General features: G+C 37.6%; 3 protein-coding genes across 7 annotated transcripts in view; 2 read left to right on the top strand and 1 right to left on the bottom strand.

The window, feature by feature from the left end:
* Positions 1-14,081, top strand: part of Arhgef38 (Rho guanine nucleotide exchange factor 38) — a 127,440-nt gene extending 113,359 nt beyond the window's left edge. Inside the window, exons 11-14 of the mRNA XM_055628332.1 lie at positions 567-710; positions 1,815-2,013; positions 2,125-2,375; positions 10,211-14,081. Of these exons, the coding sequence (XP_055484307.1) occupies positions 567-710; positions 1,815-2,013; positions 2,125-2,375; positions 10,211-10,396 (780 nt within the window). The 3' untranslated portion in view covers positions 10,397-14,081. The remainder of the gene's footprint in view (positions 1-566; positions 711-1,814; positions 2,014-2,124; positions 2,376-10,210) is intronic.
* A 2,954-nt stretch (positions 14,082-17,035) lies between these two features.
* Ints12 (integrator complex subunit 12) lies at positions 17,036-33,361 on the bottom strand. 3 transcript variants are annotated; one of them, XM_055628300.1, is made up of 7 exons: positions 33,248-33,361; positions 28,152-28,316; positions 26,581-26,733; positions 24,344-24,528; positions 22,352-22,511; positions 19,451-19,597; positions 17,036-17,729 (listed from the first exon to the last, which is right to left on the bottom strand). In XM_055628300.1, the coding sequence occupies exons 2-7, from the start codon at positions 28,305-28,307 to the stop codon at positions 17,145-17,147; spliced, it is 1,386 nt and encodes a 461-aa protein (XP_055484275.1). In that variant the 5' UTR covers positions 28,308-28,316; positions 33,248-33,361; the 3' UTR covers positions 17,036-17,144. The 3 variants fall into 3 exon arrangements, with proteins under 3 accessions (XP_055484275.1, XP_055484276.1, XP_055484277.1); XM_055628301.1 differs by lacking the exon at positions 33,248-33,361 and adding an exon at positions 32,921-32,975; XM_055628302.1 differs by lacking the exon at positions 33,248-33,361 and adding an exon at positions 26,815-26,845 and having other exon boundaries at positions 28,152-28,204.
* A 50-nt stretch (positions 33,362-33,411) lies between these two features.
* Gstcd (glutathione S-transferase C-terminal domain containing) lies at positions 33,412-131,974 on the top strand. 3 transcript variants are annotated; one of them, XM_055628262.1, is made up of 13 exons: positions 33,412-33,636; positions 37,404-37,597; positions 40,479-40,919; positions 43,356-43,823; positions 60,038-60,289; positions 61,776-61,869; positions 114,450-114,565; positions 114,716-114,760; positions 115,706-115,834; positions 121,232-121,365; positions 126,082-126,112; positions 128,164-128,233; positions 131,377-131,974. In XM_055628262.1, exons 3-13 carry the CDS (start codon positions 40,500-40,502, stop codon positions 131,511-131,513), a joined length of 1,896 nt encoding a protein of 631 aa, XP_055484237.1. In that variant the 5' UTR covers positions 33,412-33,636; positions 37,404-37,597; positions 40,479-40,499; the 3' UTR covers positions 131,514-131,974. The 3 variants fall into 3 exon arrangements, with proteins under 3 accessions (XP_055484237.1, XP_055484238.1, XP_055484239.1); XM_055628263.1 differs by lacking the exon at positions 37,404-37,597; XM_055628264.1 differs by lacking the exons at positions 115,706-115,834; positions 121,232-121,365; positions 126,082-126,112.
* The last annotated feature ends 5,647 nt before the right edge of the window (positions 131,975-137,621 follow it).

Genomic DNA, 137,621 nt, shown 5'->3' with positions numbered 1-137,621 from the left:
TATATATATATATATATATATATATATATATATATATATATATATATTTACTTGGATTGCAAGAATATAGGTCCTAAGTAGCTTTTTTATTATGTTTAAGCCCTTGCCTGGCCTGCTCAACCCCTCTCCCTCGATCCCGACCTTCCCCGTTTCTACCTTCATTTCACTTTTATTCTACTATTCCCCTCTTTTATGCACCCTGCTCCCAACAGCTGATTATTTCTAGTTTCCATACAGAATTCATGTTAAAAATACAGGGCAATCACTCGCTCACTCTTAGCTACACTTTTTCTTGTCGTCTTTTTTCCCCATACTGTCCCACTGTCCCACTGTTCCACGGGGGGGCACTGCCGACACCGCAGCTTCTTTACTTTACTCCTGGGTCTTTCTTGCTTCTTTCCTGTTTTGATCTCCTATGTCGTGTTGAAACTTAAAAAGAAAAGCACCCCTACCATCTCGTGGGACTTCGGTACTATCCGATTGCCCATCTTTTCCCTTGTGACCGTCGCTACAAGCCCGGTGGAGTCAATACTGCTGGTCTGTAAACGCCATTCTTTCTCCCACAGGCGCCACTGCCGGCGGTGAGCATCTCTGAGATTCAGAATCGAGTGCTGGAAGAGGTTCAAAACTTGAATTTTGTAAAGGACAACAGTGCCACCTTCATTGAGAGGAAACTGAGCTTTGAAAAGAAGAAGGCTGCGCAGGTTCAGGTGAGTGTAGCGTTGGCCGTAACAGTGAGGACACCGTCTCCGCGCCTCGTCCAAATTGTAGCTCATCGATTCCCGTACCATTCACACCATCTAAATAGCGTGCCGTTTGCTGTTTTGTTAAATTTCATTGTTTCTACCTTTTATATTACAAACTCCATAGGAGAGTGATGTTTGTCTCTGTTTTTATTCATGATAGTTTCCTAACACACCAAAACATGTGCTTGATGCGCGGTGGATCCTCAAATTTGTTGGCTAGGGTTTTAAAGAGATAAATCATACAGTGCAGCCCCTTGTTTCCAACCCGTTCCATTTCCAGCCTCCAGAGATACAGAGGTTTCCTCAGCGTCGCTTGGTGCCAGAGTTTGGAAAGTGTCTCCTTATGACTCCTGCTTCGTTTACCCAGAAAAAAAGAGGCACATAGGCAATTTGCTGAATTAAAATTATGAAGTGCTTACTGTGCAAGAAGCAAAATAGAGAATAGTAACATACCACTCAACAGTCAGGAGCTGTTAGAATCTCTGCTTTTTAAAACCTGTTTTAAATTTTACAGTGTAATTTATTTTTTGTAAGTGTGCCTTTCTGTGTGTTCATACACAGACAGCAACCAGAAGGCAAGGGGAGGTAGAGGAAGGAAGGGGAAAGGAGAGGAAGGAGAAAGAAGAGAAAGGGGAAAGGAAAGAAGGGGATAAGGGGAGGAGGAGAGGGGAAGGGAGGAGTGGAGAGACAAGCATTTGGAGGTCAGGGGATAACCAAAGAGAATTGGTTGTCTCCTTCCATTCCCTGGGTTCTGGAGACTGAACTCAGATCATCAGGCTTGGGACAGGTGCCCGTATCCTCTGCGCCATCTTGCCAGCCCAGAGCCTCTGCCTTCCCAGCCCTGGTTGAATGTTCTTTCTTTTCTGCAACACTGCCCTCATGTGCCTACTCGAGATTTCTAAACTGAAACTCTCTGACAGCCTGTCCCAAGCATCCACCTTGTAATATGTCCAGACTGGTATCCAACTTGGATAGCGGAATCATTCTCTAGAGGAAAACCGTTAGGAACTCAGCGAAGATTTCACTGCACGTGCGTCTGAGTCAGGACTTCCTACATTTATTTCCCAGCCAGAAGTGCCGCATCAAACTGACGTTCACCGCTCCAAACTTCTGTCCACATATGGCGCCGAGGAACTCTACCAGGCTAAGCGCAAGTGTAATGCCACCCAAGAACATGACATCAATCTTCTGGAAGGAGAGTTGGTAGCCGTCCTGGAACAGAAGGATCCCCTGGGGAGTACAAGCAGGTGGTTTGTTGACACAGGATGTAAGTTTCCACAGACAGACAGCTCTTAGGGTTGAGATTTTCCCAGGAGTCTGTGCGTGTTTGGGGGCAGGTCCTCGCATAACCCTCGCACTTTCTTTTTCGTTCTACCAGTTGTAAAAGGCTACGTGTATTCCTCCTTCCTGAAGCCCTACAACCCGGCGAAGGTGCATGCCGAGAACAGATTCTGTGATGACGATTTCGAGAACATCAGCCTCTTTGTGTCTTGCCGGCCAGCTGGTGACAGTGTCACCTGCACTCCTGAAGGCAGCATAAGCGACAGCAGCTCATCTCTCAGCGGCACTTGTGGGAAGCTTGAAACAAATGGCGCTGACGGTGATAATTTTCAGGAGGTAGATGAACAGGTAAGACTTGAAAGCCTGATGGACAGATACTTGGCCACTCAGGTGAAAGAATGTCAGCGCTCACGTTGAGCTGAAGCACTGACTAGGAAACCGCCGGCTTTTTGTTCTTGAAAAGACCTAGGCTAATTAGCACATACCATCTGTGGGGTGTTGAGCAAAAAAAAGAATTCCATTATCTAAACCCATTTCCTCATAAAAAAAAAAAAAATCTCTATACTGCAGAGTTGGTGTTTTGGCTAGAGATAAAGTGTGCTGGACTCTTGACACAGAATAGACATCAAAAATCATAGCGTCACTACTCCACTGTATTCATGGAGGTCTGGAAGTTCTTTTTAAACGCTTCACCATTAGAGAAAGGCAGCTGAGTTGTGGTCATCAGTTTCAGGTAGAGTCACTACCCTTTGGGGCTCGAATGACCCTTTCACAGGGATCGCCTAGGACCACCGGAAAACACAAATGTGATTCATATTTCTGATTCATTTACGCTATGATTTATAACACTAGCAACATTAGTCACGAAGTAGCAATGAAAATAATTTTATGTTGCAAAAGAGTGAATGCTAGGTAGAGATAGGAGCGACTTCCAGCCAAGAGTTTACAAGGTGGAAAGCTTCAGGCAACAAAACAAAACAGTGGGTCTAAAATTTTATTTCTCTTTTTTTTTCCAGTTCTTGATACATGTCTCTTAATATGTTCCTTTTGTCAGTAGTGCCATCTCTGTAGACATGAGTAAGGGAAAAAATAAAAAAATAAAAAATAATAATAATAATTTTATGGTTGGGGGTCACCACAACATGAAGAACTATTTTAAAGGGTCGCAGCATTAGGAAGGTTGAGAACCACTGCTTTAGAAACACTGTTTTCACTGATCCGCATAGGACTTGGACACTTTGTCTCTTATTAATGCCATCTGCTAGCCACAAAGGCTTTGCCATTCATTGAGGCAATGCAAAGATTACTGACATAATCCCTTCACAAATTGGTAAGCTAATTATAATGTAAGATTCATTTTTGCTACCTCATAAAGTTTCAGTATATTCAACTATTAATCTCCAGGTAGTGACCAGCTGATTTTCTGCCCCTTTAACTTCGGAATTTCTATTAGCCTAAATTTCTTTTCCGTTGGGGCAATACATTTTATTTTCAGAAAGTGAAAATGGAATGACACATGTAAATTAAATGTAAGCCCTTTACTCCTTTCTCCCTTAGTACTATTCTTCAAAGACATAATTTCATGTGTCTTTCAGATATATTTTATACATAAATATATATACACAAATAAAGCATATCACATGTGTTACTTTTTTAACACTTAAACACCACTCTACTTATAGAGCTAACCTGTTCCTTAAAACAATTTTCCAAAGTATCTTGAAGTCTTTATATACTGAGTGGTATAATGATGAATGTATGCTGACACACCTATTTTATAGAATCAGTCCTATACGTACTTACTAGACCCAGTTAGAGATACTGAAAATGCTTTGGTTTTATTTTTTAAAGTGCAAGATAGTAATTCCAAGCACATTCCTCATTTATTTTTGTATGCTCTTATAAATATATTTGTAAGGACATTAATAAATATATTAAGGGATCACAAGGTATAAAGAAAATCTTTACAGAGAGTGTACACTGCCCTTCATAAATAGCTAGCATTATTTAGGTCTTACTTCTATGCTAGTGAATTCACTTATTTTAAATGTAATTCAGTGACTTCTAGTACATTTACAGAATTGTGCAATTCAATTACATATTTTCTCTTTATTTCACATGGATAGAATTGTATATGTTTTTTGTAGATGGCTTTTTTCTCAGCATGAGTTTAATACTCACTTCTGCTATAAATATTTATATATTTGCATTTTTCACTGCCTAATAGTATTCCATGACACTGATAACATTTTGTTTAACATTTGCCAGTTACTACATTTGGGCAATGTCTATTTTGATGCTATTGTGAATAATGCCACTATAGACATTAATGTGGGTCTGTGTGAACTTCATTTCTCTTAAACAGACATCCAGGAGTGGATTTGCACCCTGGCATGGTAACTATATGCTTTAATTTTAGAGGAAATGCCAAATCATTTTTTTTTCAAGTGAATTAGATACTACCCGTCTTCTTTAGTAAGAGGGGGAAGACAGGAGGAATTTTTCTTTCTCAAAATAGAAAGTATATTGAAGATACCTCTCTAAAATCCTGCTTCTTGTCCATTTCCTCTGAGTTTGGAAACAAGTTAAAATAGATAAATGGCACTGGATAAATATTAGCATTATTAGTAATAAAATCGATTGAGAAGAACATCTTGCGTTAGCGTCACACGGGATTCCCTGATAACTTTCCTCAGATTAAAATGATTTCGTTTGAGTTGAAGGTCTCCACATTGCAAGTACAGAGTATGCCCCAGTTCAATTACTGCAGAGAGAAGTGACTCCTGTGAGGCTGCAGTAGGAGAGAGAAAAAAGAAGGGGCAGGGAGGAGTAATCCCTTCCATGCTTTAGCACTGATAGCAGAGGCATATGGGCTAGTGGTTTTCAGACTCCTAACGCAACCGCTCTTCACCCCTGGAAATAAGGAGAAAGGATTGTCTTTCTGTATTTGCCACAGGCTAGTATTTCCACTCCATCAGCTCTCAGGCAGCATGTGAATGCTTATATTTATGGGTGACAGTTTAAAAGAATGATATAGCATAGAGCTCCAGGTAAGTGACTGAAAATAGTTGTAAATTGTATCTTTGTTAAATCTTTTATCTGATGTACCCCAATGGCAATTTTTAAACTTAAAAAAAAATCAGCTGTAGCCTGTACTGCTTGGCTGAGCATTGCCTGGTGCCACTGCTTCTTGCTCTGCTGTTTCTTACACTTTCTGTTAACCTCCAGACTTGCAGAAACATGCTAGTGGGAGTTTTAGGCTGTCCTGTGGTCTTGCCAGGGATTCAGGTGAACGCTGACAAGGTGGATGGCAAGGCTTGGCTTCTATGTGATGTGCAGTGGCATCTCTGAGGCTTGAGAATCAGTGAGATACAGACATCTGAAGACTGGTTCATGCTATATCTGCTCTGTGACTTCTGTGTTTGATTTGAGTCTTTAAGCTGGACCTGACAGACCTCAGAGGTCTGTGAATGGCTTTGGACCTAAAGGGTCTGTGAATGGAATTGGACCTAAGGGGTCTGTGAATGGCTTTGGAAGGTGTCTTAATTACTTTTCTATTGCTGTGATAAGATACCATGACGAAGACAACTTATGGAAGAAAGATATTACTTGTAGCTTACAGTTACAGACGGTTAGAATTCATGACTGTCCTAACTGGGAATGGCCTGGGCTTTTGTGACACATCCGCTCTGACATCCGCTCTGACAAGGCCACATCTCCTAGTCCTTTCCAAACAGTTCCACTAGCTGGAGAGCTGGTATTCAAACATATGAGACTATGGGGCCATTTTCATTCACATTACCACAGAGTGTTTCCTCAATTATTTTGGAAGTGTGCTTCTTTACTTGTGCTCTTTTCTATTCAGGTACAAGGGAAAGCACATTTTTAGATTTTTTTTTTTTTCAGGTTTATGATCTGGTCTTTGTCTTTACATTTTAGAATTACTTATGATAATAATACCACCTGTCAAATATGCTGTTTGTTTGAAAGTTCATCAACAATTTGGCAGGCCAAACCTAACGTTTTTTAATTAATTCATTAGAATGAAGATTAAGAGAATATTTGATATGGGAAAGGTGTTTTATAATATTCTGAAGACAAACATAGGTTGCAAAAATATGTGATTTCATTTTTATTATCATTTCAGGAAAAAGAAAAGGAGTGAGGGAGGACAGGATGGAGAGAGAAATATAGCATCTCAGTAGCTTTTTTTCCTTACTTTTGACATTTTTTCCATTAAAACTACTTGTTTACATTGAAGATGATCTATCTTCCAGCATACTTGTGCTCTCTACCTTTGTTCTTATCATGTAAAACCACATCAGGAGCTCCTCAGGAGCCACCCCAGGGTGGCTTAACCATCCTTTTATGATATGGCTTCAAACTCACCCAAATCCTATATATGACTGTTCTAATGTCAACGTAGGGAAATCCACACCTAGGTTCTAGGGTGTGTGTTAGTCTCTGAGAAGCACTCTTTTCCTTAACCTCATGTTTAAATCTCTATTAAAATATTTTCATTAAACCTCAGCTTACTTCATACAAGCCTACTTATTAATAAAAATACTTAATCATTGAATGAAGAAAATCAAAGCTTGCTTCTGTAGGGTGAAAGAAAAGAATGAGTATTTTTCATACAATGTAATTATTTTGGCTTTGAAACTAATATCGTAAATGCAAGTTTTAAAGCTTTTTAGTTTTGGAAAGAAAAATTAAAATATATTATGCGTTTTATTGTTCATAATTGGAGAATTGGGACAAAAATCAATAAAGCGAGATTGCACAATGCAATGAAGTTAAGAAATAAAAATTAAATGCATACATATGTAGAGTAAGAGACTGCTGGGGTGGAAGTGGGGCTTCAGGGAACACCATGATGCTTATGGGTAATAATCTGGGGCGAGTCATGATGTAGGTGATTTTAAATCAAATGCTGTGGAAAGCTGGGCTGTATCCAGACTATCATATATTAAGTGAAAAGCAGCTTTACAAAGTGCAAAGGGAAAAACAGTAAAACATTTTTTAAAATAACAAGAAATAAGGAATGTATGATTATGATTCATATTAATAACAGTTTAATTAATGTTTCTGGAAAAAGCCCACATTCATATACAGTTAGAAAAATGTAGACTGAGATTTGACAAGGAGAAATCTCTCACCTTTTAAATTCATGACAAATTGAAAACTTCCAATTTTTCTTCTAACAACAAAGGAAATAAAAAGAATTAAAAGACCAGAGAAACTACTGTCTCTTTCAAAGTCGACTTAAATTTACTTTGAGTAATAAGATATGCCTCTAATTAGCATGTTATGTAAGAACTAGAAAGTGCCAATCTGAAGTAAATTTGGACCATGACAATCTAAAAGTGTTATATAATTTTGAACTTCAAATGTATGATTTCATGAGAATCTATACTTGTTTAAAATATATTTTTTAAGCCAGGCATGGTGGCATACACTTTTAATTCCAACTCTCCAGAGACAGAAGCAAGCAGATCTCTACAAATTCAAGGGGATCCTGTTGTACAAAGTGAGTTCCAGGCCAGCCAGCCAACGGCTGCACAGTGAGACTTTGTCTCAAAAAAATCCACAAAATACATATTATAATGATAAATATATCTAATCTGGTTTTATTTTCCCTTTGAGGAAATTTGTGCCAAAGTGAAAGACTACACAGGTGGTGAGGAATAGGACAGTAGCTAACCTATCCTTCTGAAAAATCCATGCCCTCACTGGGAAAGCATATTTGTTATTGATTCAAATCACAAAGATGACTACAGCTGCTGATTCCAGCTCTTATAGATTATTTCCGGACTGTAATTTAACACATCACACTCCTGGATGCTTTTGCAAACCAAATTAACCACACTAATCTTGTGGTTCTATTCAATACTGTGGCTTTCAAAACTACAGAACAGTAGTGACGTATAATGTACCCCCTTCTTAGAATAACAGTTTGATTCCTAAAACCCTGAAAGAAATGGATGGAGCATAGGACTGAGGGTTAGCAGATGTGGGTCCTAGCAGCCCTGGGTAATGCTGTTATTTACAATGTTTCTAAGTCTTAACTTGAGAGGGTTGTTGAGGATACAGCCACTTGACAAAAACTGTCAGAAGTTCTACTTATGATAGGTAAGAATAATTAATGCCTTTACTGCTGAAATTTCATTAAGAATTTATAGTTCCTCCATTTTCTTCTCTTCTTTGCTTTCAAACAATGTAGAATTATTTCTGATCATCTATCTTTATGCATGTGACACTCTCTCCTCTATGATCTCCAAACCCTTTAGGTGAAGTAAACACACTACCATGTAGCATGGCATACATTGCCAGTTGGGAGGTGGTGTGAGGCATGTCTTGATCCATTCGGGTTGCCATTAACAAAGTGCTATGTACTAGGTTGCTTAAGACAGTAATATCCTCACAGTTTTAGAAACTTGAAGACTGAGATCAAGAAACCATTTTTGGTGTCAAATGAAGTCAAATTTATGGTTCATGGATAGCATCTTTTTGCGGTAGATTTTCACTTAGAAGGGATGAGGATCTTGTACAGCTTTTTATAAAAGTCAATCCCATTCATAAAGGCACTGTCTTAAAGACCTAATCACGTCTTCCTAAAATTTTCCTCATTATTATCATCTTAGAATTAAGGGAAAAACATTCAGACCCCAGCAATATGGTTTCTTTCCTTGAAAAATGCCTCAAGATCCTTGTTGAGGTACCAATCAGTGGAATCAGAGTTATGTTGAAGTCAGTAATGGTTTAAGGTTTACGTAGCAACAGTCAAAGCCATTTCACTACATTTACACTGTCTAGTGTCTTTCCCTACTCCGTGACATCAACTCATGTCTCATAGGACCTCGATCTACTTGCCCTAAAGTTTTCATACCTCTTTCTATCTTTTTTTCATGTACCCACTTCTATGCATATCACATACTAACCTCCTTTATCAATTTGTCCTTTAGGAAGGGCCAGTGTCTTCATAAAGTACCATACCATTTATGTGTAGTTTGTTGTCGGCGGTGGTTCAGTGGTTTTGTTGGTTTTATCAGTATTTGTAATTGCTTTATATGAGTTGTAAGGTTTGTGATAAAAATGTATTTGCAAACTTTGACTAAATAAATGTACAAATGTTGTTGGTTAATTATTTAATTTTCTATCATAAGGAAACATTTTCATTAGCAGTCTTAAGATTTTACTAGAAGATAAATTAAATACCAGAGGACTTCCAACTTGTCTAAAAACTCTGAAGTATTTTTAAGATCACAGAAATTTTTAATTGAAATTTACTTTATTAGTTTCTCCAAGGTCAGCTAATTTTATAAAATTTTAAATTTTATTCAATGTACTTATAAAGGTTTAAAATATTAGAGAACTTGGAACAGTGAAAATTACTTATAATCTTAACAATAAAAGAAATTATTTAGGAATTCTAAGCATATAGTACTCATCAAATTTTATATATGTGTGTCTATGGGTTGATATGTGTACGTATAAGTGCAATTACCCATGGCACCAGAAGAGGGCAATGGATACCCTGGAACTGGAGTTCTGGCAGCTGGTTGTGAAACTCCTGAGTGGGTACCGAGATCTGAATTGTGTCCTTTGCATAAGCTCACATTCTCTTAACCACTGAGCCATCTTCCAGACTGTAATTTCACATTTAAAAAAATATTTTTCATGAACAATTTCTATATTGTTATTCTCCTAAAACCCCACTTAAATGACTACAAAGTTGCATAGTAAGAGTGTCTATAATTTATTTTCTGGAACTCTTCTACCCATTCCCATACCCTCCCATTTTTCACTATACCAACAGAAATATTGTTGTATAGAAATTATCTGTCTGTTAGTTTTTCTGTTCCTTTAGAAGAGACTCTTAAAAGATTGATTCAAAGAATTAAAAATCAAAAGCATTTTATAGAAACTGCCAAATTGCCTTCAAGCATGTACAATCTAGCCTTCTTCTGATAGAAAAAGAATGCCTATTTCCATTCTTATCTAAGTCAGATTCTACCAAACCCATCAGAAAGAGCTATGTGTGACTATGAAAACAAACAAACAAAAAAACCAAGAACACCTTAGCATTACTCCTAAAAGGTTAAAACTTACTAAGTTTCTCCATAGTTTTAGGTTTGGGTATCAATAATGTTTTTGTTTGTTTGTTTGTTTGTTTCGTCTAGATTTTCTATGCAGTCCATGCTTTCCAAGCACGGAGCGATCATGAACTCAGCCTTCAAGAGTACCAGAGAGTCCACATACTTCGATTCTGTGATCTAAGTGGGAACAAAGAGTGGTGGTTAGCTGAAGCGCAAGGTCAGAAAGGATATGTGCCAGCTAACTACCTTGGGAAGATGACATATGCTTAAGAAAATCAGTACATGACATTCATTTCCTGGCAGGTTGCTTATTGACTACCTCATAAAACTGACACTGAAACTTCAAACCAGAAAGGAAGAAATCTCCATCCTGCATGAACTGACAATGTATCACGTTTTAAGGACAGTCTTGCTTTTTAATAGGACCATTTCATTGATGGATAAAGAATAATTGTTGATAAAAAAAAAAACCACTAACAGAAAAGCAGAGTAAACAGCCTAGGCTCTTACTACATATTTAAAGGTAGAGATTTATTGAAAAGATATATTTTTGTTTATCATCACCAAAGAGTGGATCTGAGAATGTTTTTCTCTTAATTGTGATGTTTTACTGTACTTTGCCTTAAACACATTTTTTCATATTTCTTTTTTCACATATACATGTTTACATATACACATAATATATCCTGAAGTTTAAACATGATGAGTATAACACAGATTATATGTATGTATATAAAGCACAGAATAAACTAATCACATAAAATATCGGGCAATTAGAAGTCTGTAATATGGGGCTCAATTTTTAATACGTTTTAATTAAAAAAACATAATATGTTGTTAATATCCAAAACTTACTAAATGTATACTATGTGATAGACATTGCTTTAAGTGATTTATATATAATGATTTAATGCAACATAGAGTAAATATTGCCAGCGAGTAGTAGAGGTAGGTCAAACCCGGGCAGTGTGGTTCCAAGGTTCCTAATGTCTACACCCTGAATGCAAAACAATGATGTAAATAATGGACTTGGTGGAAGTCATTCTTCTCTTAGGTCCACATTTCGATATGTAATAGCTTTTCAAAATTAAGAGCTTAAGAAGACTCCTGCATGAGCCCGGGAAAGAAAAATGAACGTCTAAATTTATTGTTCGTACTTTTTATTGTTGTGATTAAGCATGTATGAAGTACTGTTTCAAAGCTTTCGTGCATGATGGCTGATGAGGCTTTAATGAGGAAGCACTTTTGGATCGCTCAGTGATTTAGGGATGCATAAGGAGTCTGCATTCTACTTCAGAGCCAAGATGTAAACACTGCGACCGGCCAGTTTGTACTTAGACAAGGTGCTGAGGATTGTGTTAGCTATAACACCATGTTAGGGCACTGTGCTTTAATTTGGGCCCTGTTCTGAGAACCATCCTCTGAAATTTCAGGCATATTCAGTCAAGACATGTTCTTGGGTTAAGGGACAGACACGGGGATGAAACAAGCCAGACAGGCACTCAGAAGTAGAGGAGGGTAACTAAAGTAGTTGCATGTAACAACTCTATAGAGAATGTTTTGTGGAGGCCAAAATGTCATGTGTTTCCTTGGTCAGCATTACCAAACACCTGCTGTTTATCGGGAACTCTGGTAAATTTGAGGGTTTTAGCACAGTGCACATCAATGCAGTGCCCGGCCTCATAAAGTTTACAGTCTAATAAGGACAACAGTGATATTACAGAGCTAAATCACTGATGAGACTAGTGATAAACAGTGTGTTTAAGACCATGTAACAGGAGACTTCTAATCTTGTTTGATTTGAGTGGTTACTCTTATAATTATGGTAGATTTTAATTGCCTAGAAAAGTCCTAATGACACAATTAAGATTTCTTACTTTGAAAGATTAGACCTTTTGATGGACATATGTTATGATAGCAATATCTATAACAAGATAAAGAGTTCTACTTCTCTTATGGTAGCCAACTGAATATCATTCCTGCCTCCCAGAGAAGAAGATACTTATATGAAAGAACCTTTTTATACTACTACTAAATTCATGAAAGCAGTTTTTCTTTGTGTTTGAATAAAATGTTTTGTTTTTTTTTAAACTGGGGTAACAAAAGACTTTCTAAAATTTATTAGAGAATTTAAAATTTGTTCAATTCCTCTTTCAATTCAATTTTTAAAACAAATTTGTTTTCATAAGGTTAAGCAAAAGGAAATCCGAAGTTGCTACTTAAGGACATTATGAAAATGTCTAAAGAGGCCTAATTTATACGTGGCTGTGTGTACCTGCACAGCTGTATGTAATGCCAAGCTTCAATGTTTTGCACAAAAATGAAGAAATATATAAATATCACAGAGGTGCTCTTCTGGCTGAAATAAGTGATCAGATGCAGGAGAGCTTTGTCTACTGGTGTGGCCTGGGAGTAATGCTTCCTGTCTGACCTTTGAAAAATCTGCACCAGGAAAATCAATGCTTCAGTTAGCTCCCACAAAAGAACTGTTAGGAAGCCAGTGACTGCAACTTTCCTATCATGACGAGCACATTCCTATAAATGAGCTCTGAAAAATTATATAATATCTTAATTTTCTATTTATTTTACTTAAAATCAAGTAAATTATCATTTTGAAATTAGACCTTAGAAAAATTAATTTCCAAGATGGTTTACAGAATGTATATATTTACGCAGTTCAAAAGGTTTAACCATTGATTGCATCAGTATAATTACAACTAGGCATGCTAATGTATTTTATTATATTCCTTTTTAAATTAATATTGTACAGAATAGGATCCTCTGAAGTGGGCATTTTTTTTTTTTTTACCAAGATGAAGAGGAAGCTTTTGTAGCTATTTTTCTTTTTAAGACAAAAATATGTGCACCTTATTTAGATTTTATTTTAAAATGTACATGTTAAAATTACTAGTATCTATAATAAGGTATACAAAGTATAAAATATTCATCTAATGATATAAAGTAATCATTGGTACGGAATCATGATAAGGCACAAAGCCATTATGCGTTGACTTGGAAGGATGGGTAGAGGAAGAGAGAGATGGAGGCACATGTCTTGCCACAACAATGAAGCAGTGGGTAATACATGATAATGGTGGGATGTTCCGAATCATCCCAAAATATAATTCAGATTTTGAGAAATTGCTTTTTGAATGCCTGATGCTACTTGGGATGAACATAGTTTGGGTGGTTTACAAAAATGAGTGTTTTAACTACTGAGACATGGAATTCTCCCTTCTTGGGTTTTTGTCTAGCACACTAACCTCACAAAGCCCTATGAATAAAAGGAGAAAATCTTAAGATATATAAAGCCCTCACCCTTTAAGCTGTTTGCAGTAACTGTAGCTTCCTAATATACCCATTGTATTGCTAATGCTAGCATCTTATAGACCAGATGAAGTTATACATTTACATTATGGTCAATGAGGTTGTGATCACAGTTTACTGACCAGACAGACTCCGGACTTGAAATTCTGTAGGAATAGATCCTGTTGAAAGACTGTAACTCTTAAAAGTATAATTTTGTAGAAGCTTCTTTCTGCATGTGCACACGGCTGTAGAGGGACTCCAGTCCAAACTATATCACTTCAGAGCTACTGGGTATCAAGCTGAGATGACTTTGTGCAGTTATTGTTTTCACAGTTGTATACTCTAGTCAGATGCAGGTGAAATTTGCATATTTTGAAAGATAACACTTTAGAATAGAACTGAGGTGGAATTCAGAATTGGAATTGAGATGTTCTTGGTTGGAAATCCTGAGAATATATTCTTACTAATTTTTGTTTTGTTTTGCTTAAAGTTCTACTGAGGCATCTGGATGTATTCATTGCTTTTCTTATTTCTTGTGATTTTTGTTTTAACAAAATTTCATTTTGTTAAAAGTGATAGATTTCCTGTGAAAGCTGTGGTTGTAATTTATAATTTGTAACTAATAAAACTACTACCACACTCTTGTAAAGAACTGGACTCATCTAACTTTTAAGTACAGATGTGCCTTGATTTCTGGTGGAGTTACATCCTGATACACTCACTATGGGTTTAAAATATCCTGGCCTACTGACCATCATAGTTCAGAAAGTCAGTGCTACAGGTGGAGTATCAGCTGCTAGCCGGCATGATCACTTTTTACTGGGAGCTGCAACCTGTTGCCCTGCCAGGAAATAGAAGTGTTATACAGTGTTATACCTAGCCCAGGAAGGTAACTTGAAATGCAAATTCTACTAAATGTACATCACTTTCACAATACTCAAAAACAGAACAAAAACAACCAAATCAGATAAAGCATTATAAACCGGGGGCCATTTGTATTAGCTGTCGTTCGTTTTATCTCATCGGAACTATGTTTTATGAAGTAGGAAACTAAAACAAAGGGTTACAGACCCAGGACATTTTACCTTAAGACTAGTATTCTTTCAGTGCCAGTTTTTTTCCTCTTTTTCTTAAGTCATTAAATCCAGTGGTTGGCCTCATAAATGACAATATGAAAGAACAGAAAAAAATATACTGACCAAAATGGAGTTTCAGTCGCCAATCATAAAAACATACAAGAACGCTGCTGCTGTGACTTGAATGTGCAATGTGCCCCACTGGCTCATGTGCTTGATCATTTTGTTGCCATCTGGTGGTGCTTTGTGGAAAGTCATGGGATCCATAGGCGGTGGAGATTTACAGGAAACATGTCACTGGGGGCAGGCTTTGAGGTTTTGTAGCCTGCCTCTAGTTGCTATTTCTTTTTTGTTTCCTGTCCACTGAGACAATCTGATCAACTGACATACTCCCATGACTTCACCATTATGATAGATTCTATTCCTTGGAAACGGTGAAGCAAAATAAATCCTTTCCCCTTAAGTTGCTTTTGACAGAGTATTTTATCATAGCAGATGTGAAAACTAAGACTGGTCCATTCATTCACTGAGCCAACAGACCTGCAGATTTCAATGCTATTCAAGAAAAAAAAAAAAAAAAACAAACCCAAGTCTCTAACCCTCACATAACTTGAGTGCAAGAAATACTTATGAAAGCCAAATAAAAACATAGTATTGCTACTTTTATAACTGCTTCTTGTTGCACACTTGATCCAAGTTCTACAAAAATGAAAATGACTGTTTTTCTCAACTCCAGCACTTTCTATGGTGGGGCAAAATTTTTTACTTCAAGTGCTCATGTATGTGCTAATGTACTAAGCATTATTTCTCTAAGGTCTTCAATTTAGTGTTACAGTAACTGTAACAACTCTTGATACAAGCTTGTGTCAGGCCATTTTGTTAAGTCAAGATTGCATTTGAACTATAAACAACAAACTCATTTGAACTCTTTATAAAGGGGATTTGGAGTTTATACCAAACCAGTGTATATCAACAGATAGGTGTTTCTCAAATCAAAAACATCTGCAGGTGAAATTTTAAGTGTGTAAATATATATTTCATCTCTAAATGATGGGTTTATGTCGGTACTCGATTCTAATTTATTGTGAATAATTTAATCAAGTATTTACAAAGCAGTTTAAAATCTTTCCATAAAAAAAGACCAAGCTTAACTTGAAATTTTTAGCTTTACAAAGATTATCAATTTATTTTAGAATGCTTAAAAAAAATAGGGATAAAGGAAGACACATTGAGGTTAGATTTTGTAGCATACGTTGAGAGTGATAAAATATTACTCAGTGAATATAGGAAATTACAAGATTGTTTTAGGAAAAACTGAGGTATTGATTGTAAAAAAAAAAAAAAGGATGCTGCATTTCACTATAATACATTTATTGGTCTGATACAGAAAACATTCTATTTGCTGTTGGAATACCTATGTAAACTGATGGCTAATTCATTAGCTTACATGGACCACCCACCTCATGTAGGATCACATGATCCTGGAGTTCAGAGGAGAGCTTTTCCCATGACAGAAACCAAAGGGTCAATTTTGAGGATAGCTTTCTTGTAACACCCACTCTTGCTAGAACTAATTGTTGGACACATGAGAGCTAATAAATCCTTCCCAAGGACATTCTGATCCCCTAACAGGCTGTACCTGTCATCCACCAACTGCACTTTCATACTGGGAACCAAGCTACTAAGACATGAAACCTTAGGGGACAAACTGCATCCTCACCATATTCAAGACATATGAATACTTTCTGACTCAACAGAAATCTCAAGAACTAATCATTAGGTAGGAGCTCCTTTTATACTGAGATAACTACATTAAAATGTTACAACATTGTTGAGGCAATAAAAACAGCCTGTCCTTTTACTGTCAAGAAGCCATGAGTAAACTAGTTATAAATTCCCATCTGGAAATACATACTCAGTAATTCTCAGAATGTGCAGCCAGGATGATCCAAAACTCATCATTTATTAAATATTCACATGTGCACTTATCCTTACACTGGCCAGGCATGGAAAGAGGGAAACATGAGAAAAGTATATTGCATTAGAAAGACAGGAACATTTATAATCTAATGGAGGAGAAAACTTCCTAAGAAAATGGTAAGGTGATGAAGAACACATCATAGAGAGGGTAAGGGAAATCAGTTATCAAAATTAATTTTCATGAAAGAGGAAGTAATTGGAGAGAAGTTGAGAAGTTCAGTTGGGAACATCAGTTGAAATGAGGCTAATGACCGACACTGAACATTCAGAAAATTATAAAATACTGGAACACTTTATAGTGAGTCATGCCTGTCACCCCATAAGGTACATTATTTCAGGACATTTAAATCTTGAGGTATTTTACCAGGTGCATAGTGCATATGCCATCTGCATATGCCATCAATCTTCTGAAGTTCTCATGAATCAGTCATTATAATCACTATTTTCACACACTATGGAAATTTAAAATGCTAAACAGACTAAAATAAATAGATCCATGTTTGGCTAAATAATATTAGTGTTTTAATGTAATAAACAACAGAGATTTGATCATAAAATTTTTATTAAGTTACAGTATGTTACATCTTTTGTTCCAATAATGATTTTTTTTTAATCTTTAGAGTAATGTGATATAAAAACCTATTTGGACATAATTACTTCTTAAGTTTCTTTTGGGCAGCTTTCTTCTTAACCATTTGTAATCGCTTCATAGCGTTGAGCTGTGATTCTTGCGATGTTGGACCTTTAAGCGATGCTGAGGGATTGCTGCTGGACTCAGACGTGGTTTTGCTGGTGGTGCTTCCACTGGGCCCTGATGCAGCACTATTTCCATTCCCACTCAACTGGCTGCTGCCTCCAGGAACTAAACTACTAGGACTGGGAAGACCTACTTTGCTGACATTATCACAGCTAACTGAGCGACTCAGTCCAGTCTTGCCTAAGGTTAGAGGTGGAAGTGGCTTTAATGGGACAGAGGGGCTAGTGCTGTTACCAGAACCTATTTTGGAACCTATTCCACTTTTGGATGATGTTGCTAGACCAGTCAAACCCACAGGTTTCTGGTTAGCTGTTGAGGCAGCAGGTTTTCCACTATTGTTCTGTGCGGTTGAACTCAATTTTGCTGTTGATGGACCAGCTGAAGAAGTTTTGGCTGCAAAAGCTGCCCATCCAGTTAGGCCACTAGTTACTGAAGAGGACACGTTGTTACTAGAAGAATTTCCTGAAATAACTGTGGATGGCTAACAAAATAAAAAAATAAATCTTTCATTAGAGAAGTATAATCAACACCTGTATAATATATTTGAATATAAAATTTTTAATATTTGATGTAGACAATCTGGACAACATAGATAAATTAAGTTCTTATGGCGCTGAACTGGAAAAGCACATGGGAGTTTCTGTAGTCAGGGAGGATGCTACATAATTTGAAGTTCCTGAATGCCACATTGTTTTAATGATGTCAAAGAAAATACATGACATTCTATTTTGGAACTGCCTTTAGATTCAGTCACAAACCACAGCAGAGAACCAGATTTAGTTCTTCAAGCCCCGAACATATCACTTAGCTCACGACCATCCAAATGGAGTCTACTTTTAATGAGTAAAACTGTTTGCATACAAGATATTCAGGAGAAAAAATCTTAGACAAAAATCAATCGATGGTTATTTAGAGTGGACTTGTTAAATCTATATACATGCTCTAAAATACTTAAAATAACCAAGTTGCCAAAAACTTTCAACCACTACTACATCACAAAGCATACTCAGATAAGTAAGCTCCGAGGATGTTAGCAAGAGCTCACAAACGTGCTTAGAAACTATAGTAGCAGACACCATTTTCGCATAGCCAACTTTAACAGCTGCCTCTCAGGCTGTACTGTGGCATTTTGGGGAGGCTCACACTTCTGGATGATCTGTAAGGCTGTAACATTTCAGCTTCTCTGAGCACCTTCCTACCTGGACTGATGAGAAGCTTGTAAGTGACACTGTTTTAAGCACATAGGATGATTTTTGTTCACTCTCACATTCTTTGTCTACCTTCATATTGAGAAGATCTCAGAAAAGCACTCAAAGGTGAAGTCAGATACAGGGCTATCCTGTATTTAAAATAATAATACATAATGTATAAAATGGTAATAAAATAGCTAGAATACCTATTTATATTTTAGAATTGAACTCTTATGAAACAGTTGGCGAAACATCTTTAGCTCTTACAAGGTTGCCTTCAATACTGTGTGTAATAAGTACTTTTAACAACCAGAAAAGCAATCAAAGTAAGAGTGCTGTGGGGCCTTTGTTTGATGACAGATGTTAAAATGTTTCTGCACATGTTCTGAAAACCACAAATTTTTATAATAGCATCATATAATTATGTCATGATAACCTGATTAGGAAACCATCTTATAAAACATGAATTCCTGGAACACACACAGTTGGTGACAGAAAAAGAAAGCAAAAGGACACAGTGTGGCAAACTTAATTTTCTGTTTGAAAATTTCTTTTTTCTTCTTCTTCTTTCCTTTCTATAAAACATGAAACCCTCTGCTAGATGGTTATATGACCCTTCATCAAACTTCACCACAGGAAACTTACCTGAACCAGCTGAAGATTAATGCACAATGAGGGATCGACAAGAAAGCAAGACCTATGTGTTGAACACTTTATTTTAATGACTGCTGTGGCCTGTGCTGTTCCACAGAGTGACAGATTGTATAGAACACAACTAGGAAACACAGATGTAAAACAGCACAAACTTGGGAAACGTACTAATGTCTCGTATTTCAATGCAGAAAGTAAATTTCTGATCTAAATGCTCCTTTCCTATCTAATTAATGATGAGCTGCCTTGAATTCCAACATCAGTCATTCAAATAATGAAGTTTCTTAGCGAACTTTACCAAGTGACTCCCTTCAGTCAGCCAGACCAAGATTTAACGCAGATGAAAACAGATACACTTTACCTTAACTTCTGTTCTCTTGAATGCTAGGAAGGTTGTCTCTTGTTTAAGTTTGGTTTCGGGTTTCTTAACTAATGGATCCTTGACAGCTGGAGCCACAGAAACAACAGTGGGTGCTGGTTTCTGCGGTGGCTTCTGAGTTTTCTGAGCCTATGAAAATCAGTAAAAAAATTATAAACAAAAAATTTTATTAATAACATAAAATTAAAAATGAATTAAATTATAAACCTTAAATGGTAGCAACAGTTCTTAAAAAGATATTGTAATGATACTGAAAGTAGAGACTACAAAAATAATTAACAAACAAATAGTGTTATAGATCTTAATAGTTTCTGAATTAATGACACTATCAATCATGCATATTAGGGTTGGTTAGATACTACCAAACAAGCTAACCCTCCTATTTTCAATAAAGAAAATTCACAAACTGGTATAGCTACCCTTTTTTATCCATACAGGACTGGTTCCAGAACCTCTGACAAACACCAAATTCTGTGGATGTTCAAGTTCCTTAGATTTAACTAGCTTAGCTTCTGGGCCTAGTGACATCTGTCTGCAATCTTAGTACTCAGGAGGATCTGATTCAAAACTAGTAGTTGAGGAGCAGTCTGGGCTATAAAACAAGTTCACAGTCAGCCTGATAAGTCACTAAGACCTTGTCTCAAAAACTTATGGGTTGACCAAGCTTGGTGGCACATGCCATTAGTCCCAGCATTTAGGAGGTGGAATCATGTGGGTCTCTGAGAGTTCAAGGCCAGCCTGGGCTGCCTAGTGAGTCCCAAAACAGCCAGTGGACATATTGAGATCTTGTCTCAAAAAGCAAGCAAACAAATGAAAGAAAAGAACCCCTAAGGGTTGGGGGCTGACTGGGTAAAGAGTTCAACCCCTGAAACCCATGTAAAGGCGGAGGGACAGAACCACCTCCATAAGCTTGTTGTTCTCTTTCTCTCTAAAACAAAATACCTTTTCAAAAAAGTTTTCAGCTCGCTCGCTCTCTCTCTTACACACACACACACACACACACACACCAAAACAAAATACTCCTAAAAGTTGGGGGATACAACCCAGTTATAAAGCACACTTTATAAGTAGCCTAGCATGTTCCATCTACAGCACTAGGGGAAAATACTGTATTCATAGATAACCTCCTGAAGACCTCTGTGGATAATAACTCATCTCTAGGTCACTAAAATGTAAATACCACATAAACAGCTCTTCATTAAATTGCTTTAGAAATAAGAGAAGGGAAACAAGCCTGTACATGCTTTGTACAGATGGCTTTCGTCAACATCTATTTTCAATCCAGAGTAGACTGAATGCGTAAATGCTGAATTCATAGAAACTGGGGACAGTCATGGATGCATATAGTTAGCATCACTCATTAAATAGTACACTTTATCTCTTTTTATGGTTAACCAAAGACTTACATATTTTTTCCTGGGGTTCAGGTATAAGTTTTTAAGTTACTAAAGGTGAGTTAAAAACAACTCATGTAATTTGCATGGTTTTAAACACTGAATGAGAAGGAAAGAATTATTCATGCATAAGTAATAAATCTTTGAGATTTTTCACACTAGTGAATTTAATCCTTAGAGAAAGTTTATAAATATAAATTTCCATGTTATCTAGGGAAAATTTTATTCATTTTTCCTAAGCATTATCAGTTTTATTTTGACCAGTAACTGACTTTATTTTATGACAAACCATGCTACTATATTCTCTTATAAATTTTAGTTATTTTTCAGATTCTTAAGTGTTTAACGTGTGAACAATCTAGCTATGTACGCAGTGTAGAGCAATGATTGAAACAGCTTTTAAGTATCAAACAAAACAAAGGCTGAATCCCTGCTCATTACTTTCCAAGCTGTGTTACTACAGGTAAACCATAAATGCCTACGAGCCTCATTTCTTTCACCTGCGAAACAGTGGCAGTACCACCTGTTTCAAAGGTGGGTTTATGAGGATGAGTTGTGATTATGTAAGAAACTAGCCTAAGATCTCATGATGTTAAGTGCTGATAATAATACTTACCTTGATTCCCAGAACCTCCAAAATAATCGTAATAATAAAAAACATAATTACTGTGCTGGTTATTGTCAATTTAACACAAACTGGAGTCACCTGAAAAGAAGGAACCTGAACTGAGAACTTGCCAGACCAGAATGGCCTGCGGTAATGTCTGTGAGAGATTGCCTTGATTAAGATTAATATGGGATGCCTAGCCCAGGGTGGGCAGCACCACTCTCAAGCAGGAGGGCCTGGGCTGAAGAAGAAAGTCAGCTGCACATGACTGAAAAGGAAGCCAGTGAGCAGCATTCCTTCCTGCATGGTGAAGCAGGACAAGCTGCTTAAAAGGCAAACATGGGTGAAGGCAGAGCATATGCATGCTTGTAGGTGCCGTGCAGCTCATTATATACATGTACTACAACTTTGCTTTGGAAGGAACTGAAGGCCACTGAGAAATATAAACGGATAGAGTGAAGTAACTGTTCTAGATGATCAGATCCAAGCACCACAGGTAGACAGAGGCCCCTGAACACCTGTGAGATCCATGGTTTCTACCCACTCAGAAACCGCTCTTTTCTGTTTTTGTTTTTTTTTAGCCGACTCAACAAAGACTGGGGCTTTGTAACTCACCCCTGTGCTTCATGGTATTATAAATTGTTTGTAATTACAGTGTCATGCTTGTAAAAATATCTTTTGTGTGTCTTGAATCGTGTCTCTTTAAATTGGGGTAGACTAAAAGGTAAATAGAGGAAGACATGCATAACATGCTCTGGGATTTGGGCATAGCAACATACATCCATACAAATAATATATATGCAAACACTTAAAACTTTTCAGTATTATTTTCAGTATGCTAAATGTCCTAATTTTCATTCTGAAATGTAGTGTTATTCTTACCATTCTCTTCATTTGTCTGGTACATCGGGCACAGTACCACACCAGGCGAGGGTCATTTACTTCTTTGTCTGTCACTTGGGGTTTATGGCAGTCTTGGTGGTAGAGGTTATGGCACTCTTGACATTCTACTAATTGGTTTCCAGATGCCACCGTCATTTGTCTAAGAAAAATAGTGCATTAAACACTATAGTTTCTTCAACATACAATTTACAGTTACTTCCACATTCTTCTGGTAAAACTTGTTATGATAAGGAGAAAGAATCCCAGAAAGAACCCCAAGAAGGAAGGAAGGAAGAAGGCAGGAAGGAAGAAGGAAGGAAGGAAGAAAAACCAAAAGTTATCTAAAGATGATTACCTCTAATCATTTACTCTAATTTATGATGTTTGATATATATATATCTGATCAATGTATATAAATCTGAACAGAATGAAATAGCAAGTGTATCAAAAAAGGCATCACCACATGCTTAGCATATTATACTATGCGTTCTGACAAAATGAAACAGTCACTAGGTCTCTCCATGTCAGTACTTCTATAATATTCATTTACGAGATGCTAATTTTCATAGCAGTTGGGGTAAAATATACAATATATGTGGAAACAAATGTTTTATGCAGAAGCACATCAACTCATTTCCTGCAAGGGTCACAAAGCCTGTATTTCCTTAGTTCCTATATAGTAGAAGTTAACATTCTTATTAGAACAGTCACAGAAATTATTTATAAAAAAAAAAACAAAAAACAAACAACAACAACAAAGTATCTTTTACTAAGCAGAATTATCTGCTTCTGTAATTATGCATTCTAACTTTAAAATGTCATTCAAGAGCACCTACTAGTCACATATATTTCCACTACTCTTAAAGAGACGTAGTAGTGTTTTGAGAAACGACATGTACCAATTTATTTTTTAAGTGCCATCAGCAATTCAGAAAAAACAAAAAAGCTATAAATACGGCTTAAAAAGAAAGATGGAATTGAGGTTTCTAATGGATTCTTCCTCACTTTAAAAAATGCATAATCATTTTCCTTTAGAACTCAAGAATGAAGACAGTATATTACTACAATACAACAGACTAAAGTGGCTGAGGTCTGAAAGATCAATTATCCAATAGTCTTCAGGGTGTTAAAATGTTTTATGTGTAGTTTATAAGTGTATTCTATTTATTTGTTCCTCATCCCAAATAATAAAAACAAAACAGAAAATTTCCAACAAACTACTTGATTTTAGGGGTTGAGATGCAGGAATAAACAAAGTTGGAAAAGGTTGTTTGATCCTTCTTAAAAAAAAAAACAAACACAAAGTGAATAAACTGTAATTAATAAAAAAAAAAAAAAAAACCAATAACAAAAAGAAACACCCAAAAAATTTGGACACGGGGTCTTTTCTGAGAATGATACTCCAAACAAGGAGCGTACATGGAGATAACTTAGAACCCCTGCACAGAAGTAGCCTATGGCAGCTCAGTGTCCAAGAGAGTTCCCCAATAATAGGAACAGGGACCATCTCTGACATGAACTCATGGGCTGGCTCTTTGATTGCCTCCACCTGAGGAGGGAGTAGGCTTACCAGTCCACAGAGGAAGACAAAGAAGCCAGTCCTGTTAAGACCTGATAGACTAGGGTCCCATGGAAGGGGAGGAGGACTTCCCCTATCATTAGACTGGGGGAGGGGCATAGGAGAAGAAGAAGGGAGGGTGGGATTGGGAGGGGATGGAGGTGGGAGCTACAGCTGGGATACAAAGTGAATAAATTATATTTAATAAAAAACCAAAACATACAAACAAACAAAAAAACATGGCTGGAGAGATGGCTCAGTGGTTAAGAGCACTAACTGTTCTTCAAAAGGAGCCAGGTTCATTTCCCAGCACCCACATGGCAGCTCACAACTGTCTGTAACACCAATTCCAAGGGCCCTGACACCTCCACACTAATGCACATAAAAAACAAAAGAAACAAAAAACAAAACAACCTGTGATAAGTATAACTTACCGACAAACAACACAGGCCAGTCCCATTTCCATGGCAAAATCGTCAGCACTAGTTTCTTCAAAGCTAGAGAGGTCAGCCATGGCTAAATCCTTGCTGGTCTGGACCGTGATAGGAGAGGACCGTGTGTCTGCTTTCTCTAATCTAGGCTTCTTTGGAATGTCAACTCCTTCAGTGACATCTTTCATCTAGAAGACCAGGTGATAAGAAATCATGAAAGTGACATAGCATAAACTCTAAATCACTGACAGAAAAGAGGACAACAGATGACTAAGTTCACTTCCTAGTCATTTCTCACACACAGGGAGAGTTAAATACTTTGAAGACCAGTAGAAGAATCTTAACTACAATTTGAGTTGGAGTCATGGGAGGAATAAAGGGGAGAAAAGAAGGGGGGAAATTATGTAAATACAATCCTCCTATATCGAATTCTCAAAAATTAAATTAAAAAAGATAATTTACAATTAGTATGTTAAACTAGCAAGATATAAAAAAAAATCAGAGTAGTATAATAAATATCTGTATTTCCCTTTGCATTATAGATACTAAAGAATTCTGGAAATTCAATGAGTATACTATTTTTTTTTTTCTCATTCAAGATGTTTGGACTAATATGGTTATTTAAAACAAAATCAAACTAAAGACTTTCGGGCTAATGAGATGGCTCACTGAATAAGGTGCCTGCCGTACAAGCATGAAGGGTCAAGAGTTTGGATCCCTAAAACCCATGTAAGAGTAGGCACAGAGGTGGCAGTTGGCCAGTTAACTGCATTAGCTGGAATTAGTGAGCTCTGGGATCAGCCAGAGACCCTGCCTCAGTAAAAAGAGAGTGAGTACGAGGATTTTCACTGTTAACTCTGACTTTGAGCATCTGCACACACATGTATATGTGCCTACACATAAACACACATATATAGGAACACACACTATACACATTTATGTGCAAAAAATGGTTTAATTGTGATTAGGACTATTCAAGCTATATGAAAAAAGTAATGAATGAGTTCTCTTCCTACCTACACTTAATGCATTGCCATATTTGCTTCAAAGCTAATTCTGGCAATTTTAAGATATGAAAGCTACTGGTAAACTCTGTTGGATTCACAAAAATTAAATTCTGAAAATATGTAGAGAATATAGAAATTTTAAAGATTTTTGGCAAAGGTATATTTTGGTTGGCAATTTGCTATTTCTAGTAATAATAAATATATATAATATCTTCACATACACTTATAGGTATATGGCTTATAAAACTTAACAAGGTCACAGAAATACGTAAATACCTCATTGAAGCTATACTGTAATAAAGAAAAAAGAGAAATCTGGATGCTTACTAGTAAAGTAACCGGGAAATTTATTTACTCATAGAATGATTGTTAATAGTAGCTAAAAAAAAAAAAAAAAAAAAAAAAAAAACCAAAACAAAAGAAAACAACTAAGGCCTACACAAACCAACATAAATTTCAAAATCACACTGTCTGGCCACAGTCACTGTTCAGTGGGTAAACGCATTTGCTACCAAACTGATGACCTGAATTTAAGCAAGACACACTTGCTAGAAAGGGAGTTTCCTTCTAGTTTTCTCTGGCTTCCAGACACACCTGTGGCACAAGTGCCTCACATTCCTATAAATATATTAATGTAATAAAAACTTAAAACACTGTTGAGTGAAGAAAAGTAACTAAATGACATATAAACAGTATAATAACAATTGTGTAAGTATAAAAACACAAAGATAATGCAATGTCCATGAATATCTATTATTCAGTGATAGTATGAAAACATGGGACAATAAGCCTCACTTGAGGCAAGGGCTACTGAACACATTTTCAGTGCATTTTTTGTTAGTTGCTACTTTGACTACCATTTACAAAAATTACCCAAAATACACAATCAGGAATTGGCTGTAGCTTTCTCACTGTGACACAGTTCGAGTTTAGTCACATCTGGAGTCTCTCAGTTTTACTTTTCAAAACAACTATTGCAGCCAGAGTTATGGATTAATAGTATTCCCTGGGGTGCAAATGCTTGATAGCAACTATCTCAAGTCAACTGTCAGATATGTTTCTAGATTCCACACACTTTTTAAAAGTTCAACATCTCCAGCTATCAAAGTATTTTTACAGAGTGATCATTACATAGCTAGACTCATTGCTACATAAAGAAGTAGATGCAAGATACTCCTTCTGCCTATGAAAGTGGTTCATCCTTTGATAAAATTAGCTAAAACTAAACCTTACCTTATCGGCAGGTCTCTTCTCAGCTTCCTTCTTTATCTTTTCAGCTGTGAGGACTTTGCCATTACTATTGGCAGAAGGGAGACTAGATGATGCTTTGGGCTCTTGCTTGATAGAAAGAGTTTTTGTGCTTGAAATTTTGGGTGGTTCCACATCCTAAAGGATAAAATAAAAAGGTAAGAGGTGTTCATTTTATTCAAAATAGAAGGGCTGCTCAGTGGTAGGGCACTTGCCTACCATGTACAAAGTCCAGGCTCAATCCCCGGTCCTGAAAAAAAGAAAAAAACGTAAAAAGGAATAACCTAAACAATTTTCAGTTAAAACCCAAGATACCACATTATAGTCAATGTAACACTCTTTCCTACCACAGCCTTACTAAGAAACAGCTATCACAAAACCAGCACCTATTTGATGTTTTGGTGAATAGTGTGTCCACGAGGCCAGCACTGCAACCACATATCCATTACCACTCAGACTCTCTTGCAAGTTTATACCCTAAAAAGCTGTGGGCACTGAACCTGGGTGTGGACGCATCTTAGGCGTCAGATTCTGATTAGACTCAAGCTGGCCAGACGTTCCGTCTCCTCTCTCAGGAGGAAGCTGTGTCCCCATACCTGGGTGGCTGGGTTTCAGAAATACAACAGTAAAAGATTCTTGCTGAGAGCCATTTTGTGGCTGGTGGACACTACTCTGGCTGGCTTATTTTGTTGTAATTTCTACAACTCCACAAAATAGTCTTAGTCTCATTTTGCCAAGGTTCAGTGAAATAAAGTTACCAGATAACTCAGTTTCCCCACTATGAAGTGAGAAGAATAGGCAATACTTATTTCAAGGCACCATTACAACAAAAAATCATTATACCCACAAACCACTTAGAAAAGGTCCTAATTAGACACCGTAAAATTTGAAAGCATGTAATTTGAAACTACAAGAGGTAAACTGGACTTTCAAAAGGTTTTCCTGACTCTAGAACACATTCTTGTCACATAATGTTGCCATTCACTATCTATAATGGGGCCACATAGGTTTGGCGACTACAATTCTTATATTATCTTGTCCATATTTAATTCACTTTGTTGAAAAATTCCTATGCTATTTATATTTTTATCCTTAAAACTTTAGAGAACAATGAGAAATAAGTTTGGATACCTTTAACAGCCTAAAAAGTAATTATATAAAGAACTGGAAATTAAATTGCAAGAAGTGTTTTTTCTTATATACCAGGTAGTAAAAACAGCATATCTTCTAGACCTTCCTAAAGCTGTGACCCTTTACAACAGTTCCTCATGTTATGGTGGCCCTCAACCATAAAATTATTTGTTGCTATTGTTACGTATCGTAATGTAAAATACCTGTGTTTTGAGATGGTCTTGGCCAACCTCTATGAAGGGGTTGCAACCCACAGGTTGAGAACCAGTGTTCTACACCTAAATACCATTTCTTGATAGCTCTTTGAAAGCTTGAAGGAAGAGAACAAAGTTAAAGAATAGAAGACAGAGGATGTTTCAAGATAATCTAAAAGCTATCACGGAAGCACTCAGAACTCTTTCCAAGCTTTGTATTCAGCCAAGTACCTTTTGAGATGGACGATAACTTGAGTCAATGCCCCGAGCCAAAGACTCATCGAGCAAAGCTTTTAGCTTTTCAGCAGAATCTTTACTCTTTGAGTGTAAGAAACCTAGTGCTTTCAGAAAGATGGGATCAAGTTCCAAGTTCACTGTAGCAGCCATGGCAAACACCTGAATTAAAAAAAAAAAAAAAAGAGTAATTTAGGCAGTGTATAATTATATATCCCAATTTTTACCTGTTTTGTTTTCAAATGAGCCAAAAACAAATTTTTACTTATTAATTTCTTGCACTTCAAGAACTCCTTGGTGACATCCTTGGCTATAGTCCTTACCCACTGCACAACTGCAACCACTTTCCATGGCTGCACCTCTCCATGGATTTTACAGAGGCCTACCCACTGCCCTGTTTTCTGTTGTCATCAACCTTAATCAGGTCGATTTGGTGCTCAGCACAGTGCGCCTCCACCAGCTTGCAGTACATGGGCTCATCACAGTTGGATGCAAGCACACGAAGACAGGCCTGGCGCTTGTCTAGGCTTTGGCAGCTTCAGATGCCACATGTGAGGCCGTGGTGGATGAGGACAGTCTGCAGCACCTCTCCTGGAGCAGGGCTGACGTTCACCACCCCTCCAGCAGCACTGCCTTTCTCAGCCATGGCGGCGGATTACAGGAGAGGCCGAATCTTGAAGGCACCCGAACCTCCGTGTAATATCTATCTAGTCCACCACATTTTGAGACAGGCTCTCCCTATACACTCAGGCAGGACAGTTTGTGATCCTCCCGCCTCCAGCTCCGCACTGTAGAGTTTGGAGGTGTGTGCCACCACACCTGATAAGGGCAGTTAATCGCAGAGTACCTTTCTAGTATCTCTAACGATATGTCTGTAACTTATGACACACAACTAGCCTGCTTTTAAGTCAAGTTTACTCAACATCAAAATGTCTCATTTCAAATCTTATATTTACCACAAAAATAGAGATTTGGTGTTCACGGGGGAGCGGGGCAAGGATAGACACAGGAAGATAATGGCTAACAGGTCCACCGTAGAAGTCACTGCTGTTTTGTTTCTGTACACTTTTTCCTCCTCCTTATTTCTCTGCAATTTTTAATGTCCCAGAAAACATATTATTGGTAATCTTATTATATCACATAGATTGAGGGATCTCTTGCATTAAGCTAGCTCTCAAAAGCAAGGTCTCTGAATGATGATCCTTACCTACTACATGGATCTCTTTGGTCTTATAATGCTTGCTGTCCTAAGGTGCTTAAACAACATGCCAGAGAGTAGAGCCACACATCAAAGGTCTGCAAAATTCTCAACAGTCAAGTTTTATTTTCAGTTAATACCAGTGTTATCAGGTGGTTCTACTTCTGGCTGTCATTTTTCCAAATCCCTTCCAGGCAAAGAATTATTAAAATAAAAATATATTTTTGGTGTTCAATCCTTTAATCAATATACTAAGGTTTTAAATCTTCTTCTATCCTTAAGTTTAATGGCATAATAATGCAACACAGTTATAGGGCTACAGTTAAAGATCTCACCAATTCCACAATAATCTCCCATTTTCAGGGGTTTATAATACCATTAAAACTTCGGCAGGCTGAAACTTGGCATATAAAAGCACAGGTTGAAAACATATTTCTTTCCTTCCTTCTCCTTTTTTTGTCTTTTTTCCCTGCCAACTCTGTCAACAGAACACAGACAGACACAGACACACACACACCCACACAGCTCTTGATAAGGTCCTAAAAAGGTATTATAATTTTTATGATCAAAATTATTGTTAATTCTATGCTGTATTAAAATATCATCTCTCTGAATTACTTAGGTAATGGAGTCTGAAGGCTATTACTACAATGAAAAAAGTAACTATATTCAAATAGTTATATTAGTAAGAAGTTAACAAAATTGAGGAGGTTCTATTGCTGCTTTAAATTATATTACATATATTATCTCTAAAGAACAATAAGTTTAGGAGGATTATTTTAAAAAGTACTTAAGAGGAAAAATAATTTAATGTAACTTCCATGATTAAAGAAGTAAACCTGTTGTTCCAGATTCTACAAGACAGTCTAATCTATGACCTAATTTATTTATTTTTGTTTTTATTGTCTTTTTATTATTAATTAGAGTTTATTCACTTTGTATCCCAGCTATAGACCCCTCCTAATTTATATAGCTACAGACATACAAGTTATTTAACCCGGAACAGTCTGTTTCACAGGATACTGGCAAAGAGCTGGTGCCTACACAAATCTTTACAATATGACAGAAGCACTACTTTAATTATTTTTCTTAAAAATGGAGGCAAAATACTGTTATGTTTTTCTGTCTTCACTAACAAAATGACTACAGATTAGGTGGCATAAGGTGTAAGACTATAGAAACTGTCAACAACAATATTCTAATGAAATGCTCGGAGTCAGTTCCTTCTATAAAAGACTTGACATGCTTTGCACCCCTGCCATAAATTACTCAGATCCTTCAAACCCTGTGGTGCCCATGGAGGAGTGTGATAGGACGTGATATGTGTGGTTATAAGAGTGCTTGGTTTTAAACTCACGGAATAAGAAGTTTGGAGACCACTGCTCTAACTATCTACCAGACTTTAAATTTCTCCTTACACATCATGAGTTTTTAAAGTACAAATAGTCATTTTGCAATCCATCCACTGTTTTCATTCAGCCAGCCCTTCTCCATCCCCATGCTAACTTTATTAACAGCCCCCTCATTAACACATCCCCCTATTTTTTTCTACTTTTTCCTCAAGCACTTTCTTGGTCTTACTAATGAAGTTACATTTTATAGCCTCCTACAAGGTAGTGTTCCTTTGACTTGTTCCATCTGAAAGGCTATAATGGTATCTAAAATCTAGTGATTTTAGAAATTCCGTGACTCCATTTACTAACCTCCCACCTGCATCTCCACTGCTATAATTACAGGCTCTTCTTTCTCTCTCCCTGTCATTACCTTTAATTTAGCATATATTATGATCTTCTGAAACTTTTTATAATTTTATTTAGTGCTTTAATGGTAAGAACTTTATCTTTAGCAAGTAAAATGTAAAGAGTGCCATACCTAATCTCTTTGACTACAATCAATAGCCTCCCTCCTTTTCAAATTACATCTTCCTTTCTTTTTTCCACTGTCTTTACTCAAGAATTTATTTGAGGTACATAGCTAAGCTTTTTTCTTGCTTAATTTTCTCCCTTTTTCCTTCCTTCCTTCCTTCTCATATCATATGTCCTCTGAATTGATGGTGGCTTCAGCTGTCCCCTGTGCTGCTTCTTTATTGACACTTTCTTACTCAAACTTCTTTCTCAAACCAAACAGAGACAGCTAGGTGGCATACAATAAAAGTTATGTGCATGTAAATAAAGAACAGGAAGATAGACCAAAGAGTATGTTATTGTGAGATTATTTTAAAAACATGTTGTTTAGAACAAGGAGACATAAGAAAATTACTATTACTTTGAAACTATCAATGACCTTGTGCAACTGCACAGGCATCTCTTGCAAACATGTTAGAAGTGCAAACTTTTGGTTTCTAACCCTTAATTTACAGAAGAAAAAAACTCTGGGGGGTGAAATCAGACAATCCAGATTTAATTTGCAGTTTAAGAACTGCTGTCCTGAAGATCTCACCTTTTGCCAGTGAACATAAACTTCTCTTTCAAACCCACTCCTTTCCACGTTTAACCTGGCTATCTTCCTAAGGAATCCTATTGAACATGACCCCAGTGGAACCACTTGTACCTCTATTTCTCCTAGCCAGTTTTAAGTCTAGCTTTCCCTTCACAAGTCACCTTCTATTTCTCTACTTTGTTGGAGTCACATTCCTTATTTTAAGACCAAGTATAAAACTTTCTTTGCATTGCTCTACTTTAACTTTTCTTTTTCTTTTTTTTCTATTTGTGACCCATTCTTGCCCTGGCTCATCTTATTTCTGCTGTTCTTACTATTGTTCCTGGGATCCCCCGCTTTAGTTTCACTACCAATATGTCCTTCGGCAATCATAAGCATCTTATTTTCAACTACCATCTCTAGGCAGATGACTCCCTATGGTTTTCTCTCACTTTCTTAAGCATTGACTCTTTGTTTCTCTTATTTCGCTTACTCGGCAAACAATGGCTAGATTATTATTCGATTAAATCATCAAAGTCTAATGTTCTTGTTTCTATGCAAATTTACTTTCTTTTCTATTCTTTCACCTGTCTTTAACTCATTCATCTCACTGGAGTAGAGCTTCTCTGAGCGCACAGGTGTACGTAGTGAGGGGTGCAGTTATCTCCCTGGCAATTAGAATTTAACAGGTGTTCTTAAATATGTATTGAATGAACTGCGTTTTTGCTAGAATGTCACTTTTCAAGGCTTCTGTTACGTCCCTGAAAAAAACAAACAAACAAAAAAAAAAAAAACACCCTGGCTAAACATATGCTTTCTTTTGATCTGTTTCATTGTGCCTGCTAGTTTCAAACAAAGTTCAAAGTCAATCATTTGGTCGTGCAGGAAATAAAGGAAACTGACTTTTTACTAAGATTACTATCCCATTCCTGTCTTTACAAGATTTTGTAATCCTTTCCAATAAACTTTTTCCCCCTTCCCACTGAGTACTTGGTTCTCGGGTATGTCTGGAACAGGAGATTTAAAAAACAAAACAAAAATCCCACAACCCAATTCAAAACAAACCAAGCGCTACAGAAGCTGAAAAGAGACAGGCAGGAGACACTTAGGAATGCGAGCCCTCTGATGGAACACCCAGGCGGCCTCGTACAGGGAAAAGTCCTTGACGCGGGAGCTAGCAAGGGAGCTGTAAAGCGGGAGCCGTGGAGACGTCTCCGGAACCCTTCGACCGAGGTCTGAGCAGTTCCACGGACCCGGACGCCGGGGCCGCGTCCTCGGTCCACAGCAGCCTCCGAGTCACAGTCCTCACAGAGAAAGAGGAGCGGTCAGGGGGAGGCACGCAACTGCCCGCAAATTATGAGGTCTACCCTCCGGTAGGGAGGAGACCCACACCCCACGGAGCTCCACTCCGCAGCCCCTCGCGGGGTCTCGAGCCTCGCCGAGGCGCCAGGAAGCGGGGACCCTCGTCACAACTCACCGCTCCGCCCCGCCACTCGGTCCGTTCCCGGCAGCTCTCTTCGAACCCGTCCCCGCCCTACCCAGCCTCGGGAGAGAGACACAAAGGTTCCCGCAACAGGTCGGGAGGGGAACGTTTCCTAGTGAGACAGCCGGAAGTGACGAAACGCCCCTTCCGGTCCGCCGGATTATGAATGACGGAGGGCGGGGGACTGCCCAGACACGCGGCCTCTGGATAGTTTTTTTTGAACTTCCACCTTCGGGGTTTCCCTGGAGGCGAGGGCTCGTCGGGCCGCGGCTTCCAGAAGTAGCCTCGGAGTCCCGGCTCGGGCCGGGCGGGAAGGCGCGGCGGCCCGCGTCGCCCGCACACGCTCTCGCGCCCTCCCTGCCTGGCCGCGCCCCTGCGACCAGGTAAGGAGGGCGCTCGGGCTGCTGGCCCCCGCCACCCGCGAGGACCGCGCGGTCCCTCGGAGGTCGGCGGGGCTGGGCGTGGGGGCGAAGGTGGGGCAGAGGAGGGCTCGCAGCCCCGGAGAGTTTCCCAGCCGCGCGTTCACCGCCGACTTTGCGCGTCGGTGCCGCTGAGCCGCGTGGGCCGCTCGGCCGCGAGCTGTTCCTGCCGTCTGCTTCGTGCGTGGGTCGAGCTTGCAGGGCAGCTTGGCGTTGTGAGGGTTTGCGTAGTCGTTAGGTGCGGCGGGGAGACCCCTGGGAGCACACTTCAACTTTTCCCCAAGACGTAGTTGGCCAGGGCAAGCCCTTCCTGATTGGACGCTGTGCGTGGACACTGTTTTACAGTGACTCCCAGTGGGCTTGCCGGATTTGGGGACGTTTGCTTACATTTGTCCTCATCAAAGCAGCGTTTCTCTTCCATTATTAATTTGGAACAGAAAATTTGAGATAGGCTTGCATGGAAATTGCTTTGGTTAAAAAAAAAAAAAAAGATACTCAAACACATACGACCCAGTTTTGGCTTGGGAATTACATGACTCCCATCCCCTGACATGTCCATCACCCAATTTCTGCCCATAAATTCCTTAAGGTCAGAAAAATATGGACTAATGTATTTCGTACCACATGATTGCTAAAGAATGTGACGTTTGTCAAGTTTCTCTTGTGCTTTTCAACAGAAATGGTGTTTAGAAGAAAGAATACAAAAAGTTAGCAGGAACTAGTGATGGTTTTGAGCATGTAAATGAATATAGTCTTGAAATGCCACGAGAATAAACCGTTACAATGCATCACCTGATTTGCTGTCATATTTAATGGATCCAACATTAAGCTGTATGAGTTTTTGAAAACTGCGTTGCAAGGAGCATACACTACTACAAAGATGATGGCCTTAGTTGAAATTGTGTTTCAGGCACATCATTTGAAGAGGCCTACCTTCAAGAATAAGATTGAGGGTTGAATGTTGTTTTATTAGTGAAAAATCACCATTAAACTAGTAAGGGGCCAAGGAGCAGTAGGCTTTCAAGGAAGGGGAAATAGGATGCAGTGGACAAAATACTAAAGCTTTGTGGTTGCGGACCAATGGAATTTTGTTTTAAACCTGCTATACTTTCAGCCTTTTATTTAAACAACACATGGTTTGAAATAAGCACAAACAATAATCCAGTAGGCCTTCCTAAAAGCAATCATTTGGCAGACATTAAAACATCTGGGCCTAACCAAGTGTCAATCCATAGTGTGGACAGTTACCTGGTATGTGTTGTGTTTATCCTTAAGTGCAAAGTAACTCACTGGATTCTTCTATGATCATTTATTGGGATGCAGGAGTTTAAACTTTGTATCCCAAAGTAAGTATTGCTTGCTGATAATAATTTTTTTCAGGCTCGCTCATATTTTCCACATATTTATACTTCATACTGAGCATCTCTGTTAACCACAAGGGGCATTATGACTCCATAGCAACAGACAATTCTTTGAATCTCCAAAGAGATTGTATACTCTTCTATAACTAAGATTTCAGTAAGCGTTTCACTTCCAAACTTACGTCATTTTATATGTTATTTTATAAAAATTACTCACCCTAATAAGAAAACAGGTAATTTTAATCATGGGCTAATTGCTGCTGAACTATAATCCTATATTACATATTATGAACTCTAAAAGCTGTATTTTTTCTTTGACTTTTATTTAGAGGTAATTGGCCATTTACGAAGGAACATTTTTTAAAAATCTGTATTATAATAAAGTAAAACTTCGGTTTGTAACTGGATAGTGCTGGTTGATGGAGAGAATTTGAGCAGGTTTAAATTTAGATTTCAGTATTTCAGAGAAATAATGTAAATGTACATACTTGTTAACTGTGTTAAACTTTTCATTTTGTATAATACATTCTGCTAATATGTATATTGACTTAGGAATTTATTTGTATTCCACCATTTTATGACTTGTTTTTTATACCTCGGTATCAATTTTTTCAGTGTTTATGAAAAATCAATCTTCAGTCCATCATAGTCTACACACTTCCTGGGAAGAAATTTTGAAATAAAAAGCATAGTTGGATTTTCCTATTAAAGTTTATGCATTTTAATAGTGTCACTAGGTAAAAAAATTTGTGAATAAAGTTGTAATGAACAGTAGGGGCTGAGGTGTAACTCAGTGACAAGAGTTCTTCCCTGGAATGAGTGCGGCCTGGGATTTGATCTGTAGCACTGACCAGAAAAAAAATAAAGTAGCCAGCGTTTACTTAGGGACTTGCTCTGTAACCACCATTGTCCATTACCATAGCACACAATATGGAAGGTGCTGCTTTTACTGTCCTCAGTTCATAACTGAGAAGACGAAGATGAAGAAAAGTTTTCTAGCTCCAAAGAGTCAGAACCGGTGTTTAAGTTCAGTTAATTTGTTCAAGAGGTCAGGTTTTTAGCCATCACTTTATAGTTCTTGAGGAAATAAATACTCTGTTTGCTAGATATGTGTGCAAACTCTTTAGTAGTTAAGGTTTCTAGTTTGTCTGAAAAATCAGTATTTGTGTCTTTGCTTCCTTGTTTACTTGTTTGGATGGACTCCAGTTACAGCCATCCTGAATCAACTCATGTAGGTGAACTTGTTTCTTCATTTTTATTTACACTTAAGCCTTAAAGTAGATTGAGTTGCAAGAGAAAATGATGTTGGTGAATGAAGTTACTGTTGAATCAGACTGGAGCTCTCAGCTGTATTCTTGTAGTGATCGTTGGCCATCGGTTGTATATGCGTTCATCTGTATTCATCCCATAAACTAAAGCTTAAGTAGCATTAATCATTAAAAGTGCCATGTGATAAGCTACCAAGGAAACGGATGCTAGTTAAGATGCTAAGGAGTGACTGACGTGTGTTTTTAATTCATGTGATCAGGAAAGGCTTCTTGAGATGATATGTGTTAGAGAAATCAGTGAAATGAGGAAGGGAAAATGAACAGCTAAACAAAAACTTACATTGGAGGTTCTGGCCTCTTTGAGGAACAGGAAGGAAGAAGTATAGGTGGAAGGAGTGAGAAAGGATATTAATGAAGTCAGCAAATAGAGAGGGAAATCACATTGAATCTTAGTGTGCTGAGGGGCTACTGGTGACCTGGCAGGAGATTGTGTTTAAAGACTGTTGTTGGAGAATAGGCTTGTGTGGAAAGTGGGGTGTATAAGATATATGACATTCCTGTAAGATTAGCTGGTGATGACTTTAAAAGGTGGTAGTAGGAGATGCTAAGGAATTAAAGTTCTATTTCAAAGGAGGAGATAGCAGGATATGAGAGAGAAAGGATTTGAGTGGGGCTTCAGTCATTGAGGTAGGTGAACGGTGTTGCTGTTTGATCAACAATGGGACCATTTAAAAAGTGAACAGTTTAGAAAGATACTCAGTGAAATGTGAAGGAGCCTGGAGCTCAGGCAAGACACGCCTGAAATAAATGTAGGAGCCAGATAATATTGAAAGCCACTGGCACTGCAGGACACGGTGATGCTGTGGAAATGTGACTCGTGCATGGTGATGGGCCACGAAGTCAGTCAACAGTCAGAATTTAAAAGAAAAGGGAAAAACAGCATAAGATAATAGGATTTTTTCAGTATAATAGAATAAATGTTCATGACATATCAGGTTTTGTGGTGCTTTTTCTGGCACTAGAAATTATATTAATATATATATTGGCCTGAGCTACATCTTAGCCTTTTCTGATTTTGAAATTTCCTTCCTAAATTTCCTAGGCTAGCTTTGAATTCACCATGTAGGACAAGTTGGCTTCGTATTTGTAATTCTCCTGTGTGACTAGAATTTGAGCCATGATTCATTGAGAGATCTGAATGGAATCAGGAAACAATGACAAAGAATTGTATCCAGAGTTAAAAATTGTCAAATAACCAGTATTTGGAATGGAGATTTTTTTATTAAGAATTATGAGGTTGGTATCCTTATTAAAAATATTTTAATAACATAATTTCTATTTTCACTTTGGTAAGATTGTTCTCGTAATTAAGATGTGCTTTAATTTATATTATACTTTTACAATATTAATATTTTCCAAAATTTTGGGATTTTGAGGCAGATTCTCATTAACACAGGCTGGTTCTAATCTGGCTGTGTGTTTTGGGATGACTTTGAACTCCTGATTCTTCTGCCTCCACTTTGAGCAATGTAAGAATATTATTTATCCTTAAAAAAAAATATGAGTTTTAAAAATAGATCCCTTTAGATTCAGTTAATACTTTGAGTTTTTGAAACTGGTTCTCTCTGTAGTTTCCCTGTCCTGGAATTCACTGTGTGGACCAGGCTGTCCTTGAACTCAAAGAAATCTGCCTGCCTCTCCCTCCTTAATGTTGGGATTAAAGGTTTGAGCCACCAAACCTGGCTAGTATTTTTTTTAATGCAACAACAATAAAAAATACTATTATTTTGCTGCATAACATAATTTTTATCTGTCATATAGAATGTAATTTATTGTGTAATATTGAGTTGCAAAGGATCCTGACTTGAACTTTGAACATAAAACATTCAAATTGCTTTTTAAAATTCTAGCTGATAAAGAAGTATGTTTATTTTAAATATTCTTTTCTTTCTCTCCCCATCTCTCTCTCCCACACACACACTCTCACATCTTGTCTTTCTCTCTCAGAGAGATCCACTTGCCAATTCGATTAAAGGAGTACACCAACAAAGCCCAGCAGGGTTTTTTGTTTGTTTTGCTTTGTTTTGTTTTTTTAATATTTTAGAGTAAGGGGGGAAAAAGCTGATTTCCCTTTTTATATGTGAAATGTTTTGTCAGACCCAAGACACATTAACTAGAATGAAAATGCAAATAGCCTAAATGTCTAAGTTTTATACTTATGATTTAATATAACCATTTAAACATATCCTTGAAGATTTCTCTAAGTAATGAACCTGAAGCTTTAATGTTTCCTTTTTACCTATTTATTTCTCCTGCAAATTTCCAGTCATGCTGACATAGAAGAGATAGATGCATGTTGTATTGGTCTTGTTTAGCTCCTGAAGCTTTATGTTTTGTCTGCTGCTTTGTCATTTTTCTCTCTGTGACTGCAGTATGACATCTGCCAGAGTTGAGAAGGAGCAAGTGAAAGGTTTCTGCTTGACAAAAATCTATTAAGAAGCAATGCAAGCTGTGTCCCAGAAACCTTGGAGACCCTGAAATTCACTCTTCAGTGTTTAAAGTTCATGATCTAACTAGGGAATTGTCAAAGTAGAAAAAAGAAGAGGGAAAAAGAATTTCTTTTTGCTAATGATATTTGTAAACTTTGAACCAAAACTGTGTTCTACTTCTGAAAACACAGGACAAGCCAAAACACCAGATTTGTACAAGTTTATTAAATGTTTAATACTCATTTCATAATATTAATGCGTAATGGGGAGAAATTGTCCAGGGAGAGTAATTTTTTAAAGCCACAGTTATTTACCAACATTTTTGATCTCCAAGGAAAAATGACTAATATCTATATTGGAAAAAATGCTAAAATCTGCTGTACTTTCTCATTTTTCTCTTAGATAGCTCATTAATTGTTCGGCTATCACCATGGGCAGGTACTTCTATTTTGTTTAGTTGGCATTTAACATTTATGAGTACCCACAGTGAGTAAAGTGTATGAATTGTATGCAAAATTTCTTTTTCATTGTTCTTTTGTACCTTTCTTCACACACACACACACACACACACACACACACACACACACACACACTCACACTCACACACTTTTCTCCACTACACCCACTTCCGGTTATATGCTGTTAAATGCTTTTAAAGAGTGCCATCTAGTGTCAGTTTTTGAATTGTGGTTTATGGATTAGAATGTGGGCAACTCTGGACCAGGGACTCAGAAGTAAGTAAAAGTCCTAATTGACAAAAGCCTTAAGGAAATAATTTGATCTCACGATATCCTGTATGCATCTTTAAAACAACCACTGTGTATGTACTCATCCTTGAATTCATCTAGTAAATACTTTTTACATACAAATATTTAGTAGCCTCTATTTTAAGCATAACAGTTAACAAAATATTCTTACAGAATATCCTAGTAGTTGCTGGAGACAAACATTAAATAAATAGTGTATTGTAATGGTGCTAAGTGCTGTGGAGGCAATTAAAGCACAGAAGGCAAAGTAAAGGGTATATGTAGATTGGGGTTTGTAATATAAAAAGTAGTCAATGAAAATCTCAGTAAGATTTTGAAGTTGGAGTGCAGGTAGAGTTCTAGAGATTCTTAATTCACTTTTGGGGAAAGCAGTAAGCAATGAGGAAAATTAAAACAAACTCAAAAGACATAAAATGATTACATCAAGGTCTGTGTAGGGCACTGATATTTCAGTAGGATGGTAAGATGCTACAGAACTTGAGCTGAGTAGCAGAATTTCGTTTTTAACAGAATCAGTTGCAGGCAGGAGGAGCAGAGTCAGGTGAAGGCAAAATTGATATAATTCAAAAGTAGTAGTGAGTCAGAAGCAGTGGAAATGATGCGAAATAGGCTCTGTATTTATACTACAGGTAGACCCAGAAAAGATTGGCTGGGGGAGGGCTTGTAAAAGAGTACTAACTTTCTATTACAACGTGCTAAGGTTGCTCATCCTAAAATCATCCCTGAAAAGGTTTAATCAGGCATGCAGAGTGGGGAAAGTTTTGAGTTTTTTTTTTTCTTTTTTTTTTGAAAGCCATTACTCAGCCTTGAAGTAAAAATTCTTAGGTATAAATTCTTACTGATGTTTTTGAAAAACACTCATCTTTTAACTTCTAAATTGTTCCAGTTGAAGGCCAATAGCCGCATTAATTTTTGTTATAGGTGACCCAATGACAGCAGAAAATGAAAGGCATTAAGAAAAGTGCCACAGAAGAATCTTTGTACCTCGAGTACTCTCACCAGACAGAAGGCTGCATCTTTCCTCTGCATACATCTGTGACTTTGTTTTTACTGGCATATTGTGACTGCAAGGTCTTTAACGTTTGCTTAGTCCTTGCCAAAGAACCTGCAGACACTTCACTCCTAAGAAAGGCCCTGTCCCAGGATGTGGAAATCCAGGTTATTTCAAGGCAGGAGCTCCCACCGATAGTCCAGAATTGCTGTTTGCCTGCTGTGGTGGAACAATCAGACATTTTTTGTAGAGCAGGACTTGCTGTTGTCCTGAGACACATAATCCAGAAATCCTATGAAGCTGAGCCCTCAAGAAAAGAAATTTTGGAACTTCTAGGTTTTAAAAAGACTTGTTTGAAAGCCTGTGCTGAGGTAAGTATAAGGTCTCTTCTGCTTTTTAAAGCTAAAAGTAATAACATTTACACCAACATAATTTTAACTTGCTTTGGTAACTATTGGACAGTTGAGCCCTTTACATGATATCATTACGGAGCAATACTAAGAAATAAGAATTTAAGATGTATTTTATGAAGTTTAGATAGATTGTTTTGAAATAATCCCTTCATCATATTGAGGATCTTTTAAAAAAATGTTCATATAGAGAGAAAAACTCAAGTTGTAGTGTCTTATAAGCCCTGAAGAGTTTTTAAAACTTTGGGGGTTGTCTTAATTACTTTTCTGGGGATCACAGTTGTAGAGGCTTAGAGTCCATGGCCATCATGGCAGAGAGCATGACAGCAAGTAGGCATGGTGCTAAAACAGTAGCTGAAAGTTCACATCTTGTCACGTAGCCATGACACAGAGAACTTAGAGGGAATAGCTTGAGTCTTTTGAAATCTCAAAACTGCTCCACAGTGCCCCACCTCTTCCAACAATGCCAAGCCTCCTAAGCCTTCCCAAACAATTCCACCAACTGGGGATCAAACACTTAAATATATGAGCTTAGGGTTCATTCTCACTTAAACCACCACATTCTACTTCTTAGCCCGCACAGGCTTGTGTTGTGGCCATATCATAAAGCAAAATGCATTTAGTCCAACTTCCGAAGTCCGATTGTCCTTCACAGTCTCAGACTGTTTCAGAGTCCAAAGTTTCTTCTGACACTCTTGTCAATTTTTTAATTGTAACCACATTTTAAAAAAAACAAAAAACAAAAAAACAAACTTAAGTACAAAAAAACCTTAAGTACTTTAACATGTGGTTGTACAGAATTTACATCACCGTTCCAAAAGGGAGTGAGGAAATACTGGACCAATGCAAGACTGAAACCCAGAAGGGCCAACTCTATATTGTAGCTCCATGTCCAATGTCAAAGCTCTACCCTTTGGACCTAGCAGATTGCAACACACTTCTCTCTTGGGCTGATTCCACCCATGTCTGCAATTCTCCTTGACAGCTGTCTCATGGCTCTGGCTTCTATGCTAGAGCAGAAAACATATTACAATGCTTCAAAAATAAAACCCCTAAATGATGTAGCTTCTGTGGTCCTGTGTCCTTTACTAAATACATCATCATACCCTTGCCCCTGTGGTGGTCTGAATGCAAATAGGCTCATATACTTGAATACTTGGGCCATAGTTGGTGGAACTATTTGGGAAGGATTAGGAAATATGGCCTCATTGGAGGTATGGCAGGCCTGATCATGCTGTTTTTTTCTATAACTGTGAAAGAGTTTGAACTAAGAGAGCTGTGAGTGCTATAAGATAGGCTTACCAGGCCACCCTAGTAGGAGCATGGAAAACAATAGTGCGAACAGCAATGTAGACTATGACTGCCCCAGCTGAAGAGGTTTCAGAGGAAAGTAATATTAGCAACTGGGCTAGACACCATTCTTGTCATATTTTAGCAAAGAAATGCAGCTGCTTTATGCCTTTGTCCTAAGAATCTGCCTGAGACTAAATTAAAATTTTTAGTTCTCTAATTTTCTTGGCTGAGGAGATTTCAAGAGAGCCTAATGGTTATTAAGAGTCCTGTGGTTATTAGTAATCACTCTTATGCTGTTCTATAGTGAAAAAGAACAAATAAGACAAAAATACAAAATGTACAGTTGTAAGGAAAAAAAGAAAATTTAATGCTGGAACCAAGGCTTGTTTGTCCTAAAAAAGATTAAGGACAGGCCATATGCAAAATGAAACAAAGGAGGGGTGTCCTCAGGACAAGACCCTATCCAGTTAACCTTCCAATTTATAGATAGATAGATAGATAGATAGATAGATAGATAGATAGATAGATAGATAGATAGATAGAAAAAAAAAGCTTGAAGAATCTTCTCCTAATGCAACAACAAAAAGACTTGCAAATATAATTCAAGAGAGCCAGGCTTCATCCCAAGTGGGCAGCATACAGTCTGGCTTTAGAATTATGGAGGACACAAGAGTTAAGAAGTTGCAAAATCTTCCTCTATGGTTAAAAAGAGCTGCTGAAGCCCTGAAAGGAAGCCTTGAGAAGCCACTGCTGGAGCGTGTTGGAGACTCCAAGAGGCCATATTTCCTAATCCTTCCCAAATAGTTCCACCAACTATGGCCCAAATATTCAAGTATATGAGCCTATTTGCATTCAGACCACCACAGGGGCAAGGGTATGATGATGTATTTAGTAAGAGGATACAGGAACACAGAAGCTATATCATTTAGGGGTTTTATTTTTGAAGCATTGTAATAGGTTTTCTACTCTAGCCTAGAAGCCAAGCTCAAGGATGCTTTAGCCCATCCATTAAATTATTTAAACCAGTTTTATTTCACAATAACAGCTGATTTTCTTCAGTATGTGTTGAGAGGAGAGAATTGCTCACATCTTGCTTGTTTGTAGGTTAGTCAGTGGACCAGGCTATGTGAACTCACAATTCCTTTGGCTGTTGAGAATTTTCTTCAGGAGTCTTCTGACCAGTCCCCAACTATCCCTGAAGAGATAATACAGCTTGAAAGAAAACTGAGCGAGCCTGTCAGAGTACACAATGATGACAAACTCCGCAGACAGAAGCTGAAGCAGCAGAAGGCTGCTGGAGTTGGGCCTCCCTCTGGTAAGGGAAAAGCAAAGAATAAGGCCAGTGCACAGCAGGCACCCAGAGAGTTGGCTGGCCAATCCAAGAGTCTAGAGCTGAAGTTGGCCTTCTCAAAGCTCACAGTGCAAGAAGAGCCAGCTGCTGCCAGCAGGGAACCTTCTCATATCAGGAAAGCAAAAGCCACTGACCTTCCACCTCTGGAGCACGTATTTGCAGAAGGACTGTACTTCACTTTGGCAGACATCGTGCTTTTGCCCTGTATTCACCCCTTTTTGGTAAGGATTCATCTGCAGTCTGTATGTTACTATGAGCTTCAGTTTGCTACATTGTTTGGGTTTGCATTTGATTCTACTTCTTACCTGCCATAGTTCTGAGCAAATTCTTAACTGTTTCTGATTGCTTGTTTGTAAAATGGAGGCTGTCCATAGGTGCTTGGTTCTCTTCCCTCCAAAGGTGCATGTGTTAAAGGCTTGGTCTTCAGCCTATCACATAATAAAAGATTGTGGAACTTTCAGGTGAGAACCATTGGAGGAGGCTGTGGCAATGGCTGTGTGCCCTTTAGCTGACGGCATTGTGGCCCTTTCTGTCTTTTTTGATTCTTTATTTGGATGAGGTAGTAGTTCTTCTCCTCTCCCCCTTCCTACTGCATGTTCTGTGCCACCAGAGATCCAAGATAACCAGCTCAAGTGACAATGAACTGAAATCTTTGGAACTGTGTGGCAAAATAGATCTTGTCTTAATAAGTTTATTATCTTAGTAATTTTTTCATAGTGATGAAAAGCTGATTAACATACTCTATAGTGTGATCAATATAAGGAATTAATAAAACTATAGTTAATTTTGAGTTAGTAATGGATATTATTTTTAATGTTAAGTTGCTATTATAATTATCTTGATAATAATATAAATTCCAATGTGAAAAAAACAAAAAGACAAAAATTAAAAAGATTTCTCAGTTATATTTTATTATAAAATAGTCAGTTAAAATACTAAACATTAAACTGGATATTATCAAATCAGAATTTTCCCCCTCACTTGAATACTTCTCCCTAAGATTGCATGCTTTTTAATAATGTGGGAAAATTCACATGTGAACTTTCCTAGTAGAGTTTATTTGCCAATGTTTCTATTTATCTATGTACCCTATCTATTTATCTGTCTGTCTATCTATCTCTCTTTATTTCTTTCTATTTATCTTTCTTGAACTCTGTGGGGGAAACAAAAACCCAGGTGAAATACCAAAATGACCTTTTAAGTCTTCTTCTTGGTTCTTAGTAGCTGTATTTTTCCTAATTTGAACATGTTTCCCATTTCCCTAATAAGAACCCAGAAACCAGACTTTATTCTACAATCATCCCATCTTAGGTATCTCCATTGTAAGGTGAAAAAAAGACTTCTAATGAAAATCTGTAAATTTGGCATTGATACAATGTGGAAAAATTGGTATTTTCTTAAAGAACCTTTTGTTGTCTTTGTTGTCAAAAGTGAAATGAAACAAGAATGGCAAGCAAATTATTTCAGAATTAAGCAACATAGAAGGAGAAAGAAATGGGAATTGTTTAGGCATTAATTGGTATTTTAAACATCCTATGGCTTTCTTTTCTTAGATGATTTTTAGTTTCATTTATCCCTGATGCTTCCCTTTTATGACTATAAACATCAATCTTTAGAGTGGTCATACATTATGATAGTCTTGGTATTCATGATTTCTAATTTCTCAGGAGCTCATAGTGGTATGCTCATTATTTGTAGACATTGCTAAAGGTATGTATGTCTGGAGCTCTTATAAGTACCAGACATACAGTGCTGAGCAAGGCAGTTAAGATCCCAGACTTCATTGGAGTTAATTTTCTAATTAGGGGAATGAAGAAATGAACAAGTAAACAAACAAATAATATTTATATAAAATAATGGTAAGTGCTACAGAGAAAATAAGAATATTTGATTTTTTAATTCAAGAAAGCAAAAGACAAATTGGATTCACCTGCATGAAGGTGACTTTAGGTCGTCCAGATGGCCCCATTCATCTCAGATGATTTGCATTTCATTTTAGATGAATTTAAATGTTATTTACCTGATTGGGATTAATCAAAGCCAAAGTATTTCTAATTGGCTGGATTTTTCCCATCTCTAATCAGGTAGAATATCAACTTAACTTCCTGAGTAAGGCTGATGTTACAAACAAACACTGGGTTTAAAATAGAGCAAAACTGGTCAGTGAGATGGCTTAGCAGATAAATTCATGTGTCTAGTGCAAGACAAAGTTCCATCCTTGGCATCCACGACGGAAGGAAAGAACAGACTTCTGAATGCCATCCTCTGACTTCCACAAACACACCTTGGCACATGTGTGCCTGTGCTAAAACACATACACCATACACATATGACAGCAGTAATAATAAGCTATTAAGAAACAAGGTAAAAATATGTACTTATCATTTTTTTTAGCACACAGTTTTGAGAGACTCATGTATCCTAGGCTAGTCTCAAACTTCCTATGTAACTGAGGATGACTTTGAACTACTGATCCCTCTATCTCTACTTTCCAAATACTGGGATAACTGGTGTGTATTATTATACCCCAGGACACAGTGAGGGACTCAAGCTTCATGTATGCTAGGCAAGCACACTGTCAAATGAACTATACCCACAGCTCGCTGTTTTAATGACATTTAACATGTAAACCAGAGTTCCCAAAAAAGAGAGTTCCAGACAGAGTAGATGTTCTTTTGTATGAGGCTTCCAGGTAAAATAACAACTAGCAACAGAAATAATGTCATCATGATGCTCACAACATCGGCAGACACTGGTTGGAGAAGTTGAGGCAGTCATCCCAGTTCTTAGTTGAGCTTTCTCACTGCGCCTGGGAGTTCCTATGGCCTATTTCCTGCTTCCCTTTCCTACTATAGGTACTTTTTACAAAAATATTTTTAAGGATTTATTTTTTTTTTATATATGTGTGTATGGGCCTGTGTATGGATATGTACATATGCATGTAGGTGTTCATGTCAGAAGAAGGTATTGGACCCCTTAGAGCTTGAGTTGTAGGTGGTTTTGAGCTGCCCCACATGGGTGCTAGGAACTGAACTGAGGTTCTCTGGAAGAGCAGGAGTACTGTTAACTGAAGAGCCATCTCTCGCTACCATGTAGGCATTTTATATTATGAGGCAGATAATAGCAATGTGTTGGAAATGATTTACCTTGTAGCTTTTCTCAAGGGAACAGTGTGTTTCACTCATGGGCTGTTTTGTTTTACTCTCCTCCCTGTCATGGAAATAGAGGCAGCCCATCCCCAGACAAAGGGATTTGGATGACACTCTCAGGCAGACATGCTTGGGTCTCAGATGTGGTGGTGTGTTCTCAGTGAAGTCAGATAGCAAATGACAATTTACTAACATAGTATATATTATGCCCCTTTCACATATATCAAAATTAAAATAGAAACCACATATGAAAGAGAACATGCAGTATGTACTTTTCTGAGTCTGCTTTACCTCATTTCATACAAATTTCCAGATTTGTCTATGTCTCTACCAATTTCTTTTTACAGAATAAGATCCATTGTGTATATATAATACATATTCATTATCCATTTATCTTCTGATGGACATTTATACTGATTCTATTTCCTGGCTGTTTAAATAATATACCAATACGTGAATGTGTAAGCCTATAATTCCTGTCTATAATTCCTGTTTCAGGGGATTCAACACCCTCACAAGACATATATGCAGTGAAAATATCAATGTACATTAAAGGATTTAGAGTCCTTTGACTATATGTACAGGATTGGTGTAGCTAGGTTATATGGTAGCTCTGTTTTTAAGTTTTGGAAGAACTTACATACTGAATTTGTGCATGAGTGATTCTTGAAAGTGTGTGTGTGTGTGTGTGTGTTACACAGAGGTTAGAGGATAATGTCAGGTGTGCTTCTCTATTCCACTGAGATAGTTCTCAGTGAATTTTGGGCTATGCTAGTGGTCAGCAAGCTCCAGAAATCCTCTTTTCTTCCCACCCCCTCACTGTGCCCCTTCATTAGTACTTGGATTCGAACTTAGGTCCTCAAGCTTACACAGCAAGTGCTCTTACCTGCTGAGCCATCTCTCTAGCCCTGTATTGATTCATGGTGGTTGTAACATCTGTTTCCACTCCCACCAGCAGTTAAGTTAAGATTCTTCCTTCTGCCCGTTCTGACCAGATTTTGGTATTTGTTTTTGTTTTTATAATAATAGGCATTGTGACTAGGGTGAGATGAAATCTCTGAGTGGTCTTCAAATGCATTTCCCTGATGGCTAAGGATAATGAAGACTCTAAAATACGTATTAGCTATTTGTGTTTCTTCTTTTGAGAGCTGTCTATTCAGCTCATTAGCTCATCTGCTGTACTGATTGGAAAATTTTGTTTACCTTTTTCAGTTCTTTGTGTATTTTCCTAACTCCTATCTGAAATTGAGTTAGGTAGATTTCCTTCAATTCTTCAGGCTGTCTTTTCCCTCTGCCAATGTTTTCTTTTGCTGTGCAGACTTTTTAATTTCAGCCAGCGCCATTTTTGGTTTTTGAGATTACTTCCTGTGCTATTGGAGTTCTGTTGAGAAAATTATTTTGTATGCTTAGGTCTTGAAGTGTTTTTCATATGTGTTCTTACAGCAACTTTAACATTTTAGGTTTTAAATTAAGGTATTTGGTCAGTTTGGAATGTTTTTTCTTCTGAATGAAAAAGAAGAATTTACTTTCATTCCGCAGTGGATATCCATTTGTACCAGCACCATTTGTTGAATAGGCTATTTTTTTTCCAGCAAAGTACTTATTTCTTTGTTGTGTTCTGTGTGTCAATAGGAAGTTCCCTGTGCTGTAATCCTTGAAAAAAACATGATATAGAGGCTGCAGAGATGGCTCAGTAATTAAGAGCATGTCCTGTTCTTCTAGAGGACCTGCATTTGATTAGCAGTACCTGAATCAGGCTGCTTGTAACTGTCTATTACTCTAGTTCTAGAGGAATCTGTCTCTGGCCTGTGTACCTGTACACAAACGCATGCACATGCACACACAAGCTTGCGTGCGCACATGCACGTGCGCACATGCGCACACATACACACACTGCTTTTGGCATCTTTGTCAAAAATTACATGGCCATAGCTATGTGGGTTCTTTCCTGGATCCTCTATTCTGCTGCATTTGTCTTAAAGTGTGTTTTTGTGCCAGTGTCTAGTCTCTTTATGTCTATTGCTCTATAATATAATTAAGGTCAGATATTGTCCTACCTTCAGCATTGCTTTTTCTATTTAGAATTGCTCTGGCTACATGTGATCTTTTGTGCTTCTATATAAACTTTAAGATTTCTTTCTTCCTTGCTTTTTTTTTTTTGCTATGTCTATGATGAATATTATTGTTTTTTAAATAGAAATTATATTGATTATAGATAACTTTTCACAATATAAGCTATTTTCACAATATATACTTTTAGTGCTCACACGAGCTTGTGTGTGTGTGTGTATCAGTCATGGCACACATGTAAAGGTCAGAGAACAACTTTGTGGAGCTAATTCTTTCCTTCCACTGGTAGGTTCTAACTATTGAAATCAAAGCCCTTCGGTTTGTATGGCAAGCACTTACACCCTTTGAGTGATCTTGCCTGCCATGTTTTCACGGTTTTAATTTTACCAATCCAGGAGCATAAAAGGTGTTTTCATTTTCTGGTGTTTTCTTCAATTTCTTCTTCAGTGTCTTAAAGGTTTCACTGTAGAGGTCTTTCAGTGCCTTGGTGAAGTTCCTTGTTTTGTTTTATTTTTAAGTTGTTGGGAAGCTAAACAGAAAATTCTCTGTAGAGGAATATAGAATGGAAGAGAAACAGTTAAAGAAATGCTCAATGTCGTAAATCATCAGGGAGATGCGAATCAAAATGACCCTGAGATTTCACCTTATACCCATCAGAATGGCCAAGATCAAAAACTCAAATGACAACACATGCTGGAGAGGATGTGGAGAAAGGGGAACCCTCCTCCATTGCTGGTGGGAATGTAAACTTGTACAACCACTTTGGAAATCAGTTTGGCTCTTTCTCAGACAATTAAGAAAAGCGCTTCCTCATGATACAGCTATACCACTCCTAGGCATATATCCAAAAGATGCTCAAGTACACAACAAAGACATTTGTTCAACCATGTTTGTAGCAACTTTATTTGTAATAGCAGAAGCTGGAAACAACCCAGATGTCCTTCAGCTGAGGAATGGATACAGAAATTGTGGTTCATTTACACGGTGGGAATACTATTCAATTAAAAACAAGGAAATCATGAAATTTGCAGGCAAGTGGTGGGAACTAGAAAAGATCATCCCGAGTGAGGTATCCCAGAAACAGAAAGTCACTCACAGTTATATACTCACTTATAAGTGGATACTAGGCATATTATATAGGATAAATCTACAAAAATCTGTACACCTAAAGAAGGTGAGCTTGACGGAGGACCCTAGGTAAGATGATCAATCCTCACTCAAAAAGGCAAAGGGGGTGGACATTGGAAGAAGGAGAAAACAGGAAACAGGACAAGAGGCTACCACGGAGGGCATCTGAAAGACTCTACCCAGCAGGTTTTCAAAGCAGATAATGAGACTCATAAACAAACTTTGGGCAGCATGAAGGGAATCTTATGAAAGAAGGGGGAGATAATAAGAGCTGGATAGGACAGGAGCTCCACATGCATAGCAACAGAACAAAAATATCTGGGCACAGGGGTCTTTTCTGAGGCTGATATTCCAACCAAGGACCATTCTCAGATATAGCCTAGAACCCTGCTCAGACGTAACCCATGGTAGCTCAGTATCCAAGTGGGTTCCCTTGTAAGGTGAACAGGGGCTGTCTCTGTCAGGAACTCAGTGGCTAGCTCTTTGAATGCCTCCCCCTAATGGGGGCGCGGCCTTGTCAAGACACAGAGGAGGACAATGCAGCCAGTTCGGATGAGACCAGGTAAGCTAGAGTCAGATGGAAGGGGAAGAGGACATCCCCTATCCATGGACTTGGAGATGGGCATAGGAGGAGATAAGGGAAAGAGGGTGAGGTTGGGAGGGGAGGAGGGAGGCGACTACAGCTGGCATACAAAGTGAATAACCTGTAATTAATATAAAAAATACAAATTTAATTTTAAAAAAAGAAAAAATTAAGTTGTTGGGAATGGGATAGTTTCTCTATTTTTTGTTAAGTTCCTTATGGGTATATAAAAGTAACTGATTTTTGCATGTTAATTTTGCATCAACTGCAACTTTACCAAAAGTGTTTATCAAATATAAAAGTTTACTGGTGGAATCCATAGAGTTTTTTAAATATAGAATCATGTATACAAATAGGGATAACTTGGCTTCATTTGTTTCTATTATACCCTGCTTATATATCTTTCTTGCCTCACTCTTACTCTACATTGAGTAAGAGCGGAATTGGTACACTGTACTATGCTGAGTGAGAATGGAGAGAGTTGGCACCCTTGTTTCATTCCAGATTTTACATGAAATGTGTCAATTTTTCTTTAATGTAATGTTGACTATGGGTTTGTTATATATAGTCATATTATGCTTAGGCAGTTGAACTTTGTCAAATACCTTTTTTATATCTATCAAGATGATCATATAATTTGTTTTGATTATATTTTTGTGGTTTATTACATTTATTGCTCTATATATGTTGAGCAAATTTTGTATTCTTGGGAAGAAACCATCATGTTATGTGTGGCCTTACTGTGTTCTTGAATTCAACTTGTAAGCATTTTATTTAGGAGTTTTGCATCTATGTTCATAAGAGAAATTTGTAGTTTTCTTTTTCCTGTTATGTCTTGATTCAATTTTGATATCAAATTTAAAGTATCTTTGTAACATTCTTCTCTTTTCTATTTTGGAACATTTTGAGAAATAAGGGTTATTAGATCTTCCTTAAAATTGAGAATTCACCAGTAAATCGATCTGATGTTAGGCATTTCTTTGTGGGAATCTTTTCATTACTATTTGTGGTATGAATGAGAATGACCCCCATAGACTCTTATTTGAAAAGTTGGTCCCCAGTTGATAGAACTGTTTGGGAATGGTTAAGAGGTGGCCTTCTTGGAGAAGGTGGATCACGGTGGGTGGGCTTCAGAAGACTCGTGCAGTTCCCAGTGCCTGCTCTCTTTCTTTCTCTCTGCCTCCTATTTGCTGCTCCAGCTATTCTTGTGTCATCCCATTGCTCTGCCATCATGGTCTCTAATCCTCTGAAACTATAAAGCAAGTTAAATGCTTCACTTTGTCTTATAAATTGTCTTGGTCATAATGTTTTAACACAGCAATAAAAAAGTAACTAAAATACTGTTTTCAAAATTATCATTATCCATGTTTTGTTTGAGCAAAATGGAAAAAAGTTATTTCAAAAATTTTCCCTTCATCTGTCTGCATTATTTCCTTTTTGAAAGCTTTTGATCATATTCTTTTTTTTTCTTCAGAATTCTTTTTGAATTATTTTTTTATATTAATTACAATTTATTCACTTTGTATCCCAGCTGTACCCCCTCCCTTGTACCCTCCTAATTCTACCCTTCCTCCCTCTTTTTCTCCCAAGTCCCTCCCCCAGTCCACTGATAGGGGAGGTCCTCTTCCCCTTCCCTCTGACCTTAGACTATCAGGGCTCATCAGGACTGGCTGCATTGTCTTCCTCTGTGGCCTAGTAAGGCTGCCTCCTGCCCTCAGGGAAGGTGATCAAAAAGCCAGCCACTGAGTTCATGTCAGAGACAGCCCCTATTCCCATTACTAGAGTACCCACTTGGAGACTGAGCTGCCATGGGCTATATTGTGCAGGGGTTCTACTTTGTCTCCAGGCATGGTCCTTGGTTGAGGTATTATTCTCAGAAAAGACCCCTGGGCCCAGATTTTGTTTCTCTCCTTGTGGAGCTCCTGTCTCCTAAAGGTCTTTCTATCTCCCCCTTCTTTCATAAGATTTCCTGAACTCTTCCCAAAGTTTGGCTATGCATCTCAACATCTGCTTTAATATCCTGCTGGGTAGAATCTTTAAGAGGCCCTCTGTGGTAGGCACCTGTCCTGTTTGCTGTTTTTTTCCTCTCTTCAGATGCCCACCCCATTTGCCTTTCTGAATGAAGACCCTTTTACCCAGGGTCCTCCTTCTTGCTTAACTTCTTTAGGTATACAGATATTAGTGTGTTTACCCTATATTACAGCAAAATCAGAAACGAAAAGAGGGACATAATGACAGACACTGAGGAAATCCAAACAATCATTAGTTCTTACTACAAAAGCGTATATTCCACAAAATTTCAAAATGTAAATGTAATAGAAATTTTTCTTGCTAGATTCCATTTACCAAAATCAAATTAAGATTGGGTAAATAGCTGGAGAGATAGCTCAGAGGTTAAGAGCACTGGCTGCTCTTCCAGAGGTCCTGAGTTCAAGTTCCAGCAACCACATGGTGGCTCACAACCATCCATAAGAAAATATGATGCCTTCTGGCATGCAGGTGTACATGCAGACAGAATATTATATACATAATAAATAAATCTTTAAAAAAAAAAGATTGGGTAAATAGATTAAATAGTCCTTTATCCCCCAAGAAAATGGCAGTCATCAAAAGTCTCCCTTCCAAAAAAAGCGCAGGGCCAGATGGTTTTAGTGTAGAATTCTACCAGACCTTCAAAGAAGAACTAACTTCAGTTCTTTTCAAACTATTCCACAAAATAGAAACATTGCCAAATTCATTTTATGAAGCCACAGTCACCTTGATACCTAAACCACACAAAGACTCCCCCCGCCAAAAAAAAAAAAAAAAGAAACTTCAGACCTATCTCTCTTACGAACATTGATGCAAAAATACTTAATAAAATACTTGCAAACCGAATCCAAGAACACATAAAAGATAGCATGCACCATGACCAAATAGGCTTCATCCCAGGCAGCATGCAGGGGTGGTTCAATATATGGAAATCCATCAATGTAGTCCACCATATAAACAAACTGAAGGAGAAAAAATACGTGGTCATCTCCTTACATGCCAAAAAAGCATTTGACATAATCCAGCACACATTCGTGTCTAAGATACTGTTTTCATCACATTGCTTGTTTTGGTCTTATAAATTTGTTTTTATTTTTTATGTTTAATCTGGATAATCAAGTGATTATAGAGACTTGTCCATTTTGTTCCAGATTTTCCAGCTTTTTGGAATGTATGTTTCACAGTATTCCCTAGTGGTCATCTAGGTTGGAGATTGTTGGATTCTGTTTCTATAGTTCTTATCTTTCTCTTCTTATTTTGTTGCTGTTGGTCTCTTTTTGGGCTAGTTTGGCCAATGGTTTGTCCTTCTAGCTATCCTTTTAAAAACCAAGCCTTAATGTGATCATTTCTGTAGGTTGTTCTTTTCCTATTTCATTATTTTCTGCCCTTATTATTCATTATTTTCTGATCTTATTATTTCATGACATCTAATGTATTTTAGTTTGGTTTCTTCTTTTTTCTAAAATCTTGAATTGGGTGATTAGAGTATCTAAGATTTCTATGATGTTTTAATGTAGTTGTAAGCTTTCCTTTTAGGGAAATCTGAAGAGATTCTGGCAGAATGTGCTATATTTTCCTTTGATTCTAGACATTTTTAAATATACTTTCAGGTTTCCTCAATGACCCTGTTCATTCTAATGTATATTGATCAGTCTTCATCTCTTCATGTAGTTTCTGAGATTTCTTTTGCAGTTGCTTTCCATCTTTATTTCACTGTGTTCTGATAAGATGCCTGGTCGATATCTGGCAGGTGGAGGTGAAAGGAAAGTGGCCAGTCCAGCTGGACACTCTCCTTGGCTGAGCGGGGCAGGGTGGTGGGTGTGGACGGCCCGGACCTCCCCGGATGCCCCAGGGAATAAAACACCACCAAGCTGGGAGATCTGTTGAAGCAGGAACTCGGTTTATTGAATAAAACGGTCCTTTTTATAGGTTTAGGTCAGGAGGCAGGATTAAGGAAGTGTGGTAAGATGAAGTAGAGGGCAAGGTTAGGTAGTGCAAGGCGAGGTGGGCCAGCCGCAAAACTCCACGTAAGTTACCAGGCAGGGTTGATTTTAAGGCGGATATGCTGAATCACTTTTGCCTGGAAGTGGCGCCTCTTAAATCAGAAGCCAAAGACAGCTCTCCGAACTCGAGCCAGGCTCAGGTAGATGCAGCAGGCCTTAGCAGGCCCAACAGTAAGATACATTTTTTTTCCCCTTTTATTGTATTTGTGAACTCTTGCTTTGTGGCCTATAATGTGATCAGTTTAAGAGTAGGTTCCATGCACCTCTGGGAAGAACGTGTGTTCGCTGTTGTTACATTACATCTATGATATAATGTAGCTTTAATATTTCTTTACTGATTAGTTTGAAATTGCTATCGAAATATAGGTGGGATATTAATGTCTCCCACTATCATTGTATCAGGACCTTTGTGGCCTTTTGTGCCCTTCATTGTTTATGAAACTGAAAGCTCAGTCATTCAGTGTCAAAATGTAACAATTCTTATATCTTCTTGATGGATTCTCCCTTTATCAATATATAGTTGTCTCTTTTTATCTCTTCTGTTAGTTTTGCTTTGAAGTCTATATTAGTCAAAATGTGAAAGTCCTCATGCCAGCTTGCTTTAGCTTTCGTTTGCTAGGTAGGATGCTTGGTATGGAAACAGTTGATTACTGTTTTCTTATTTACATCCAATCAGTCTGTATCTTTTTAATTGGTGAATTAATTTACAAATTAAGTCATTATTGAGAGCAATGTGTTATTTCCTATGAGGTTGTTGATCCAATTGGTTGAATTATTATTTGTTTCCTTCTCTATTGATCAGACTGTTTCCTGCATTTGACATGATTGATTTCTTGTAGTTATTTCTTTCCTTTATTTTCTTCTGTAAAATATTTTTTTCCTGTGTATATACTGTTACTTTAAGAATTTTCTTTGGTGCTTGTGTGGTTGCTATAAATTGCTTTATTTGTGCTTTTCTGGAACTGCTTTTATTTCTCCATCCATTCTAAAAAATAATTTTGCTATTTATAGAAATCATGGTTGACAGTTATTTACTTTTAAGGCTTGAAATAGATCATTCCATGCTTTCCTGAGTTGTTCATTATTCTGAAATTATTTCTGAAATCTCTATATGTGAGTTGGCATTTTCCCCTTACAGCTTTTAGTGTTGTTTTTTTGCTTTGCATTTTAGGAAATCTTGACTATGATTTGTTATGTAGAGATTCATCTCTGGCCATAACTATTAAGAAGTTCTAAATGCTTCTTGATTTGGATGTCTGTCTCCTCTGTATTTAGGAAATCTGTAATAATTTTATTGGATAAATTATCTTTGCATTTATATTTTATCTCAGCATCTTCTTTTACCGTCTTTATTCTTGGGTTTGGTCTCGTGAACGTATCTTGGAAGCTTTGATCACATTTGCACATTGAATTTTACCTTTTAATATAATTTTTATTACAATTTATTCACTTTATATTGCATCTGTAGCTTCTCCCTCATTCCCTCCCAATTCTGCCCTCCCTCCCTCATTTCTTCGCATGTCCCTTCTTCAGTCCACTTATAGTGGAGGACCTCCTCCCCTTCCATCTGACCCTAGCCTATCAGGTCTCATCAGGACTGTCTTTCATAGTCTTCCTCTGTAGCCTGGTCAGGCTGCTCCCCCCTCAGGGGGAGGCGGTCAAAGAGCCAGCAACTGAGTTTATGTCAAAGACAGCCCCTGCTCCCCTTATTGGGAAGCCCATTTGGAGACTGAGCTGCCATGGGCTACCTCTGTGCAGGGGATCCAGGTTATCTCCATGAATGGTCCTTGGTTGGAGTATCAGTCTCAGAAAAGACCCCTGTGCCCAGATTTTTTGGTTCTGTTGTTCTCCTTGTGGAGCTCCAGACCCTTCCAGATCTTTCTATCTCCCTCTTCTTTCATAAGATTTCCTGCACTCTGCCCAAGATTTGGCTATGAGTCTTAGCATCTGCTTTAATACCCTGCTGGGTAGAGTCTTTCAGAGGCCCTCTGTGGTAGGCTCCTGTCTTGTTCCTTATTTTCACTTTCTTCCAATGTCTATCCCATTTGCCTTTCTGAATGAAGATTGAGCATATTACTCAGTATCCTCCTTCTTGCCACATTGAATTTTATTACTTTCTTTACTTCTACTCTGTCCCTTTTTTTTTTTTTTTTCCTACTTGGTCTTGCTTATTGTTGGTGGTGATGATGATGATGAGTGTGTGTTGTATGTTTTCCTATGAGCATAAGAGTATACATGCACTTATGAATGTGTGAGTGTGGGGGCTAGACATTGGCATTGGGTGTCTTCCACAGTCACTGTACTTTCTTTGAGACAGTCTCAAAGGCCTTAAACTCAGTGGGGTTTGGGTGAGGACAGAAGATGCATTGTCTTTGTCATCCCAATGCTGGGATTTCACACACACACTGTTATGCCCCGTGTTTTATGTGTTGTTGAGGAAATGAACTTGTGTCCTCCAGTTTGTGTAGCAAGCACCTTACCCACATCCTCATGAAGCTTTTTGCTGTTTTTTGCTTTGTGGGTTTTTTTTGTTTGTTTGTTTTATGAATTGATTGTTCACTTCTTGTTCAGAGTCTCAATTTCCTTGCTGCACACCCCCCCCTTTTATTATTTTTCTCCAAGTTAGTAACCATTTCATTTATTTTGGTTCCTTTCTTATTGGGATCGTAGGTTGATTTTTCCAGCCTTGTCTATCTGCTTATTTGCGTTCTCTGCGTGGCCTTTTAAATATGGGACTCTGACATCCTTTGACACTCAAATGCATTCACTATCTTTGGTTTTCATTATTTGGGAGTTTATAAAAGAGTGGTAGTGTTTTAAACTCAGTTCTCTTAGCACCTAATTAATTTCCAGGCAGTGAAGGATTTTATAAAGAACTATAAATTTTTGACTCCTGTAAGACAGCATTTTTTAACATTTTAATCTAACTCAAAGTGAATAATACATTTTATAAGGAATTTGAGAACTAGTAAATGCACACATTTTCTTTCTTAAATCTCATGAATTATTTATTTTTCAAAAGTTCCATTCGATAAATTAAGGTTATGATTGACTAGGAAACCTTGGTAAACAAAATCATAATACGGATTAAAATATGGTGCAGAGACTACTATAGTTACCGTTTTCAATTCTAAATATTAATAATTTTATTTATTTTTACTTCAGTGAAGTATCCTTCATAACTCATCAGGAATCTCTTTTGTTAAAAAAGGTCATGATATATGTGTACTTACATTATTTTCTAATACTATCATATAAATTATAATAGTATACTTTAGGGGTGATAACTTTACCAAGGAAAGGAAGTTTATGTAGCTATTAATCAAAATGGAAATGTAAACACTTCCATATTTCTCCAGTGGGCTGAAAATTTTCCCTTCACTTCTAAAATACAATGACGGTGAATACCTTATAGGCATAAAAATTGTGATAATTTTAAATTATTACTCAGTTTTCTTAAAGGAAGTCAATACTTCGACTTACTGTCGTTTTTAAAAATTTATAGTTATTAAAAATTTATAGTTCTTTATAAAATCCTTAATAACTGTTAAGATACTTATAATTATATATTAGTATATTTGTTTTTCATATAGCATTGTCCATTTAGCTTTCTATACTTAGTATATTGAGAACTTGCCAAATATAATGAGGGTCAGAGACAATGGAATGTGTTCTTAGCCATGATTTATAGATGAAAATGTGTACACATTAGAAGGTGGTTAGAGAGAAGATTAAATTATGACAACCAATGAAAGATGAAAATTGAATACAAATTGTAAATTATGAATGAACTGTGAATGTTTTCACCTCTTTAGAACATTAATGCTGGATTTTATAGTGAGCTTGTTTTGTAAGAAACTACCTCACTTATAAGCAGGTATTAGCCACATAAAAATATAGGATAACATACTAAAGAAGCTAAACAACAAGGGATCTAAACAACAAGCATCCTAGGGAGGATGCTTACTTTTCATTCAGAAGGCAAACAGGATAGACACTGGAAGTGGTGGAAGAGATGAAACAGGATGGGGAGCCTACCATAGATGTCCTCTGAAAGATTCCACCCAGCAGGGGACTAAAGCAGATAATAGACTCATAGCCAAACTTTGGGCAGATTGCAGGGAATCTTATGGAAGAAGAGGGAGATGGAAGAACACAGATGGGACAGGAGCTCCACCAAGAGACCAACAAAGCCAAAAAGTCTGTGCCCAGGCAGGAGGGCTGCAGACACTGGTGAAACAACCAAGGTCCATGCATGGAGAGGACCTAGACCCCCTGCTCAGATATAGCCTAGTAAGGAGAGCAGGGCAGTCTCCGATGTGAACTCGTTTGCCTGCTCTTTGATCACTTCCCCCTGGCAGGGCTACGTTGCCAGACCACGTAGAGGAAGAGGATCCAGGCAGCCCTGATGAGACTTGATAGGCTAGGGTCAGATAGTAGGGGAGGAAGACTCCCTCTTTCAGTGGACTAGGGGAGGAGGGAGGGAGGGTTTAGTTAGGCAACAGCTCAGTTTTTCTATGTTTGATGACATAAGTAGTGTATTCAGCAATATTATATTAGTGAATGTTAAACACTTAGGCATCACCAGAAACGATATGCAAATGACAAACACATGTTCACTATCATCAATCATAAGGGAAATAAAACGAATCATTATGAGAAACTACTGAATACTCACTATTATAGCAATGACAAGTGTTGGCAAGATGAGGAAGAACTGGGGGCCTGCCCCATGGCTCAGGAGGAAAAAGCATTTGCCATGCAGTAGAAAGGAATAGCCACGCAATAACACAAGCCTGATAACTTGTGTTTAATCTTCAGATTCCACAGTTGTCCTCTGACGTCCACATATTTGCATGGGTAACAAGCAAATACATGTACTCAGACACATGTGTCATGCAGGTATCATATACAGACAATAATAATAAATAAAAATTTAAAATATGTGTGGAGGAATAGGAATCTCCACAGTGGTAAAATGGTATGGCCAGCATAGAGAATAACTCAGTAGTTTCAATCTACCACTTCTGTTTATGATAGCCAATACCTAGAAACATGCCAGTGTCGGTCAAGTACTGAGTTATCAGATTAGTACAGTAGAGTGGTTCTTCACAATGACTGTTACTATTAATAAAGAAAGCAAAGTGCTGATGAGCGTAACCATACGAGTGAATGTTGGAGACATCATGCAATTGAAAAAGACATATTTTTATGATTTTATTGTACAAAAAGCAACATTATAATCAGTGGCTTCCTACAAGTGGTTATGAGCACAGAAGTTGACTGTAAATTGTCACAGTGTTATGGTGTGCTAAAGTTGGATGTGGTAGCTGCACAGTTTTTTAAATTTCTTAACATTCATTTGAATTACACCTTTGAGATGTGAGTTTTATGATATGTGATACTTCACTACTGCATAAAAAATCAAATATATATGTCTTACAACATCTTTTTTTTTTTCTCCTCTGCAGGTAATTATCTGCAAGAAATTTTCCGAGAAGCTGGAACAGTTTCCACTGCTGGCTTCTTGGTATCAGAGGATTCAGGAAGTTCCAAAAGTCAAAACATCAGCTTCTAAGTGTGGGATCCACTTTCTGTATTTACCAGAATTGCTCAACTCTACAAGTAAACAGCACCTGAACTCTAACGAAGTAACAGCTGTAGAGGAGCAAAATGATCCTTTGTTTACAGGAGGACCAAGACCAACTATGACTAAGTTAATGGTAGTTAGCTTGCTTTATTACAGTTTTTTTAAAAAAAATCCCTTTAAGCATTCTTTGCCAGCTAATCATTTTCTGGTGTCAACTATTATGCATTTTATTTATAGCTATCCAGATCTTTATTTACCAAATAATGTTTCTGCTAGTCTTATTTTCAAGTCAAAATACATAGTTTAAAAGTAGTATTTTTTAAAAGCATTCATTTAAAAATATTCATGGAATAGACCAATATAACATCATATCTGGTCATTTTAACTGAAATTTTCTTTGTTACAGAACTTTGATTTTGGTATTTATTTTGGTTATTTATTTACGTACTGTTTCTTGGTCTGGTTTATTTTAACATGATGATCTCTATTCTATCTATTTTCATACACGTATCATGATTTCGGTATTTCTACTTTCCTTACCTATCTCTTCACCAACTTTTCCTGTGTCACTCCTCCTCTCAAATTCATGGTCTTTTCTTATTCTGGGCATACACACACACACTGAATCCATTTAGTGTTGCATGTGTATGTTCAGGGATGTCCACTTGGGATTGGATAACCTACCAGGGGACTTGTTCCTGGAGGAGATGGATTCTCTCTCAGCAGCCTTAATGGCCTGTAGGCTTTCATTTCATCTAGGGATAAGGCTGTGTGGTATTTCCGCCATCTGTGGTTGGCTTGTCAGTTAGTTGTCATGCAAGTCTTGTTCCAGGACCACATTTTTATGATATCATTGGTACGGTTTCCTCACCATTTCTGGAAGACACTATCTTGAAGAAAACATACTATCCCCCTGCGTCTCACAGCCTTTCTGCACCTACCTCAGTGCTCCCTGAGCCTTAGGCTTTGTGTTGCAGTTGTGTCGGCTGGGGTTGGGCACACCACTGACTCTTATTCTTTGCATTTTTACCAGTTGTGGATTTCTGCATTAGTCTTCATCTGCACAAAGAAGCTTTTCTGATTAGGGGTGGGGCTACCCTTATCTGTAGCTTTAAGGTGAAGTATATAGAATTCACGTGAGCAGTAGTGGGTGTTCGTGTTGGCTCCATGATCTCACCAGACACAGGTTTTCTATATTTACAGCATTAGACATGAATTCTCTACCATTGAGCAGGCCTGAAATCCAGTCCAATTAGGTAGGTGTCGGTTAACCACAACATAAAGACACCACTATTGTTCCTTGTGGCTGTTTTTCCTTGTGTTTCCTGTTAGTCATCTATGGTGCACAGCCTTTACAGCCGAGTAGAACTATTGATTGCTTTCCTCCCTTGGCAGCTTACATGCTACCTGCAGACACTATTAAAGCTAGTCCTCAGGGAGGAGGCATCCGGTCAGTTCTAGTCAAACACCTCCAAATCCTGCATTTTTATGTAACCAAATATTTTGGTACATACGTGTTTGCTTTTAATTACTTTTGTCACTATAGAAAATTGAACTGTGGCCTTTGAAAACATGATTTTATTAGTTCACTAACTTGGAAAGCTTGCTTCCTTTTCTAGGAAAAAGGCATTGAAGCGATGTTTTCTCCACACCCTTGTCCTGCTTGGACCCTGGACTGGAACAGCCTTCCTGCTGCTGTCAGCCCTAAGGAAGGTGAGCTCGCTTTCCATGTTGGTGTAAGGTTTATGTTCAGTCTGGATACTTACTTCAGAGCTATCTGTCTGTACTTGAAATGTCTCTGGATATATTTAATACTTTAGTAATATAGCTAATGTACAGTGAGCTTTCATTTTATTTTTAGAATTTCATATTACTCAGATTTAATACTTTTGTATATTCAGTTCACTAAATCCCTCCCCCTTGGTGACATATTCTAAAACAAATGTTAGGTATTATATTTTAGAATAGACAAATAACATTATAAATAACTACAGTTCCATTTATCACACTTTTTCTGTTTTGATCATGGAGTGAGCCAGATGTCAAAGTAATGTATACTTCTCAGCTTTTGCCAACTATGGGAACTTACCGTAGGGCAGTTCCACTAGAAAATGTAAGGGGGGTAGAAGTCTCCTAATAAGGTAACGAAAACAGTTGTCTCTTTCTACAGTGGGCGCTTTTTTTCTGAATACTACTGTATCTTCCTACTTTACCACACTAGATAAGACTCATAATTAGCATATATATTTTGTTACTTTTCAAAAGCATGACACAAGGTAAATATTCTCCTTGATATTTGTTTTTAATTTAATATCTTTAAATTGTAATGCTGTTATATTTTGAACTTTTTGGTATTTAAAAATAAAAACACACCAAGAAAATTATATCAAAGTTGTTTTCTTTTTTCACTTTTCCTGCGAAAAATTTCACTAACATAAATTGATTTTTTTTTTTTTTTTATTTTTCTAAGTTATACTTAACTGTGAAATTAAAAAAAAAAAAAATCTGGCCATGCTTAACTCAGAACTCTCCAAATTTGTTACTGTTTTCTTTTTTTATTCAGCGATTAGTTCTCAATGAACACTTAACTTGTCTTATTATCTGAAGTTAAGTGCCTTAAAAATAGTATATATAAACACAAAACTATCATGAAATCACTTAGAATATAAAGTTTCAATGAAGAGTGTTTTTATTTTTTTGCAGTATTTGACTCAGTGCAAGAACACCAATAAACATAAATATAAAATGATACAGTCATCCTGGAAAAATCTTTTCGTAATTTCTGTTTTTAAAATTAATTAATTTTATTTTTGAAATTTTGTGTAATGTATTTTAATCATATTTTTTCATACTATAACTCATCCCAGATCCTTCCCATCTTCTTTTGCACATAATGTCATATTTTTTTCTCTCTCAAAAAGAAAAAAATCAAGCAAAATCAGTAAGAAAAAATAACAAGCCAAACTAAAAGCAAAATTCAAAGCACACAAAAAATAGAGTCCATTTAGCCAACTACTCCTGGTCAAAGGACCTGCCCTGGAGTGTGGTTGATTTAGCCATTGTAACTTCTTTTGAGGACACTGATTTTTATTTTCTCAGCATGTGTCAGTTATACATAGCTTTAGGTAAGGAATTTGTGCAGGCCTTGCGTAGTGTGTTAAAGGCTCTCTGTGTTCATGTATATATCAGTTATGTATAGATGCTGTTTCCTTGGACACTTACTTGGATACTTCTGGCTGATACATCTTCCTACATCCTGTTCTGCGTAGATTCCGGAGCTTTGAGGGGAAGGATTTGATAAATACAACCTATTTATGACTGACTGCTCCAAAGTCTTTTCAGAAGGCCTTTAGTGCAAATTAGCAATTATATCATAGGATGTAGTTAGTTATATGCCCAAGAGTATTATTGTAGCTAGATTTTGTGGTAGATCAATTTTCAGCTTTCTGAGGGTCATCCACATTGATTTCCATAGTAGCTTTACCAGTTTGCATTCCCATTGACAATGAGCAAGTGTTCCCTTTCTCCTTCGTCCTTGCCAGCATCTGCTGTCATATATTTTGTTAATGTTGGTCATTCTGCCTAGGGTAAGATGAAATCACAAAGTAGTTTTAATCTGAATTTCATGATGGCTTGGGGTAGTGAACACTTTATAAGTGTTTTTAGCTATTTCTGTTCATCTTCAGAGAACTTGTCATTTAGTTATCTACCACATTTTAATTGGGTTATTTATATTCTTGGTGTTCAATTTTTTTATTACAATTTATTCACTTTGTATCCTAGCTGTAGCCCCTCCCTTGTCCCCTCCCAATCTCACCCTCTCTCCCCCCTTCCCCTTTGACCCTCCCCTAGTCCACTAATAGGGGAGGTCTTCTCCTTCCCTCTGACCCTAGCCTATCAGGTCTCATCAGGAGTGGCTGCATTATCTTCTTCTATGGCCTGGTAAGGCTGCTCCCTCCTCAGGGGTAGGTGATCAAAGAGCCAGCCAACTGAGTTCATGTCAGAGACAGCCCCTGTTCCCCTTACTAGGAAACCCACATGGATACTAAGCTGCCATGGACTACATCTGTGCAGAGGTTCCAGGTTATATCCAAGAATGGTCCTTTGTTGGGGTATCATTCACAAAAAAGACCCCTGGGCCCAGAATTTTTGGTTCTGTTTTCCTCCTTGTAGAGCTTCTGTCCCCTCCAGGTCTATCTCCCCTTCTTTCATAAGATTCCCTGAACTCTGTTCAAAGTTTGGCTATTAGTCTGAGCATCTGCTTCAATATGTAAACTTGTACAACCACTTTGGAAATCAATCTGGTGCTTTCTCAGAAAATTAGGAATGTTGCTACCTCAAGATTCAGCTATACTACTTCTAGGGATATATACAAAATATGCTCAAGTATACAACAAGGACATTTGCTCAACCATGTTCATAGCAGTTTTATTCGTAATAACCAGAAACTGGAAACAACCCAGATGTCCCTCAACTAAGGAATAGATACAGAAATTGTGTTATATTTACACAGTGGAACACTACTCAGCAATTAAATAGAAGAAAATCATGAAATTTGCAGGCAAATGGTTGGACCTAGAAAAGATCATCCTAAGTGAGGTATCCCAGAAGCAGAAAGGCATATATGGTATATACTCACTTATAAATGGATATTAGACATATAATATAGGATAAACATAATAAAATCTGTACACCTAAAGAAGCTAAGCAAGAAGGAGGACCTGGGTAAGATGATCAATCCTCATTCAGAGACAAATGGGACAAATAGGCAAATGAGGCAAATAGGAAGAGAGAGAAAACCGGGAACAGGACAGGAGCCTACCACAGAGGGCCTCTGTAAGGTGTTCAGTTTTTTAAAGTTCTTTGTGTATTTTCATTCAGTAGTGAGTTGTTCAGCTTCTTCTTGCATAACTTAAAATCTTAAAACAATATAGTTTCTGGCTCATTTTATTATATTTAACTTTATATTACTTATTTGTGTAGCCCTGGCTGGCTTAGAACTTCTGTGGAGCATATAGCTGGGTTGGAATTCACAGGTCTCCATCTGCTTCTGCCTCCTGAGTGCTGGCATAAGTCATGGGCTATCATACCCTGCTATGGCTCATTTTTGTATCTTTTTTTTGTTTTTGTTTTTCTGTTTGTAAGTTATGAGACTAGATTTTCTTCTTTTCCCTTTTAAAGGCGTATTAACTGTTGTATGTGATCAAAGGGTAAAAAGCTAAAAGTGTGTGATTCTTCCCATTGTTATACGTCCTGTCCTCTAGGAATAGCTTCCAAGAACCTCTTTTATAGATTTTTTTCACAGGTGGGGACCATGGCTTATTTACCAGAAGAGTTTTGACAGCCAGTGTCTAGAGTTGATGACATTAAATGTTCTAATGAACTTTTGAAAAATAGTATTTGACAGAGAAAATAGCTACATGAGTATACAAGTTTATCTGAAGTTTATTTTCATTAAGTCAAGTGTACATTAAATATTGAACGCTACTCAATGAAGGTGATTTGGATCTGTTTCTAAGCCCAGGGACTCATTTGTTACTGTACTAGGTGGAAGTGAGGGTATGTGTTATGAACTCTCTGATAAGGAACTTCAGATTACAATTCAAAGATGAATACTGTTAGTAGTATTTTACAGAGCTTGTATTACATCAAAAGATTAAGGTAGGGCTTACATGAGTAAGGAAATTCTTCTTTCTGAAACCCAGCACTAGGCAAGGATTCTGATCATTTCTCAGTTATTGCTCAAGTGTAGTTATAGAAGGACACTGTCATCCGGAGATCTTCCCGGGACAGCTGAGAATCTTTTTTCTTACTGTGTGCAATAGAGTGTGCCTCTTCTTAGGACCAAAGATATGTGTGCGCTCCAAGAAAATAGCTTTTATGAAGAGTTCTTCACTTTCTTATTAGTTTTCCATCATCACAGATAATTGGGTACCATAGAATGGGCTTTGATGTTTTCCAGAATCCTTTTTCTGGAAATTCTTAAATATTTAAATTATTAATGGATCAATTTTCAAATGGTGTTCATTTTACTATGTTGGCATAATGAGAAATGGGAAAAACCTTTTGCTTGAAACCAAAGATATTTGTAAGAGGGTTCATTTGTGACCGTCAATATTACTTCCATTGAAGATGAAAGAGCAGGCTGAAGAAAATAATTGGCAAATGTGTATATCAACTATATATACTTTTTCAGAAAGCTCTGAAAGACAACTTCTGATCCTAATTAACAAAACTATTTCAAATATTATCTCACATAATTTAACTTAAATTCCATTACATAATGTTCTAAACATTTCACAGTAAATAACAGTTTTTAAACTTAAAACCTCTTGATATGGATGAATAGTCAAGAATTATTCTGTATACCTAAGTGGTCATAATTATATTTGGAGACAAGATCATTAATAATGAGTGCCCTTACTTTTCTGCATGTAGAAAATAATGAGCATTGGGCTTTTCATCTAAATTGGCATGCTCTCTGTATTCTAAACTGTTATTATAAAATCATCTCAGTTGCACAGTGAACTATTATCTTCCGAAATGTACTGTAAACCACTTCCTCTTAGTACCCAAAGTCATGCATCGTTTTTATTTAATTAGGCCAACTCCCATTGCAGAGAAACCCAAAGCAAGGCAACTTTGCTACGAGCTATGCAAACACTCACAAACACTGAATATCTCACAAACACTGAAGTAATGCAGTTGTCTAAGATTGCTTTATCTGAGAGAAAAATAGACTCCTTAAGTCTAGGGTTAAAAAAATGTAGTTACAATTAGAAAGCTGTATTTAACAGCACACATACACAGTACTAAGAATCAACTGTCTAGGGTCTATAGATATGAACTATATAGCCTTATTTGTAGGGAAATTGTTTTTATGTAGAAATATGTACTTGCATTTATAATTTGACCATATTCTTTATACATAAATAGAATTTTTTATGACTTCTTGGCAAAAGTAGACATGTTACATATGATCACACAGACTGCATTTCAGTCTTAATTCCTAGGATACTTCTTGATTTTTTTTTTTTCTCTTAGTTCTTTTCTTTACTATCATAGAATTTTCCCAAATACTTCTTGATCTTAAAGACAAGTTATTTTCTTTAAGACTTTACTCTGGGATATTTCTATGAGAAAATGGAAGTATTTTTGTGCCAGTATGCACATTTAACAAACTAGACATTAAAAGCATTTATTGATTAGAGGTTCTATGGGGCTATATTCATATTGTTTCATTGTCTCTCTCTCTCCTCACCACACACACACCTCTTTATGGACTAATAATCCTACCACTTAGCATTTCACAAAGATCTTCAAGGAGCTCTGACAGTGGGCGGAGACCATAGCTTGTCACTCTCATGGTCCATTTCATGTCAGAGGACAAAGAAACCTGTCCAGGAGTTCATGCAGTAAACCTTCAAAACAGAGAGCAGGTTAAATTGCAGTGGCAAACTGAAGACAGCTGGCTGGGAGACTATGTAAATTCCGAGCCAAGGAAGATGTTAGACATCACCTGCAATGAGAAAGTCAGACTGTTGGAGAGGTTAAGTAACTAACACTCGTTATGTGACACACAAAAAGATGCATGTCTGTCAATCAGCTGAAATGAGACAAAAGGTCTCCACACACTGTGCTTCATAATAGCATAACCACTTACAGAATTTATGCAGATCTCTGCCTGTGAAGCCCAAATGAAACTAAAATTTATTAACTTAGGGAAAGGAAGTGTAATGCTATTAAAATGTTTTGGAAGAATAGTTCATCTTCCATAATCTACTTAAATTCAGACAGAACTTCTGAAAGTTATTTTTAGTAATCATTCCTCTTCTCCATAATTGCTACTAATTACAACTGTTCATAAAATACTGAAGGTGAGAGGAGGAAGGTTGAGAGAGAAATAATAATAACCTTCTAATTACTGAAGACTTTGTCTAAAAGCCTTGAAATTTGAAATAATTTGATTAAAAGCATGTAAAATGGTCCTTTCTAGTTCCCGCCATATGCTTGCAAATTTCATGATTTCCTTGTTTTTAATTGCTGTGTAGTATTCCATCGTGTAAATGTAATACAATTTCTGTATCCATTCCTCAGTTGAGGTACATCTGGGTTGTTTTTAGCTTCTGGCTATTACAAATAAAGCTGCTACAAACATGGTTGAGCAAATGTCCTTGTTGTATACTTGAGCGTATTTTGGATATACGCCTAGGAATGGTATAACTGGATCTTTAAGGTAGCACTATTCCTAATTTTCTGAGAAAGCACCAGATTGATTTCCAAAGAGTTGTACAAGTTTACATTCCTACCAGCAGTGGAGGAGGGTTCCTCTTTCTCCACATCCTCTCCAGCATGTGTTGTCACTTGAGCTTTTGATCTTAGCCATTCTGATGGGTGTAAGGTGAAATCTCAGGATTATTTTGAGTTGCATTTTCCTGATGACTAAGGACATTAGGCATCTCTTTAACTGTTTCTCTGCCATTCGATATTCCTCTATTGAGAATTTTCTGTTTAGCTCTGTACCCCATTTTTTAAATTGGACTACTTGATTTGTTGCTTTTTAACTTCTTGAGTTCTTTATATATTCTGGATATTAGCCCTCTGTCAGATATATGGTTAGTGAAGATCCTTTCCCAGTCTGTAGGCTGTCATTGTGTTCTGATGACAGTGTCCTTTGCTTTATGAAAGCTTTTCAGTTTCATGAGGTCCCATTTATTGATTGTTGATCTTAGAGCCTGTGCTGTTGGTGTTCTGTTCCTGAGTAGGGTATCCCAGAAGCAGAAAGACACACATGGTATATACTTACTTATAAGTGGATATTAGACATATAATATAGGATAAACATACTGAAATCTGTATACCTAAAGAAGCCAAGCAAGCAGGAGGACCCTGGGTAAGATGATCAATCCTCACTCAAAAAGGCAAACAGGACAGATATCAGAAGAGTGAGAAAACAGGCAACAGGACAGGGGCCTACCACAGAGGGCCTCTTAAAGACTCTACTCAGCAGGGTATCAAAGCAGATATTGAGATTCATAGCCAAACTTTGGGCAGAGTGCAGGGAATCTTATAAAAGAAGAGAGAGATAGAAAGACCTGGAGGGGACAGGAGCTCCAAAGGAGAGCCAAAAGCTAGGCAAAGGGGTCTCTCCTGAGACTGATGCTCCAACCAAGGACGATGAATGGAGATAATCTAGAACCCCTGCACAGATGTAGCCCATGGCAGCTCAGTGTCCAAGTGGGTTCCCTAGTAATGGGAACAAGGACTGTCTCTGATATGAACTCAGTGGCTGGCTCTTTGATCACCTCCCCCTAAGGGGGGCTGTGGGGAATACCCTTACCAGGCCATAGAGGAAGACAGTGCAGCCAGCCCTGATGAGACCTGATAGGCTAGGGTCAGAAGGAAGGGGAGGAGGACATCCCCTATCAATGGACTTGGGGAGGGGCAAGGGAGGAGATGAGGGAAAGAGGGTCGGATTGGGAGAGGATAAGGGAGTTGGCTACAGATGGAATACAAAGTGAATGTACTATAATTAATAAAAAAATAAAATAAAAAAATTTTAAAAGCATGTAAAATGAATGTGTTTGTGTTAAGAATTTCTGATTTTCAAGACAAATTTAGTTTTTTGTTCCTGGAATATGGTTAATCAAATAATTTACTCTATTTCCCAGCATTATTTATACTACTCTGTGGATGCTAAAAAATCATATTATACCAAATAAATTCCTATTTTTTTAACTGTACCTATGTTATAATTATAGTAAGGACCAGAGATTATGTAGTACCTCTTGACATTGCTCACATTCCTGAAATTCTAACTATAGTGCTCGCTCTGTAATTAAAGATCATGATTGTAAAGAGTACGTTGGTACGTTTTAGTTTTTTTGTTTGTTTTCTTTTTTTAAATAAATGGTTTCCTTTCATTCTAGGTCTCTCCTTCCTTCTGCACAGCTTATATTGTTAGCAATAATAAATAAACCATCAAACCAAAACAGCTCTATTTATGTAAGTTCCATGTCGAGATGGTTGGTTGGTTCGTTAGTTCTTTGGTTTTTTAGATGGAGTCTCACTGTATAGCCCTGGCTGGCTTGAATTCAGTCTGTAGACCAGGCTGGTCTCAAACTTGCAGTGGTCCTACCTCCTGAGTGCTGGGATTGTAAGCCTGTACCACCTAACCTTTATGTAGAAGTTCTTGCTAAGTTAGTTGGTTGTTTTTGTGTGTGTGTGCATGCCTGCATGTGAATGTATTTCTGTTTCAGGGAGTAGAAATGATCACTACTACCTGACCTTTTAAGTGCTCTGTGAACACTGTTTACTTTTAAAGGCTTCATTGAACCCAGAAGGATATAGATATATATAGTCTTGATCTTCTATGAGAGAGAAGCCCTTGTTAGATGTGAATGCATATGGAATATAAAAGAACTCAGGGTTTTGTGTTTGGTTTGGTTTGAGTTTTGTTGTTTTGGTTTTTTTTGTTGTTGTTGTTTGTTTGTTTGTTTGTTTTTGAGACAGGATTTCAAAGTGTAGCCTTGGCTGTCCTGGACTCCCTTTGTAGACCTGGCTGGCCTCAAACTCACAGAGTTCTGCCTGCCTCTACCTCCCTGGATGCTGGGATTAAAGGCGTATGCCACCATACCTGGATAAGAATCTAATCCGTTTTGTTTTGTTTTGCTTTTATTGAGACAGAGTTTCTCTGTGTATCCCTGGCTGTACTGGAACTCACTCTGCAAACCAGGCTGGCCTGGAACTCAGATCTGCCTGCCTCTGCCTCTGCCTCTACCTCTACCTCTACCTCTGCCTCCTGAGTTCTGGGATTAAAGGCATGTACCACAACCAAGAGCAAGAATCTAGTTCTTAAAAGATTTTTAGTTATAAATGCAGCATTTCCTTTTAAAAGCTAATAGTAAAAGCTCTAATTGTAAAAACTTATTGAGACTTTACAAAAGGTTTTACTGGATGTTTACATTTTCTCTTATACCTTTTTTTTTTTAAAAAAAAAAAACAGTTTGTTAGAACTTGTCATTTATTAAATAACAGCTTCTTTATACGATTATGTTGTATTTGCTTTTGGAAAAAAAAGTAATTGATTTTTGAAAATACAGTCATGTAATACAACTTAGTTTTTAATGGTTCCATAGTGTTCCACAGGTAGATTTATTATATTTTGCCAAATTACCAACAATTAAGTATATAGTTACTTGAACTTATCAATATCATGCACAGTAGTACAATGGAATCATCCTATATGTAGCTTTTTGTTTTGTTTTCGTTAATTCTTCAGTAGGCTCAAAGGATGTAAATATTTTTACTGTTCATGATATATGTTGATTTCTAACGCAATTTTATAAGTTTATTTTTATTATAACAAATGATCAAGTGCTCTTGCTACATTCAGTTTTCACTGGCATTAACTCACAGAATTAACAAGAAGAAGAAAAAGGGGGCTATAGCTAGGATACAAAGTGAATAAACTGTAATCAATAAAGTTTTGAGACAGAGTCTGTTTTGAGACAGAGTCTCTCTGTATCTCTGGGTGTCCTGGAACTCAACATGTAGACTAGGCTGGCCTTGAACTCAGAGATCTGCCAAGTAGTTTTTATGTTTCTGTTTAGAAAACTCATTAAAATGTCAGTGTGTTTTCAAGTGAACCCCACAGAAAAAAATGAATTTCATGGACAGATTTGGAGACTCCTTGGCCCAGTTGCGCTTACTCCTTAGTGCTTTATTTTTAGTAATTGTGTTCACTTTAAATAAAAAGGGTGATTCCCTTCAAGTTTTTCCCCAAAACAGACTGAGCTGTGAGGGGACTCTGGCAGAGATTTCATGTTTGTAAATCTAATGCCCATCTGTGTGATGAGCACCCAGTCAGATTTAGTGACTAACTGAAAAAAGATCAGTGAAAGATACAAAAGAATTTCTGTGAGATGTGATGCTTAAAAATGTGCTCATAGTGGTAGCAACTCACCGTCTCTAGACTTGACAAAAATTGACTTTTTATTATTATAATGCAATTTGTATTTTCTTAAGGAGAGCTACAAATACAATGTGTGAATTACTCAAATCCAATCTTTAAACAATTCAGGTTTACCAGAATAATGAGATAGCAAAGCATGGCCATTACTGCCTCTTGAGTGGGCATGTCTACGGATCTGAGAAACAGTGAAAAAATAGGGTGCATGTGAACTCTCTTCATTCAGATATGGAAGATTTGTCCTTATGTAACCAAGGAATTTGCCTAGCTAATAGTAGATGCATTTGCTAATACGTGGAGCCAGAGGGTCGGAGGAGAAGGAGGCAGGAGGGGAAAAGGGAGGAGAAAGACAAGGAAGAAGGGGAGATAGACAAATGAGAATTTCAGTATGAAATTCAGTGAACTAAGTCAGTTGGTCTGTAGTAGGACTTTCTTTTTGAGGAGCCCATATGAACAGACAATTCCAATAAACTTGAATTGCTTTGGTGTCTTTTTAGAACTTCTCTTTTTAAGGAAGTACTAAAAACAGTTTTTGTTACACTCTTCTGAGACCAATCTTAACAGGTTTTGCCAGTTGTGTCCCCTTTAAGAATCAACCAACCTGGGCCCCTAGGGGCTCACAGAGACTGAACCACCAATGAGAAAGCATGCATAGGATGCTCCTCTGCACATATGTAACAGATGTGCAGCTTGATCTTCATGTGGGTCCCCTAACAGCTGGAGCAGGGCCTGTTCTGACTGTGTTGCCAGCCTCTTGATCCCTTTTCTCTAACTGGGCTGCCTGCTTCGGCCTCAATAGAAGAAGATGCACCTGCTCCTACTGCAACTTCATATGCCAAGGTGGGTTGGCATGCATGGGAGGTTTCCCCTTCTCTGAGGAGAAAGGAGGGGGACTGGAAGGAGGTGAAGTGAAAGGGAAAGACTAGGAGGAGAGGAGGGAGAGGAAGTTCCCATGGGAACGTAATGTATACTAAATAAACAATGAACAGCAACAAGACTTAATTTTCTTGTTTCCTTAGAGATTATAGTGTCATTAAGATGGAGGCAGCAGGTGCCAGGAAAAGCCAGAAAGAAGGGGACTTGGTTTATGTTTTGGGAAGGTTCCCAGCAGGTCAAGAGGATCTTGATTTCAGCCGTGGAACATAGTGAGCCCTGGTTTATCGTTGGTTATCATTCTGCAGGAGAGAGCTCTGGCTCAATTTACTAAACTTACTTTATTTACTGAGCATAAAGTAGTGTTTTTCTGGCTTCTTCATTCTGTAAACTATTATTTGACATGATATTTCATCTAAAGATTCTCTCTCTTTTTATTTTTTCCTTAGTGAATTCATTAAACACCATTCATTGTGTTCATAATATAAAAATCTGGCATTTCCATAAAGTTGCTGACTGGCTTGCTTTGTCATTTGTTTCCTGGAGTACAGCAATGTAGGAATATACTGTGGAAAGAAATTTGGTCAGAAGCAGTGAGAGAATCACTTGTGACTATGTTGTTACTTGGTAGCTTTCTTCTTGTGCCATAAATTGATGTCACTTTCCTGTCTCTTGTCTTTGTGGTTTGTCAGCGCTATTAAATCTGTGTGTATCTGAGCATTCTATTTCTAGGGTTGCTTTTTTCTGGGCTTTGGCAGCTCAGACCTAGGGACTGGGTAGAGGTGAGGCTCCCCACCTCAATCCCCCAAGGAAGACAATTCCCTGGAAGTCTTGAGTACGACAGCAGCTTTTTTTTTCCTTGTCGTCTGACTGGAAGTGTCTGCATCTTCATTCCCTGAGGTCACATTTCAAGTGTTTCCCAAAGGAGTCTGTCATATGGAAAACAGTCTTCCCCTGCATAATTTCTATCACCTTAAAGGATTCACATCAGAGCTGTCAGCTCAGTGGTGGGCAGCTGGCTAAAGGGTACAAGAGTGACAGATGGTAGCAATAGATTAGCCTGAAATCTTGGTTGATTCATATTCTGAAGCTGAGAATCTCTTTGATGGTTTTTAAGGATATTAGCATTTTTAGTACCATACAAGCTGCAGTTTATTCAGAGTTAGCTCCCTGCTCTGAGTCAGTTACATCTAATTTAAAGGTGATATACACTGAAACATAGGAAAAATGAATCCTGGGTATGTAGGTCCAAGTGGATGTAGTTTTATACTTGATCTGCTGACATGTCTGCCCTATTAACTTCAAAGAAAACAGAATCAGATCTTGATATTTTTCCAAATAATGGTTTGGTCATGTTTGGCAGACTGTGTTCATTACAGCATAAAATTGACATTTCAGAACCAGTTGCCATTTACAACGGCCAGTTTCTACTGATAAACTTTTTTCTTCTTGTACTTGCAGACCCACATAAGCTTTTAAAGTGTGTTCATGGTTTTAAGGTGATTCATACTTTTTTAAATTTTTTTATTTTTATTAATTACACTTTATTCACTTGTATCCCCCCCATAAGCTCCTCCCTCCTCCCTTGCCGATCCCACCCTCCCTCCCCCTTCTTCACGTATGCCCCTCCCCAAGTCCCCTGATAGGGGAGGTCCTCTTCTCCTTCCTCTGATCTTAGTCTATCAGATCACATCAGGAGTGGCTGCATTGTCATTTTCATACTTTTAAGTTTATCTTCTCCTGTATAGTTTTGGTTTTGTATGTGATACCTTTTGGGGGATGATGTATTTTTCAGGCCTGTAAGTATATTTAAAATGTGTCTCAGATTTTGAAATATTAGTGAATCCATTAGCTTTAAATTTGGTTAATAACAAACTATTCACCCACCCAAGGAATACAAAGTTATTTTTATTTTATTTATGTGTATAGATGTTTTTCTGTATAGCTCCTGCATGGCTGGTGCCTGCAGAGGCCAGATAGGGTCTGGGATCCCCTGGAACTGGACTTGCAGGCAGTTGTGAGCCACATCGTCAGTGCTGAGAATCAAGCCCATGTACTCTAAAAGAGCAGCCTGTGCTCTTAACTGCTGAGCCATCTCTCTAGCTCCAGAAAATAAATGACTGGGTACCTAGCCTATTACCCATATTTACATAATGAACAAGGCAAACATTTCAACTAACAAAATGTTTGGTAAAATATAAAACCTGTCATATGTTAAGTGACTGTCAATAGCTTTAAAATACTTTCTTTCTGTTGTAGGCTCAAGTAAAACATATAAAATGGAGTCTTATACCTCTAATCTATATTTCTGTATACCTCCAGAAGATAATACTTATTTTAGGCCCTGTATTAATTCATTTACTTATTTATAAGTGGCTATATCAGGATTAGAGAAGGAAATAGCATATTAGTATATTAGTTTGTTCATCCTGCCATAACAAGATACCAGACTGGATGCTTTTAACAACATAAGTTGTTTTCTCAGTTCTGGTGACTGCAAGTCCAGAATCATGTGTCAGTACATAGCATTCTGGTGAGGACTGCCATCCTGCCGTACAGTTACCTGCCATCTTTCTGAGTCCTCCTGTAGTCTCTCCTCTGTAGCCATGCTCTTCCAGTGTCTGTTGTTCTTTGTAGATGGGCAGCATTGCTCTTGTTCTTTGAGTCCACCCTCATTATGTCATTCCTCATAATTACCTCTCTAAAAAGCTTGTGTTTAAAGGTACAATCCTGATGGGACCTGATAGGCTAGAGTCAAACAGTAGTCCCTATCAGTGGACTAGGACAGAGGGATAGGGAAGGAAGAGAAAGGAGAAAGAGGGGCCTACAGCTGGGATACAAAGTGAATAAATTGTAAAAATCATAATAAAAAAAGAAAGAAAAATCTACCTTTCTCATGTTATCACTGATAGATGTGGGGTGATTTAGCTCTGTTATTTTTGTTGACTCCGACAGTTTCATATGATAAGCTTACATTTGATCCTGCATACTTATGAGTGTTTTCATAAAACAAGCCGGACTGGAGGATTCACCCAATAGAATATTAAACTTTACTTAGCTTTCACAGGGCCCTGGAGCTCCTTAAAACAGAAACAAACAAACAAAGACAGTTACATTTTCTTTAAAAACCAAACAAACGAAATAACAAGTATCAGCATTACTGAGTTGCCATGGGTGTAATACTGTTGTCTAAAACACAGGCCTTATTCAGATTTGCCACTTGCCTTATTGATATTTTTTACATCCAAAGAAAAGGCCCCTGTTAGGTATTTCAGTTAGTTTTTACATTTATTTCTGTTACTTTGAAACACACTCACACATGCACACACACACAGGCTTTGTCCTTCTTGACCTTGATGCCTTAGATAACTAGGACTAATTGCTTATAGGTGTCCCTTAATCTTAGTTTGTCTGATGTTCACCTGACTAGAGTTGGCCATGCTCTCTGAGGTGAACTAGCACAGAGTGTTTTCTTTGGCAGTGACTCATGATAAGATGTAAACCTCAAAAAGGTGGGTTTCTGTTTGTAGGAAAAATACTGTTGTAATTCCTTAGAACACTGGCAGATTTCTTTGTTTTTTAAAAATTTTGCTTCAGGTTTTTCATTTTTATTAGCCTTTAGTGCTATCAATAAACCATTAAGAATGTGATAACACTATTCAGTGGTTCTTTCTCAAATTAATAGTTTGTCAAGTACAATTGTTGTTACAAAAAGGTAAATATACAGACTGTTTGGTAATACATAATAACCTACCATCTCATAGACATGGGTTTTATATGAAAGAGCATTGTACAAGAACTATTTTAAATTTTTATGTATTTGTTTTATGTTTAAGCATGTTTTGCCTACATACGTGTTTTGCACTGTGCATGCCTGGTACCTATGGAGGCTGGGATATTCTCTGATACTGTAGTTACATTGTGAGCTGCTAGGAATTAAATATAGGATGTCTGGAGGAACAGTTAATACTCTTAACCACTGAGTCATCTCTCTAGCCATGTTTATTGACAAATGTAAACAAAGACCTTGAAGTTAATAGATTAGAGCGATCTATTTTTGCCAAAGATTTTCTGTCTACTGACAGTAAAAGGATTTAGACATGTCCTATATATGTTCTGATAATATTGATTAACATTTAAGATATTTCAAGGAAATTTTGTTAGGTCAGAAGTATTTTTAAATTGACAGCATTCTTTAAAGAGATGAATACATAATACTTAGACTTTATACCTTGTCTTTATTTTCCCCTATGGAGAGAAACAAGTTCTGCCAATTACAAAGCCTGCTGTGCAGATGTTGAATCTAATTGTATACTCCATATTGTTACTTGCCAACGGATATATGTCAATAATAATTACTTTGCTTAGCCAGAGCACACAAAAGGCAGTTCTACCATTTTCCATGATACATACATGTTTGAAGGGATGCTTCAATCATGATGTTCTCACTACACTGGTCACCCATGGCTTATTAGTGAAAAACTGCTGTAGATGATGAAGTATGAAAGTGATAAGGTCTGCAGGGAACTTGGGCTGAGCTTTCCATATTGGGCAAGAGTGCCCTTACAATACTCAACCATCACTGTACAATATCATCACTGTACAATATCTTCCCTTAAAGTTTGTGTTTATGATGTTCGGGAACAATTTTCCTTGCTGAGCAAACAGGTGCCACTATGGTTATCTAGAAACCTACAGAATTAAGTGTCTAGGAAAATTTATTGTATCTTGTACCTCAGCTGATAACAACAACTCTGAGCCACATAAAAATGACTGGACAGAGAAAGAATGTGAAATATTTGAGTGAGTCATTTTGAGGGAACACACTTTTGTCTGAGGATAGTAGAAATCAAAAGAGGAAATGTATTATCATAAACTTTTCTTTTAAGCTTTAGTTCCGGGCTGGAGAGATGGCTCAGAGGTTAAGAGTACTGGCTGCTCTTCGAAAGGTCCTGAGTTCAGTTCCCTGCAACCACATGGTGGCTCACAACCATCTATAATAAGATCTGGTGCCCTCTTCTGGCATGCAAATGTACATGCAGGCAGAACACTATATATATAATAAATCTTTAAGCTTTAGTTCTATAGTGATTCCTCCAGCTGACTCAGGTGTGAACATATTCCCAATTACATATTTGATTTATGAAGTTGGCTGATTAATCGAATCAAATATAGATTGCTTCAGCAAACAGTCTGAAAGTACATTATGGGTGAGACCTAGTTTTTAAGTATGCCTGAATTCAAAACCATGTCATATACCTTTGTAGCTATCTCAGACAGGCTGCCTGAATTATTTAATCCTGTATTTCTCGGAAAGAGAATCATAATTTATTTCAAATTAAGATAACATGTAATGTAACTTTTTTTTAGTACTTTTGCATTTTCCTTGAGGCACAAAGATTAGGAAATAATTGCTAGTATTGGTTGTATTTTATTTTGTAATTTTTTCAATCAAAAATGCATTCAAGAATTTATTAACATTCTTAGGGAGTATTATGCTTCAAAGCAAGTTAAACAAGGAAATGTGAGAGTTCTTCTGAATGTAGCTTGTCATTAATAACCCTGTCTCTCGGCTTCTTACACTTTGTGATAATACAGACTTTGTCCAAATAGCTGTAAATCAAAGGAAACATTTCCACAGCTGTCCTGGGTGCCTCTAAAGTGCATGGCATCTTGGTTGTTCTCTTAGGTGAGTGGCATCTCAGTTATGATGAATATTCATGGCTTCACAATACATGGGAGCTGTCCTTGCTTCCAAATGCTTTAGTCACATCAATCATGTTTTAATAAAAATTCAGACAGTTTAAGTTTGTTTTTTTCATTTCTTTGAAAGGACTATTATGTTTTATGTGTATGTTGTATATAAAATGTATTCCAATTTGGTCTACTCTCAAGTATTTTTTTTCTTTAATATAAAAACTGTGACCCCTTACTAGCAATTGTACAGGAAGGAACACAAGTTCATGCGTTTGTATGGAGCACCTCTCTCACTTTTTTCTTCTGGTTGCCATGGGCAGTTTTTTGAATTCTGACTTCTCTTTGCTTCTGGAGGCATATATTGAGATTACTTTATTTGCGTAAGATTGGATGATACATTCAGTGTGGATAGTTACGTCTTTTAGAAATTTAAAGTTTTCTGTTTATCCTGTAGAACAAACAACTGTCCAAAATGGGTATTGTGGAAAATGTTAGCATTTTTTAATCATGTTGTTTGTTTGTTGGTGGTAGTGGTGCCGCCACTATATAGAACCTTTTGGTTTTACAAAAGTAGGATTTGGGGTTAATGTGCTTTTAAAAGTACATTTCCTACTATATTCTTCAGGTAAAATTCAGTTTATTTTACAGTTAAGGGTGGCGTGTAGACATTAGAATTTTTTAAATTATCTTAGTGTGATGAGCTATACTGAAATTTGTGAAGTGGTACAAAAATGTTTAGCTGTACCAGTCACTTACATTTGATGCTCTGCCCGCTGTGTCTGTGAGTTTATACACATGCATCTTTTCCTTCAAGGACCATCTGCCCCTTACATTCTTTTTACCGCCGTAGTACAGCGCTCAAAACCAGGACTTTTAGTATTGGTATAGTACTGTTCTCATCATAGCCAATATTTGAATGCCTTAACTTAACCCAATAATGCCTTGATTATTTTCATGTGATTTACATCCACTTCCAGGTGGCAGATCATGTTTAGTTTTCTTCTTTCTTTCTTTCTTTTTTTTTTCTTTCTTTCGATGTTTTTCTTGTTTTTGAAATTTTTTATTTATTTTTAATTTATCTTTCATTTCTTTTTAAAATTTATTTATTTTTTTAATTAATTACAGTTTATTAACTTTGTATTCCAGCTGTAGCTCCCTCCTCATTCCCTCCCAATTCTACCCTCCCTCCCTTATCTCCCATGCTCCTCCCCAAGTCCACTGCTAAAGGAGATCCTCCGCCCCTTCCATCTGACCCTAGCCTATCAGGTGTCATCAGAACTGTCTGCACTGTCTTCCTCTGTGGCCTGATAAGGCTGCTCCCCCATCAAGTGGAGGTGATCAAAGAGCCAGCCACTGAGTTCATGTCAGAGACAGTCCCTGTTCCCCTTACTAGGGAACCCACAGAGAGACTGAGCTGCCATGGGCTACATCTGAGCAGGGGTTCTATATTATCTCCATGCATGATCCCTTGTTGGATCCATCCCATGTTGGATCATAAGTCTCAGAAAAGACCCCTGTGCCCAGATTTTTTGGTTCTGTTGCTCTCCTTGTGGAGCCTATCCCCTCCAGGTCTTTCTATTTTCCCCTTCTTACATAAGATTCCCTGCACTCTGCCCAAAGTTTGGCTGTGAGTCTCAGCATCTGTTTTGATACCCGGTTGGGTGGAGTCTTTCAGGGGCACTTTGTGATATCTTTCATTTCTTTTAAAATGGAAAATAGCTTCTGTCTGTCATTTATAGTCTTGACATTTTTGAAAGAATACAGCAGCTATTTAAAAGGTATACCCATCACCTTGGGTTTATCTGGTGTTTCCTTCAATTTGGATTTCTTGATAAGATCTAGGTTGTAAAGCCAGGCAGAAGCACCACAGCAGGACTGTGCTAGTACAAAGCAGCGTGTTATGTCCTGTAGAATGGAAGGTCAGAAGCTGCTGCTGCTGCTGCTGCTCAGGCATCTCTACTGTGGCATTGCTCTGTTTCCTTTTACAACTAAAATAAGTATATCTGTATTTTGCTCTCATTAACTTTTAATTTAGTAACCTTTGATGATTTTTGCTTAAGTCAGTTACTGATAATTCATGTTTTCAAAAAGGTGATTTTTCCAACATCTATAATCTCTTCTATATTCATTCCTCAGTGAGCTAAGGAAAAGCTTTCCTTCTCCACTTACTGATGTATTTGTTCTCTATAATATATTAGATTAAATAATACTTATTTTCCAATGATTTGTATATCATCACCAATTTAAATGCTAAAATTGTTCAGGATTGGCCAGTAAGTACCTTTTTTTTTTTTTTAAATAATCAAGCTTTTTCGTTATTATCATTTATTACAATTTAGTCAATTTGTATCCCAGCTGTGGCCCCCTCCCTCCCCTCATCTCCTCCCAATCCCACCTACCCTCCTTTTCTCTTCTCCCCCTATGCCCCTGCCCTAGTCCACTGATAGGAGAGGTCCCTTCCCGTTGTATTTGACCCTATCAGGTCTCATCAGGAGTGGTTGCATTATCTTCCTTTGTGGCCCGGGAAGGCTGCATGCCCCCCCCCCCCCAGGGGGAGGTGATCAGAAAGCCTGTCACTCCATTGTTGCCAGAGAAAGCCCTCTTACTAGGGACCCCACTTGGAGACTGAGTCTGGGCTACATCTGAGCTGGGATAAACATACTAAAATCTATACTCCTGAAGAGGCTAAACAGCAAGGAAGACCCTAGGGCAGATGCTCAAACCTCATTCTGAAAGACAAATGCAATAGATATTGGAAGCAGAAGATAGGGAACAGGACAGGAGCCTACCACAGAGGATCTCTGAAAGACTGTACTGATTGAGGTATCAAAGCAGAGGCTGAAACTCATGGCCAAACTTTGGGCAAAGTGCAGGGCATTTTATAAAAGAAATGGGAGATAGAAAGACCTGGAGTTGACAGGAGTTCCACAAGGAGAGCAACAGAGCCATAAGTGCCCTTTCAAACTGAATTTTGCATAGTTTTGAAATGCTCTATCATATTTTCAGGGCTTTCTTAATTTCTTGTGTCACAAAACATTGTCAAACTGCATATATCTTTTATCCCAATCTGCATACAAAGTGAAATCACAGCTCTCAGGATGCTTCTGCTTCTAGGCCATTCTCAGTGGACACAGTCACTGTATGTGTGTGCATGCTTGTGTGTGTGCATGCTTGTATATGACTGTGTGTGTTGTCTGTATGTGAGTGCATGTTTATGTGTGAGTGTATGTGTTCTTGTGTATGTGTGTGTATATGTGTGTGGCTTGTGTGTTCTTGTGTGTGTGTATGTGAGTGTGTGCTTGTGTATATCCAAGTCAGATACTTCTACCCCAGCAGCAGAGATATTCTAGCCCTCCCAGGTTTGCACTCCTTCCCTATTTTTTCATTTTCTACCTATAAAAATTAAAGACCTAAGAATTTCATTACAAGTTAATCATTTGAAGATTGGTACTATATATTTTCAATTTTGAAATTAAATATATGGTACTCGTAATGCTCTTTAAAGTAAATCTACTCAAATCATCATGCTAAAAAGAAACAGACCAATATCCCTTGAAGTCTAAGTAGTTTTTTAAAGCAAATTATTACATAACCAAGCCCAACAACAGAATTATAAAAGAATTGTATACGATAACAAAATGAGGTTTGCTCCAGAACAGAATAGCTTAGTTAGCATTAATTAATTAATTAATTAATGCATTAATTGATTGATTAGGGTTGGCAAGATGGATCAGCAGGTAATGACTCTTGCCCCAAACCAAGGGGCCAGAGGTTTTTTTAACCCCTGATGCTCACCTAATAGAAGAGGAAAAGGGAATCTTCCAAGTTGTCCTCTTACCTCCACATGAAAGCTGTGGCATTTACTTGCCTATACACACATAAATACAAAGTACATATTCTTAAAAGTAAGTATAATATGCTCTGTCAGTAGAACACAAAGCAATAATTACATATATTTATGGTATGGATTCATATTTTATTCAGAGGGTTATATTCATTACTTGTCATTATTTTGAAACTCATTTTTTCTAATGTATAAGTTAAAAGGGAAATATAATTAATGTAAAAAATAAAAATTTAAAAGGGTATTTCGCAAATCTAACACTCTTACATGAAAAAACACTAACAGTAAAACTTTCTCACCTTTTAAAAAATAGCCACAACAACAACCAGTTCTTGTGGTAACAACAGTTACCAGGATGTGGCATAAATTTAATTATGTATATGTACCACATTTTCTTTATCCATTATTGGTGGACAGCTAGGCTGGTTCCATATCCTCAGGATTGTGACTAGAGTAGCTATAAACAGAGATGTGCAAGTATCTCAAGGTTGTCCTTGGAGCTTTTGGGGTATATTCCCAAGAGTGGTATAGCAAGATCATATCATGTTTATGTTTTCAGTGTTGTGGGGATCCTCCGTTTTATCCTTCATGTGAAAACCCAGTTTTCATTGTACCATTTGTTCTGATACACTGTCTTTTCTACAATGTGTGATTTTGAAAATGTTGCCGAATATTAGGTAAACCTGCGGATTTTCTTTTGGGTTAATATTCTATTCTGCTAAAACATTGGTCTACATTTCTAGTTTTGTACCAGCACCACACTAGAGTTTGTTAGTTTTGAGGTTTTTCTGGGAATGTCTTTATTTGTTCCCCATTTTCAATGAGTATTATTAATGCAACTGCTTGTACAGCTTTTTAAAAATTCACATTGCATTATTCACAGACCTAGGGGGAAAAATCTCAACATTCAAGTGGAAGCCCAAAAGACCCATTTGATCCTAAGCAAAAGGTAAAGTGCTAGAGGTTTCAGAATGCCCCATTTGAGATGCTATTACACAGCAAAAGTGTTAAAACAGAACAGGAACTGGAAAGTTGGCGCAGTCAGTAAAGTGCTCACCACACAAGCATGTGGAGCTAAGTTCAGATCACCAGTGCCCATGTAGAAAGCCGGCACAGTTCTGGGAAGTCAGGGACAGGATCGCAGGACTTCCGGCCAGTCCTTCTACCTGGTACTGTTTTGGACGTGAAGGATTCTTCTGCTGTCCTTATTCAGCCTCTGTCTCATGAATTCACTCTTTCCTGGGTTTTCATGGTTGTGACCATCTTCCCTCAAACTCTGTGCACAGTTCTGCTCTAGCTATTCTCTGCAGGGCTGTTTGATAGTTATCTCCTCCCTACTCCTTTCTAAGTCCACTGCTAGGGGAGGTCTTCCTCCCCTTCCATCTGACCCTAGCTTTTATCAGGTATCTTTAGGACTGGCTGCCATGTCCTCCTCTGTGGCCTAGCAAGAATGTTCCCCTCTCAGGGGGGTGGGGGGTAAAGGAGCCAGTCATTGAGTTCATGTCAGAAATATTCCTGTTCCCCTTACTAGGGAAACCCACTTGGTTATTGAGCTACCATGGGCTACATCCAAGCAGGGGTTTTAGGTTATATCCATACATGGTCCTTGGTTGGAGAAACAGTCTCATAGAGGACCCCCATGCCCTGATATATTTGGTCCTTGTGGAGTTCCTGTCCTTTCCTGGTCATATTAACTCCCCCTTTTATTTAATTTGCTTTTCTGTTGCAGGGATAAAACACCATGGCCAGAGCCACACATAGAAGATTGTTTTGGTTTTGGTTTTGGTTTTGTTTGTTTGTTTGTTTGTTTGTTTGTTTGTTTTTGATGGGGGGCTGTTTTGTTTTGTTTTGTTTTTGGTTTACAGTTCCAGGTGGTTATACTCCATGATGACATAGCAGGCAGCAGGCAGGAGTGGTGGCTGGAGCTTGGGTGCTGAGAGCTCAGATCTTGAGCTACAAGCATGCAACAGCAGAGAAAATGGCCCCATAGGCTGATCTATTTGAATGTTTGGTTCCCATTTCAGAAGGATTGAGAGGTATAGGGTTGTTGGAAGAGATATGGCCTTGTTGAAGGCCTATGTCACTGAGGGATGGGCTTTGGGGTTTCAAAGTCTGTGCCAGGCTCTGTCTTTCTCTGTCTCTCTGTCTCTTTCTCTCTCTCTACTTTTTCCTTTCCCTCCTTCCCTTCTTTCAAAATACTGTGCCAGGCTCAGTCTCTCTCTGTCTCTCTTTCTTCCTTTCCCCCACCCTTTCTCTACCTCTTGCTTGTACCATGCTCACCTGCCACCATACTCTCCACCATGACATCATGAACAAACCTCTGAAACTTGTGAGCAAGTCCCCCAATTAAATGCTTTTATAAATTGGTCATGATGTGTCTTCACAGCAATAGAACAGTAACTAAGACACAAATGTAGTACATTCTACTATTAAACTGTAAACTGTCTCTTTTGTGTTTTATATGATATGGAGCAGATGTTGATCAAAGCTACTTCCTACACAAATATAAACTATCCCTCAATGTAATGATGAATTACAATTTAAATTATTTAAATTTACTTCACTTTTCTATAAAGGAAGTTGAAAGCCTTTTTGTCCAGGCAACAAACTAGGAAAATAAACAAGCCACAGGGTACAGGGAACAATCTAGATGTTAGAATCCTACTGTCATGTTACAATCCATGATATCAATGATAGTTAGTAATTAAAAGATAAAAAGTAGGGGATATGCAGAAGAAATGGGGTAGAACCAAACTGTCCCACATATCAAGACCTTTAAGCTATAACAGTCTAGGAATCCATGGCTTGATTTTAGCTTAAAACCATATTATTAAGCTTTAAATATTATATTAAATGTGGTTTCTTTGCCCTGAAAATGAGTTTGGGCATCATGACCTATATGATCGCTATGGATCTTCTGTAGAATGATGTATATGAAGTAGTAGTTTTTAGACATGTGAAGTTAGTGCTGGAAGAAGGCTACCTCCTTATCACCCTGGCTGTAATGAAAACTGGCAAAGGTGAGGCAATCACATGGGAACTTAATGAGCATGAAAGGCGTGTGGTTCCCATAACATAACACTTTGTAATGTGTTACAGCGATAAAATCAAGTCAGTCCTCCTAATACATATATTTGTGAAAATAGCCTTATGGTGAATATTTTAAAAGCGTAAGAGTGTAACTGATGTGTACTTCATTTTGTATTATCCTGGCCTTTGCAACTATTACCTAATTCCTCTTCTAATTAGCCAATTCCAATTGGGTGGAGCTAAAACATCCCTAACCTAAACAATTTATAAAGGAACATACTGGCAGATGTCTGTATCTTTAACAGAAAGTCTCTGGAGATTTTCTTGCATTCTGTTAGTTAATTTATAAAGCCCTATCTCTGGCCACAAAAGTTTTGATCAGACTAATTAAAAACAAATCATTGTTAATTTTGTCGGATGGGTACCACATCATGATGTTAGATAAAAACATTATACATTAGCTAAAATATTACATTATGAAGTATTGTAGTTATTTCAGATTTTCTTTAAGACTAAAACAAATTTCATTCTAACATTTTTATATGAACTCAAATTAACTGTATTATAAATAAGCTTTACTTTGGTTATAAATTTACTTTTTATTTCATATTTACATTTTCTACCAATTATCCCACACATAATTTAGGGGCTGCCCTTTACAGGGGCCGACTTCTGTCTCAACACTATATACGCCACTGAGTTTGTTGTATAGGCTCTCTAGTTCAGCCAAAGTCCAGTCTCTCTGTCCACAGCTGATAGAGGGGATTACTAGGTTTCTGGATATTTTCAGTTGCATAAATCATGTGAGTACAGCATGGGCTGTACACAGCTATGCTGTGCTCCTTTGAAGCTGGATTAAGAAGTCGCTAAGCAGGGTGCGCCCATTAATTACAAGGTTTTAAATCTTGACTCCTGCAGATACATAGCTGAGATATTTTTAGTTTGAATAGGATTAGGTCCATTACAGAAGAATTTGAAAGTATATGTTGTATTCCTGTACAAGTATATTTGTGATTTAATTTGGTATGAAATAAGATGAGCTTCTTATTCCCTCTATATCAGAAGATTAAAAAGGTATATGTTGATAAAGTAGTATCTCATGAAGTATTTAAATGCCTGTTGATCTGTACAATAATGTTTTCTTAACCAACTCCTTGAAACACCACATTGTGAATAAGTCCTTGCTCTGCGACCCTATGGTAGAGGTAATGAGAAGACCAATTGCTTCCTGGTCAGTGGGGAAGGGTGAGGCAAGTAGAGCTGGGAGATTTAAGATGATAAAGCACTCTGCATGATGTTGTAAGTGGATGTGTATCATACACTTACCCAGTCCCACAGAATGTGCACCACAAAGAGTGGACCTTCCTTCACACTGGGTTAGGTGATTAGGTGCACCTCTGTCTTAGGGGTGCTGATCATGGGAGAGACTGGGACTAGAAGTTGGTTAATTAAATGGCAAAGTTTTACATGTTTTGTTCCATTCTCTGAAGTTAAAACTGTTATAAACCATAGAGTCTGTAACCATACACACATCTATACACACACACACACACACACACACAAACACACACACACACACACACACACAGATGGGGGAGGGAGAAGAGAGTTACCCAGATATTTAACAACTCTATAACTCGTCAACATTTAAAAACATACATTTACCACCAAAGCATACTCATATTCAAATTTATGGAAGGTTTTAGGTTTCCAAAACTAGAGATGCTTTTTCTGATTATTTCAACTATGTTTGGCTTTTCTGTGTCTTATTTCTGCTTTATGCTGTTTTCTTTCATATATATTGTGGTTATTCATTTGATTGAATGTATAAATCATTTCCTTTTCTATTTTTATTGCTTTTATTTTTTATTTTATTTTATTATTATTAGTAGTAGTAGTTACATTTTATTAACTCTGTATCCCAGCTGTATCTGCTCCCTTATTCCCTCCCAATCCTACCCTCCCTCCCTCAGCTCCTCCCTGCCCCTTTCCAAGTCCAGTGATTGGGGAGGACCTCCTCCCCTTTCGTCTGGCCCTGTTTTATCAGGTATCTTCAGGACTGGCTGCAAAGTCCTCCTCTGTGGCCTAGCAGGACTGCTCCTTCCTTGGGGGGTGGGGAGGTCAAAGAGCCTGCCATTGAGTTGCTTTTCAATGAGTTCATTTCTAGTAAAGGCTCCAGACTTTCTGAGACATGCTTTGTCTCTCATAACTTTAACCTATTATGCTTATTACTGTTTATTTAACAGTATGCAGTTTGGTTTTGAGTATTTTAGTCATCTAAGAGTTACTAATGGACTGTTTTTAATTCTTAGGTGAAATGTTTCTTCTTTCTAAAAGCGTTTTAACTTTTTAAAAATGTGTGTGTGCGTGTGCGTGTGCGTGTGTGTGTGTGTGTATGTGTGTGTTTGCATGTTCAGGTATGCTCACCAATGCAGGTATGTGTAAAAGCCAAAGGTTGACATTTGAGTTGTCCTCTTCAATCATGTTTCCATTTTACATTTTGAGATAGGTTCTTTCACTGACCCTGGCAACAAACCCCCTGGGATGATCCTGTCTACTCCCACTGGTGCTAGGGTTACAGGCATGTGGCACCATGTCTGGCTTTTATGTGGGTGCTAAGCATCTGAATTTATATACAGAAAAGCTGTGTATAAACAAGGAAATTCTCATAATAAAAACACCCCTATAAACAGCCAAGGTGTTCAGTCAGGTTCCATGTGGAGAGAATGTTGATTCACATCCCATTCTGCCGGAGTGCTTTCTTGTGGGTCTATGAGATTGGGATCATTTCGTTTCATAAATACCAGCTTCTCACAAACAAACTGCCAACATGATTCCATGAAGATGCATTAAATTGCCAAATGTTCTCTGTTGAGCTGTGTGTCCTCATAACATGTAGTTCTTGCCCACTCTCTCCATTCATTCCTACTATCTCTGCAGTAACCCCTGTACTCCCAGGAGACAGCAGGTCCTTGTGTGTTTCCATAGGATTGGGGTTACTCTAGGATGTATTTGTTTGCTTGTCTCTTCTTACTGCCATCTACACTTTGAGATCCTGGGGATAGTGGCTATCCCATAGCGTTGTGACCCAGAGATATCAGTTCCTTGCCAACAGTAGAGACTGCAAGCAAGAGGAGTCAACCACTGAAATGAGTTTCACTTGCAAGATCCCTTTTTTGTGCCTATACAGAAACAAAAATATCTTTGTATAATTTTATTTGAAATAATTAATTTTTAAGAGACTTTTTTTACATTTCCCTTTTTTCTTTTATTGAAAATAACATTTTTCCTTACAAAATATATCCTGATTACATCTTCCTCTACCTCTAGTGCTCCCAGTTTTTTTCCCAACTCCCTGCCCATCTGTTTCCATACCCTTTCTGTCTCTTATTAGAAAACAGGCATCTAAAAGATAATAATCAAATTTAATATAATATAATAAGATAAAATAAAAACCAATACATCAGGATAGGGACAAAACAAACAGAAGGAAAAGAGCCCAGGAAAAGGCACAACAAACAGATGTAGACACAGAAACCTATTCATTCACACACTAGGGAATTCCATAAAAACACTAAACTGGAAGCCATACTCTGCACAAAGAACTCTTTCTGCCTCCTCTTCGTCAGGGTTCCCTGAGCTCCGAGGGGAGGGATCTGATACAGACATCCCATTTATGGCTGTGTTTCAAGGTCTATTCTCTCTGCATAATGTCCAGTTTTGGGTCTTTGTATTTGTTCCCATCTACTGCAGGAGGAAGATTCTCTTATGAGCAACTCATTGGTTAGTACAGCAGAATGTCTCTAGGAGACATTCATTTTATTGCTAATTTTTTTTCTTTTTAAAGAAGAGTAGTATTTGGTTTTACCCTAAGTCCCTGGGTGATATGATTTCAGGTTCTTGGTCACTCACTGTGTCAGGCATGGGTTCTCTCTTACAGAGTGGGCTTTAAGTACAGTCGGATATTGATTGCTTACTCCCACAAGCTTTGCACACTATTACATTGGCATATCTTGCAGGCAGGACAGCATTGTAGATTGAAGGATTTGTGGTGGAGTTGTTACATTTCTCCTTTGGTAGCATATAGAGTATCCTCATGTACCAAATATACTAGCATATCAAGGTGAAAGTTCTTTGTAAGCACTAGCTCGAATTCTCCATGTTGTGTAGGTACAGTCTTCAGCAGTGGGTGACTTGCCCTGAGTTTTTGTAAAGCAACCTATAGTCTTGGCAGCAGCCTGGGTTGTTTGGAGAATTACCATGAGATCCCTTTGCTAACAACATAATTAGGGTTATAACTCAATCCCAGTACTGGAAAGTTGTTTGATGTCTAGAGATGGCCAAGTGGGGCTCTGCCTTCCCATTATTTTGTGATTTCATTTAGACAGCTTTCATATATGCATATATTTTACAAAGTGTCTGCTGCATTAAGTTTTCATACTATACCTCAAATGGTCTTTAATTTTGTCTCTCCCTGTATTCCTTCCCTTGTCCCCCTCTTCCCTTCCCACTTAACCCTTCAATCCCAGCCCCCTCCTCACCATCCATCCATAACTATTCTATTTTTCTTTCTTAGAGAGATCTACCTGTCCCTCCCTAGTCCTTTAATCTGTACCCATCATTCATGGTTATACAGATTGTAGCTTGGCTATCATTGACCCAGCAGCCTATATCCACATATAAGCGAATATATACCATACTTGTCTTTCTGGGTCTGGGCTACCTCATTCAGGATGATTTTTTTTCTGAGTTCTATTTATTTACCTGCAGAGTTTATGATTTCATTCTTTTTAATAGGTGGGTAATACTCCATTGTGTAAATGTACCATGTTTTCTTTATCCATTCATTTGTTGGGGGCATCTCAGTTGTTTCCCATTTCTTTCTGTTATGGATAGAGAAGCACTGAATACAGTTGAGTAAGTGTCCCTGTGTAGGATGAAGTGTCCTTGGGTATATGTCCAAGAGTGGTAAAGCTGGATCTTCATGTAGATCAGTTCCCATCTTGACTTTGAAAGTAAACTTCAATTCTACGTTTTTACGAGGTGAGGACATGAAGAAAAGTGAAAATGTCAATTTTATTTTCATGAGGTAAAATAAGGAATTTTATAATTTGTTACATAAAGTGTTTCTATTTTAATTTTTTCTATACATAGGCAAAGAAGAAAAGAAATATTCAATATTGTTCTCAATGATTTAAAGTTACACTCTGGCTGCCAAAAATTATGAGTGGCTCCCAGCATTCATAGTAGGTCACCACAAATAGTGAATTAGTAACTACCAAACCATTGGGTCTACAGGAAATGTAGAGTCAGGTTCACCAACCTGTCAAACTTTCTGTGTTTCTACTTAAAGACATCTTATTTCATAGACATTGTTAACTCACTTATATTGTATTCAGTACCAACAGCACAAGAAACTATTTACCTTTTAACTCCTTAAATGCTGGAGAAGGTGGTTCTATTACCTTTACATGAAATGCAAATAATTAAAGAACACCTCAGCTCTATTGTTCCTGCATTGTGTGATGGTCATACAGGGTTGAAGAGAGATGATAGGCCAGTCTGTCTATCTGTGTAGAAAATTTATGGTCATGCCTTAGTGCTTCCGAGTGTCCGTTTTCATAAAACTGTTTAAGCTTAGGTTGTGGAAAGCTATGACACTTAAAGGCAATAGTAACTTTTTGATCATTATGCCTTAGAAGGTAAGTGTTCCACCTCTCCCAATATACTTTATGCACATATTCTACCTAAGAATGTTTCCCTCCTTGGAAACTGTTAATATCTTTGAATAAAGTTTTCATTACATTTATTCTGGTGATTTCTCCATTTATATTAATTGGATTACTTGATTTGTTGTTTTTTAACTTCTTGAGTTCTTTATATATTCTGGATATTAGCCCTCTGTCAGATACAGGGTTGATGAAGATCCTTTCCCAGTTTGCAGGCTGTCATTTTGTTCTGATGACAGTGTTCTTTGCTTTACAGAAGCTTTTCAGTTTCATGAAGTCCCATTTATTGATTGTCAATCTTAGAGCCTGTGCTGTTGGTGTTCTGTTCAGGAAGTTGTCTCCTGTGCCAGTGAATTCTAGGCTCTTCCCACTTTTCTTCTAACCGATTTAGTGTGTCTGGTTTTATGTTGAGGTCTTTGATCCACTTGGACTTTAGTTTTGTGCAGGGTGATAAATATGGATCTATTTGCATTTCAGACCAGCACATTTGTTGAAGATGCTGTCTTTTTTTTCCATTGTATGATTTTGGCTTCTTTGTGAAAAATCAAGTGTCCATAGGTGTGTGGGTTTATTTAATGCTTAATAGCCAAATTTTCATTGTCTCTCTACCACATTCCTCATATTTCACTATTCTTAATTTATTATTCTTTTTTTACCTGTTAAATTTAGGTTTCTTAATTCATTACCTAGGTATTATGTTATAGCATCCCTATTTCATAATACTTATAAGGAAGTGTTTTCTATAATTTTGAAAACTACAGTAATAGCTATACTATGATTCTATTTATTTCTCACAATGTTCCTGTGAAATGTTTTTATTATTATTATTTACATCACAGAGGGAAAGCAAATACTCTAAAAATTAGTAACTTGACAAGGTCAAATAGCTAATGAATGCTTGAACCAGACATGAAATTCCAAACTATTGTTCTTCAATAATAGTGTATTATTTCATATGGTGGTCTACATCTCTACAAGAAATGGCCTCATTCCATCTTTCAATTACATTCTGGTTTTCTTTTCTTGGTATTGCTCTTAAATTTCATTGGCTGTCTTCCAGGCCCATAAAAAGGAAATTAAAGGAGAGATTTTTAGAATAAATGTGGAAAGCATAAAAAAAGCACTTGTTTTAAGCTTCCTATGAGTGGACACAGAAAACTATATAAAGCAGTCTAAATATACAGATTCTCATAAAAATTTGCAAATATACCCAGGTTATACCTATAGTTAGAGTCATTAAAGAAAGACTAACTTATGGGGCTAGGGTGAGGATTCAGAGGGCCAAAGTACTACCATCAACACCTGAGTTTGAATCCTTAGTACCCACATAAATGCCAGTGATAGTGTCACACACTTAGGGCCCAGTGATGGGAGGGTCACAGATGCAGGCAGTTTCCTGGGGCTTGCTGGCCAGCCAGTCTTCTTAAACAGCAGGTTAGGTCAGAGATCATTTCTCAAAATAATAAAGCAATTGAGGATGATATCCCAGTGCCATAGTAAAGCAATTGAGGATGATATCCCACACATGTATACGCAGGTAAGCTGCACAGAGAAGCACATACACGCAAATGTTAAATTATATTCAAGTTTACCTTCACAATGTCTAGGAAACATAGCTTAATTTTAAATTTTCAAACTGTAAAAAGTACTTGTAGATTTTTTTTTGTAATAACAGAAAAAGAAACTTCTCAAATGATCGTCTCAGGGATGGGTAAATTATATTTCTACAGTAAAACAGAGTAGTGAAATAAAGTTTCACTTACTGAACCAACATAGATAGAACCTAATAGTGAGAAACTCAAGCTACAAAAAGTATCCTTATAATTGCATTAAGAGTTATAAATAGCCAAACTTTGGACAGAGTACAGGGAATTTTATGAAAGAAGTGGGAGAGAGAAAGACCTGGAAGGAACAGGAGCTCCACAAGGAGAGCAACAGAATCAAAAAATCTAGGCAAAGGAGCCTTTTCTGAGACTGATACTCCAACCAAGGACGATCAGTGGAGATAACCTAAAACTCCTGCACAGATGTAGCCCATGACATCTCAGTGTCCAAGTGGGTTCCCTAGTAATGGGAACAGGGACTGTCTCTGACATGAATTCAGTGACCTGCTCTTTGTTCACCTCCCCCTGATGGGGGACACAACCTTCCCAGGCCACAGAGGAAGACATTGCAGCCAGTCCTGATGACATCGTTTAAATCTCTAAGGCACATAGATATTTATAAAGGTTTTTAAATACTTTTTGGGGAAGTATTTTTTCACACTGTAATCCTTAATTCTGTTTATAATTCTGAGAGGATATAGAATATTGGATTGTGAGATGCGGGTATCTTTTGAAAAAGGTGGTTTGGGAACGGAGTACAATCTGATGCCTTATATCAGGGTCACTATATGCAACTTTTTAAAACTTCCTGGAACTAATCTCCTTAAAAGCTAATACTCCCATCAAACAATGACCCCTTTTTAGTGCTGGATAAAAGTGGGTCAGGAAGGGATTAAAAGACTGGCACTGCACTGAGGCAAGGCAGTGAAAGTTTTACTTTTTACACTCCTCTTGTTATTTGAGAATTCATAAATTGCTGGTTAATTCTGACCCCTTCCTTTTGCTTCCTGTCCCTTGCCTTAGTGTGTGAGCTTTTATTGTTCATCTGTGTATGCAGTGTTTTCTTAGACATTTTCCCATTGAATTTGCTAGAAGTTTTTTAATATCTGTCAGCATTGAGTCCCATTTGCTTCATCAATACCTCAGTTTCCTCATGTATTTCTTCTTTTCTTTTTTCACTCATTTCTGTTCTCAACATCTGGCATTGTCAGCATTGTGCTCTTCAGGCTTTCTTACTGGCTTTAGTCTAACTGAAGTGTTTGTGTCAATGAATATACCAGAAAATCTACTCGATACACACCAGTACATAATTAGTGTAGAGTGGGATAAGGTATCGTTTTCAGTTTCACTGAGAATCTTTTAGAGTATGACTCAGATAACATCATTACCAGCATCCTGTTTAGCTGTTTATGGAAAGACCACAGTAAATAGACTTTGGAGCCCCTTCTATACAGTAGAGGTTCAATACATACTTTTATGTGGTTTTATATAAGCAATTGGGGGTACTGAGGAAACAGTGGATAGTGTACCTATTACAGAATTCCAGTATACAAGTGAGATCCTTAGTGTTATTTTTATGCTTGGTCACTTGAGTACATTCTTCATTTTCACATGATTTTTCCTCTTCACAAAACTGTTAATCATTAAGGAATTCATGTCTTAATTTTTGTTTATTATAAAATAACTGTTTTGAATAAATGAATTCTAAGGTTTCCTCCATCTTTATCATTAAACCAATCTTTGTTTATGGAAATGAGTCCTTAGTAATGATTATTACGCATAGATTGGCCATGTCAGTTCAATTATGTAACTTTATATTAGCTCTCTTCAAACTTTCAATACTTCCTCTCCTTTCCTCTCTCACTTCACAATAAGAGTTTCTGTATGCTTCTGTCAGGAACCAACATACGTGCCTCAGTCTCCACACATATTGGCCCTCTGGTCATATTCCTATTTAAGTACAGTCTTTCACTGTCCACTATGTCTTATCCTCTCAACTTTCAGTAGTTGTCCTTAGTTTTTATCTCAGTCATGTATATCAAGTAATAAAAACACTAGTGGACCTTGCAGCTTAAAAATCCTGTTACTTCCCTTAACCACAACCCTCCACCATCCCATGAACACACCTCTTTAATACTCATCCTTACAAAATAATAAAAACTAAATAAACTACATACTTAACACATATGTCACAGAATATATATATGCATATATATTTTTGTTGTAGAAAATATAAGTGCTAATAATGCTTATTATTAAATGCCTGTAGTTATTATTAGGCCACTACCATTTAGATAAGCCTTATTTTACCTGTTGTGGCACAGATGTAAACTCCCTAAAGCTACCTTGGTTACCATCCAGCCCCACATCCCATGCCATTGCTCTAAACATTCCTGTCTGGGATAGTCTCCATCTGATAGCTGTGTAATACTTGCACATGCTTTCCATCTGGGTTGTTTCTCTCCAAAGTAATCCAGAGTAAATTCCTCCAGGCCACGTGGTTCTCTCAATGCTAACTCTCAGTGACTTGACTTCTTTTCTTCCTGTACCTGTCTTTCTTTCCTATGATTCTTCTGTCCTCAAAGCCTCCAGCTTTGGCCATGCCTACCTCATTCTGCCTTGCCCACAGATGTAGGCATTTTTTCAGCCAATCAGGGATCACTTAGAGGTAAGGATTACAAATGTCATTTTGGGGTATGTGAGTGTCTGTTTATAAAAGGTAGTAAGCAATGGGGGGGATACAAAGTGAATAAAGTGTAATTAATTAAAAAATAATAATAAAGGTAGTAAGCAGACCTCTGGGGACAAACTAATTAACGATCGAATACAAAGCACCAGACCATGCCACTACAATTTCCCATGTGAAAAGGGAGGCTCTTACCTTTCACCAATTACCTGGGTGGGGCCTTGCCCTGACAGCTACGTTCCTCTCTCCTTAGTGCAAAGCAAGCGCTTCTCTGGCAAACAGCTGAGCACATTTCTTTGTTTTCCCTTTTCTTAACTTTTTTTTTAATTTCTTACAATTGATTCATTTTGTAACCCAGCTGTAGCCCCCTTCATTGGCTCCTCCCAATCCTGCCCTTCCTCTATCAGGTCTATCAGGTCTCATCAGGACTGGTGCATTGTCTTCCCCTGTGCCATTGACACACACCTCTGGGAGAGGTGATCAAAGAACCAACCACTAAGTTCATGTCACAGACAGCCCCTGTTCCTCTTACTAGGAGAGCCACTTGGACACTGAGCTGCCATGGGCTACATCTGTGCAGGGGTTCTAGATTATCTCCATTCATCGTCCTTGGTTGGAGTATCAGTCTCAGAAGAGACCCCTTTGCCTAGATTTTTTGATTCTGTTGCTCTCCTTGTGGAGCTCCTGTCCTGTCCAGGTCTTTCTATCTCCCCTTCTTTCATAAGATTCCCTGCAATCTGCCCAAAGTTTAGTTATGAGCCTCAGCCTCTGCTTTAATACCCAGCTGGGTAGTCTTTCAGAGGCCCTCTGTGGTAGGCTCCTGTCCTGTTCCCTGTTTTCTCCATTTCTGAGGTCTATCCCCTTTGCCTTTCTAAATGAGGATTGAGCATCTTACCCAGGGTCCTTTTTCTTGCTTATCTTCTTTAGCTGTACAGATTTTAGTATGATTAGCCTATATTATATGTCTAATATCCGCTTATAAGTGTATATTTTACCGTTTGTGTCTTTCTGCTTCTGGGATACCTTACTCAGGATGATCTTTTCTAGTTCCCACCATTTGTCTGCAAACTTCATGATTTCCTTGATTTTAATTGCTGAATAGTATTCCATTGTATAAATGTACCACAATTTCTGTATCCATTCCTCAGTTGAGGGACATCTGGGTTGTTTCCAGATTCTGGCTATCATGAATAAAGCTACTACTAACATGGTTGAGCAAATGTCCTTGTGTACTTGAGCATATTTTGGATATATGCATAGGAGTGGTATAGCTGGATTTTGAGGTAGCACTATTCCTAATTTTCTGAGAAAGCACCAGATTGATTTCCAAAGTGGTTGTACAAGTTTACATTCACCCCAGCAATGGAGGAAGGTTCCCCTTTCTCCTCATCCTTTCCAGTATGTATTGTCACTTGTGTTTTTTTTATTTTAGCCATTCTTATAGGTGTAAAGTGAAATCTCAGGGTCATTTTGATTTGCATTTCCCTAATGACTAAGGACATTGAGCTTTTCTTTAAGTCTTTCTCTGCCATTTGATATTCCTCTATTGAGAAGTCTCTGTTTAGCTCTGTTCCCTATTTTTTAGTTGGATTATTTGATTTGTTGCTTTTTAATTTCTTGAGTTCTTTATATATTCTGGTATTAGCCTTCTGTCAGATATAGAGTGAGTGAAGATCCTTTTTCAATCTGCAGGCTGTTGTTTTGTTCTGATGACAGTGTCCTTTGCTTTACAAAAGCTTTTCAGTTTCATGAGGTCACACTTATTGATGTGCTGTGCTGTGGGTTTTCTGTTCAGGAAGTTTTCTCCTGTGCCAATGAGTTCAAGGCTCTTCCCCACTTTTTCTTCTAACATGTTTAGTGTGTCTGGTTTTGTTGAGATCTTTTATCCACTTGGACTTTAGTTTTGTGCAGGGTGATAAGTATAGATCTATTTGCATTTTCTACATGTAGATATCCATAGACCACCACCGTTTGTTGAAGATTCTATCTTTTTCCATTATATGGTTTTGTCAGTTTTGTCAAATTCAGATGTACATAAGTGTGTGGGTTTATTTCTGGGTCTTCTATTCAATTCCATTGATCCACCTGCCTGTTTCTATGCCAGTACCATGCAGTTTTTATTACTGTTTCTCTATAGCACAGCTTGAGATCAGGGATGGAGATACCTCCAGAAGAACTTTTATTGTAGAGAATTGTTTTAGCGATTCTGGGTTTCTTGTTATTCCATATGAAGTTGAGAATTTTTCTGTCAAGGTCTTTAAAGAATTGTGTTGGTAATTTGATGGGAATTGCACTGACTCTGTAAATTGCTTTTGTTAAAATGTCCATTTTTACTATGCTAATCCTGCCTAGTCATGAGCATGGGAGATCTTTCCATCTTCTGATATCTTCTTCTGTTTCTTTCTTCAGAGACTGGAAGTTTTTTTCATACAAGTCTTTGACTTGCTTGGTTAGAGTTACAACAAGGTATTTTATGCCCTTTGTGGCTATAGTAAAGGGTGTTGTTTTCCTAATTTCTTGCTCAGCACTTTTGTCTTTTGTATACAGGAAGGCTACTGATTTTTTTTTTTTTGAGTTAATTTTGTATCCAGCCACTTGGCTGAAGACATTATCAGCTGTAGGGGTTTCCTGGTAGAGTTCTTTGGGTTACTCATGTATACTATCATATCATTTTCAAATAGTGATACTTGACTTCTTCCTTTCCAAAATGAATCGCCTTAATCTCCTTTAATTATCTTGTTGCTCTAGCAAGGACTTCAAGAGCTACGATAAAGAGATATGGAGAGAGTGGGCAGCCTTGCCTCGTCCCTGATTTTAGTGGGATTGATTTAAGTTTCTCTCCATTTAGTTTCATGTTGGCTATAAGTTTGCTGTATATTGCCTTTACTATATTTAGGTAAGTGCCTTGTATCCGTGATCTCTCCTGGACTTTAAAAAATAAACAAATGTTGGATTTTATCAAATGCTTTTTCAGCATCTAAAGAGATTATCATGTTCTTTTTCTTTCAGTTTGTTTATATGGCGGATTACATTATATTGAACCACCCCTGCCTAACTGGGATAAAGCCTGCTTGGTCATAGTAGATGATATCTTTGATGTGTTCTTGGATTTGGTTTGCAAGTATTTTTTTTTTTTTTTTTTTTTTTTTTTTTTTTTTTTTTTTTTAGTATTTTTGTGTCAATGTTCATAAGAGAGATAGGTCTGAAGTTCTCTTTCTTTGTTGGGTCTTTGTGAGGTTTAGGTATCAAGGTGACTGTGGCTTCATAGAATGAGTTTGGTAATGTTCCTTCTGTTTCTATTTTGTGGAATAGTTTGAAGAGAATTGGAGTTAGCTCTTTGAATATCTGATAGAATTCTGAGCTGAAACCATCTGGCTTTTTTTGGATGGGAGACTTTTGATGACAGCCACTATTTCCATAGGAGAGATAGGACTATTTAATTTATTTACCTGATCTTGATTCAACATTGCTAAGTGGAATTCATCAAGAAAATTGTCCATTTTATTTAGATTTTCAAATTTTGTGCCATATAGGCTTTTGAAGTAAGACTTCATAAATGTTTGCATTTCCTCAGTATCTGTTGTCATGTCCACCTTTTCATTTCTGATTTTGTTGATTTGGATAGTGTCTCTCTGCCTTTTAGTTATTTTTTTTCCTAAGGGTTTGTCTATCTTGTTGATTTTCTCAAAGAATAAGCTCTTAGTTTCATTGATTCTTTGAATTGTTTTATTTGTTTCTAATTGATTGATTTCAGCCCTGAGTTTGATTATTTCCAGCTGTCTAATCCTCTTGGGAGTATCTACTTTTTTTCCTAGTGCTTTCAGGTGAGCCATTAAATTGCTTGAATGAGTTGTTTCAAATTTCTTGAAGGCACTTAGTGCTATGAACTTTCCTCTTAGCACTGCTTTCATTATGTCGCATAAGTTTTGGTATGTTGTGCTTTCATTTTCATGGAAGTCTTTATTTTCTAGGAAGTCTTTAATTTCTTTCTTTATTTCTTCTCTGACCCAGCTGTCATTTAGTAGAAAGTTGTTCAGTTTCCATGTGTGTGTAGGCTTTTTGCTATTTCTGTTGTTGTTGAGATACAGCCTTAGTCCATGGTGGTCAGAGAGGATACAAGGGATTATTTTAATTTTCTTGTATCTGTTGAGGCTTGCTTTGTGACCAACAATATGGTCTATTTTGGAGAAGGTTCCATGAGGTGCTGAGAAGAAGGTAAATTCTTTTGTGTTTGGGTGAAATGTTCTGTAGATGTCTGTTAGGTCCATTTGATTCATTCTCTCTATTAGAGTCATTGTTTCTTTGTTTAATTTGTTTTGTTGACCTGTCCTTTGTTGAGAGTGGGGTGTTGAAGTATCCCACTATTATTGTGTGGGGACTTACGTGTGGTTTGATTTTTATTGATGTTTCCTTTACAATGTGGGTGCTCTTGTATTTGGGGCATAGATGTTCAGAATTGTCATGTCTTGGTGGAATTTTCCTTTGATGAGTATGAAGTGACCTTCCCATCTCTTTTTATTAATTTTGGTTGAAAGTCTATTTTATTAGATATTACAATGGCTAGTCCTGCTTGCTCTTTGGGTCCATTTGCTTGGAAAACCGTCTTCCAGCCCTTTACTCTCAGTTATTATCTTATCTTTGTAACTTAGGTGTGTTTCTTGTATACAACAGATTGTTGGGTCCTGTTTATGCATCTATTTTGTTAGTCTGTGTCTTTTTATTGGAGAGTTGAGTCCATTGTTGTTGAGAGAGATTAATGACCAGTGACTGTTAGATCCTTTAATTTTGCTGTTGGTTTTGGTAGTATGTTTGTATGCTTGGCTACTTTTAGTTTTGCTATGGTGAAGTTATTTGTTTCCTGGGTTTTCCTGTCTGTAGCTAGCTTTCCTGGGTTGTATTTTTCCTTCTAGTATCTTCTGTAATGCTGGATTTTGGGGTAGGTATTGTTTATAATTTTGTTGTTGTTGTCGAATATCTTGTTTTCTCCATCTTTGATGATGGAGAGTTTTACTGGGTGTAGTACGCTGGGGTGACATCTGTGCTCTTGTAGCATGATATCCATCCAGGCCCTTCTGACTTTCATAGTCTTTGTTGAGAAGTCAGGTGTCATTCTGATGGGTCCTCCAAGACTTCTTCTGGTGAGAGGAGAGCCCACTTGGCTACCTACAACCACAGTTAACACACAGGTTTGTATGCCAAAGGTGAGCTGTGGCAACTCCTGAGAAGCACTGGCCATTCGGTGACCATATTAACAAGCTGAGGAGGCCTCCTTCATGAACAACCATCTTCCTGCCAAGGGGATTCTCACCACCCCAGGATTCCAACAGGCACCAGAAACTAACAGACAATACCTGAAACAGCCAGATGGGTAGAGGCCAATATAAAAGGACAACCAACAAAAGCCAAAGCAATATGGAATCTCCAGAATCTAGTTATCCGGGGCAAGTAGCCCTGGACACCCTATCATAAGTGAAATTCAAGAAGATGACATTACATCTATGCTTATGAAGAGGATAATGGAGGAAACAAATAAAATGCATAAAGAAATAGAGGAAGATAAAGTCAAACAGATTATGGCTATACGTAAAGAAATAGAGGATGATAAAGTCAAACAGAGTATGGCCATCCGTAAAGAAATATAGGAAGATGAAGCCAAACAGTTTGTGGCCTTCAGAGAGGAAATAATTAAATCACTGAAGAAATAAAAGAAACAGAGGAATGTTCAAACAAACAGGTGAAGGAATTGAAGGAAAATACAGTCAGACAGGTGAAGGAAATCAACAAAACAGTTCAAGATCTGAAGATAGAATTGGAAAAATTAAAGAAAACACAAATGGAGGAAATCATGGAGAAGAACTTAGGGAAGAAAACAGGAACTACACAGGTAAGTATAACCAACAGACTACAAGAGATGGATGAAATAATTTCAGGTGTAGAAGATACAATGGAAGAAATCGATGTATCCTCAAAGAAAATGTTGAATCTAAAAAATTCCTGACACAAACCATCCAAGAAATCCAAGACGACATGAAAAGACAAAATCTATTATTCTAAGAATAATAGGAATAGAGGAAAAAGAAGATTGCCATCTCCAAGGCCCAGAAAATATTTTGAACAAAATCATAGAAGAAAATTTCCTGAATTTAAAGGAGAAGCCTATAAGCATACAAGAGGCCTACACAACACCTAATAAACTATACCAGAAAAGAAAATTCTCCTGCCACATAATAATCAATACAGTAAGTACACAGAAAAAAAAAAATACTAAAGGCTGCAAGGGAAAAAGGCCAAGTAACATTACTTTATTTTTCAAAGATGTATTTTTATTTTATGTGTATGAGTGTTTTGCCTGTATGTATGTGTCTATATGTATGTGCACTATGTACATGCCGGGTGCCTGAGGAGGCCAAAGGAGGTCATCCAGTTCTCTGAAGCTGGGGTTATGGATGGCTTTGATCCATCATGTCAGAGCTGTGAATTAAACCTGAGTCCTCTGCAAGAACAGCCATTGCTCTTAACGACTGAGACATTTCTCCAGCCCTGAAGACATTACTTTTTAATTTAACCTATGTAAGGTATAAAGACATGGGGAAAATACAGACAAGATTCTTTTCCAAAATCTCACTTGAATGGACTCTATTCTGGTTACTAATAGAAGCCTTGTTCCTCTCTCAAGCCTCATGGGCTGACACTGCCTCTGTCTCCATTACTCTAAGCACTAGTGTCTTCCAGGACCCTACTGGAAAAAAACTATCAAGCCAGGTTTTATAGTATTCAACATTGTTTCTAGTTCCCTTCTTCTCCTCTTGCTTTCCTACAGAACTCTTTTAAATCTCTATCAAAATTATTACCAAATGCATCTAATTTGAAGTAAAATCCAAAGCTTCCCTGTAGATTATGAGGTTTGCATACTCCATATCCCAAATGTCTGTTGAATTAGTGGTTTGAATTCTTCTTAGTCTTCTTCTCTTAATGTTTGTCCTAGCAGTAGGATTTCTACTGCAGTGATGAAACACCATGACCAAAACAACTTGGGGAGAAAAGAGCTTATTTGGCTTACACATTCACAGAACTGTTCATCATTGAGGAACTCAAACAGAGCAGGAATCTGGAGGCAGGAGCTGATGCAGAGACCACAGAGGCATGCTGCTTATTTGCTTGCTTATCATGGCCTGATCAGCCTGCTTTCTTATAGAACCCAGGACCATCAGCCTTAGGGAGGGCTCCACTCACAGTGGGCTGCCTTCCACCCTCTCCCCCAGTATCAATCACTAATTAAGAAAATGCCCTGCAGGCTTGTGGTTAGTCCAGTCTTATGGAGGCATTTTTCTCAGTTGTGGTTCCCTCCTCTCAGATGACTTTAGCTTATGTCAAGATGACAAAACTGTCCAGAACAATGAAGTAAAGAAATGAGCCTTCATCCCTCTTCCAACAAGTCTTTTAACTTTATAATTGATGGTTTCCTCATGAAACATTGCTTGCAATTTTTCAAATTGTACAAGTTCGCAAAAAAAAAAAAAAGTGTTGTTATGGGTTGTGTAAATGCTAAGTTATTTATAGTTTCACTTCTTACTCTTAATCAAATCTGTTTTTTCTCACTGCTTGGTTACAAGACCTTAAAAGGCAATCAGGACTCTTGTATACTAACTTAGAGTTTTTGCCTCTTATTATAAATGAAAATTCAAACTTTTACATAAGTCATTAATTTATTAATTTTTAAAGTGTCATCATAATATTTATTTTGCACTATTGCATAATGCTTGTTTTGTATTGGCTATGAAGGAAGGAAGTTCTGCCTTTTCCCTTTTACTTGAAAGTGAAAACTAATCACAGATTTGTAAGATTAAAATAATGGAAGCTGACAAAAATTTTTGACTAACTGCCATGTTTCTGCTGTTTTATCTTCTGTTTATCTGGCTTCTCTGTGGAAATAAAGAACCAGAAGTATGTAAGACTGCAAATCTCATTTTAGAAGTTCTTAGCAGTCACCAAAATACTATCTGTGTTTAAGACTAAAGATATTCCTATGCCTGTTCTGTTTGTGTATAGATATGTGGGTATGCATACAAATGACTTTATGCTCTCATGCTATATTTATAATATCAGATGACAGATTTTAAAAATGATTTTAAGTTATTTAAGTTTTATTTTTCACTGGATATTTAGAAATGTTAAATAGTAAGCATTATGTTATCATAAATAGTTCTCCTGAGCAATCTATTTTTTAAACATGAAGAATTATATTGGATATGGTGAGCACTATAATTTTAGAATTTTATAATATATTTAAAAATTACTAAGTATGTAATAGTCACTAAGGAGAAATACTGAAATTAGTAACATTTGACTTTTTCTTTAATTTTTATTGAAAATAAAAATTATTTTCATACAATATATTCTGATCACAGATTACCTTCCTTCGTCTCCTCCCAGATCCTTCCTACTTCCTCTTTTCTTAGAAAACAAGAAAATATAAAAGACAGCAAGAATAAAACAAAACAAACAAAAAGAAGAAAAACAAACTGCGAAAGAGCATGAAAAACTCAGACACACACAAAAAAAACCTTGAAATCTTAAAATTGGAAACCGTTATATATATATATATATATATGCAAAAGACCAGTAAGGTTTTTTAAAATGACAAAACAAAGCAATATGGACAAAAATATAACTCCTCAAAAATACCTTTGTGTTGATTTTGTATTGGCCATCTACTGCTGACTGTTGCTGCTCATAGAACCTCCTACTCTGGCAGTTTGTATACCCAGTGGAACTCCCTTGGTGAAACTAAGTCTTCCTGTGTTGGTGGTTGAAAACTGAGATAGCTTCTTGGTTGCATATGGGAGCTTGTGTCTACCATCCCATCTCAGGGCAGGGATGCACTCTAGTTTGGATCTCTGAGTCCTTGGGCATGCTGCTTCCATCTCTGTGAGTTCAGATGTACATTTGTCCTGTTGTATCTGGAAACACTGTTTTCTTGGTATCATCATCTCTGGCTCTTAAAATCTTTGCAGTTCCTGTTCTGCTAAATTCCCTGAGCCCTAGAGGAAAGGATTTGATGAAGACATCCAGTTTATGACTAGATGTTCCAAGATTTCTCATTCTCAGCACATTGTCTAGACATGAGTTTCTGTCTTAGTTCCCATATTCTATAGGAGAAAACTTCTCTGATGATGGCTGAGTGGGGCTATGATCTATAGACATATCATGTGGCTATGTTTCTTTTGCTGAACGACAGTATTTGGTTTTTCCCTAGGTCCATGGGGTCTCTATTCTCAAATTCTTGGCCATCTGAGCAATGGGCCTTAAATCCAATTAGGTATTGTTTGGTTACTTCCATAACTTTTGTGCCACTGTTGCACCAGCATATCATGCATGCAGGACACCATGGTAGATCAAAGTTTGTAGCAAGGTTGGTGTTTACTCTTCTCCTCTAGAAGCATGTGGTGTACCTTGCAGTATTATGAACACTAGCCAGTACGGGTGAAGGCTCTAGTGAGATGCCAGCTCAACTTCTCCGTGTTCAATAAAATGTATATGGTTGTTACATTTAGTAGTAGGGCCTTGCCATCAGGAAGCAACCAATAGTAGCTCTTTATGGTCATTGCTAAGTAAAATAAGTTATGAACTCAGGTATGATAACTTGACAGGGTATCTGACAAATGAGGTGACTATTAAAGGGCAGGTAAAGAGCTACAGTAGATACTTTGAGCAAAATTACAATTCCTGTTCTAAGTAAGACAAACCAGTGTGGCATGAAATTTTGTCATTTAAAACTTACGAATTGCTTCTTTCTGGAACTTTTTATTTGATGTTTTAAGCTACAGTTTACTATGATTAAATGAAACCTTGGCAAAATGAATTCAATGAGACTATACATGCATTTCTTAAATCAGCCTCATGGTAAAACTCTACTTTTTTCTGTTTGATACCTCTTAATGCCTTTTTAAAAAGATTTCTAAATTTTATATTAGTGTTTTCTGCATGTACATATGTGCACTGTGCGCACGCCTACTGCCCAATGAAAGTAGAAAAGGTTACCCTGTCTTCTGGAACTATAGTTAAGGATAGTTTTTAGCTACCATTTGGTACTGGGAACTTAGGTCCTCTACAAAAGCAGCAAGTGCTCTTAAACTGAGCCATCTCCCCAGTCTTTGGTCTCTTATTACCTTCAGAGACTAGTTTTCCATTAGTGACTTATAATATTGATATTCATGACAAAACAAATACCACGTTTAACACTTAAAACATGGTAAATGTGCTGAGTTTAGAAAATAAGTGATCATTCCACCTCATCAGAAAAATAGTAAGTATGTGAGAGTAAAGAAGTGGCAGGACCAGGTAATGATACCCCAAAAGTATAGAAAGAATGGCCGTGCAAGGATGAAAATATAGGGCAGGTTTTACTTAGAAGACTATTGCAGGCCATTCTTCTGTTAATGAAATGGACTACCAGAAAGGAAACAAATATTATAATGTAAGATAAATAATTTTACGTTTTGTCCATGATTTATTTTAGGTCACCAATAGATAGAAAAATGTAATAAGAATATGGTTAGAAAATGTAGTTTATGGAGCTGGAAAGATGCTTCTGTGGTTAAGAGCACTTTTTAATCCTCCATAAGACCAATATTCATTCCCAACATCTAAAGTAGAGTAACAACTAATTATAATTCTAGCTCCAAAATTAAATCTTTTCTAAAAGTCTAATCAGTGAAGACATATAAGCAGTATTTATTTAACTCCACGGTCCAAAAAAGAGCACGTTCTTTACATACAGTAACACCAAGGTAACTTTTGACTGGCCTTTCCATCTAAGGACTTGGATCTACATCTCCCCATGAATTTAGCTCATCTTTCTTATTTCCTGTTTCTGGCTATTTCTCATTATTCAGAACTCAGTTTGGTTACGTGTTCATTGAGAGCTTTCCCACCTAATCTAAATCACTCCACCAGTCAGTTTAATTTTTCAAAAAAAAAAAAAAAATCACTGGATTCTGAGAAAGTTAGCACTTCCACTTGGGGTCACCAGAATACCATTTAATCTAATTATTTCTAATTACAAATTGGAAGCTGTGAAAGAATTGTTTGATTGGTCTCAAAAAGTTAGCTAAGATATCTTCCTGTTGTTAACTCTACAGGCATATATTAAGTTTTTTTTTCTTTTTTATTATTATTTTTTTCCTTTTTAGTTACATTTTGTTAACTCTGTGTCCCAGCTGTATCCCGCTCCCTCATTCCCTCCCTGGTCTCCTCCCTGCCCCTTTCCAAGTCCACTGATAGGGGAGGACCTCCTCCCCTTTCATCTGACCCTGTTTTATCAGGTATCTTCAGGGCTGGCTGCAAAGTCCTCCTCTGTGGCCTAACAGACTGCTCCTCCCCTGGGGGGGGGGGTGTCAAACAGCCTGCCCTTGAGATCCTGTTAGAAATAGTCCGTTTTAAATGAATGATTAAATGCTTTAAATTACATTTCAATTCAGTGTCCTAAGTTTTTCATGGACTCACATGGCTAATGAAGTGTGATGAGGCTAGAATATGAGGGTATCCTATGTATCCTAAAGCGAAAAATGAGCAACTGTTTTCCAAAGTTACCCTTTTAGTTCTAAGAGTTTTGGTCTTGTGAACAACTTGAAAGATACTGTGGTCTTAAGAATAAATACTACAGGTTAATAATATTTATTTTTATATAAGTACATTAGAATGAAATGAAAATGTATGCATTCAATTAACTCTAGATGTAGTATTCTACAATCAGAATGTTTTATTTATCTCAGTAATAATGGCAGAAGTAGGTTTTAAGTTTTCCATTAGTCACTTTCAGCTCTTCTGTAAACAAAGTGAAGCTTTGATTTGGCAAGTAATATGTCTGTACTTTGTTCAGCTTTTTTCCCATCTCACCCAGTATGCATAAACGTTCTTACTATCAGCTTTTTTAAAAAGACAACATAGAGTTGGATCTGGAAAGGTCAGGGGTGCACGCTATTTTTAGTCTGTATTCGCAGTACTGTCCCATTGAAGATCTTCTCAATCTATTTTCATTTCTTTTCTTCTAAATAATCCGATTTTGCCACAAATTGATTGCTCAACCTCCTGTGTCATTTTCTATAAAATCCAAAAGGTTACTAAAGTCTCAAGGTGGAGAAATAGGTCTTTTGGAAAGGGTGACACTGCAAGGTCAATTAAATGGTGTGATTTATGGGGCCCCTAATGCCTTATTCCAAAACTGACTTTTATAACACAAACTGAGCCTTTTTCCTGTTAAGTTTGCTGGATGAATTTTTATGTAGAAGGAAAACTGAAATAAAATACACTTTATAACTGATTCTGAAGAATTAAATTTCTCCCTAATATGTAATTTCTAGAGAAATTACCAACTTTCTCTGAGAAACATATCTCATTTTCTTGAGCTCTTCCACATAAGAAAAGGTAATAAAGCACTGAGCTCTAACAGTCTTTCATTCATTTAGGAAATAACATGTGATGTTGGGAAGAAGATCGAAACTGATGTTCAGAGCCCTTCATTGAGTGCCACTTTCAACCTCTGACGTTAAGCAAGTGCTAATTGTCCTGTAGAATGTGTGTGTCCCCATTTGTAAAATATGGAAAATATCATCCACACCAGCAACCTGAGAGAGTTTCAAAGTAATGGTATATTAAATGTGCAAGTGCTCACTAGACCCCAGCAGCACGAAGTGTTACCACTCATTTTAGACACTTAGATATATGCATTGTTTGCCATTGTTAACTCTCCTTTAAATATGTTATACAGCATGTTTAACAAAATAAATTTCATAAGCTCTGTTGGGGTATCCTATAGGAGGTAAACAAATGTATACATTCATTGAGGCAGAAATGCATTAAACATGCTAGTATCCCCAGCATTTTCTGCAACAGTTCCGTGCAGGCCGTGTTGTTGCCTGACCTGTGTGTTGAGTGGTCTTAATGCAGGCGTCACTCACCTAGCAAGTATAAAGTGGCCTCTTTTGAGATTATGAATTTCCATTTCTGTCTTTTGTGGTAATAATTGTTGAATGTTCTAACCTTGTATGCAGTAAAATTACACTAGTGAAGATACCGTGACACTATGATGGTTAATGATTTCATAGACTGAACCATAGGGTGTGCAAATGAGCATAGAGGTATGAGACAATTAATAAGTACCTACTCCTGCAAGAATATGGGCACTGGGATCTGTGTGTTCAGGAGGATTAGTGATGTTAGCCTGAAAATCCTTTTTAACCCAAAGGACCATTTAAAATTTAAAGTCTTAGTAACTTTGGCATGTTATCTACAAAATGAAAGTGTTACTTTCTTATTCTCTCACAGGAGTTTTCTCATGGTTTTTTTTTTTTTGTTGTTGTTGTTGTTGTTGTTGTTGTTGTTCTACTTAAGACAGTTCCATAATTGATTTTACTGTTTCAATAAATAGAATCAGAGCATTGCTATCTAACTTTTTCACACATAGAACCTGTAAAATTTTGCACATTGAAATGAAATATAATTTCAAGCATTTATCATTCATTTAAGAAACTCATTATCATATATCTATTACATGCCCATCATTCTCCTAATACTCTTTCCATTCAATTGAAACTAAGTCTATGCAGTTGTAGGAGGAACCATTTATATTTCAGAGACAGAAGCAGTTTTTACTAATATCTATTTTGGGGTTATTATTAAACTAAGTTATGACTAGCTATCATATATTTTTCACTTGTTAATGGCAATAATTTATAGTAGAGAGTCCTAGTTATTTTAAATACTGGCAAAAAAGTTTTTAAAATAACCTTTTCATTGTTGCCTTTTAAATGTTTATAGTCTGGAATGAGGGATGAGTAAGGTTCCTGTAGTACTAAGGGAAGCAAATAAACTTAAAAACAAAAGGAAATAGCTTAAAGGGACTGGCATAACTGGTGAAGTGTGATAAGGCTAGAACATGAGGATGCATCAGAAATAGCAGAGGTGAAGATGGCTAGTTTTTGAGGACCCCAGTTATTAAAGACTTTCCTTTTTTACCAAGAGGTAAGGTTTTTGGTTGCTTGCTTGCTTGCTTGCTTGCTTGCTTGCTTGCTTGCTTGGTATTTCGTTTGAAGGCAGAGAGGAGCCTTGAAGGTATTTACACAAAGGAGAAAGATTTCTGGGTAGAGTTCACTCTGATTCACTACTATGCACAGGCAGAATTTAACATGTCAGGGTACCACTAGGGAAGATAGGAAGTCCAACAGGGAGTCTAGGAAATTTATGGTTCCCAACTCCATGGCTCAGATGACTCAGTGGGTTTACCGGATTAATTCTGTTTTCCTAATTCTATCTCTTAAAAGCAATGAGTTTTATATAGGATACAGAAGGACAAATTCAACAGTAGTGCCCTTCTGCATCTGGTTGGCTTATGGTTTCAGAATCCTCTTCCTTCCCCTCCCCATGTTAGCTCATTCTGGTTTTCAACTGAACAAGCTGGGTGTTCTTAGCAGCCACCACCTCCCCAGCTCATTCAGTCATAATTTTTTGTTTTTCTAGGTCTCAATGAAGGCTTCTTTTAATGTAGCAAGCTTCTTTTGATGTACTAAAGTTTCATCTTCAGTACATATGCCTACTTCCTAGATCCCCTGGTTGCACCTTAGAATAGATATGGTGTCTTGCATTTTTTGAGAGGATTTGGCCTCAGCATATGAACAAATAGGTTACTGCTTCATACAAGGCAACCAAAACTATGCTAGGAGGAGACCTAGGCTTCACTCTCTGTCCTATTCAGCATGATAAATGACTTCCCTAACAGGCTGTTTTTGGAAAACATTAAAATTCATGATTGTCCTTCTGTTTACCACAGTCAGTCTGCTCTGTCTTGAACGGCGCTGTGCACTGATGCATTCTCTTTTGAGTAATTTTGCTTTCGCTTTCCTGATTTTATAGTTTCTCAAGGAGAAGGTGTGTTTTTAAAACCACTAAACTGCCAGGCCATGGTGGCACATGCCTTTAATGCCAGCCCTTGGGAGGCAGAGGCAGGCAGATCTCTGTGAATTCAAAGCCAACCTGGTCTACAAAGTGAATCCAGTGCTATACAAAGAAACCCTATTTTGAAAAACTAAAAGAAAATAAATAAGTAAAGCCACTAAACCATTAGTTTTCAGTCTCTTCGGAACACTTGTTTTTAAATTCATACAATGTGGTTGTGCTGTAGCTTAGAGATATGCTTTGGAAATAAGACAACAAAATAATCCTTAGTGAAGTTGATTACGTGCTTAATCCAACCATTTTCTGAACTTTTTTATATAGGCAAGGTACACTGTTGCTTCAGGCCAAGAAACAAAACATTGAGTACTACTTGAACCCAGGTGGGCATCCAGGCCCACGACAAGCCTTTCACTTTGTTTCTTGCTTTGGTTTTTTTTAGAAAGTCTTCTCCTTGACCTAAAACCCTTGTCTTCCTCTCTGCAGCAAGGCAGAAAGCAATTGTATGGTCTAAATAATCAAATACATCTGAATGTGAGTTATACAAAGATGTCATTGCAGAAGAGTCATGACATCATGTGGATTCAAATATTTCTTCTCCCACTGCACTTACAGGAGTATCATTTTATATTTTTTAGACACAAGGACACTGAATAAAAATACAAAGTAGGGCTTGATTTTTAAATTAATATCTTGTTGAATATACTTAAGATCCAGTTCATGTTTCCAAGAACATCATAATATTTAAAACTGAAATGGGAAGAGAGAATGTTCTATTGGAGGCAGTTTTTTTAAGTTTCTAGGCATCTGGCTGCTGCATTTTTTTTAGCTCAACCTTTTTGAATACTGTGTGTACCTAGTAGTCTCTCCACTTAACACAGATCTGGAAAGCGTTCTCTCTTCTTCATCCTTTATTTTGACATAGAAATGTTTACTTGCAGAGACCATCTTAGGAAGACAAGTCTTTAGCAGAGCTTGCTATTGATACACGTGTAAGGGATTTAGGCCATTTAATTTTCTGATAGAAGCACTTTATAGGATTTAGAGCTAGAAACTCCTTTTAATATTTTTTGTCAAGTAATTCTTACCCCACCCAAAATAGATAATTCCTTTTGACTTCTTTTTATGAAACACTACAAATAGGGCGAAGACCTAAGTGTCTGTGTTCATTCTTATTTGTGTGAGTGCATGTATGTGTGTTTGGTGGGGTGTACATGGGGTTCAGAGGACAGCATGTAAGAGTTAGTTGCTTTCTTTCACCACTCTGTCCCAAGATCAAATTCATTGTCAGGCTTGGAGGCTAGCATCTTTACCCACCAAGCCATCTCACCAACCATCTCCCATATTCTTACTCTGTTGTTCCAAATAGAAACTCTGTTGCCATAAAAAGTGTAAGATAAATTAGGATGGTTAGAGGGAGAGATAGGCAAGAGAACAATGCATCACATATAGTGAATTGTTAATGGTAGAAGCTACATGAAAGGCACTGAGTCTGCTATAGTTTTGATGTTTGTAGCAGGTATTACTAGTAGGAGGTCATAGGTCATTAGAGTTATGGCTCCAGGAAGGATGTGCTAGTTCTAAAGAAAAGCTTTTATAAAAATCTGTGCCTGGGTCAGACAAGAAAGGTGCTTGCTGCCAAGCCTGGTGACATAAGTTCTATCCCTAAGACCCACATGACAAAGTGAGAAAACTGACTCCCAAGCTAGTAGTCCTCTGATCTTTTCAACATTCCATGGCATAAGCAAACAGACACATACAGCAAACCAATCAGTAACTCAGTTTTGTTAATGTTTTAGAAGCCAGCCCAACCCAGATACCTGAGTCTGGATCTTCCTGCCTCATCATTTGTTTTCTTCTTCTGCCATCTGCTATGGTCCCCTCATAACAGCTAGTACTGCCATGGTTGGACTTTGAGCCTCTAAAATGATGAGTGAACAACTTTTTCTTCATAAGTAACCTGTCCTGGGTATTTTGTTACAATAGTGAAAACTAGTCCAAAAGTGTTCTCTGTTAAGTTGTTTCATTTTTGCTGTGTTTTTGAAAATTGCCATGATAAAATCTTGAGTAAAAAGTTTCATAAAAAGTTTTCATGAAGGGTAATACTTCAGGGGTGTTTGTTTATTGTGTGTATTAATGTTTATAATTACATTATTAGAGGAAATGATTATAATAAAAAGACACAATAAACTGTCTTCACAAATGAGGTCACTAGATTGATTTTCAAACACTTAATGTTTGAAACTCAGATTAGGCATGGTAAATAATTGATAATTGTAGAAATTCAGCTGTGTGATAATGATTGTATTATCAAAATAGAACACAAGTTATTGAAACCACAGTGTATACATAATCAATGGAATACTATGTACCATTAAACTATATGCTCAGAGACAATGGTACTGACATAAAAAGATGTTTGTAATATAATATCTTATATATGACTAGAAACTTATTTACAATATGGTATATGCCTGTAAATATTCAATCCCACCCTCCCTCCCTCAGCTTCTCCCTGCTCCTTTCCAAGTCCATGGATTGGGGAGGACCTCCTCCCCTTTCGTCTGGCCTGTTTTATCAGGTATCTTCAGGGCTGGCTGCAAAGTCCTCCTCTGTGGCCTAGCAGGACTGCTCCTCCCTTGGGGGGTGGGGAGGTCAGGGAGAAGCTGAGAGAGAGAGGGTGGGATTGGGAGGGAATAAGGGAGCGGGATACAGCTGGGATACAGAGTTAATAAAATGTAACTAATAATAATAAACAAAAAAAGAAAGTAAAGATTATAATTTTCTTTTTTCTAGTAAAATTTTTCTAATTTTTAAATTTAATTTAGTAACACAAGAAAGAAGTAAAATAGGAATATGTTTTATACATAAAACAAAAAATGGTGCGATTCATCTTTCTAAGGATGTTTTGGGAATGCCACAAGAAGGCTTTGAAAGAAGTTTCAGTGTTCTCATACTGCTGGCCCCCTGGCATTTCATACTTCAAAATGGCCATCTTTAGTCCCTAATTGCATTAACTTTCAATGTCTGATTCATGAGGAAACGAAGCTTTGATGTGGGAAAAGTTCATGTTCCCTCTGAATACAGTAACATGGATACAGTTTAGACTGTGTGACATCTATGTTCTCTGGTTTCTCAGGGTCCCACCAAAAGAGATGAGGGTTCAAGGATATGCCAATAATTAAAATATTCTTGTTATAACTTTATAAGGAGATTTAAGAAATGTAGGAGTTGGTAGTCTTTACAATTTGTGAGAGCAATGAAGACTAAAGTTTCTACATGTATTCTAATTAATTAAATTTTTTGTGATTCCAAATTTTATGTTTCAGATGTTACTTGTACTCTTTAGAAGAATTTGTCTTTATTGAAAGAAAACTTGGATAGTGTTAGTTATTCTGTTGCAGTGATAAACTTCCAGGACCAAAAACAAGTTATAGAAGATACAGTTTATTTTTGCTTTTGGTTCCAGAGGGAATATCCTTCATGGTTCTGGAAGCATACAGCAGGAACAGAAACAGATTGGTCAGATTGTCATCAGCATACAGGAAGCAAAGAGAGATAATGGGAAGTGGGGTTAAGCTGTAAAGTCTTCCCTACCTCCCAGTGATGTACTTCTTTCAGCAAGGCTGCCCTCCAGAATACTCCATAACCTCTCCAAAAAGCTTCTCCAACTGGGGTCAAGCATTCAAGTACCTAGTAATTAAAACAATATCATCAAAATTAGAGCTAATCTCTGAGTTCTACTTTTCTAGCTCTCACAGTAATTACATGAATTTGTAGTTCATGCTTTGATGTGTATGTATACATGTGAACATATGTTCATATGACACTCTTCTCTAACGCTCTACCCATTCTGTCTAGTTGCTCCTTCACAGTGTTAAGTGTTTTCTTCCTCTCCTATCTTCCCCAGGTAAAATGTCCACTGATCGAGCTTTGAGGAAGCAACAACAGTTAAACAACCTTGTTTATGTGGTGCTAAATCAAGTCAAACCTGGCGACAGAATTGTGGATTTCTGCAGTGGTGGGGTAATGTTTGTCTCCTCTCAGCCTTTAGCATTTCCAAGTTCGTTACACCTTGCTACATTACATTCAAGGTCATGATTTTACTTCACATCATTGTCTAACAATAAACAAAAGGTATGGGGACCAAATTAACTCTTAATGTTTTACTTTCAGGGCCATGTTGGAATTGTTCTTGCGCATATGCTGCCCTCCTGCCAGGTGAGGTGTAACAGTTTACCTACTCACAGTTCAGGGGCCATGTCTGACCTAATCTTAACTCCTTTACTACTAATTATTTACTCAACAAGTCGACTATGTGGCACATACTTTCTCTGGAACTACTAAAATCAGAGTCTTAATTGGGGCAAAGACCACAGTAGTTATCAGTATTTTTGTAAGTGTATGTGTTTAAGTAAAATAGATACCTATTTCATTATTGAATAAAATAAATATTATGTAACTCATTTAATTTTCAACACAATCATAAATAGAAATGCTTCCAAGAACCTCATTTAGCATAAACTATCTGAAGAAAAATGTCATTCACAAAAAGCATATATATATATATATATATGTATATGTGTATATATATATATATATATATAATTTAAACTGGGGCAGAGTCTGAGCTTTCTAGTCACTGTGATGACTGAAAAAAAAAATCTAGACCTAATGGATAGGTAGAAAAAAGAAAAATGACTGGGGTGGGTTTGTTGTCTTTCCTTAGAGCAGGGGTTCTCAAAATGTCAGTGACAACCTTTTTGGCAGACCTCTGTCTCTTTAAATATTGATACACCATAATCTTCCTTAGGCTGAGCTGTTCCCTCATCTATGTTTTGTTCATTTTTGAGGCATCCTTTACTATGTTATCTTTCCATGAAAGTCTGCCTTAGTCATCAAGGCTGAGCTCCTAGTTCACTTGTCTGTCTTAACTGAACACACAGAACACTGTTACTTCTCATTCTTTCACTTCTATCATCACATGCTAAGCTTCAAGAGTTCAAGACTGTTCATTTCTGTACCCGGTGCACTGTCATACAGGGTAGAGGATTAGTAAATACAGTCCTACTCTGTTAAGATATGAAATATAGCAATAATGCTCAGTGATAATATCTTGAGTTATGTTACTGAGTTGACTGCATTTTTTTTCTGCATGAAATCTAGGTTATGTTAATAGAAAACAAGGAATTGTCATTAATTCGTGCTAAGAAGAGAAGTGATGAACTAGGTTTAAGCAATATTTGGTTCATTCAAGCAAATATGGAGTATTTTACAGGAATGTTTAACATTGGGGTAAGTACTCCATAATTTCAGTTTCTCTAATTAGCTAAATAATAATTTTATTGATTAGATAAAGAAAACAATTTTGTATTCTTTCCTAAACTAAGAAATGCATAGCTTTGTGTACTTTCCCTGTTGGGTGTAGCATAACATTACTCCATTCATAGCCCTTTGCCGTTGTACAACAGGTAACATCTCCTCAGCCTTTGGACAAGAACTTCATCTTCTGCCCTGGAAGGTGATGAATGTGGAAAACAGTGTCAGCACAGATAAAATGCTGAGTCATGGCTACTAGTGGAATGAGTGGCTTACCTGACAGTGGCTTACCTTGCCTTAGTCTGCATTTTTTTAATTTTTTTATTAATCACAGTTTATTCACTTTGTAGCCCAACTATATCCCCCTCCCTCATACCCTCCCCTACCCCACTATCCCTTCCTCATCTCCTCCCATGCCCCTCTCCAAGTCCACTGATAGGGGAGGTCCTCCTCCCCTTCCATCTGACCCTAGCCTATCAGGTCTCATCAGGACTGTCTGCATTGTCTTCCTCTGTGGCCTGGTAAGGGTGCTCCCCCCACCCACTCAGGGGGAGGTGATCAAAGAGCCAGCCACTGAGTTCATGTCAGAGACAGTCCCTCTTCCCATTACTAGGGAACCCACTTGGAGACCAAGCTTGTCAGTCTCATAGTCTGCAATTTTTAAAAAGCAGCAGCAGAACCCAAAACAAAACAAACTGAAAAAAACATAAGGGAAAACTAACTTGGTAATAACCTGTACATACCATGACTCTTTAACAGAGAGTTGATAATCTACATGTTATTTTGAGCCTCCAAGTATTGTGGTTTTAGTTTTGAATCCTTACACCAAATTAGAGTAAGAATAATTAAGAGGTCAGCTCATAGCTGACTTATTCTTCAGGATTTGGACTCTTGTGGGATTTGTGCTTCATTAAGGTCTAACGTCTGCTAATACTTTTATTTGTTTAAAAGGTTTTATTTAATATGAATATATGTCCAAATAGATATGAAAAAGCCATCCCTTATATACTTATTCTTATATACTGGAGAAATAAGTATTATAAGTAGATTTTTGTCTTTACTACATATTCTTGCACATATACAAATGATGGTTTATACGTTAATGAACCTTGTGGAACCAGTACAATCTAGATCCTTTTTTTTTAATTTTTTATTAATTACACTTTATTCATTTTGTATCCCCCCATAAGCCCCTCCCTCCTCCCCTGCCAATCCCATCCTCACTCCCCTTTCTGCATGCATGCCACTCCCCAAGTCCACTGATAGGGGAGGTTCTCCTCTTCTTTCTGATCTTAGTCTAGATCCTTTTTTGACTGAACATTTTCATAAATTTTTTCCTAGTTTTTAAGCATATGCTTCTTACTCTCTTAATGTATGTAACTATGACAGATCTTCCCATCGACTTCAAAGCACTCTGATATATTGCTGGGTCACTGCCTCATCCCTGCTGTGTTTTCATATCTCACTGGATATAACTCTGTTAGCCACTTCTGGAGGTCAGAAATTTGTAGTACTTGTTAGTTTCATGTACTAAGATTCATATCCTAAACACTGACTACTGAAAATGTTGAAGGCTTGCTTTGCTTTTTTTCTACCTAAAAGCCATACAGTTTATGTCCTGCATAGATAAGATAAAATGTTAAAAATAAAAACAGGGATTGCTGTCATGTACTCACCTCGAGCTTGGCATTTTTACCTCATTGGTCCTGGTTCTGTTTGTCCTTTATGGCTATAGGTGTGAAGTCATTCTGATAGTCTTAATAACTTCCAAGTATATAATTCCACAACATTAATTATAATACGTGTTTTTTGGAGACAGCATTTTTCTCTATATTTCATTATTATGTGTCTATCATGGATTTTTCCCTTTCATATTTACTTTGGCTGCCTCTGTGTGTTATAATGATTTTTGTTTATTATTCTTACTGTTTTAAGAGACAACACTTAATATACTATTTTTCTATTCACAAACATCTAAGCAGTCCACAAAGAAATAAATATGTGAAATGTATATTAAAAGATTATAAACACATGAATTTCATTCCATGTAACATTGGTACATGCTCCTTGACCTTTATCGACTTATGTCCTGATAAGCCAATAGAGACGGCTATAAGTAGAAAGTGCATATAGTACAGTAACCTGCTGAATAACATAGATTGTTACACCAAATGCTGTAAGGAACTGTTTGTGTGCCCTGTAATCACATGGCTGACTGAGCCCAGAGCTGTGCTGCGCTCTAGCACCACAGTGAGACTCATCGTGTGTACTGTTAGCCCAGGAAGAATCAAGTTGCAAACATGGTGTTGTTCACTGAATGTGTTTTGCTTTTGCACCACCATAAAGTAAAATAAATAAATATAACCATTGTTAGTCATGGAATATTTGTATTTTTTCCGTCCAAACAAATATTTCATTCTTATAAGAATACTGTTTTATTAATCCTGGTTTTTATTTTTATGACTAATATATGCCATAAGGAAAATCTATTTTTTCCAAAATCAAAAGCACCCAAAAATATTTATTTTTGTATGTATGACCACTAATGTGAATAACTACTGATTACTATACATTAATGGATGCTTTTATTAAAAGATTATTTGTAAAAGAATAACAATGCTATTTTAAAATGTATTAATATTTTTGAGTACTTTATTTACATCATATCTAGACGAATGTCTACCCCCTCCACTTCCTTCCATGTGCCTCTAATTCCTTCCAACTTTATGACCTCTTCCTTGTTAATTATTATGACATATATACATATGTATATATGAATGAACGAATGAATACAGCCTACTGAGTCATTTAGTGTTGCTTGTATGTATATGTGTTTAGAGTGGCCACTTGGGATTGTATAACCTACGCAGGGACTCCTCCTTGGAGAAGACAGAGAGAAGACCTCCCTTGGCAGCTATTAAGTCCCTATAGTTCCTAATCAAGGAACATGGATTTGTGAGGGTTTCCCCTCTGTGTTGGCATATCCACTGATGCTCTCATTGTGTGGATCTTATTTAGGGGACTACTTTGTAAAGATTTCATGGCTGCAACATGGCTGTCATAATCAAGACATTATCTCACAGTAGCTGGCCTATTCCTATGGCTCTTCCAGTATTTTCACCCCATCTTTCACAGTGTTTTCTGAGCCTCGCATTTTATCGTAGATATAGTGTTGGCTTTGGACACTCAGTTGTTCTTGGCTCTCTGACCAATAGTAGGTTTCTATGATAGTCTTTTTCTTTCTTTAATCCTCTATGTCCTACAAGGCCCTCCTCAAATGCCACCTTTTCCAGAGATTCAGATTTTCTCTTGCCTTTCCTTCTTTTAATGTTTCTATCTGTGCTTTTATTTTTGTTTGTTTTTTACTTAATTTTTGAGACAGGTCTCAGATAGCCCAAGCTATTGCCTGACACAGTGAGCCACAGGTCAGTTATTACCAGAATTTTAGATTTTTTTTCAATGTTACATAATTAAATTGATTGATATACTTAGTACTTTGGATTCCATTGGTACTATAACAGAGCACAGAGTAGGAACCACAATCTTGATATTTTATTCTTCACAACTAGCATCATATTGATAAATAGGAAGACCTTAGAGATTTTTTTTTGATGAATAAAATAGTGAGTGAATGAATTATTTTGTTTCTTTAACTGTAAGGCTTTAATGATCAAAATAAAAAGCAAATTGCCCAACACAATCATTCCCATGCATGTTGCTGCAGAAGCACTCTAAACCAGTGTTGTGTGCGAGAGGACCAATGCCATCCCCAACACCTGTGCTCTGGCTGGGAGACAAGGCTGTACTCTGGCCCTCTAAGCCAGAATCTCCTATTTAACAAGGTGACCCAGTTCAGACCTGAAAGAAGATATAAAAATTGGGATGTATAGGCTTTGTGTCTGATTGATTTAAGAGTATGATTGTTTTTTATTTACAATATTTCATAATAAAGTTTTTTTAACTTTTAAAAATTTAAGTAGTTAATGTGACTAGCCTTCCTTTTCTATTTATGCCCTAATAAGTTACCATAAATCAGACATCTTAAAGTAACATTTATTTATTATCTAACAGTTATATAATCAGAAATCTAGATCACAAAAAGGTCAATTAAAAGCAGACTCTCATCTGGAGGCCGTAAGGTCAAGTGATGGGGATATGCTGATGCTAAGAACTAGGTTTCATGCAGTTATATAACTAAGGTCCTGTTTCCTTCCTGGCTATGGGCCAAGAGTCCTCAGCTTCTGGAGGCCACCCACATGTTCTCTCCCTGTGGAAGCCTGCTGTGGTGGCTGTCCAGGCTGTGATTTACATTTTTCTGACCTGTGGTGTCTCCCTGGGTTCCTCTGTTATAAAATTCTCTGCTTTTAAGAGCACCCATGTGGTGACTGGCTGTTATCCTTAACCCCAGTTCCAGGGAATCCAACAGGCACGTGCGTGATGCACAAACGCATGCAGGCAAAGCATCCATCCACCTACAACAAAATAAAGACACCTAAAAATTAAAACAAAGAAGAAGAGCTCACCTCACTAGATTGAGTCCTTGATTGAGGATAGTCCTTGAACTTTACGCAGTCACATCTGCTAGTCTCTTCTGCCCTAGCTGTAAGTTCTAGGAATTAGATGTAGTGTCTTTAGGGGACAGTCCCTGGCTCATTTGTTTTTTCCTGCAGTGCATTTGCAAAGCCTTGTTAATTGTCCTTTATAGTTTTCTACATGTGAATTTTACTCATCACACCCCTCTGTTTCACTTAGTACCCTGTCCCCTGTGTTGTCTAAATTTTAACACATAAGATCTAAATTGCAGAAGCATAATTAGAGTCTGCCTCAGTTTGTGGTTAGACTGTGTTATGGGTGTCTCTACATTAGCAGCATATGTAATCACTGACCCTCCCTTCCTTACATAAATTCAAAACTACAGAATGGCATTAGTCTGCTTTATCATTCTGTCCTTGTTTACATTTCATTATCAACAAATGGTTACCCAATGATATGGCATACATACTAAGACAATTAGTTCCTTCCCAGTATTTTCCATTTATCAAAATTGTTGGCTATCTACCACAAATAACCAATTAGGTTTTCTTTTTTTTTCATTTCAGATTTTAAAGTATCATTATTGGCTCATAAATTTAATATTTGAATACTTGATCCTTCCTGGTTTGTTTTTAATGAGTGCTCAAATATCCTCATTTTGCTCAATGATATCCTCTTTGGATCCTTAGGTGCATGCTGCTTTCTGCTGTTATGGCTCATTTTACTCATTTCTTGCTTCTTGTGTCAGCTCGCTCTCCTGAGTTGAACTCAGATTCCTTTTAGGTCTTCAGAAGTTAGTTAAGAATAATCCTAATGCTGAGGTCTGGCTTTGTTTTCCAGGTAGCATTACATGCTTGTGGAGTGGCAACAGACATGGTGATTGAGCACTGCATCCAGACTCGTGCTGCATTCATCACATGTCCATGCTGTTACGGGTTCATTCAGAACACATCAAAGTTTAATTTCCCAAAAAGGTGAAGTTTAGTGTTTTACCTAAGACACCAATAGGGGGTGAGTTGGTACACAAGACTTGTTCAAATAAAGTTGCAGTGAAAGCCAGGTGATGGTGGTGCACGAGTTTAGTCCTAGCAACTCAGGAGACAGAGGCAGGAATCAAGGAGTTCAAGGTCAGCCTGGGCTACAAATCAAGTTCAGGACACCCAAAGCTACACAGAAAAACCCTGTCTTGAAAAACCAAAAAATAAAAAAATAACATTGCAGGGAGATTTGAATTTGAGGTTGTTTACCTTCTGCACAGTGTGTCAGCTATTGCTTATAGACAGAAGTAAGAGCAGTGGCTCTCCTTTGTCCACCCCTGCCTTTTTTTTATTTTTATTTTTCCAGATCAAATTAGAGCAAGTCTGTCTACTAGCCAGAACAGTAGAAGTCTGTTGGCTTCCACACCTCAGTGTTGTAAATGAGATCAGAGCCACCCTTTGTAAGAGACAGTGGAGTGCAGTAGCTAAGTACTTAGACTCTAGAACCAGGTGGCTGGCTGCTCATTGCTCTATAAATTGTTTCAGACAAGTCACCATACTATGTTCCTGTCTTCTTTCATGTAGGAAATGATATTATGATAGGAAATATTACAGGGGCTTTTGTGAGCATTTAATGATGATATGTATATTACTTAGAAGTGCCAAAGAGGCCCAGTTCATGCCTGTAATCCTTACACTTTGCCAGCCTAGCACAGAATAAGACTGTATCTATAAAGAAATGACAGAAAGATGAGGGCATGGAGTAAGTCCTCCATAACTGTGAGTTGTTGCAAGTAGTTCCATAGCTTCCATAGGGCCTCCAGGATGGCTCAGCCACCAAATCAAACAACCTGAGCTTGATTCCCAAGACCTCTGACATCCACGCATGTGTCATGGCATTCACACCCACCCTCATCACACACATGCACAAACAGCAAGCAAATAGAAAGGTTTTTTTTATTTAAAAATAGTATTCACAGATGTTGATTAGATTTGATAGCCATTTTTATGATCCTTCTGATCTCACACAGAAGAGAAAGAAATTTTAATTCTCATCACTTTTAAAGGACATTCCTCTGTGACATTTTACTCTCATGGTTCATAGTTTTTGAGAATTGGAAGCTAAATACATCAGTCTTGAAACTTCTGACCTGTGTCAAAACAGCATCATAGTACACAATATCAATCGCATAATTATTGTTAGAAACCACAGAAATTTTCATTAGAATTTACTTAAAATCTCTAATATAAATAACAATATGAAACAAAGCTTTCCTTATTTCATTATTTTGTTCTTGCCACAATTCACAAGTGACAGAAAAAGAAAGCATTGAAAGATAAGAAATAGGATAGATAGATAGAGTGATAGAGAGATAGATAGGGTGCTTATAAATATAATTTACTAATGTATATATATTGAGGCCTATTGAACAATTAAGATCTGATAAAATATGTGATTTTACTATAATGCATTATGAAATATGTAAGTCTAGCAGATGCATAAGAATGTTAATTTGACCTATTCAGATTTATATCCTAGTTTTACTGATTTAAAAACCTCAATTTCATGTCACCTTTTTTTATAGCCTTGTAGATTTACTATCTTTTTTTCCGTGTCCTTGGAACTGACTATTCAGAACATTTATTTTTTTGGGTATGAAAACTACCAAAGGTAGAGGTGTAAATTATAGTCTGTTGTTTCTAAAATATGTAAAAACATAAATTATTTTAATTTATATTAATGAAATTATTATCATCATATATAGGCCTGTATATAATGAGCTAATAGAGTGAGGGCTACAGCACTCTAATGGACTCTGAAATTCATGCTACCTTTAACAATTATTACAGCTTTGATTTCTGGTTAATTTTTTCTGATGTTTGACATCTAAATAAACAACTTGTCTACAACTTACATATCCAAAGCAACCAGTAGAGAGCCCTACCTGCATCAACCCTCTTTGTCAAGTCTTATGCTTCCACAGCTTTTTCTATGCCCTAATACTCCAGCTCAGTACCAGGCAGTCAGGGACAGCTCTAGCCATTAACCTTAGTCAAATTAGTCTTGTGTCTGTTTGCCAGTTTTGCCTGTTCCTTCCCACAAAAGGAGTTAACGGCTCTTGCCCATGCCATCGTACTCTCTCTGCTCCATAAATGACATGGCACCTCCACAACACCCTGCATGCCACTCCTTCCTGGGGAGCTGGGAGGAATAAAGTGTCTTTTCAGCGGAGGTTGCCTCCTGATCCTTGGCCTTGCCACTCTTGAATCATAATAGAGCCACACAGGAAAAACAAAACAAAACCTGCTCTCTTTTTTTTTTTTTTTTTTTTTTTTTTGGGAAGGAGGGCAGGATTGGGAGGGGAGGTGAGGAAGGGAGCTACGGGGGGGGGGAACAAAGTGAATAAACTGTAATTAATAAAAATAAAAATAAATTAAAAAAATTAAGACTGTAAAGCTAGCTAGAATGTAGATGTGGAAGTTGCCTCCATCCAGGCATAGAAATACCAGGAAATTCAAACAATTTATTTTGTGGCAAAGAATCTGAAAGATGTCAAGACTGTGCTCCCAGAATTATGGAGTAGGGGCAAGGAGTAGAAGGAAGGAACATGTCAGTTTGTTTTCTATCTCACTGGAGATGAAGGGAGACTGGAAAGAGGGTAGCTCACACATCTACTCTACTAATCACTGAGCAACTCATGTGCCAAGGACTTCAAACAATATGACCTGAGTCAAGTAAATTTATTTTCATAAACCTCAGATGGTCACCTTTAAAATGGGTATAATTATATTGAACCTGTTTTTTTTTCTTTTTTAAAAAACTTATTTATTTTTTTTAAATCTTTTATTTTTTTTATTAAATACACTTTATTCATTTTGTATCCCCCCATGAGCCCCTCCCTCCTCCCCTGCCGATCCCACCCTCCCTCCCCTTTCTGCATGCATGCCACTCCCCAAGTCCACTGATAGGGGAGGTCCTCCTCTCCTTCTTTCTGATCTTAGTCTATCAGTTTTCATCAAAAGTGGCTGCATTGTCCTCTACTGTGGCCTGGTAAGGCTGCAAAGTGGGGAATACCCTAGAACTCATTGGTACAGGAGAAAACTTCCTGAACAGAACACCAACAGCACAGGCTCTAAGAGCAACAATCAATAAATGGGACCTCATGAAATTGAAAAGCTTCTGTAAAGCAAAGGACACCGTCATCAAAACAAAGCGACTGCCTACAGATTGGGAAAGAATCATCACCAACCCTCTATCTGACAGAGGACTCATATCCAATATATATAAAGAACTAAACAAGCTGAAAAGCAACAAACCAAGTAATCCACTTAAAAAATGGGGAACAGAGCTAAAGAGAGAATTCTCTGCAGAGGAATAGCGAATGGCAGAGAAGCACTTAAAGAAATGCTCAACCTCATTAGCCATTAGGGAAATGCAAATCAAAACAACCCTGAGATTTCACCTTACACCCATCAGAATGGCCAAGATGAAAATCTCAAGGGACAACACATGCTGGAGAGGTTGTGGAGAAAGGGGAACCCTTCTCCACTGCTGGTGGGAATGTAAACTGGTACAACCACTCTGGAAATCAATCTGGCGCTTTCTCAGACAACTAGGAATAGCGCTTCCTCAAGATCCAGCCATACCACTCCTAGGCATATACCCAAAAGAGGCGCAAGTACACAACAAGGACATTTGTTCAACCATGTTTGTAGCAGCTTTATTTGTAATAGCCAGAAGCTGGAAACAACCCAGATGCCCCTCAACTGAAGAATGGATGCAGAAACTGTGGTACATCTATACAATGGAGTATTACTCAGCAATGAAAAATAAGGAAATCATGAAATTTGCAGGTAAATGGTGGGACCTGGAAAGGATCATCCTGAGTGAGTTGACCCAGAAGCAAAAAGACACTCACGGTATATACTCACTCATATAAACATACAATATAGAATAAACCCACTAAAAGCTGTACATCTAAACAAACTAAGCAAAAGAGAGGACCCTAACTAAAATGTTCAATCCCCATCCTGAAAGGCAAAGAGGATGTACATCAGAAGAAAACGAAAATAGGAAACAACCTCGGAACCCGCTACAGAGGGCCTCTGAAAGCCAGAAGAAAACAGGAAACAACCTTGAAACCTGCCACAGAGGGCCTCTGAAAGGCTCTGCAGTATAGACTGTCAAAGCAGATGCTGAGCCTGATGGCCAACTGATGGGCAGAGTGAATGGAATTTTATGTAAGAAGTGGGAAATAGTAAGAGCTGGAGGGAACGGGAACTCCACAAGCAGAGCAACAGAACAAGATAATTTGAACACAGGGAACTTCCCAGAGACTCATACTCCAACCAAGGACTATTTGTGGAGATGACCTGGAACCCCTGCACAGGTGTAGCCCATGGCAGTTCAGTGTCCAAGTGGGTTCCATAGTAATGGGAAGAGGAACTGCCTCTGACATAATCTGATTGGCCTGCTCGTTGAAAACCTGCTCTCTTAACAGTATTAACAGTCTGTGAAGTAAATTCTTTAAATTGATAATATTCTGGTGTTCTGCTTTTATTTTTCCCTCAACACATTTCAAATTTAAGTAGTTCCTCATTTGGAATAACCTTTTAAACTCTTCAGATACAGTAAATATTTTTATTTATAATTTGGGTTATTTAATTCTTTACATTAAAGTAATAACTAATTCTTTTTGTTTCCTATTTTAGTGAAAAATTCAAGAAAACTTTATCATACAAGGTAACCTTTTAACAAAGATCTAGTTGTCCTCTGAATATACTGTGTCTGTGCATTTGGGGTTTGGTTTGTCTTGTTTGAGACAGGCTTTCACCCTGTATCCTGGAACTCATTATCTGCCTAAGCTGCCATCAAATGCATGGTAACTCTCTTTCCTCCATCTCCTGAGTGCTGGATTACAGACATGAACAGCCATGACTCCTTCCTATACAGCTTTTGATTCTTCATATTTTTCCTTCCCAAATTTTGTCTTATAAATCTACAGAGAATTTGAATTACTCAAAAATATCTAGTAAGGCCTTTTAAAAGTTTCAAATTCAGATTAACTCTTTGAGTAGTGAATGAGATTTGGAAAGGCTCTGAGAGTAATTTTTTTCCCCTATTACATACAAGGTAACAAGTTAGCTGGCAGGGTAAATTCGAGCAGAGTTAAGAGATTCCAAAGACAGCTGTTACTTATAAGAGCAGCAGTAGCCAGATTGCCATCTTGATGCTGACTCCCTAGGAAGTGGGCTGTTCGTTGCATCTTTCCTGTAGAAGGAAACTGTTTTCAAGGTTGTTCACTCCAGTGACATACTTGAGAAGATCATCTGGAATAGAAGAATATTTTCCATAAAAAGTCAGGTATTGTTCCTTCTGTTGGCCACATCCAGTCTCCCACATATTCTCCATTGTCCTTGTCATTCATATTGTTTTTATCATTCATAGGCTATAAACCTCTGATAAAGTATACAAGCATTATTTGATGGTGAGCTACGCAGAAGTAGTGCCCAGGCTGTTTACGCCAAGTTTGTCAGTCCCTGGCCTGGAGCAAAGGCAGTCAGTTCCTGCTTCCAAAAACCCAAAGAACACTTGGAGATCTGTCTCCCAAAAGTAGTGATAGGTTAGAGTCACTAATCTGAGCAGAGCAGTTTCCATCTTTCTGAACCTCACCATTAACAACTGTTCAATAACATGACAGATATAATCTAAGAAATAATGTTTGAGCTAAATGCAAAGATAATTCAGTTAAAACTTGATAATTAGTTTAAATTTTAATTCAGCTAATTCCACTTTTCACATAGACCTGCTAAAATTAGTTTCATGTTATAGACCAGCCCTACATTTTAGTACTTTCACTTTCTTCATCTAACAATCAAGTATAGTCTCTTTAAAAAAATTCTAAATATAAATTATTAAAAAAAAAAAAAACTCATTCTACCACCTTGACAGCTTTATGTCTTTGGACATGTCTTTATGTTTCCTAAGTGCTCACTTCTAGGCCTGTCTCACTGTACCTTCAGCCCTGTCCTTTCCCTCCTCACTGCCTCATTCACGCAGTCACTCTTAAAAAGGACAACATTTAATTGGGCCTGGTCTACAGTTTCAGAGGCTTGGTCCGTTGTCCTCATGACAGGAAGCATGGCAGCATGCAGGCCAGCATGATGCTGCATTTTGATCCACGGGAGTGGGAAACTCTCCCAGAGTGATGCTTGAGCATATGGAAGACCTCAAAGCCTGCCTCCACAGTGACACTCTTCCTCCAGCAAGGCCATGCCTACTCCAACAAGCCCTCACCTCCTAATACTGCCACTCGCTACAGGCCTATCGAGCCAAGTACATTCAAACTACCACAACTGACTTCTTTCTCTTTGGGTAATATGAGAAGCCACATACTATGTGTCTTCTTAAAGTCCCAAGGAAGAAATCCAGATAACCTTTAGAAAGGAAAATTTAAGAAAAATTGATCTTTTCATGTAACATAATTACAAAATGAAACTGCCTTGTCCTGTTTATAGTATAAAAAAATCAGTAAAATGGCTTTGAGGTTTTCTTTGCATTTGTTCTCAATAACTATATTTAAAAAATAGTCAACTTGAAGGGAAGAAGTTACTGAGTACAATATTCTTAGGATTACTCTTTTCAGCTATTTGATTTTGTACAGTATTTTTTATTAAATTAAGCACTACTGAACTCTGGAATAGTTAAAGTTATGTTTTTGTTTTGTTTTCTCTGTTTTACAACTCTGAAGCACTAAAAAGAATAAACCCACATTCTGTTGATGCTCCTTTTAGGAACACATGATTCTGTGCAGATTTGCGGATCAGACAGCTGTCCAGCTTCCGCCCAAGCGAAGACTCATAGGTATGTGTTTTTACCAAACAGCTGTTGAGAGAATGGCCCATATGCCTGGGAATGATGGATAGGGTCTATTTGGAGACAACACTGGTCCATTTATCATTAAGTGAACGTGCTCTTCTCGGGAACTATAATGCACATTAACAGCGCTTTATATCTGTGACAGCTTGTCACAACTTGGTTAGCATCTGTGTGTTTAAATCCACTTCAGGGTCATACACTGAATACATGTCACATTAAATCTTTCTTACTGTTATGAGCTTCGGGAGCTACCCAACATCACAAAGAAGATAATAAAAATGTTAATGTCAATTCCGTATGCCAAAGTTGATTCACTAAAAATGCATAAAGAATGACAATGTGTCATGTCTTAGACAAAAGTATACCTACACATTACGCATCACTGACCCAGATATTCAGCATTTGCAGTAGTGATCATTACCCAGGTTAGAGGACCTCAGAACCATTTCAAGTAATAGATTCATCAAAGACTTCACTTTAGATGAGTAATGTTTGTTTAGAAGAACAGTAGCAACTGTTGCACACAATTAAACTCTGAAAGTAAATGAGATAGACACAGTCAGTTATGTTTTACTGACAACAGGGGTAAGACCAAGTTTGCCTGACACTTTTCATCTGACAGAGGGTAGAGCCAGAGGATTTGGCTCCAGACACAGAGCTCTTGCTCACTTCTCCGATATGACTTCTTAGAAACTCAACATTGGACACTATCATACACTTGAAAATTTCAATATAACCCACCTTGGCCATGTGTACTTGAGTAGATTGTCATTTCTTTGAGCCCACTGAAATAGTTTATATGCAAGGTATTACATTCTAAAGTCAGCATTGTAAGCTGCTCACTCTAGGAAAGGCACTGGGACCTGGGGACTTCCTTTCCTATTCTCACCCTGCCCAGAACTGCCACCACTTGCCTAAAGCCCCCTTTTTTTTTCCTCTTTTCCTTCAGACTTCAGTTTTTTTTTTAAGTCAGTGTAATGTACACTTGTTCTAATTACATCAGATGAATGCCTTGATCTGTAGATACTATCTTTATAGTCAATAGAAATTGATTTGGCCCACAGTTCTAGAGATCAGGGGGTTAAATCTGATGGGAGTCTTCTCCCAAGTCATAACACTGTAGAAGATATCAAAAGCCAAAGAGAAAGGCAGATCAAGAGTGAGAGAGAGTGCAGCAGCAGACAATAGAAGGGAATGCTTTCACGAGATGGGGCCAAAGTTGTTCACTGTAAGAAGCCCACTCCCACAATAAGGAGCCCATTCCTACAGTAACGGCACACACCTACCTTGTGCTAACAGCCTAACTGTGCCTCAGCATTGAGGATTGTTTCCAGCGTGTGCTTTCATACCACGGAGATCAACAGAGTCATGAGTGGTGTCGTTCGTGGAGAGATGTGATCATGGTCATTGTGAATCTTAAGTGTCACATGAAAGCAGTGACTGGGAAGGGAAATTGCTAGGGTTGGAGCAGAAGCACAACTGGCAAGCTTGCTGAAGGGAAGGACCTGGTGGGTTTCAGACAGAGCCAGAGTCAGACACAGATCTTTCCACTTCCATGCTTGATGAACATTTTTTAAAAATTTACCAACCTACAACCTCGATTGTCAACAACTGACTTTCAGTTGTATTGACACTTAACATGGGAAATATGATTCTTCTACAGGACGAAAAAGGAAAAATTAACTGCACTGGGATCAAAGCCAAGAGTCAGTGAGCTGCCTTGTAAACCCAGGGTGGGACCTGAAGGAATGCAGAGCATCCCGTTCTGACAGGGAATGTTTCATTTTAACTGAAAAGTAGATGGGGAAGCATTCACACATGTCTTAAAGGAAGAGAGTACTTTAAGGACAGAAAGAAACCAGCCATAGCTGTTGGTGAGGAGCTGATTTTTCTAGGTTCTTCTTTTTGTATCAGTTCTAACACAGGACAGTCTTCATGGAGTGAGCCCTTTTAAGGAAATGTGTAACACCAGCCTTGTGAATAGGAGTCTGGTTTATTCTTACTTGCTAGTTTCATCTTTTCCTGTTTTTGCTTTGTCTGTGAGAGTCCCGTGTTTCACATAGGTTTTTCTGTTTCAGTGATGTGCCTTCACTGCTGATGTCAGCCAACTCCACATAAGCTACTGTATTGTAAAATCAGGTTTAAGCATTATTAGTTACCAAAGAAAAATAGAAGGAGTGAGATTCTGCAGTCTGTAACCTCTTTAAAGAAAATGGAAAAAGCTGGGAGTGATGGCACACACCTTTATTTCCAGCACTCAGGGATACAGAGGCAGGGGGATTGCTGTGAGTTCAAGGCCAGTCTGGTCTACATAGCAATTACAGGACAGCCAAAGCTACACAGAGAAATCCTGTATCAGAGAGGTAAAAAAGGAAAAACTTAGATATTGAATGTAGAGCAGTCCAGATTATAAAAAAGCAAGTAGTGGCTTTTATATGCAAAGTCTCAAATCAGTTTTTTCTACTCTACTTGAAATTTTAAGTTTGTGCTTTCAAGAAATAAAACCAATTAAACATGCTTGCTTGCCAGTCAGGTCTCCTCTTTTGTGTTTCAAACACTACAAAGAAATAGAAAACCAGTATCTTAAATTAAAGAGGTGAGCTCTGAAAACAAGGATTATTATACCCAGCATTACATGTCTTCCTAGAACTAACACCTGGTTAAGAATTTTCTCAGATGCTTTGCATTTCTTGCTACTTCATAGTTTTATAAGACTCCAGGTAGAAATGTGATATGTCTTTCAGGTGGCCCTTTCATCAGCATATTACTTTAGATTTTCTCAGAGACACGTTTTTTTAGAATAATTACTAATAATTTGACTTTATAGGAATGTAGACCAGTGAATTTAAAATGGATTTTTGACCAAAGTATAAAGTAGAATCTGCAGTCAATTTGAGATCTACTTATCAATACATTTTTTAAGTTAGCCTTCTAAAAATTCCTAGCCAAGATAAATCTGGGAAGTGTCCCTTCACACTGATCTAAAGCTAAGCTTAGAGTAAACAGTACTCAGGAAAACATGTCCTTTGCCATATACTGATGGATATTGTCACTGTGAAGATCCCTGTGTGTGCGTGAAAGTTGCATTGCTTATGAAAGTGTCTCAAGATGCATTTCCCTTGTTTCAGGAAAACAGTGTATGTGCCTGGTGGACTTGGACCGTGCAACGGCAGCGGAAGAACACGGCTACTCTGTTCAAGTGATATCTATGGAGCCAGAGAGCTGCTCTCCCAAAAACAACATGATTGTGGGCGTCCCCGTGTAGAATGTGGCTCTCACACTTGATGTCTTGCCATTGGCTTCATGACAAAAGCCCAAGGGCATTCAGGGAGTTGTTAGTGTGTTACTGGAATCAACGTTGAGCATCTTGAGCCTGTTGAAAGCTGCAGGAAGATTTTGGAAGAGGGACACTCTTGCTCTGTGTGAAGAAGGATGACTGGCTTCCTAGAGGGAATCCCCTTAAGCCTCATCTGCCAAAAAGTCATTCTCACTAGCCAAGTTTCCACCAGCAGAACTATTTCCTTACACGTTTTCCTATTCTGTCAGTGAGATATTCAATAGAAGCTATATCCTCACAGCCTTCATTTTATAATCTATAGACATTCACACTTGGTGATCAAAACTAAACTCAGAGGTGGTTGTGTGGTTTTTATAGTTTTAAAAGTGGACCTTTTCTATGCTTTTTGTTTTGTTTTAATCTAGAATAGTAAATTTGGTGTGTGGTTTTTTAATCTGAGGTTGAATTGGCATATACTCCTTCTAAATATGTGTCCCATAAAGGTTCAAACACTTCACATAAAAATTTCTACGTCAGTTGCACTAACTTATACAGTGTAAAAGTGGGATTTAGATATAAATTTTAATTAAACAATAGATATATTCATTATTTAATTCCAGCATGTAATGAACAGGTGCTGGGATCTATTGTTTTCAAGACCCTGGCCTAGGTTTTCGGAAAATACAATAATGAATTATATAAGGTACATTGCTCTGCCTACCAAAGGAGATCTTTTAGATCTACAAGAGAAAAACTGAAAAAGAGATTAGTTCTCTGTGATACCATGACATATAGCCATACATTTGGATGAGAGGTATGCAGACTCTGGAAGCACATTTGAACAGTGCTGACTGCCTACATTTTCTTTGCAGCAGCCAGATTTTTTTAATAACAGACACAGACAACTCTCTCCTGTGTTGCTGCTGACTACTTACATGTCCTAAAGTATCAGAGTTTAAGTCATTTATTTTAGATATGTTTTATTTAGATATGTTTTCATATCTAAAGGAAAAGATCAAAGATTTGATTTGGCTAACATTGTGTTTTAAAATACAAGGAATAACTTGTAAGACTATGGATGGGAAAGGAAACTTTACAGTTTTGTAAGATATAATTTAAGATAAATAATCATCGGGCCTAAGTATTTTATACATTGGTACTTTTAACCACATCTTACTCCACTTTTAAAATCTGAGATGTAATTTGCATATAATATGATACATAAAATTTTATTGCTATTTTATTTAATTGAAAAAAACTTAATACCATATAATCTGATCCTGGCTCCCTCACTTGACTCAGATCCTTCCTGCCCCATCCACCCAACTCCACACCCTTTCTTTTTCTTTCTGGGAAACAAGCAAATAAACAAGATAATAGAATTAAAAAAGAAAAAGAAAGAAACACGCTCAGAAAAAAATAAAAACACAAAAATTTCGGAAACTATAATATATAAGCAAAAGACCAAGAAGACAAAAAAACTCTTAGTAAAAAAAGGGCGTGAATTTGAAGGGGAGCAGAGACACATATATGGGAGGATTTGGAGGGAGGAAAGGGGAAAATTGTAATCAAATTATTATCTCAAAAAATTATAAAGGTTGATCTTTTCCAGATCATCCTGAGTGAGGTATCCCAGAAGCAGAAAGACACACAGGGTATATACTCACTCATAAATGGATATTAGACATATAATATAGGATAAACATACTAAAATCTGTACACCTAAAGAAACTAATCAAGGAAGACTCTGGCTAAGATGCTCAATTCCCATTCAGAAAGGCAAAGAGGATGGACATCAGAAAAAGGAGAAAATGGAACAGGACAGGAGCCTACCACAGAGGGCCTCTGAAAGGCTCTACCCTGCAGAGTATCAAAGCAGATACTGAGACTTATAGCCAAACTTTGGGCAGAGTGCAAGGAATCTTATGAAAGAAAGGGGGAGAGAACAACCTGGAGGGGACAGGAGCTCCACAAGGTGAGCAACAGAACCAAAAAACCTGGGCACAGGAGTCTTTTCTGAGACTGATAATCCAGCCAGGGACCATTCATGGAGATAACCTAGAACCCCTGCACAGATGTAGCCCATGGCAGTTCAGTCTCCAAGTGGGACAGGGACTGTCTCTGACATGAACTCAGTGGCCTGTTCTTTGATCACCTTCCGCTAATGGGGAGCAGCCTTACCAGGCTTGCTTACCAGAGGAAGACAAGCCACTCCTAATGAGACCTGATAAACTAGGATCAGAAAGAAGGAGAGGAAGACCTCTCCTATCAGTGGACTGGGGAAGGGGCATGGGTGGAGAAGGGGGAGGGAAGGTGCAATTGAGATGGGAGGAGGGAGGGAGCTACAGGGGGGATACAAAGTGAATAAACTGTAATTAATAAAAACTTTAAAAAGAAAATTATAAAGGCAAAAAAAAAAATGCCCAAACAAAGCAACAGGAAACAAAAGTCTACAAAAATACTATTGAGTTTGTTTTGTGTTGGCCATCTTCTGCTGTGATGCGTGACTGGAGAAAACACAGTTTGCCCTTGCAAATGGGTATCAATTGCATATAGCTTCTTGGTTAAGGGTAGGAGCCTGTGTCCACTTCCCTCTTATCAGTTTTGGCACTTTCTTCTGGCTTGTTTCTGTGAAGGCTGCTATAATCTCTTTGGGTGTATATGTGTATCGATCCTGTTGGGTCTAGAAGACATTGTTTTGTTGAAGTTCACCATCCCCTCTAGCTCTCAAAATGTTCTACTCCTCTTCCCATAGCTTCCTGAATCCTGTAGGACAAGTTTGATGACTTCTCAATAAGTGTTCCAAAATCTCTCTGTCTGCGCATTGTCCAGTTGTGGGTCTCCATATTAGTTCCCATGAACTGAAATAGGAAGCTTCTCTGATGATGGCTAAAGAAAGCACTGCTCTGTGGGTATAGCAATGTCTTTAGGAGTCATTTTATTGCTGTTTCTTTAGCAAAATAATAGTATTCGGTTTTTCCCTAGGTCTGTGGCTTATCCATTCTAAGGTTCACGGCCACCCAGGCAGTGTCAGGCAAGGGTTCCATTTTGTATAGTAGGCCTCAAATCTAGTCAGAGAGTGCTTGGTCGTTCCCATAACTTTTGTGCCAGTATTGCATTGGGATATCTTGCAGGCAGGTCACCATTGTAGACTGCAGATCTGTAGATTTGTAGCTAAGTTGGTATTTACCTTTCTCCTATGATTGTGTGCAGAGTGCCTTCCAATATCATGAACACTAGTCAGTATGTGCAAAGGTTCTAGTTAGGCACCGGCTCAACTTCTCCCTGTGATATATCAAATCATTATTTATGTATAGAAATAGGTATATGTGGGTATATATAGGTAAATGAGAGTATATCATTTTGACACCATTTGCTGTTTTTAAATAGAATCACATGTCCCATTGGCTGGCCTCAAATTTGCTTTGTGGTTGTGGATGACCTTGAGCTTCTCTTATTTGTACTTCTCAAGTATTAGAACTACAGGTGTGTGTAGCTATATCCAGTTAAGATAGAGCTGAGTATGGAACCCAAGGGTTTGTGCATCCTAAGCAAACACTCAACCAACTCTACCACACCCCAGCCCTTCAACCTTACTTTGAAAACCCTTTCTTGGTTGAATTGACATAGTATCTTTGCTGAAAATCAGTGGATGTATGGATCTAATTTTGAATCCTCTGATCTGTTTGGTTATTTTGTTTATCTTAATTGTCAAAACTTTATAGAAAAATCTGAATATTGGAGTTTTACCATTTGTTTTAGAATTACTGTATTTCTACAAAAAAAATCTCAGAATTAGCTTCTCTCTTTTTCAAATATTCTAAAAGGAACAGTTTGGTACTTTAGCACAGTTCTCATGAGATCGATTTGTAGACATTGAACATCTTATTGGATCTAAAAGCATGAATGTACTGCAAAGGTTTTCATATTTTTAGGTCTCCTTTAATTTCTCAGCAATATTTTCTAATTTTTCCTGTAGGGAATTTTATATTTACTTGTGGGTTTGATGCTATTAGCCTTGAGCTGTTCAAATGCTGTTCTCACTACCCAAAGTAGTCTTTTAACCTTCCACTACTGTAAGCTCACTTGACGCTCTAAAGGAAGTCTTTCCCACTCTCTGGGACTGAGGAAACTGCTACAGAATTCTTACTATCAAAGAGTCTCTTCAGTCCTCAGATGACTCCAGGCACACCTCTTTTCCAAGACTGAAAGCTTGTATAATAATTATGGAGGGAAAAACAAAGAAAAGGGACCCTACTGTCCTCCCACACTTGTTCTCAGCATGGAATTTACCTGTTATGTTTATGGTTGGTAACAGATAGAACTGTTGTGGTTGCTCTTTTGAAATAACATGGCCCAGACTCTTTCTCATCCAGGGCAAACAAAAGGACCTGGAAGCAAGCATGAGGAACATTGTTGCAGTGTCAATAATCTCAGCAAATGACCTGCTCTCACCCCAAAGCTGACTTGAAGAAGCAGAGTTATAATTAGTAATAAGTAGGCTTCTTCATCTTATCTGGGGAAGCAAGTTGCAGTCATACAGGAAATCAAAGTATTTTCAAGACTCATGTGTAAAATAATGAAGTAACATGTTTAGTCTCGTGGGTCAAGAAAAATAGAGCTATATTCCTAAAAAGTAGTTGTGGTAAAGAAATTATGATAAAGGGATTGGAGAAATGGCTTGTTTATTAAGAACATGTGATGTGCTTCTTGGAGAGGAATTGAGTTTGGATCTCAGCATCAATATTGGGCAGCTCAAAATGGCCATAACTCCAGCTCTAGGGAATACAGTGCCTTCTTCTGGCCTCAGAGCACCTATATTCATGTGCACATACCCCCCCAATACATACATACATACATACACATAATTAAAAATAAATCCAGAAACCAGTAAGAATAAAAAAGGCTTTGCCACATTCTTCATATTTGCAGGGTTTCTCTGCAATATGAAATCTATGAGGGTAATTTTAAATGTCCCATGGTCTTTAAAGTTCAAACACTTTAAAAGATCAGTCTCTTTAAAGCATCCAAGTCTTTTTCAAAGTTCAGGCCTCTAAAATATCCAGTATCTCTAAAAATACCAGGTCTTTCTAAAACTCTAGAGTCCCTTCAGAAGTTCAAAATCAACTGTGGGCTCCTGCACAATCAAAATTAGTAAAATACTTTCTTACTCCAAGAGTGATGAACCAAGGCAGACTGCAACAGTGTAAAAAGTTAAGTGCTTAATGCCTGGAACCCCTCATGATCTCCTGGGCTCCAGCTAGTTCCTTTTCTCAGGCTCTGCCATCCACACACACAGAACTTCTCTCGTAGGATCCATCCAGCTCCACTCTACAGTTGCTCTTGTCCTTAGTGGTGACCCCACAACACTGTCCCCCCAAAACTGCTGGGCCCCCACTGCATCTGGGCTGACTTAACGCTGGCCGCTCCTGGGCTCCCTGAACTTTTCCACATGGCCCTTCAATGTCAGGGCCGCAACTTCACCAATAGCCTCTTACAATGCCAAACCCCAACTTTTCTCAAGGATGCCCACCCCCAATGCCTTTAAAACCAATACTGTGAAACTTACAAATTACCAGATCCATCTGCCAACATACAGTACGTAGAGCCTTAGTCCCCTCCAGACACGCAGCTTCTGTGTGCTGACCCTGAGAAAACGCTTCCCAGATGATTTCATCTCAGTGATGCTGGTCTCTTAATCACCATTTAATCAGCCCCAGCATTACTTGTCCCAGGAAAGCAAATGTTTTATTTCAGTGGTTCTGGTCTCTATTAATCACAGTCAATGCTTCAGCTGACCAGACACCACAGATTCATAAAACAAACATCACACAAATGGTCCCCAGTAGAGTCACTGCTTCTGTCTGAAGGGAACTACCCAGGCCTCTCTCATTTACACAATTCTCGGTGTTCTAAGCTACTGCAGAACTACGCATTGTTCTCTGAGCACTCCATGGTTTTCCAGTGCGAAGTTCGGGCACTACCGTAGATCCGTGCCTCACAGGAGACCAATGTCTGTCTCAGTGGGGGTTTCTATTGCTGTGATAGAATGTCAACTTGGGGAAGAAAGATCTTATTTCCACTTAAAACTCCACA

The sequence above is a fragment of the Psammomys obesus genome, unplaced genomic scaffold, assembly GCF_907164565.1.
Source record: "Psammomys obesus unplaced genomic scaffold, mPsaObe1.curated_primary_1811, whole genome shotgun sequence".
Taxonomy (NCBI): domain Eukaryota; kingdom Metazoa; phylum Chordata; class Mammalia; order Rodentia; family Muridae; genus Psammomys; species Psammomys obesus.
This window is presented reverse-complemented; position numbering and strand designations above follow the sequence as displayed.

Excerpts from the sequence above, each read along its gene's own strand:
- Ints12 (XM_055628300.1), bottom strand. The coding sequence starts at position 28,307 with ATGGCTGCTACAGTGAACTTGGAACTTGATCCCATCTTTCTGAAAGCA. Across the intron at positions 22,512-24,343 it reads CTGGCCTGTGTTGTTTGTCG|ACAAATGACGGTGGCATCTG; the intron begins GTAAGTTATACT and ends TATTTTTCTTAG. Across the intron at positions 17,730-19,450 it reads TCAAGAGAACAGAAGTTAAG|CCATCCACAGTTATTTCAGG; the intron begins GTAAAGTGTATC and ends TTATTTTGTTAG.
- Gstcd (XM_055628263.1), top strand. The coding sequence starts at position 40,500 with ATGAAAGGCATTAAGAAAAGTGCCACAGAAGAATCTTTGTACCTCGAG. Across the intron at positions 60,290-61,775 it reads CAACTATGACTAAGTTAATG|GAAAAAGGCATTGAAGCGAT; the intron begins GTAGTTAGCTTG and ends TTCCTTTTCTAG. Across the intron at positions 115,835-121,231 it reads CAGGAATGTTTAACATTGGG|GTAGCATTACATGCTTGTGG; the intron begins GTAAGTACTCCA and ends TTTGTTTTCCAG.